Below are 104,000 nucleotides of genomic sequence, written 5' to 3'. Positions count from 1 at the left end.
ATTCACTGAAGATCGACTTTTAAAGTTTACTACAAATTGTAGGTTAACTGATAAAAACATACATATTTTTAAAGTGTTGTTTTAAATTGCTAAAATAATGCTATGTAAACACTATTAACTTACATCAAAATATTTTCAAACAACTATTATTGTTTGCTTTAAAATTAATAAAATGATGACAGTAAAAATTCCAGTGAGCATTAAAAGTTTGGAAGTTTTTGAAATAAGAATCGATTTTGATGTTAAACCCAAGGCTGCAGAGTCAGAAAAATGACTCGGACGCTCTGATTAAACTTAATTTCAATCTGGAAAATTATGTTTTCCATGGCACTCTGACCAAGGCCGTATCCAAAAGTTTTTTTCGGGAGGGGCCTGGGGGGTTTTACACATTGCCCTAACACAAACGCGCACACACTCACACACACATATATTTATTTTTTGGCACACTTACCTGCATAAAAAATTTTAAACTCATTTACAGAGCTGGATTTAGAATGGGGCATTGAGCTATTGCAGGTACGTTTTTCCCTTTTGCGGTCCGGACATTTTTGGCGCGGGTGAAATAGACCATTTTCCCCCTATGTGTCTTTTTTACTGATACAACTCTCACATTTTTCTTCTTGTTCTTTAATGCTCCCACAGTTTTTATTTTTATTTTAGTTTCTTATTTTTCTTTATTTACCTTGTAGTGGGAAGGATAACAGCAGAGTAGCCTTTTAAGTGGAATTTAGAGTATCTATATTTTCAGGGGGTCCGGGGAAATTTTTTTAAAAAATAGATATAAAAATCTGTATTTTGAGGCCTTATATGGTGGTAATTAAGACTACAAAAATGTGAAGAAAAATGTGCGAAAAAACCTTTCAAAAGTTATTCATTCTTTTGCAAGTCAAGATCAATCAAAATACAAATTGCTTGTTCGACAATTTGTTGATATTTAATCAATAGAGAGGAAAAACAAGGGAGGAGAAAAGAGAAGCATATCATCACTTGCTTAAATTGGCTTTTAGTGTAGTTTGTTTTTGATTATTTCTCCAACATTCCCCTTCCCCATTTCATCAAATGCCCTCTAGTAAAAATTGTACAAAATGCTTTAAAAGAAATGGTGTAGAGATTCAGAAAATAGTAACGAAGGAGTAATATTCTGGCCATTCGGACAATTCACACTTTATTTTCTTGATTAGAGAAAAAATTGAAGTACTTTTCAAGGAATTTCAAGAACCTAAATAATTTGTGAAGACTCTAGAACAATTGAAATTATTTAAAGCACTTCATTTGCACTTTCCAGAAGTTGATTATACAGTCTTAAAAAATGATTATAACTTTGTAAAACACACCTGTTTTAAGTTAAAAATAAATGTAACAAAATATCTCTCAAAATAAACAATTTTTTCTTCAATCACAAGTAGTGCAGAAAATGAAGTAGAGTAGAGTAACTGTTACTTATTTTCCCCATGCTTAAGATATTAACTGTTTCTAGTAGAAGTAAGATAAAAACAAGCAATAACAAAAGGAGTTCCAAAATACTAAATTTGATATTAAATGAAAGACTAGTCATGAAGCATATGAGTCACAAAAATTCCTCTTGAGAAATACTTGTATGCTACAAAAACGCAAGAATCATGATTTTTGTTCCTCCCCCCCCAGGATGTATTAAGGAACTGAATTTGGCACAACTTGGTAACCAGATACTAGTCTAATCGGAAACTAGGGGCTAGACCTTTGGGAAGTCCCCTGCTCGAAATCGGTGTAGTGTAAGTTTTATGAGAGTTTTGGGTAGGAATAGGGCAAGTCTACCAAACTGACAAGGGGCCTGCCTTGGCCCTGGACAGCGCTGAATTGAATTGGGAAAGAGAGCACAAAATCGTAATAAGTGTCTAAATTTCAAGTATGCTTTTCAGCAAAGGAGAACTAGAATTGCTCTTTCTGTATCTCTTCAAATTTTCACTCGTTTAATTATTACAAAATTAAGAATAAACATTTTTTGTTATTTTCTTTTTCTGACAATAAGAAGTGGAAAAGAAAAAAAAACCTTCTTCTGTTTTACGTTACAAAAAATTTCGGGTTTCGGGGGGGGGGGGGCGGGGGCTCTGGATATACGGCCCTGACTTTGGAAGCAAAATCCGAAATATTTCCATGATCGACTGAAAATGGGCTCGAGATCGATCGGTCGATCGCGATCGATGGGTTGCCGACCGCTGATGTATTACATTATTGTGCTTTGATAGTGGTTTTTTTTTTTTTCAATAATTTCAAAGCATTTATTTCAGCTGAAATATCAAAAGATAAAATCTGGTAAAATTAATTTTAAGATAATGAATTTTAAACATAAACATTAAAAAGAGCTAATCTGTAAGTAATTCTTTTTGTAGTGCTTTACATTATTTCTGCAACTATTTCACACTTGCTTAAAAATATATGTATCTCATAAATGTATAAACAGCAACATTTGCATGGCTAACATATTAATTTTAATAATTGCAAAATGTCTCATAAACAATATTTTACTTTAACTGTTTGCCATTTACATATACTTGTTCATTAGTTCTTAAAATCTGTTATTTTTACATTTATATTTGAAAAATCATCAAGTGAAACATTTTTTTCCCTTGCTGCTTCTTTGAAATTTTCATCTTGCACAATCTTTCATTTGTTTTATTCTTCAGAATTATAAATTATTTTCTATGCTAAATTTTTTTAAATAGAAAATGATTTTAGTTTTTCTCATCGTTTATTTGTAACCAATTGTGGCAAAACTAAAACTAATGAATTCGCTGCATACCATTCAGTTTTAGTTTGAAACTGTGTCTCCATTGTGTTTTATGTTGTACATTTGATGTAATTCTTTTAAAAACTGTTTCATTTTGTATGCATATATACTTTGTTCACACAAGTATCCATTTGCAAATGTGTATAATTTCTATTAATGTAATCACAGTTGTGGGAAAAGACGATCTACTCATTTTATTTTCTACATATTCATTGAAATTTTTTTTAGTATGCATTATCAGTATCCATACATGAATAGAACAGGGAGGAAAATTTGCAAAATGGGTGATTTTCTCTCTTTAAAATAACTACTCATGACAGAATTTCACAATGATAACCTGCATCTATATACAAACAGTTAAGTTTTAAATTTTAAGCTAAAATTTAAAACTCCAATTTGGAATGTTTTTGCTAATCTGCTTTTACACACTTAAAACTAAGAATCTATTTGGTTTTACTGTGCTAGAATGATATTTAGAATGATATTCTACTTTTCATGTCATCATAAAAACGTTTTATAAGCCTGAATTTGTTTTTCTAGTAGACAATGGAAACTAAAAAAAGTATTCACCTAAACTTTCAGTTAACGTTATACACTGAAACTAAATCAAATAATTAGTTTTTAATGAATTTGATTAAAATTTTGGTGAATTGATTTTTAGAAGACTTTTCAAAATTCCAAAACTTAGACCAGCTCTAAATTGCAACTTATACTATAAAAATCAAAGAAAATTATTTTTTACAGTTTTGATGCTAGGAACCACACATTAAGGCATATTTTTTATGTGTTAATAATAATGATAGTATTTGCTTAAGGGATTTAAACAAAAAATTAAGGGTTCAAAAATTTTAAGTTTTTAGCAAATAATTGAGGTTACATTTGGCAGATGTATATTGTTTGAGAAAATGTTGAAGAAGTATTGATTGTATATTAATCCTTCATTACTATTTACGTATTGAAATGTTTGAAAAGTTCAAATATTGTGGGCTATTTAAATTATTCTAAGTTTTTATCAAATGTTTAATCTGCTGTGTGTAGGAAACTAAAGTGCAGGAGAGGAAGAGTGGGACACAAAAATTCAATTACATTTTTTATTATTAAAAAACACAAAAATCAATCTTTTTGAAACGGTACAATATTTGTCACTGAAGTAGGTATAAAAAATGGATCTGGAAAAAACTACCAATTTAAACAAAAAGGGAAAAAAAGAAAAAACAAAAGACATTTCAGTTTCGCTGTTCCTTTAGTAAGTGGGAACAGTGAGATACATGTTTTTTTGAATTAGCAAACTTTGAAAGAATCTAAATTTACCTGGAAAGATATGAATGACTTTTGTCGTTTGGTTTCAGTATGAGCTTTTGGTAAAGTGAATTTCATGCCCTCTTGACACACAGTAGTGACATCTACCGCGTATTTGTTTGGGACTGAGATAAAATAATTTAGATAATTCCGGATTAGTAAATTGGGTTAAAGTGTCATCTTGCGATTTAAAATTTGATAAAGATGGAATGCTTCCCCTGTAGCAGTTGTCTGTCACCAGTACTACAGCTTCTTTCCTGTCTGTTTCAGAAAATTTCCAAAATGGAATATCTGACTTTCTTTTTCTAGGTACGTTGAAATTTAAAAATATGGATAATTGTTGTTGCATTTAGCATATTACAATGAAACCGTAAAAAATATATTTAAATTGAATAAGAATGAAATGGAAATATTTATGTGATATTATATAGCTATAAAAATCATGATTCATTCAAGCATCCATATTTTGTTAGCGATTGGTACTTATTTGATTTTTTCTGCATCAACAGGCTAGTTGTAATTAAATTTAATTCAATGTACAATTTCTCCACTTTTAATATAAAAGTGCCATGGGAGCAGTGAGCAAAGACTTAAAGGTGCCTCACTGTATCTGTCTCACTCTTCCCTCATTGAAAAATCTAAACTCAATAGAATATCAAACCACTCTCAGACGAAGAAAATTAACAACATCATTCTACTGCAAAATTAACGATAGTATGCAGGCTAATATAAGATTAATTACACCAGTCTGTAAAGTTTATGAAACAGTTTAAGTTTAGAAACAGTGCAACAAGCAATGGACATATTTTACTTCGATAAGTTCAAATTGTGATGATAGTTATTTTTCTAACATATTTGAAAGTAACTTTTTTTCTGTAACATTGTACTGTGCCCTCTCACGGCAGTACTATAGTATTCAAGGTAATTTTACTGAGAACAAAGTATGCATATTTTTTGAAACTTTCTGCTCTTGTGGTCCTTTTTTTCTTGAAACACGCGATGTATGCTTTCATGTATTTTTATAAGTATTATTTCTCACAGATGTTTTAAATTTGGTTGATTCACTTTAAATGTGTTTTTTTTTCTCTGGAGTTCCTATTACAAATCATATAAGGTAGAATCCATCGTAATTTAACAAGGGGCGTAACGTGATGGTCTCCGATTTTTTTGAATTTAACATATGTTAAAATTCATAAAAAATCAAGAAATACGTTTTTTTTTGTTTTTTGTTTTGCCCAAAAAAAAAAAAAACAACTCCTGGACCGAGATACAGGCCGCCAAAGATGGTGATCCTGTCATGATTTCTCACTTGGGATTTTCGTCAAAATCTTTAAAGTACATTATCTCAGGAACGGTAGAACATATTTTGTTGTGGTTTGTTTTATTTAAAAGGACATTTTTCTTGTTTAAAAAAATGCAACATTTTGAAATATGTGCTTTAGATTTTTTTTCCAATCTTTTGAAGAAAAAAAGTTTAAAAGTTTTTTTTTTTATTGTTTTCAAAAATGCGAATTTCAAAATTTTTCATTTTTTGCAGTTTGTTAGTATCACTGAGCAAAACGTTTCCTGAAAAGGACAGCTTCCACTTTTTTGTTTAAGAGATTGTAGAGGCACTTGAAAAAAAGGGGGTTTTTAAGGAACTCTTTACGTAATGGCAGACCTGAAAATTAAAAAAAAAAATTGCAACAAGTGGCCAGAAAACACTTTTGATTAAGTTATGTAGCGAAATTTTCATTTTGAGTCGCCATTTTATTCAGGATATTGAATTTAGTGAGAATAAGATGGCATTGCGCTTAACGATTCTTTTGGAGCTACACTGAAAGGTTGCGTTGGGAAATGCAGCCAATCACTGGGTTCTTGTTTTCATAAAAAGTAAAACTCCTGGATAAAATGGAGACTCAAAATTAAAATTTCGCTACATAACTTAATTAAAAATGTTTTCTGGCCCCTTGTTGCGATTTTTTTTTTTTGTTTTTTGAATTTTCATGTTTGCCATTACGTAAAGAGTTCCTTAAAAACCCCCATTTTTTCAAATGCCTCTAAAATCTGATAAACGAAAAAGTGGAAGCTCTCCTTTTCAGGGAACGTAATGCTCAGTGGTACTAACAAACTAAAAAAATGAAAATTTTTAAAATTGGCATTTCTGGAAAAAATTACAAAAGCATTTAAAAAATTTTTTTTTTTCAAAAGGCTGGAAAAAAAAAAAACTACAGCTTGTGTTTAAAAATGTTGCATATTTGTTTAAAACAAGAAAAAATATCCTTTTAAATAAAATAAACCGCAACAAAATATATTCTACCATTCCTGAGATAATGTACTTTAAAGATTTTGACAAAAATCCCAAATCATGACAGAACCGCCATCTTTGACGGCCTGTATCTCGGCCCTGGAACTTTTTTCGGCAAAACAAAAACGAAACAAAAAAGAAACGTATTTCTTAATTTTTACTTCCTTTTACAAAAAAAGGAAATATTGTATTCGCGAAAAAATTTTCACTCAAAAATCAGCCTTAATTTCCATTTTTCTCACCCCGGAATGAATGTTGAGTTTTTTTTTTTTTCGACCCGACCACACGTGGATATGTGCCTAGAAACGTACAGACGCCTGAAATATCCATTTTGACGACCTCCGAGTTAATTACAACGAATTTTCTCGTGACGTCCGTATGTACGTATGTATGTGCGTATGTATCTGGCATAACTCAAAAACGATATGTCCTAGAAAGTTGAAATTTGGTACGTAGATTCCTAGTGGGGTCTAGTTGTGCACCTTCTCTTTTGGTTACATTCGATGTTCCTAAGGGGGGTCTTTTACTACTTTTTGGGGGGAAATCATTGTTAATTTCGATGTAAACTCAAGTGGTGTTATAATTTGTCGGACACTTGGCGATATATCGCCAGTCTTTTGGTCGCCAAGTTTTGTCGCCAACTTGGCGACAAATTTGGTGATTTTTTTTTTTTAAATATGGTTTCAATTTGGCCACTGTTGGTGATATTTAGAGAGTAAACAATTGAATCACATGAAAATTGCCAATATTGTGGAAATGACATTAATTTGGAGTAAAAGGAAGTCATGTGATGCACACATCAGCTAGTTTTTATGAATTTTAACATATGTTAAATTCAAAACGAGCTGATGACGAGCTCATGTGCATCACATGACTTCCGTTTACTCCAATTTAATGTGATTTTCTCATTACTGGCAGTTTTAATGTGATTCAATAGTTTTCTCTCTAAATATCACCAACAGTGGCCAAATTGAAACCAGATTTTTAAAAAAAAAAAAAAAAAAAAAAAACCCGCCAAATTTGTCGCCAAGTTGGCGACGAAACTTGGCGACCAAAAGACTGGCGATATTTCGCCAAGTGTCCGCCATATTATAACACCACTTGAGTTTACATCAAAATTAACAATGATTTCCCCCCAAAAGGGGCAAAAGACCCCCTTTAAAAACATCTGAATGCAACCAAAATGAGAGGTGCACAACTAGACTCCACTAGGAGTCTAAGTACCAAATTTCAACTTTCTCGGACATTCCGTTCTTGAGTTATGCGACATACATACACACATACGCACACACGTACATATAGACGTTACGAGAAAACTCGTTGTAATTAACTCGGGGATCGTCAAAATGGATATTTCGGGTGTCTGTACGTTCCCAGGCATATATCCACGTGTGGTCGGGTTGAAAAATGAACTCAACATTCATTTGGGGGTGAGCAAAATGGAAATTAAGGCCGATTTTTGAGTGAAATTTTTTTTGCGAATACAATTCTTCCTTTTTTTGTAAAAGGAAGTAAAAATCGGAGACCATCATGTAACGTCCCTCGTTGAATTGAGATGGATTCTACAATATATATATTTGGCAAATATCTATTGCTTTGTTTTAAATTCTGTTTGTTATGTCCTGTGGTTTCCTTTTGAAATTTCATCTTGAACCACAATTATGTTGTTGATTGCAAGAAATCTCTGTTCATAAATATAAACATCCTGAAGCTCATATTTGTTTTTTTACTTATATCATTGCTTCATTTTTACATTGTTTTGTACTTGTTCGTTATGGAAATTATTACTTTTGTCCTAAAAACCGAGTCTAGTTACATTTTAATTCAAAGACATGGTCTTTAATTTTATGAGAACTTTATTTCGTTTAATTAATCTATGTTGTATGGTACAATTCTTGTTGCTTGTTAAAGTACTTCCATTATGGTAATTTGACTTCATTTACTGACTAATTTCAATTAATTGCTTCTTAAAATATGAAATTATCAGGGGGGGGGGAAAGAAAACCATTGAAAATGTTTGTAAAATAAACAGAACCATTCTTTGTCTGTAATTGCACAGCCTGAATTAGGTTTATTTTGTTATTTTCTCTAGTGCTTTTAAATTTTTTAACACTAGGATTTTGGTTTCTGTACGAGATGATAGAATTAATTGGTGCACAGTGTTTGAAATGTAACTCTAATACTTAAAATATTGTGATTTACTCTTTTTAGTTCTCTTCTTTGCAACAGTTCATCAAATATTCCAGTTGCATACTTTTTAGATGATTGATAAAAATAATTATTTCTCCTTTCTTTGAGATTTTTCATTACTTTCAGCTTAATATTTCTGATTTGAGTATTTCCTCTGGCCTTGATTGTTATTAAAATTAGATTTCTTGTGTCTTGTGTCTACTGCTGTTCAGCTTCAAAATCAATCAATAGGTGTGGTTATCTATCTGAGTAACCGAAAGAATGATAAACAGTACATTGATGCTCTCACATGATAGGAAGACTAGAAGAAAAAAGGAAGTCAGAAGAAAAGAGTGCATGGCCATTTTTTTCAGAATACATAGAATAATTAAAGCTTGACTCTTTATGCTGCTGATGATAATTTTAATTATTAGTCGTGGTTTAAAACTTTTATTGCACAACCTAATATTGATTTTATCTAATTTTGTTTCATTGAATAGCTGTTTTTATTTATATTTTATAACTATTGGTATTGTTATAATATGCTTTTATAAATAATGATTTAATTTGTTTGTTCTAAATATCAAATTAAATTATTAAGAACTTTAACATTACCTTGCATTCAGTTTTAGAAACTTTATTTTTTACACTTTATGTACTATGTATACATGTATTCGCCACAAAAATAAAAGGGATCCATTGGTTCGTTCTATGAAATGGTTGTGGGTTATTTTAATCACCAAATGTTTCTAATTTGAAGTATCTTGATCAGTGCCAAGACTTTATTTTCAGTTCTCTAAGTCATGTCTTATTCTAGTTTTTTCTAAATTTAAAGGAAGTATTTTGCAAGTTTTGTGTAGTTAGTAAGGTTCAAAAGATTTCAGTATGATTTCTATAGTGTAATCTGTTAATTTATCCAAAAATCTGGGATCATATGTCTAGTTCTAGATATGGAATGTAACTGGTATAAATTTCACCACAAATATGATTTGAGTTTTAGTACATTTATTCAACATCAAGTGAATGTCAAAATTGTTTTTTGTCAAAGTTTTATTTCAATATTTTAAGAAGAGGTGTGAATTAATAATGATTAATACTACATTTCCTGATACCAAATTAAACAATAGTGGATTGTTCTTTCACCCACCCCTGTGAGCTGTACTAATTTTATAATTTTGTCTGTATTGTTATACATATTTTTAAATTCATGGTTGAGATGTACATGAAATGTTCAAATGTTTTGTGAAATATTATTAATAATGATATAATTGTGTTCACACTGCCATTGAATACTTAAATCTGTTTTCAAAAATTATCTCTAAAAAATTCTGTGATTTCTTTCTTCTAAGAAAAAAATTCATGAAAGCTGACAAAGTTATTTGTCACACTGTTTCTTATTGTACTAAATGACAAGGCTTTTGTGAAAGCTAATGCTAAACTATGAAAAACAAAACTCATAATCAGCGGTTTCTTCAAAACAACCAAATATGTGTTATGTTCTTTTTTTTTTTTTTTTTTCACTTTTCTTGTCTTTTTGCTTTATAACTGTTACTGTCAATCAATGAAAAGCCAGCATTCCATACAATGTCTTGGCATTGTGCAGAATGCTGATAGCACATTCATTGCAATAATGTTTTGTATACTGAATGATCGCCTGTGCATTGAAAGAAGTCCTGAACTAAATCTGCCGTTAAGTTTGATTTTTGATGCAATAAAAATTCTTTCAGAAGAACCCTACTGAAAAGTATTTTCCCCTACTCCACTGATTTGGATCTGCCAATAGCCTTTTTTCATTTACAAAATACATGCATAAACGTTATGTTTTACAGTGAAACGTATCTATAGTGATTAATAAAAGACCCATAGACTAATTTGTTAAAACCGCATAAAATACTGATAAGAAAAAAATGCATATAAAAGCATGCCCACCTTTAGTTTTCTTTTTGCAGTGAAAAATAACACTGATCATAAATATTGGTGTACAGGAAGCTTTTTTTGTTACAATTTTTTTCATAGTGATATTCAACTAACACCTGAAGAAATAGCATTTTGTCGCATAGTGTTTTTCAAATGAATTTGGAACCTCCCCAAACAACGCATTTATAAAAGAAAAGTCTTTCAACCAGTTGCAATTGAAATGCAAATAAAAAATAGGGTTGGTTGCGGTAAGTTGAACCCCTTTTTTGAACAGTTTGGTTGTTGAAGCCTTATACAAAAGTTTTGAAACAAAAAAAATTTAAACTTTTTGACTTATTTTATCTTGGATTTAATTAATCAACAAAAGTTCATCATTATTTTTTGAAACAATGCCTTAAATATTTTTAACGGTTAGGTTATTTAGAAACTCAGATGGGTGTCTCGCTTACTCCATACGAAGGAGTAAGTGGGCCACTCACCTTTAAGTTATATTTAAAGCAAGCATATCTAAAAAAGGGGTAAATGGGTCTTACTTGATAAAGTATATAATTTTTTTGTATGACATTTTTTTTCTTTTTTTGTAAATGCATACATTTATGAGATATGTAATGAAATTTAAATCTGCGATGAAAAATTATAAAACAAAAAACAACAATTACATCTGTGAAATTTATTTAAAGCCTATAGGTATCTATTTTACTTTTACTTATAAAGCAGTTCTGGATAAACGTAATGCAGTTGATTAAGATTAATTTTAGTAAACTAGGCAACATTTTAAGTTGAATAAGTTATAAAATTGGAAACACAAAATGAATGCATCTATTATAAGTTGGCTAAAGGATAATAATTATCACTTCAAACTCAGTAATAATTCCAAGATCACCAGCGTCAAGCTAATAAAATGTGTTGCTATTTCTATTCTTTCTTACAAACAATTCTTGCCTTCATCAACTGCCAAACTTAAAAAACTTTATATCAAGTATACTTTATGGTTTTTTGTGATGTAAGTTTCACTAATACGTATTTACCAGCATTTGCAGTTTTTGTAGTTTAACTATTAAATTCTTCTAAGCCTTCATAATTATCTTGTATTTTATCCATTGAAATTTCCACTTACCCCCAACAAACTCTACAAGAAAAAGTAATGGGGTTGCGAAGAAATTTATCCTGTATATGAAAGATGTATTTTTTTTGCAATAATATTCGAGAAGTTTTTCAAAATAACTAGTGAGAAATTAATATGAATTTTGTCTTGTTAAGTATCGCATTCAGTGCCATCTGCATTTTGGTCGGATGAATAACTCGTATTGTTTCACAAAGGGGGTTGACACTTCCGCCCAAAGCATTAGAAATAGGTCTAACTTTTAGTTTTTGATGATATCACTTTCTGTTAAAGTTCAATTTTCTAAAATCCTAATTACATCCGGGGATGAATGTCTTTCTGCGGCTCAGGACATTCTTTCTTTGTTTCCATTCACCATTCAATTCCAATGTATTTGAGATCTGTTATCAGTAAATGGTTTGTAAATTGATATTTCCAACAGTTTCATTAGCGATGCATGTTCTTCAAGGATCATCACAGTTTTTTTCTCGGTAAATCAGGGTCTGGCACAGGCACACTAAGAAATCCTCACTACCTGTGTATCGAGCAATTTATTGTTATTAACTCCATGGTAAAACTGGTTTCTCGTAAAAATCCAGACTCTCTATTGACAACTACAACTGTAATTTGAATTTGAATTCCAAATCTTTCAATTCATTTTCTGTAATGAAGTACCGGAAAATGGGGTTGATTGGAACACTTTTGAGCTTTAAACATTAAAAAAAAATGAATCAAAGATTTTTTTAAAAATTGGTTAGAAATTTCAGGTTTTTTTGTTCCTACATTTTAAAGCAAAAATGAAACATTTTGAACAGCTTCTTTTATGCATATATTTTTCTTATCGAAACACACTTTAAAGTCTTCATTTGTAATGATTCAACCTTTAATAAAGTTAATAACAGCAAGTGATGGGGTGGGGAGGCGAAAAGGATCAGGTAAATACTATCAAATGCAATCTTTTTTCCCTATACAAGAAAATGTATGATTTGTCAAAAACTCAAGAAAAGCTCAGAATTCAATAAAGATTAAAATTCATCTTATGAAAAATGTGTTTGAATTAAGATTAATACAAATTCAATTATTTGTCGTTTATAAAAGTTATCATTTTGTTATGTAAACTAAGTTATCAAGCCTTTGAAACGAGCAGATTTTTGGATGTTTCCATTTGGCTGAAGTTTCTATATGATATCTTCTGGCAAGGACATATCCAGCTAAACATGGAAAGGGGGGGGGCAGGCCCAGGAGAGCCCCGATGGGAGGTTACGTTAGGTCACTATGACCTCCCCTTAACTCTCTCCAACGAAAAAGAAAAAGCTCCCTTATGCTTTTGTTTCATTTCTTAAAGAAAATCAGAATCATTTCCTAAGTTTATGTTATGATAAACTTACCCCAGCTTTAGATGACACATTTTTTTTTTCTCTCAGTTATTTTGTTCCTTGTAACAATACATATGATTACATCATACGTTTTGCAACTTATTCTTAAAGTTATTAGTTTTGATTCAACACAAAATTAAGTAGAATTAAATATTATTTAATTAAAAAAATATGAACATACATTATTATTGTTATTTTATAAACTGATGGTTGAAGTAATATTTTTTTATTTATTTTTTTCTATATAAAATGAATATACACATGTATACGATGTAGCAACATTTTTCATGTGTCGATACTTTTCTCCTTTAGCACATTGCTTTTGGATAACCTTGTAATTTTTATAAAGAAAAAAAGTTTTGGATTAAGTGACTACTAATAAAATTAAAAATTAAATCTGAATTAAATGTGCTCCTAAAAATTAGTCTGCTTCCCACAGGTTACTCCCTAATATTTTTAAAATTTCATGTCTAGTTAACCTAATGTAATTTTATTAACTATAATTTGGAAGTTGGCTGCGAAAAATTGGATGAAATTTTGAAATTATTTTGAGAAATTTGGAAAGTGGAGAAAAATAAATCGTCTCTTAGAGATAAACTAAAAACTATTTCTAAAGTCGAAATTATAAAAGAAAAAAAATATGTAGAAATTGGTTGAATTAAAAAGAATTAATATGATTGTACATTTATTGGAAATTTCTTTGCATGATTGGGAAGTTTCGTTCCTTTGCACCCCAGTGTTCCGATGCACCCCATTTTACGGTAATGTGTTTTTATTATTGTACATTAGTAACTCTTTTGCTAAAGGAGGTTGGAGATTCCTGCCATGAAATACTAGTCATGTAAAAAAGAATGATGAAACAAATTTTAGTCAGCATTAGGTTGAATTTTTAACTTTTGTATCGCTATTATAACCTGATATTATATGATAGAATTTATACTTGCTTCTATTCAACAGCAACATAATGGCTCACTTCAAGTGCATGTAGTATGGTACAGAACAAAAGAAGCGAACTATTTTGAGTGTTTCTTCGAAAGGATTTAAGACATCATAGCTCAAAAGCTGTTGATCGAATTCTATATGATTACATACGGGTTTTGTACTTTGATGTTTTTATACTCTTAGTAAAGTTATTTTAGGGTATATATTACCATTTTAAACATAGATTAGTTATTTTGAAAATTGTTTTTTAACGAAATACGTCAAAATACATTGTTTAGAAATTGCTATAATTTGCATCTTTTTGTTTAAAGTATTTTTGATAACTTTAATTTATTTGTTGGATATTGGTTTTAAAAGTTGGACATTGTACTTTGCTTAGTTTATGAAAGATTTTATTTGTCCAGAGTAAATGTGGAGAATATCTGTGTTGAAATTATTTATTTATTTTGAATTATTTTCAGTTGATTTTATTCATAAATTAAATATTTTGTGATTAAAATGTAATTCAAGCTAACGAGTTTGATGTATACTGCCCTATACATTTAATAAAAAAAAATATTAAAACATTTGTAGAAATTATTTTGAACTAATGTATATGTTACCACTAAAAAAAAAGTAACCAAACGTGGCAAGTGGTGACTAGCTAAGCTTGATCTTTAAGGATCGATCCTGAAAACCTAAACAAGAAGTGAATAAATATTATGACATCAGTGACAGATACGAGTAAGCGGAGTAAGTGTTACGATATATAGTACCACTTACTGTAAAAAGATGTGTAAAGTTACACGAATTCTGAAGTGTGTAGTATCATTGTTTTAAAACTCAAATTGTTGGAAGAACCTTGTACTATGGTTTCAGTTGAATTCAAAACTCATGCAGTAAAGATCAAAATCGGCGGCAGAGCAGGTAAACTCTTCGAAAACCAGCCTTTGTGGTCGAGCGGTAGTAGCTCTTGCTTTGCGACCTGTCTGTAAGGTTCGCGTTGTGGGTTCGGACACCACTCAGGTTATTTCCTCTCTCAATGCAATAAAAATGTCTTTTTTGTATATTAAAATAAAAAAATAATTGGTGAATATTGGTTGGTGAAAAGCACGAACTTGATAAATATTGAATAAACGAATAATTAAAAGTAGCTCCTACTTTTAATACTGTAAAGAAGGGGTTTCTAAGATGTTTTTTTTTTCTAATACTATTATAACGAAATTTCAAGCATTGTAACTCACTACAGTCAAATCTCCCTTAACGGACACTCCCAGATAGCGAACACTCCCCGTTAGCGGACACTTTCTGAATCCCCAGACCCTCCAGATAGGAGCATATTGTATTTCACTCTTCATTAGCGGACACTCCAATCATCGGACAGTAAATCAGCAGAGTTTCGTTTTATTTTTCTGTATCTGCTAAGATTTTGCTCAGCACTACTTTTGTGGCAAGCATTTTTGCTACTCCTTTACCATGTTCTGGGGCTAACCAGTACCGTTAAGAGGATTAACACCCTTTTTCTCTGAAAACAGGAGCCATTCAAGTCGAAGCTTATGAAAGTTTTGTTTTTATTTCATGCACGAAATTCCAGCAAAAAACAGAAGAAAAAAAAACTTTCTTCTTTTACACGGTACCTTGCTTTATTAGTTTGCATGGGAGAGAAATTCAGTCAAAAAAAAAAAAAAAAAAAAAAACTCTCGTGCAACTTAACGGTATCCCCCCTCACTATATTTTGGGAGACGAGTGGTGTCCTTTCCCTCCAGACGCTGATGAGGAACCGGCACAGTATTGCCAGATTAAGTGAAAAGTAGCCGATTGAGCTACATTTTGCTTCGTCTAAACAAAAAAAGGTGCTGAAAATCAAGAACATTGATTCCATTGTGTTTGACTGGTTTTGTTCAGCTAGAGCAGGGGTTCTCAAACTTTTAGACATTGCGAACCCTGTTTTAGACTAAGTATTTTGGCGACCCCCCCCTCTCCACCAGAGTTTTAACTCTGTCTAAACCCTAAAACAATAACTAAAAACTACACGAATTGTTAAGTTTTATCCTTAGGAACACAAGTAGTAACTAGTAAAATAAATATGAATTTTCGTCTCTTGATTTTTTTTTTTTTTTTTTTGTAATAAGAGACAGTAGTAAACCTTACTGATTTTATAACCTTGCAATAACATAACTTTCTTTAAACTTTTTTTCCACATCTCACGACCCCCCTGAACACATCCTGAGACCCCCCTGGGGGTCGCGATCTACCGTTTGAGAACCCCTGAGCTAGAGGAAACAATTTACAAATGCTTTCCTATTTTATTTTCCCGAAAGATTCAGCGGATTATTAACTTATTGGGTAAGTACACTTATATAAGCACTACTCATAAATTTAATTTAGAATTTTACACTGTATGTGTAGGTTTAAATACATAATTAAAGTGTCACTGTAAATTCAGACTCCCCTATAGCGGACACTCCTGCGTTAACGGATATCAACTTTGGTCCTGACTGTGTCCGCTATTGGGAGGTTTGACAGTTTATTTTTGTACTTTCAATTAAAACATATAGAAAGAAATTATAACTTGATCATTTAATATATCTAGATAATTTAAACCATCGAATAGTTAACCCGAAGTATAAGTCTACTTACAAATTAAAAATGAGTACCCGTTCAAGAAAGTCAGATGAAAGCTTAATTTTTGTTAATGTGTAACCTTTCAAGCAATTTCTCTGTAAGCATACAGGAAATTCTGGTGTAACCTTATGCAGAAATTAGTGAGACGTTACGCTACAGTTACATTACCATGATGTAACCTTCCAGCAAGCGATGTGTAACTTCATACAAGTTGCATCAGTTAAGTTACTCCAGAGCAGTGGAGACAGCTAAGCTGCCATTGATTTTATGGAGCAAGGTTACATAAAGTTTTTTACAGTGTTATTATAGTGTACAATATACATATATAATGTATATATATTTTACATACTAGTAGCACCAAAGCAGCGATTTTTGTGACCCGTCCTGTTGTACGTAACCGTTATTTTCATAATATTATATTTAATGTTTGAAATATCTTTGTTTACCAAACTTAATTTTTTCATCTATCGCTTATTTGCCTCCAGTAAGTTTCAAAAAGAAAATTCGCTTGTCTTGCCATCCACCAACTGAATGTACTGTGTTCTTCCCACAAGCTTTAAAGGAATTCAAAACACAAAATTGCTTACTTGACTTAGGTGTTAGTGTGTAACGAGATAAGTAGTGATTAGGAAACTCATGATGCATCCAAACGTTTGAATAATTAGAATATGTTTTAGATGAAAAAATTCCTTTTTATTGAAAGTCTTAACTTACATCTAAATCCATGATGATTAGAATATTTACACTGAATGCAATCTACAATCACCAGTAGCATTGCTCTGGTACAATGACTGAATCTACATTAATGACATGAAATTCCCTTTTTCTTCCCTTTTTGTCACCGGTATTTCAATGTGGATTTCATAAGGGGAATCAATTCATACTTTTGGAATCCACCTCCTCCTCTTGTTGACCTATTTGTGGCTTAACCACACTCTTGTTGGCCCTCTCTGTATCGAATATGTTGCCATTATAGGAAAATTCTTGAGCAGAGTTCAGACTGCTATAGCCTGAAGCGCAGCTTGTACCTACAATAAGAAAAGAACTACTTCAGAAATATGCTACTTTAAAACAGAAATTACAATCAGAATATTATACAATCAACTCTCAATAACTCGAAGTCCAAAGGGACCGGCTAAAACGTTCGAGTTATTGGTAGTTCGAGGTACAGTAAAACCTGTAAAGTTGACTACCCTTGTAAGTTGATCACCTGTCTATCTTGACCACCAATATGCACCAAATTTGGCTGTGAAACCCTTTGTAAGTTGACCACTAAACTTGGCAAGTGGTCAACTTACACAGGTTTCACTGTATGGGAAATTTCCACAGCAGTCTTAAGAGTTTGGGACCCAAGGAAAACTTTGAAATAAAGGAATACTCGAGTTATAAGCTTCGAGTTATCGAGATCCGACTGTATAAGTTTTTCGAAAGCAGTTCAATGTACTAAACTGCATTCACGGAAAATATAGACCAAATGTAAACAAACAGGTTAGTAGAAGGTAGCCTGTGATGACCCTAATTATGAATATGAGAACCTAGAGATCTTCGAAAAAGTTAGATTTCCTATATTTAACTAATATTTTTCCGCTTCAAACTTTTAAAAAACTCTAACTCTGCATCTTCTTTTCACTATTTTTGCAATTAAATAGAAGTATGCATGTAGGACTAATTGTTGCGAAAATAGAGGTTCTGAAGGTTAAACGCTGACTCTTCAATAGACGAAAATACCGGTATATTACCTTACAAAATACCAGTTTTACAAAATTACACGTATATCGGTATTGTGATCACTAATGGTGAGGTGGGATGTATGTAATCTCAGCATTATGTTTCAAGTGTGCACCACAAAATGTAGTAAATTAAAATTCCACTGATTTTGTATTATTTATTTATATAAATACTAGCGGTACCCGCACGGCTTTGCTTGTAGTAGAAAAGTAAAAGGTCGTTTGGTTCGCCTGTATATTTATAAATAATGGATGATGAATTTTTTGCCAATTTGTTATGTTCATTTGCTTTCCCATGTTACGGTTCGACGTTATGACAATTTGATAATTTAATCATCCACGTTATGATAATTTGCTCGGTAAAATGTTCTTAAAATTGGAATAAAAAAAGAGCAAAATCGAATTTTCGAAAAATCGCTTCGAGGTGCCCACCCCTATGCTACGAACTTATTCTGTGCAAAATTTCATGAAAATTGGCCGAACGGTCTAGGCGCTATGCGCGTAATAGACATTCAGACATCCCGACTTTCAGCTTTATTATTCGTAATAAAGACAACTGAAATAGTACCGTAAAGCAGGGCTTCGCAACCGGTGTGCCGCGGCACACTGGTGCGCCGCGAAAAGGAACCCGGTGTGCCGCGGTATTTTCGTAGTTATATAAAAAGAAAGAGTCTTGATGCATTTTATTCTAAAGTTATGACCCAATAGTTTGTATCGTTCTGTAATTTCTCAATTCACCCTGTCGCTCATGTGCGATAAGACATACCCAACAAGGGGAGAGGCGGGGATTTGCTACCCCGCCTCTTATTAACTTCTTGTGATCCTATTACTTTCAGTTTTTGCAAACGGATTTTAATTTCCACGAAGTCAACTAAATAAACATAACTTTCTCTAAATCTTTCGCGAACGGAAGTATCTGCGACTGAATGTACTGATACAGATGAACCTGCAAGTAAAAAGGCTAAGTCGCTGAGTAGGCAGTACGAGGAAAAAATACCTGGCTTTCTGTTTTTCGTGGATCGGAGATGTAAAGTCACTAAGACCTGATTGTCTCATTTGCAGGAAGAAACTTTCAAATGAAGCGATGGTTCCTAGCAAATTAAAACGTCACCTGTCTGCCAGACATCTTTCGTACTAGGCAAAGACATCGGTTACTTCAAGCGATTGCAGGAAGAAAAATCGAAGCAGAGTTCCTTCATGAAAGCCAGCGCAAAAGTTTCTGAAAGGTCTCAAGAGGTAAGTTATAATGTTGCACGGTTAATTGCCAAATCGAAAAATCCATACACTATCGGTGAAACGCTTATTTTACCAGCGTGCAAAGAAATTGTACGGGGAATGCTAGGACATGGAGCAGAGAAGGAGGTGATCCGAGTGCCACTTTCTGACGATACTACCAAGAGACGAATTGATGACATGTCGGGTGACATAGAAGCAACATTGGTAAATAAACTACAAAAATAGCTAGAAAATTTGCATTTCAAGTTGGTGAATCAACAGACATCATCGGAAGCTGTGCACAACTCATAGCCATAGCGTGCTTTGTTGATGAGGGACGCATTTAAGACCATTATCTTTTCAGCAAAGAACTTCCTCAACATGCAACCGGTGATGAGATATCCCGCGTACAGATGCATATATGAACAGTAAACGGATCCAGTGGCAAAATTGCACAAGTGTTTCCACCGACGGAGCTGCTGCAATGACAGGACCTATCATAGGGTTCCTGTCGAATGTGAAAAATCGTAACCCAAGTGTTCAAACCATACACTGTTTCTTCCACCATGAAGCTCTCATGGCAAAGAACTTACCAGATGAGCTGAAGTCAGCTTTGGCTAAAGTCGTGAAAATCGTGAATTTCATAAAATCGAGGACGCTTAATTTTCTCCGTTCTTTGTGAAGAAATGTGGGCAGATCACCATTCCCTACTTCTTCATGCAGAGATTTACTGGCTTTCACGTGGTAACGTAATATCCAGAATTTTTTATTTGAGGGACGAAGTACGACAGTTTTTTGATTTTAATAAAAGAAATGCAGTACGCCAGTTTGTCGCAAGACAAATAATGACTGGAAAAACTAGCGTGCATGACTGATATTTTTGAACACCTTAACGAATTGAATCGGAAAATGTATGGTCAAGGAGATAATTTGGTTACATGTATGAACAAGCTGAACGTGTTAAAATCAAAAATTCAGTTGTGGAGAGAAGTAGTTCATTGGACATGTTCAAATGGACCGTCAACATGGTATGTGAAGGAAATGGCATGGATTAAAAGCTGCTGAATGGGGTGGCAGAACACTTAGTCATAATTCAGGACAAGTTTAAGCACTTTTTCAAGAACACTAACATAGAACAATATGACTGGATTCACAATACATTCCCTTCATCTGCGGAAGGCGCGAGAATAATTTATGAACCTCAAGAGAGACCGTATTCTTAAACTTAAGTTGAGCGAAGTGCCTCTGGACGAATTTTGGTTGCTGGTATCCCACCATTCATTGCTATTGATGTGCTGCTGCCATTTTCAACTACACATCTTTGTAAACTCAGCTTCTCAGCTCCCGCACTTATAAAAAAACAGCAAGAGATCACCTTTAAAGAGCCTCTATCAAGAACTTCATGTAGCTCTTTCCAGCACAGAATTAAACATAAAACGTATTTGCTCCTCAAGGCAGGCTCAGGTGTCTCATTAGTGTCAAAGCGAAGTTAGGTGCTTGGTTTTAATTTCTTGCTTGCTTGAAACATTGAAAATTTTTTGAACACAAACTTGAAACATTTTTTGATAAATCATTTAAATGCATTGTGCACTTTAATGACATATTTGACAGAAATGCTTTGAAACACATATCAAGTATAACTTTCTGTAATGTCTGATATAGGTAGTTTTGTTGTTCATTATCAACCTCAATACATTCGAAATATTTCTACTTTCTAAATAAATTTAAATACATTACGTTAGTTTGTTGAAAATTGTTTTAGTTGAAAATTGTTTTATTCATATGAAAAAAGTCCCCCCCCCCCAAGTCTTTTTACCAGTGAATAATAAAAATACTTCTATATTACTAATGCGAAATTAAGCTCAGTGTGCCCCGTTGATCTAGAAATTTCTTAAGTGTGCCGCAAAGTAAAAAAGGTTGAGAAGCACTGCCGTAAAGGACATACGTACATATAAATCCATATATGTTAACAATATATCTAAACATTACAAAACGTTTGAATGCCTAAGTTTGACTGTTCTAGGATGTAAAAAAACCAGGCCTGCTACTGGTGACTAAAAAGCGACTTAAACAATTATTTAGAAGCAAAGGCGACTATGGCGACTATTTTAGCCGAATTATGGGCAAAAACAGCTTTTTTTATCAACTGTAAAAAACAGCGACTATTTTTGAGAAAAGTGACTAAAATATGTGAAAAGTCGAGTTTTTTCCCGTATTTTTTGTATAAAAAAGGAAGAGCTGAAAAAAGATGTTTTAAATCTTTTTTTTACGCGTTTTAATCCTTTTTTTTTCTTTAAAAATAAGCGTTTTTAAAATTTACTAAACGTTTTTGCTATCAGAAGTACGTGATGTTCATATTTTTGTACGAAAACTTTCGTTTTTGCATTCACTATTTTCGTAAAGGTTTAGTTTTTGCGTTCACGATTTTTGCAAAAAGTTCGTTTTCTCTACTTCTGTTTTTGTTAGCTGTTTTTATTATTCCAAATGAATGTCCGTAAATTCTTGCTCTGTTTTATTTCTCGTAGCCTTATTATATTCTGAAAACGAGCGCTATATTCCACGTGATCGAAAATATCGCGAATGTGGCTTTTCCTGGCGCTTTTTATGCAGCCAGTCTTTTAGTGTTGGCTTTTATTAACAGTCATATAATGTGATATAATACCAGAATGTGTCGGTACTTTTTTTCTTTAGTGTTCATTTAACAGGATTGAAAAAAGTATGGGAAAAGGTTTTTTTTTAAAAATTATTAATATTTTAAGGGTTGTCTAGGAATAATTTTCTAAAACTCCGCTCTGCGTCTAGCCCCTGTGCCATTTTCAAAAAAAAAAAAAAAAAAGGGAGACTATTTTAGAAACTATTTAACTATTTTCTTCATTTGGAGACTCTTTTGGAGACTAATTTTTATATTACGGGCTGCTAATTATTTTCAGTAGTGGAACTCAGTGGCAGCCCTGATTCACCCTGCCTCACCAAATAAGGGTCCAGTTCAGTTTTAGCTTAAAGAGCAGGTAAACATTCAATTTTTTTATTTTATTTTATTTTTTTGATGCGAAGTGCACGCTGTGGCATTTATTCAGATCAAATTCAAGTACATCTTGAGTCTCATAAGTCATAAGTGTTACGTCCGGCTTTGCTGAGAATCAGCTGGTGCTCTTATTTAAAGAGTTGAAATGTTGTACCGAATTTACTTCACCTGAATCCGAAGTAATTCGTTTTAGTCTAGTTTATTTAGTAATGATGAATTGACCAACCTGATAGAACTATCTCCCGTTAGTTATGAGTTTTATAAGTTAAAAAAATCAACGATGGATCGAAAATGATTTTTGACTGTTTGGACTTATTTATTTTAAGAAAGTAAAAATTAAATTTTCAGTTCTAGATCGCCCGCGTCCCGAATCTTTTAGAGAAGATCAAATAATGACGCTTCCATCCAATAATATAGCACAACTTTTGCCAAATAAAAAATTAAAACATCCTTAGGGGTGCTGACCCTATCCCCCCCCCCCAACAGCCGCCCGCATCTCTTTCACACCATTCCATCCTTTTGGTACACCAGCCGCCTAGCATTCTTTTGAGACGTTTTACTTAACTTGAAAAGAAAAATATATTCTGGACGTTTACTGTTCACTTTCAAAAAGAAATGACATCTTATAGTGCAGCATGTGTTTGTGTTTTAATTGTTTAAACCCTCTACTGTTTAAATTAGTATTTCCTGTAGAAAAAAAAAATATTTATATGCGCAGAATATTCAAGAAAAATGTAGTTAACACGTCTAGGGTGAATTTTTGTTTTTAATTTTTTTTTTAATATTTTAAAAATAGGTAAATAGGTTTATGACACTGTGACTGAAACATAAACTCGTGTTTGAAAAATAAACTAGTAGTGCGACATCGATGAAAAAACATCGATGCTTCAAATCATCGATGGTATCAATACATTGACCCAAAAACGTCAAAGTTTTGAAGCATCGATGTTCTGAAACATTGAAAATTTTAATTGTACATTCCTGCATAATAAACTCTAAAAAATGTTTTTATCCAAGAACTAAACTCACAGTAATCAATTTATTAATCAAGAAGATTTTTGAACTGTCAAACGAAAGCTAATAATAATATAAATGATAAGAAATTATTAATATTCCAAATTAAGTGATGCAAAGGGATAAATAACTTCTACATTTAAAAATATAAAGAATTGAAACATCAATACGAATTAAATGGAATAAATTCGTTTCCTCTTTTAAATTTTCACTTGAATTATATAAATATAAATAACATGATGATAATATAATCCACTAGAATAATATGAAAGTAAGTAATTTAATAATTAATGCAAATCATTTAGAGAACTTTGTAAACATTTTCAAAGTTGACTGGAAAAAAGGATTTTTTACTTATAAGTTTACTTCTATACGCAACTAACAATAAAAAAAAAACTCTTATCAATGTGATAGATCTCGCAATAACTAATTAATGATGAAGCGTCCCGTTACTTTAAACTGTAAACATATTAACATTTTTCAGTATAGTTTATGTTCAGAAATAAAGCATCGATATCGAAAAAACATCGAACGCAAAACATCGATGCTCGAAAAAACATCAACCCGCAATCATCGATGTTTCAAGAAAGACATCGACATCGATATCGAAAAAACATCGAACGCCAAACATCGATGCTCGAAAAAACATCAACCTGCAATCATCGATGTTTCAAGAAAGACGTCGACATCGATCACTATAGTCACTACCAACAACCTAATTTGTAAAGCAGCTATATTACATCACTCAAGTCACACCAGTCAACAAAGGAATAACTTTCTTATAAGTAAATATAGTTATGAAATTTGACGTGACGTCAGAGTCACGATGGGTAGTAGAAGGTTAATTTGTAGCGATCGATAGATTGTTTCTTTACCTTGCTCAGTCTCACTATCGGTATCTTTATTGGGAGGAAAGATGTCCCTCAGGTTTGATTTTTCGTAGTCAAAGTTGGAGTTCTCGATGCTGTGGGCCATATTGTTCTGTGTAGTATCGTCCATCCAAGGGTGGCTCGAGTAGATCGGGTTGTTGAAATTCTGAACATCATCTGTAAAAACACAAACTTCATTTTTGTATCTGAAAATCTGATAATGTCAACTTACATTTTAAGTTACCTTAGATTCTCGAATATACACAACGAGTAGAGACAACCCGGTAGAAGCATTATCTTTTCATAATTAAAAAATTAACGGTTTGTAAAGTTAACGTTAGCTTAATTTCTTATAACTTGAAAAAAGATAAGACACTGGTTTATTTTGTATTTTAGATACTGTGCTTTTGATCATCTAAATAACCAAGAAACGCTTTAATATTTCCAGCCTAGTAATGAAGACTATTCTCCTGTATGCTGCCCTGTGTGATAGCTGTTTTATAGCATTTTGCAGAGCTATGTCACACAGAGTTGTACGACCTTATTGCAATTCAGTATTTTATGCCTGGCTGAAAATTGTTATCCTTTAACAAATGACCCACGGCTTCCTTGTCCAAATTTTCATATTTATCTGTTCTTTACCATGCACTCAAGACTGTACTGCATCTTTTAAGCACTGTCATTCAAATTTCCACAATTTTGTTTTAAAACTCGAGTATTTTACTGCAGCGGTTTCTTACCTGGGGTAATTACCCCCAAAACGGTAAAAATAAATTACAGGACAGTTCGTTGTTCGATCACAAAACAAAATTATTAAAACTATTTAAAACCATGTTTATCAAATCTACCTAATCGATAATCATCATTAGTGATTGATAAAAAAATATAATAAACTTATAGCTCGACTTTCGATGAGCATTGGCCGAAACATCATTTATTAAGTGGGTCCGGGACTCAGTTTGAAAAATAATTAATTAAACAGTTTAGAGTTTTGAAATTTTTTGCACTGATTCACCATTTATTTTATAAGTCAAATCATAACATAAATATTTTTTAATACATTTTTTAGTTAAATTTAATTTTTTTTTTAAAATAATTCGGTTGCTTTAAATTGCTATAACTCAAAATATTCTTAGTCAATTTTCAATTTTTAAAAAAAATAATGCACAAATTTCTAAACTTTAATTTTTATTCGGTAATTTAAAAAAATATTAATTCAATAAAAAATATATTTGAAGAAAAATTTCGAAAAATTTGAAAATACTTTTTTTTTTATTATATATTTTTGCAGTATACGTGTTTTTCAAATTTGCAGAACAAAAATTAAAGTAAACTGTTTGAAAAAGATATGCTCCAAATTTCATTACTTTATCTTTATCAGTTCTTGACTTATAAGAGTTTGAATGCAAAAAATCGGAAAAAATTGCATCACGGAGAAAAACGCGTTTAAAGTTTCAAAGTTAAATGTAATATTTGTTAAATGCATGCAAAAAAAAAAAAAAAAAATAAATAAATAAATAAATAAATAAATAAATAAATAAAAATAAATAAATAATATATATATATATATATATATATATATATATATATATATATATATATATATATATATATATATATATATATATATATATATATCGTTCTAATTGATATAGAAACAAGATTCAAACGTCCTTTTAAGCAGAAAGAAATGGAAAAGTTCTTTAAATGATAAAAAAAATTGCAAAGTTTGAAGATTTTTGTGTCCCGTGGACACCCTTAAACAAATTGTTATAACTAAGCAATGTCATAATATAAACCTCTTCATTGGCTACTACTTTATTTTATAACAGATTGCTAGGAAACAAATGTTTTTTTTTAAATCTGAATAATTAAAATTACTGTTAAGATTATTATTTAGTTTCGTAATTTAAAGTAACAACTTGAATAGCTAATGAAATTTTGGAATAAACGCTTTTGAGACTAATATTTAGCTAACTGCTAATATATTGCCCGTTTTATGGGGCCTTTAAAAGGTTAAGCACTGTTTTATTGATTTCTAAGGACAGCACTGAAAATATGTCGTAACAGTGCCCACTATTATCAGATATTTCAAAATGCATGACCAGGATACGTTTCAATTTAATGAAAATAAATAGTGGGTTTTTATTGCTTTAATTCTCAAGGTTCTGATAAAGTTCTCCGATGTAATCAGCTGATGAATAACTGAAACTCTACTGATTTTTTTTAGGTGAAGCGATAGGTGACAACTAAAAATTAGTTCCTAGTTAATTTTCACTCAATTGCATTCTAAAGAACTACATCAGATCAATTTGGCATTAATTTCAAAAATGTATTCCTAATGAGTTTAAGTTTAATGGACACCATATGAAATAAAGATTAAATTCAATGACTTGCTACGTTTCTAAGTTGTTATGTGTTTCAATTGTAGGGGAACGTGGGTTAAAGTGAAATCACGGGGCAAAGTGAAGTGGTAATATTTTTTTCAGTTTGCAGAGCCACCTATTTAGCAATATTTTAACTAAGTTCTTAAACACATAGTTGATTCTACATCAACTAAAGAACAGCTAGATTGTTCTAAAGATCAAGGTTTATAATTCTAAAAATCATTTTCAAAGTTTGATACCCATGTAGTAGCACTTTGTGATAAATAAAAAAAAATTAAAAGTTTTGTTGTTATAAAATGTTAAATTTTTGTAATTAACATTTTAAACATTAATTGAGATCTAATGATGTCTAGTGCAGTACTTATTTAGTTTATATTAGGCATATTATAGTTTTAAATGTGCAATATAATTTTACAATTGCACGCGGAGCAAAGTGCAATAGTACATTTCGTTTTTTTTTTCTCATTAATTTTTCAAATCACTTGCGTAATCATTTATTAATTAATTCATTAAATTCATTCATTCCTTTTTCACGTTTTTTTATTTACTTATATATTCATATTCATTCAGTATTTTATTTTGTCATTTATTTTTTCTCACATGCTAAATAATTTATTTTATTCATTCGTTTCACTATTTATTCACTTATTCATGCGTTTCGTTTTTTTTTCATTTATTCATTCATTCGTTTATTTATTCATTCATTTGATGAAACACATTTTTAACAACCAAGCAGAAAATATTTAATTTGAAAAATTTAATTTTTCACTTTACCCCATGTATTTTTAAAGTGAAAATTTTCCGCTTTTTATTGATGGTGCAAATTTAGTGTCAAAAATAAAGAATAATATTTCAATGCAAGTTTCATTACAAAATACATTATTATTTGCTTATATACTGTAATTTTCAGAACAAATTTCTAATTTCTTTATTTTGAAAAAAGTAAGTTATCTTACTTCACTTCTCCCCACATTCCCCTACTTTATAAAATATAAAGTTTCTGTTACATATTACCTATTGAGTCACTCGTACGTTCTTCTGCTCCTCTGTACCTAGAATAAAAATAAAGACGTCACTTTTGGGGGAAAAAATCTTGCAATGTTAAAAAAATTTCAGAATATATTTTGAGAACTAAAAAGCAAAATGTTGAGCTATTTTTTCATTTGAAACAAATCTCTTAGATGTTCCATCCTATGATGACGGGAATGGGAATGGCTAAGTTATGTGCAATTAATTCGAACGAATGGTATAATAAGTATTAGATTTTTGTTTTTGAAACGTTCACGTGCTGTGCGTGTCGTCTGTGGCACTATGCAGTTTTTGTGTAGTTTTTTTGCATAGCGCATGACATTTTTGGGTTTCCAGAGAAATATTGAAACTGAATTGCATCGCTACTTCAAGATAAAGGCATTCTTTTTATTTTTCTCCACAATATTATACTTATATCTGTTCAGTACTCAAATTCTGTTTTTTTTTTTCAAAATTTGCCCCTTTCCACCCTATTTTGTGTTACTAAACGCAAAATGTTCACCTTTTTTTTTTGCTTTTTCTTCAAAATTTATAGCTTTTAGTGCTTTCGACGTAAATGTATAAAAAATATTTTCTCATGGCAAAAAATTAGTTTATTACTACTTTCGAATGCTCATGGCAATAATTATGGTCAATGTGGATTCTTGGTTCACATTTCGCTGGAGAACGGTGATTTGGATCTGTGATTTGTTTATGACTAACTTATGACTTCCAAACCAAAAGTGATCTCTGTTTTAATCTATCTGACCAACTTTAAAAGCTGCATTGGAATCTAAGTAATAGACAAATTCAGTAAATGTGGTACTTTTTTTAAATATAGGACAAAAAGAAAATAATTTTTTAAGGTAAGAACGTTACATACGTTGTATGTACAGTTTAAAAAAACTGCTATTGATGAATACAGAATTACCATGCATTCCTAAATGCTGCTTTTTTTTTGCCGTGACAGAAAAGTGAATTAAAATTGTCACAAATCATAGCTGCCAAAATTGAAAGCTGAAAATTAAGGAGACTTATGCGTAAAACTCAGGAGACTTAGCTTGAATAAATATAACGCCGAAAATTCTAGTGTAAAAAGTATTTTTAAAATATAAATGAACATTTCTTTAATTAGGTCCGTACAGGACTCGAAATTCGGCATTCGGAAATCCGGCCGGATCCAAAATATGGAAATCGAAATTACTATTATTATTCAGTAAATTACCGCCCAATAGCCAGGGTTAAAGCAGAAATACACCGCCAGCTCAGTCATTTCCAGCCGAGGACTGCAGTTTCATGCTTATTAGCACTCATCAGCCCGGCATAGGAAAGTGACTGAGCTGGAGATGCAAAACCTCTTAAGGAAGCCAAGAGTGTCAAACAAACTGGTAGCTAATATGGAATTAGCGCAGACCAGACGAGTGACCGAAACAATGGTTCGGTTCAACTCGAATATTGAAGGCAAGGCATGTTATATGGTATATATGGCGGTGTATTTCATGTATTTCTGCTTTAGCCCTGGCTATTGGGCGGTAATTTACTGAATATACCATGCCTTGCCTTCAATATTCGAGTTGAACCGAACCATTGTTTCGGTCACTCGTCTGGTCTGCTCTAATTCCATATTAGCTACCAGTTTGTTTGGCACTCTTGGCTTCCTTAAGAGGTTTTCCATCTCCAGCTCAGTCACTTTCCTATGCCGGGCTGATGAGTGCTAATAAGCACGAAACTGCAGTCCTCGGCTGGAAATGACTGAGCTGGCGGTGTATTTCATGTATTACTATTATTACTTTTCTGACAGGTTTTAAAAACTATTTTTAAAGAGGCATGAGTTTGCTTCTCTCTTATAAGCGATAATAAGCATTCTTTGCACCAGGTAAAGATTTGGGAAACTCGGAGAAAAATAGGGAACGTTTTACCGCAGTTTTCGATAAATCCAAGTTTAAAAACAGGGAAAATGAAATAAACATGTATCAAAAATGATATTTTCACATTCTTGTATGAAAAAGTTTCGTTTTTTGCGATCGCGAGCGTTTTACTGCAGGGAATTTTGTCGAAATTCTGAAAAATCCCTCCTTTTGGGAATTTCGTTGTTTTGATGAAAATTTGGGAGACATTTATTTCATTATTAATTGCAGTGGAAGTAAAGCCCTAAATTAGCGGTCGCCACTCGCCAACGGGCGACCATTTTATTAAACATGGCTACCAAAGAATCAAGTCCCAGTCACCAAAAGTGGCAACTGTATGTTTCTTTTTTTTTTTTTTTAAATAACATCGTGGTACCACAACACGCTTCCAATCTCATTTAAGCCCTTCTCTTAAGTTTCTAGTAAGCATTATCTTGATTTTGTACAAATAATTTTTATTCGTCATTCATTTCAGACCGAATATTTTCATTAACATAATCAATCATTCCTGTCATTTTTACATCTACTCGTATTCGAAAAGGATCCGTTTTTACAATAGTGATTTTTTCCCCTGTAAACGATTTTTTTTTGTGTTTACGATCCTTTACAATTCCAAAGCAACTGAAAAATAATCGTGTCAGGTGACCGAAATATTTTGACTAATAACTAAAGCCTGTATGAGTTTTTACATTTGTTTTCATTTAGGTATAATTGCCTACATTTGAATTATATTTAGAAATTTAAAATATTCCCCCCCCCCCTTTTTGCTTATTATATCTATAGATTAAAAATTCTGTTTGTCGTTTTTGTAGAGTATCATAATCTTTTAATTTGTCGTTGATATTACTAATAGTTAATAGGTTACTTATCTTTTGCGCTGCGTGCATACTTTTTAAAAAAAATTTCTACCAAAAGTACAAAAGTGGCAACCATTTTTTGTGACTTTGGTAGCCAGTGGTTACTATTCAGAATTCCTAATCTAGAGCTTTAGGGATAAGGTATCAAACTTCGGGAGTCTCCCAAATGAATCGGTAGAGATAGTAACAAGGAGAAAAATTAATAATAATATTTTGAAAAAAAGAAACTTTTGTTTCACTTTAAATAGGTTTGTGTCAGCCAATAGGAGAACAGTTGGGCTTTCTGGCATACGCGCTCCCCCGCGGAAAGTGGTTACATTTAATGCTCTAGATTGTAGCAGAACTAGGGGCACGTCCGCCATCTTGGGGCTACATGCTGCTTTCTTCAATGTCTGCTCTGACGATGTAGCGTGTTTTGATTCTTGATTGTGGTGCTTCTGTAGATTGACATAGAGTCAGTAAGAAATCACTATCAAGAAGCAAAACACGCAACTTCGCTATAGCAAACACATAGAAGAAAGCAGCATTTAGCCCCAACATGGCGGATGTATCACTACTTTTTAGTCACATTCACATAAGGTGTAGCGAAGAAACCTGACGTGACAGAAGAAAACTAACTACAGTTTTAAAATCAGCACGACTTTTTCACTCTAAAACAGCTCAAATACCAAGATCAACAGACATTATGTAACAAACCCCTATTATTATCGAGTACTATAGCATACGTAGCTCTTGCTTTATTCAGAGAAACAGTGTCAGCATCAAAAATATAAGTTGCTCTAGAAAGGGTCGAGATGTTTTGTACTTACGTTATGTTTTATACTTACACAATACTGATATCTGTGCGTATTTCTTCCATCTTCCTCTTGTATTTCACGGCCATGCAAATGACGAATATAATCAGAAGGCAGACGGCGAAAGTTACTCCAGCAATGAAGAAGGGGTTAATAAAATCATCGATGTAGTTACCTGTCACTGAAGAGAGAATTATATAAACATTAAGTTACCACCCTAAAACCTGGGGCTAAGGCAGAACTATATGCAAAATACCGACAGCTTGGACTATAAAATATCAGTATTTTTCATGTAATTCTGCCTTAGCCCTTATATAAAATATTATGTTAATATAAAATTAAAGGTGACAGAATGTGTTTATGTGATTTAAACTTACGTGAAATTTCGGAGATGCAACCTCTTTCGGGGTCACAGTGTTGGTTCTTTGCGCAATTGCAAACTTCCATACAGTGATCTCCATAAAACCCAACTGGACAAACTACAATAAATAAATTAATAAAATAAAATAAATAAAGCTAAATATTGAAAAAAGTTCATTTCGTTCAAGAGTTTATTTATTTCAGCTTTAAAAAAATGCATTGATCGGTCAAAAAACTTGTAATTAAATTTGATTGAATGAATGATTTAACTTAATCTTCTCAGAGGAGCGTTAGGACATATTTCAACTTTGTTAACTAGTTATAAAATGTAATTTCTAAAAATTAAATTCATAGATTTGTTCACACTCTGTTGAATTTTAAGCTCTTTATCTCAAGATAGATATTTCATTATTAGAAACTGTTCAAGTGAGGGCTACTTGGCTAGTACGATGACTTTCATATTTAGATTATATCAGACGTAAAATGTTTAGTATGTATAATCAGGAGCAAAGCAGAGTAATAGGGGATATGATTCAGTTATTTAAGTTCATCGAAATAAAGGATATTAATGGGCTAAATGTTTGCACATAAAGCAGGAGCAGAAGTCATTGTTGTCTTAAAGAAAAACATCACACATGTAGCAGTATGCCCACCTAGCAATATCAAAGAACTTAAATGTTCGTTTTCTCAAAATTATCAGTTTGGTAGATACTGCTTTCTTAGTTTGGACGGCTGTGTTGACCTTCAAGGGGACTGAAAAATTAACTAGGCCTAGCTGGACTCCTTGATAGTCCTCCCTTTCGCCTTTGTATTTATGATTCAAATCTTAAGGAGTTAACAAAAATCCTTTTGTCAAAACGAATAAAAATTTATTCGTTGTAAATAATTCGCTAAAAATTTGATAAAAATAAAAAAATTGTTTGTCGGATATGAGTCACCTTCATCGCATCTGGGACCCATAAACCCAGGCAGGCATCGACATACACCGTTGTTTGGCTGGCACGTGGCTCCGTTCGTGCATTTGCACGTTTGTCGGCAGTAGAAACCATAGGTGCCATTCATGCAGGCTGAAACAAAATTGGATCTTTGATCATCAGGAATGAAATGGCACTTCGCACCGCCTTCTGGAACGCCGATTTCAGTTTAGCTCGGGGGTGATCAGCGAACAAATTAACTTGCTTTTAGATGAGACAGTCTTAACTTTGCGCGCATTAAAATGTGCAAAAAAGTCTTGTCTGCTGTTACTTTCGCTATTCTTAAATTTTACTAGCTACGGCTTTTGCGGAAGAATGCCATGATTGATAGCCTAAAACAGCGAAATAAAATCGTCGGAAACCACGTGACGGATACCAAGTGACTTCTCCTGGTAAACGAACAATATACATTTTTTTTTTTCAAAAAAGGTAGCTGGCTTGAAGAATTAAATAGCTGAATATATAAAGCCATTTTTAGAAACATCGAAAGAACTATTCTCATTAGAAACGAATATAGCAGTTGACGAAGAACGTTTGGAGCAACTGATGAAGTTTCAGCAAGTTGGAAAGGAGCAGCACAACAAAATTATAGAGGAAAGAATTGTGACACAAAAAGTTACTTTATATTCACGGAAAGATAATAACTTTATACACTTTCGTTTTCACAGAAAAATCAGTAAATTTGCTCATTTACTGAAAACATTGAAATCCCGTTGTCGATTTGCTTTCAAAGCTTTTCATTATTTGCAATACTATAAATTTATATATAAACTAGATAATTTTTTCTCCTAAATAAATCAACTTCAGCCTCCATCAGTTTCTATAAACGGAGCTCTTTGAACGGAAAATAAGTCTAGTCTCTTACTTGGAGTTTAAAGGGAGGCCACAAGTTGGAAAAGGTTGAGACACCCTGTTTTAGAAGACACTTAAGACTTTTTCATGCATTAAATGCTCCCCGAAGTCAAGGTTGTCTCATTTACAAGCAAGGGAATGTATTCACCGATCACCCCCCCCCGCGCTAAACTGAACTCTGCGTTCAAGAAGGTTGAGCGAAGTGCAATTTCGTTGTGAAAGTGCAATAGTAGCATCTCTTGCCCCGAAGCAGATGAGAGTTTCTTCAACAATTAGTGCAATTATCAAATTTCTTTAAGTTTGGCACTTAAACTTTATTTATTTATTTATTTATTTTTTTTTTTTTGCATTTAGGTGCTTCACTCCTTCGCTTTTAGGTGCTTCAGTTAAGTAAGTAGAGTGCAGGTGATAAAACGTCCATATATCACTTACGAATGGAGCAGTCATCACCAGTCCATCCAGCCAGGCACATGCAATGTCCATTCGTCTGATTGCAGGAAGCTCCATGTTCACAAATACATTTTTCTTGGCACTCCACACCCCAGCGACTTTTTGGGCATCCTGAATAGATGGATCATACTACTCATTATAACCACGGTTTATGCTGTATGCTACATTCCTTGACATCCCAAATAGCACAACAAGACACGGAAAAATTACAGTGGCATCACTACGAGTGACAAGTCATGAAGTGACATAACTGCGACGTCACACCGGTGTCACACTGTAACATTTGAGACATAATTCCTGTGACTTTATTGCAACAGTTAATCTTTCACCAGTCACCTTGTGACATTTGGAAGAAGTTACTGTAACGTCACTTTGTGACTTCGCTGTCAACAGACATTTGTAACGTGCTGCAACCTGTTGATGACTTTACAGAGACTATGTGCACCCGTCATACGACTGGGATTCTCATGTAAAAGTCACGTAACTGTCACATGCAGGTCATATTTTAATCACTGGATTGTTCGGAACAATGACGTCTCGCAAATGTCAAAGGGTCTGTAATGGCACGCGAAATGAATGTCTTTTCGAAACGTCATAGTATGTTAGGTTTTTTTTAATATATATATATTATTATTGTATAGTGATCGGTACAGTTTCCAAGTGAGAATTATATTCTACTTTTTGGAGTATTTAAGAATATTTGAAATCATTTAACAGCTATGACCACTTGGTTCTGAAATCACAGATGAAAACATTTTTGGCGCTTTGTTAGCTTGAAATTGGATTCATTCATTTTGTTTGGGAATTAAAAAAATTCCACATTTTATTATCATTTACAATTTCTAATGATTTATGATACGCTTTTTGAAACCAAAATCTAAAGTAATGTGACGTTCAAATGATTAATATGTCTGAGTAGAGTCTGTTTGAACTTACTTTAAAAATATTTTATTTTATTTAAATATTTCCGTCTTCAGGGTGAATTAATTTTATTTATATGCAGTGCGGTATGAAATGAATCAGATCGTCGCGTCGTTAAAAAACCAGAACTTTATTTGTAAAAACAAGATTATATCGGAACGAAAAACTAACGCCATGATTCGAAATGTCATTTTAGTTCAATGGAAAAGGCACATTATTCATCACATGACTGTCTTCAGTTTTTGTGCCTAAGCTTGCCTATCTAATGTAGGCTTTGGCTAGCCATTTTTGTAGACGGAACATTAAGCAAAGTACGTTCGAAATCTGACCTTAAAATTTTGCTTAAATTTAGCAGTTTGACATGCATTATTCAGACTAATGATCATATAACAGCGTATTTTAATGATTAATAGTACTCATTTAAGACTATAAATAATATAAAATAGCATTCCTTTGCCTATTCGCTTTTCGTTTGTTTAAGAAAAAAAAAAGTTTAAATTTTGGCAGTTGAAGAACTTTTTCTTAGCTTTAACAGTTTGAGATCAATGATTCTTCACAGAATAACAAGATTTGCAATGCTGATTTGCGCTCTTTTACATAAAAAGTTATTGAATGAAAATCGCTTTACCAGCAAAATTTTAGTGAATTCTGACTGGGTGATTTATTCTTTGATAAATTATGGTTCTATTTACAATTTTAGCGTATTTACAGCGTTTAGTGTAAGTCATTACAATAGCCAGTGATAGTAAATTCTGGATGGAATTTAAGGGATAGTTTTAGATCTTTACTTCAAAAGAGAGCATTTTTTTAACTTTTGAGATTAATTTGAAGATAATCGGGGTCATGTTTGCAGACAGTTACAGGGCACAAAAAAAAAAAAAAAAAAAAAAAAAAATTCCGAATTGAACTTCAGACCAACGCCTACACCAAATCAACTAAAAACTTGCCTGGAGAAAAAGTGTCTCCCCCCCCCCCTTTTTTTTTTGTTTCTGTTCAACTGAGATGCGGTTAAAGCGAGAGATTAAACATGAACTCATTTTAGAAAGTTTTTTTTTCTAATTCGGGATCCACTGACTCACTTGTTTCGTCATAAAGTGTAAACTAGAAACATTTTCCCCACTGTAGGTACATGATTTATGTCCCTCACAACTTAAACAATCAACGAGAGATTTGCACTTCATTGTTTGACCAAGCAACCACAACGATTCGCACATCCTTTTCCGTCGACTCCAATCTCTTGTCGAGTTTTACGAAAAGCTCCTCTTGGCTTTCACTACTTTCAAATCAATTTTACTCAATATTTCATATTCTCATTTACCTAACTTTGTGAATGTTGAAAGAAGAATTAGAACTTACTTATCTCGCATCTGCTGCCCATGTATCCAGGTGCGCAGTTGCAATGGCCCGTGATGTGGTTGCAGGTGCCTTCCCCGTGCGCACAGAAGGGGCATTGTTCTTCACAGTTCTGGCCAAAAGTTCCAAAAGGACATTCTAATTGACAGAAAGAAAATGAGATTTAGTCATTTGTACATTATACATTTTATACATCATTGCATCAGTAGCGAATGTTTATTTTGAAAGTATTGTTTAAAACTGCTAGTTCATTTATAGCAGTGGTTCCCTGCCTTTTGGACGTCGCTTTCCCATTTTTCCCAATTGAACAACCCACGGTCCCACTTGCATAAGGTAAGTATATTATGCATGCATACACTGAGCATGTTTTACATGATAACTCAAGATGCTTGAGACATTTTATTTATGCCTAATAATGCGCGTATACCATAAATACAGACAACCCAACATCTTAAGAGTAATTAAAGCCAATAGAATCAGATGGCTGGGGCACGTATTTAGGCGTGCAGATTAGGCGTGCCGGTTAAAAAGCTAACTTTTTCGAAGATTGAAGGTACAAGGAGAAGGGGAAGACCAGCAACAAGGTGGCTGGATAGTGTTGAGAAGGACCTAAAAATTTTGGGAGTGAACATGTGGAGAAACCTCGCAACGTGTCGTACCGCCTGGAGGAAGCAGACGGAGAAAGCCTTGGCCTGCACCAGGCTGTTGTGCTGATGAAGAAGAAGAATGCATGGAACACAGTGATTGTAAAAATCAGAAGAAAATGCCTACTACATTTATTACACATATTTAAAAACTTTCAAATTTCTAGCATGAAAATTTTTGATATTCCGATTCAACATACATCGAAGATTGAAGATAAAGACGAATCATAAAAAATGATTTTTTTTATTAATCAACGAAAAGTGACCCATAATAATTTCAGTTAACATTTAATAATGTAGGAACTCAATGACATCTTTCTAAGCAAAATTTTAAACAATATCTACTTTCATTTATAAAATTAACCGCAATTTTATCATATCCATAAAATAAAGATGCTAATACTTAAAATATACCACCAGCTCAGTTATTCCATCCGAGGACTGCAGTTTCGTGCTTTTTTGCACTCATCAGCCCGGAATAGGAATCACATGAGCTGGTGGCGAAAATCTTCTTAAGGGAGCCAAGATTCCTATTCCGGGCTCATGAATGCTAAAATGCACGAAACTGCAGTCCTCGGATGGAATAACTGAGTTGGTGGTATATTTTAAGTATTTCTGCCTTAGACCTGGCTTAGGGGCGGTAGCTTACTACAAAAGATGCTGATATTTTTCTTTCTTATGTAATTGTTTCAAAACTCCGTCATATTAGACGTCGTATTACGACTCCGTCAATAGATCTATTTCAAACAAATCTAAAGAAGTTCTTCTGCCCTTATATAGAAGTTTGGTAAGACCCCATTTGGAGTATGCTGTTCAGTTTTGGTCTCCTTATCTTAAGAAAGACATTAATGTATTGGAAAGGGTTCAAAGGCGAGCTACAAGGCTAATAAATGGACTTTCTCACTTAGACTATGATTCCAGGCTTAGAAGGTTAAAAATGTACAGTCTTGAGCAAAGAAGAGACCGAGGGGACATGATTCAGTGGTTTAAATTTATTAAAATGAAAGATGTTACGGGGCTGAAGTTTAGCACTGAAAACAGGACAAGGGGTCATTGTTTTAAGCTATTTAAATCTCAGGCTAACATGGATATTAGGAAAAATTATTATTATAGCAGGGTAGTGGAACCTTGGAACAGTTTACCGGAAGAGGCGGTAATAAGCAAGGGAGTAGATAGTTTTAAGAGGGCCATTGATCTTCACTGGGGATTGTAAATTGACTAGGACCAGTCTAGCTGGGCCCAGAGCCTGTTGCTGGTCGTCACTTTTGTATTTGTATTTGTATTTGTATTATGTCTTTCAAAACTAGGAATCATGTCCCGACCCCAAAAGAAATGATTCACCTCATTTGGGGTCGCGACCCACATGTTAGGAACCCCTGATTTGTGGTGTAATCAGAGAGCTTTGCTGATTACTTCATAAATATTTATGTGTACGGTTAAATTCCTGATTGCCCATTTTTTTTTGTTTGCTCTCTTAAACTACACTAAGAACTGTTAAGGAATTAAAATGTATCTCTGGGCATAATAGTTTGTTCATTTGTGTTCAGGTGTTTCCTTTAAGTGCATTTCAGTAATTTCACTGTATACGAATGAAGTTTTATAGTTTGTTCGGAAGATTTATATGTTCATAAACACCAGCAATACGATAACGAAGTTTTTCTTAAAAACTTTTTTTAGTTTGCATAACAAATCCATTTTACTAAATTTGTCATCTGATTAGAGTCATTGTCTACCTTACGATTCTTGGCATTCACGTTCGGACGAATATACTTAAAAACTGATTGAAAACAAGAGAAATCAGGGTTGCTGAAACCTATCATCGTCGACACAAGTTTCCTACGTGGAGTATCGTTGTTTGTGTAAAATTTTTCAAGCTGCGTGAATATATAGTATGGCTCTGATAAGTTGAACTATGGTCTTGACAATGTTTATCTCTTGTTGGAGAGTTAAGTGAAAAAGGGAGGCCTTATTTAATTTCTGGGAGCGAATCCTAAACCCCTTGCTCTAAGTTTGCTAAAGATGGTTTTAATTTGCATTTTTAACACATCATTTTAAGTTTTTTTCCCGGGAAGAGCTTTCCTTACCCTCACATTACCAAAGAGTGTCCAAATTTCTGCGAATTTATTATTATTATTAGTAATTAGACTTTATTGTAAAAACAAGAAAAAAACATTATGGGGACAACCCTGGAAATTCCTTTTCGTTCCTCAAACGTTGATAAAACACTACTAAAATGGCGTTTTTAAAACTACAATTCCAAAACATTTACGCGAGAGAACATTCAGAAGCCCCCCCCCTCCCCCCTTCCCCAGTCACTCAAGATAGCCTAAAACAGTCTTCAACTCTTCCTTAAAAATTTTTATATATTATATTTTTTAAACTGATGCTTAACTTTGGACGAGCTCATTTATGTTTGGTTTGGAAGAGAGGGAATTCTTTCACTGGCAATATATATATGCCAATAATCGCTATCGGTAAAGGACAGGGCCTGATTACTGAATAGGCCAACTAGGCCATGGCCTCGGGCCCCTACTTTTCAGGGGCCCCAAAATGGCTATTTATTTTTAACCAATACCTAAAACTGTTTTTGCCAATGGCTAACATTGAAAGGATCGACTACATAGGGCTCCCAAAAAAAGCATATGGCCTAGAGCCGCCTGTTATCTTAATCGAGCCCTGGTAAAGGATGTCGGATTTTCCCTCCTATGTTTTAACAAAGGGAATCGTTGAAGTTTCAGCACATCGTAAGCTAAGTTATCAGAATCAAACAATACATAAAATGGCAGCTTTTCTTAGTTTGCAGAGTATCAATAATAGTGAGTAGAACTATGCTTGATTTTACTGAGTAATCACGAATTGTTTATTTTTCCACTTGCCCGTTGAATGACTTCCGTTCTTTAATTTTATTTTTCTATGCTTATAATGCAGGCGTCCATGAGCCTCGGAATCGAATTATTTACAAACGACCTTCTCGACTTCACAACACTTTTTTACGCGAAAACAGTATCCAGCACACAACATACAGCATCCAGGTCCTGGTATTCATTTGAATTTTGACGTCTTGAATTCCAATTAAGGTTACGATAAAAGCCATCAGTAGAAACATGAAACTCAACGAGTAGGGTCCTATTGTAATTCATGATTGCGGAAAACGTAATTTGAATTTAAATCTCAAAATTCAATTTTTTTTTCTTATAGTTTTGTTTGGAAGTGGAATTTCGGTTTGGCAAAAGGAGTCCACCTGATAAATATTGATAAACCACTGATAAATATTAAAAAACTTACTGTGTGAGCAATCGGGACCAGTCCATCCTCTGCTGCAAATGCACTTGCCTGTCAGATGGTGGCAAGTATTGTTGTTCATGCACATACAATCTCGTTGGCAGTTTTGACCCCATTTCATGGTTGGACATTGAGTCTCACATCGAGCGCCTAAAGAAAATAGAAGGTTAAGGTAAAATAACTTAAGAGGCAGTGAGAAGCAAAGGGATGTAGGTGCCAGAATTAAATATTTGGAGATAACCAGTACCTATGGTAGGCAAACACCTCCTTTGTTTTAGGGCAAGATATAGTACAAGTAGCACTGGTAGGTGCTGCAATACAGCATGATTTGTAAAAACTTTTTAATGAAAATCTGCAGAAGACCAGAATTTTTAACGCATTTTACTCAAAACTTGAAACTGTCCATTGGCATCCCTTTGCTTTTTACTGCCTTATATGACATCAAAAATGAACAATTAACCAATTTCATATTAACTCCTAAAAGCACACTTCTTTTAAATAAAAACGACCAAACGATCTCTTTTTTTTTAGAAAATACATTTTAGAATCTTATTTTCTTTACTAATAATAAAGCTGAATGTCTCTCTGTCTGGATCTCTGTGACGCGCATAGCGCATAGACCGTTCATCCGATTTTCATAAAATTTGGCACAGAAATAGTTTATAGCATGGGAGTGTGCAGCTCGAAGCGATTTTTCGAAAATTCGATTTTGTTCTTTTTCTATTTCAATTTTAGGAAAATTTTACCGAGCAAATTATCACAAAGTGGAAAAGTAAATTAACAAATTATCATAACGTGGAACCGTAACATGGGCAAGCAAATGAACATAGCAAATTGGCAAGAAATTCATCATCCATTATTTGTAAATATACATGAGAACCAAATGGCCTTTTAATTTTCCACTACGGGCAAAGCCGTGCAGGTACCACTAGTGGTAAATAAAAACGATAATGTGTTTTACTATATCATTCGAAGCAGCTACAGAACCTAGACCAACATTGCACGCATTCCACATAGAACGGCTCTGTTTTCTTTTCTTTTTTATCCGCAGCATATTGCGAAATAGAACCTCAAAAATAATTTGTAACATTCTTGTAAATAATTTGCCACAGAAATCATCTACCAGAAAATACGATGCCGCTCGAATTAATCTCGAGTGTGTTCAGTTTGGTTCATTTTTCCGCTCTTGGATCAACTCCAACGAGTACGTTAAGCGGTTAAAATGCTACCCAATGATCCACCAATATGCAATCGTAAAAGTTATTTATGTTAAGATAACCAATAACGCGCAAGAAGACAATTACCCGAATGACCACATGGACAGTCCAACATCTAAACAGAATTTCTAATGCTTTCAGCCATAATAAAATTTATTGTGAGTTGAAAAGTTCTATTAATTGATCCATGTATTACGCGTTGACTCAAAAAAGTTAAGGTTCTATTGCCGGCCAATGGCAGGGAGTAAGGCAGAAGGTTCTGCTACTGTAGGCCTGAGTTCGAATCCCAGAAAGAAGGTGCTTGCTGATCGATACAGCAGTTCTTTAGAATTTTCCTAGTGATTCGAATCACTTAAACCTGTCCAACATTTCGTTGATGCACCTTCTGTTTAGCGTAATATAAGTACTCAAGATGGTAGGTCGAGAGAGTTGCAATCAAAGTACAAAGTACCAAGATATTTTCTGAAGAGAAGAACTTTTTTTTTCATAAGTCAGGATCAGAATTTTCTTTTGAGGGACTCTCAAAAAAGCATAAAGTTCTGGCTTAGCTGTGGTAACTTACTGCTAAATGTCAGGTATATTGCTTCAAGCACTTACCTGTCCATCCAGATATACATGAGCATTCTCCGGTGATGTGATTGCAATTGGCTGTCGTAAGTTGGTTGCAGTTGCAGACTTGGCTACAGTTCTCACCAAAGTACCCTGCCTATACATGAGAAAAATACTCGTAGTAGTTATTTCCTTTAGAAGAGGAAATGTCGAGCACATTGCAAAATGGAAATGATCATGTAGTTCGAATGAATCCGTTTATGTCAAAAGCAAAACGATTCCCGTCTTCCTCGGCTTTTAGAGTCGAACAGTTGGTAAACTCCATTATATATACGAATTTGTTTAAAAACGTAATGCACAGTAGTATTTCCACCATAGATGTAGTATAACTAGATGCAAAACTGCGTAGCGGCAACCACTGGCTGCCATTGAACGCGAGAGGATTGGCTAGTCTCGAAAGTTAACGGGCAAAAGTTAGGTGCGTCACATAAAAGAATGACATCCTGCGCTCTTCGATTGAAATTTGCAGTTGTTTATTTTGAAAATTTTACAGTTAGGATTTTCTTATTTAAATATCACTTAGGATTTTTTTTTTAAATAGTTTTTTTAGACGCTTGTCCGTTTACTGGGTGATCTCGCTTGCAAATTTACCCGGTTTCTCATAGAGCATCTACTTAATTCTACCTCGATTGACACTTCGACATCTATTACTGCAGAGTTGCTTCAATTGTGCTAAAATACTAATTACAGTATGGCTCTGAAAAGATGAAGATTCGCCTTGACAAGGTTTACTTTTTTAAGGGGACATCTTTGAAATAGGAAAGGGGCAAGGTGGCTGAATTGAATTAGGTTACATTTGTAGCAGTATTTCAAGAATATTCTAACTCAAATCCTATGCCAATGACGCTTTCTTTTTTCAGTGAAATTCCCAAAGAGAGGTAAGTGCTCCCAAGTTCAGTCTTCATTTTATCAGAGCCTTACTGTACCTCATTTTTTTTAATATCCGGATTGAAGGGAAAATGACTTTGAACGTTTTAGAATAGGACATAATCCGTCCTGTCGCTGCCCATCCTCTAGATTACAGTAGTTACAACTAAGAGTCATGCAAATCATGCCGAAATTATTTTCCAAGAATTTTGTTTGCAGTTAGTTCTTTAAATTTCAGCCTAAAACTCCATTTTCAGAAGTTAAGTAAAACTGGATTTTGCATTGGATCCAAAAGAAAAAAAAAAACTGCATCTCTTCGACCTATGGTTTATAAAAAGCATGCGAGTGAAAAGTATAAATTTACATCTGGTTTAAGAGGGGCAAAAAAGCTTTTAATTGGAGCATGAACTTCGATATTCACATATTTTTATATAGTGTCGTGGAAGAGCTGATTTCACTCGCTTTTTTCTTATGACGGATATGTCATGCTTTTCCCACGAAAATCATGGGTCACTGAAGTTCTTAGTTTGAGGATTTCTTTTATGTAAGTGCCCATCCTTGGGACAGTTTTGAACTTTTACATTTAATAGCAAATAAATCATATGTTTTCAATTTGAAAAAGTATGCTATTTTAAGGAAGAGCCTTAGGGGGTTAGCTCAGGAGAAGATTTAGATGTGTAGATATACTTCAGATGTACATCAGGTAGCAGATACATTTCGGAAATAAAACAAAAAAATACTCAGTGTCCAAAGTTAGGAATCTCTATAATTCGGGACATTTAACATTTTAATTTTTTTAATATGTATGCAGTAAGAGATAATAACTTGGAACACCTATTATTGTTTTAAACAAGTTTATTTTATAACTAAACAGATAAAATAATCACTTTAGGGGGGAGGGGGAAATCGTCTTGTGTCCTTTCATCGAATTCAAAATGTATACTTGCTCCTAAAAATATTGATTGTATCCTAAGCCTTATTTATTTATTCTTTTGATTATAAAGTGCCTACTCTCCCCTCTACATTTGGAATGCATAAAAGTATTTCATAGGCCCAAATAATTCTTCGTGTAGCTCAGGGGCTCTCAAAGTGGTGCCGCGGCACCCCGGAGTGCCAAAATAGGGGCGAGGGGTGCCGCGAAATATCCACAATATCAATACATATAATTATGCAACAGAGATAGGCTGGAATGCCGTGAGAAAGTTCTAACTCTTGAAAGGGTCCTGCGAATCGAAAAAGTTTGGGAACCCCTGGTGTAGCTTGTTCTTAGCTTTCTACGTTTCTTATTTCATATATTTTCACATTAATTCTCATTCTGAAATTCACAACATATAATTGTTCTCGTCTGTACTTTGAGACTTATTTTAATAAGTAGTGGAACAAACATTTGAAATTTTGCAAAACTTTTGTTCATCGACAGATTTTGATTTTGTACCAATGTCAAATTTTCTGTTCAGGAACAGTATGACACATTTATTATTATGAAAAAATGGATCGTCCAAAAATGGATTAACCATACCATAATTGGTGGTGTACCAAATTACCATAATTGGTGTTCTTCTACAGGGAGATACGGTCCTATCTGGTTTTCATCATAGTCCCTTACAATTTTTGAGCTCGAATATCTTTCGATTTTGGTTGCTAATGTGTCGATTTTTTTCTTTTGGTGAGAGTATCTTTTTTTTTTAAATCCTTGTGATTTTCTTAAATATAAATGGGAGGGCCTGGAGTCTATACAAAAAGTTAGATTTATAATAATTCGTAAATTTTGGACTTCGTTTTTGATTTTGTAATATTTGAGACTGAATTGCTTAAAATTACTATTGCGTAAAACCTTGATTTTCTCCACTACTGTTTTTCTTTCGTTATCGGGGTGCGATATGGTGTCACTCAGACTAAAACGTTTGCATAAATTTTAAATCCACACTTGAGTGTAATGTAACAACGTACTTTAAAACTTGAGTGTAATGTAAAGTACGCAAAAACGAAAAGTTATTCCCCTTTTTTCCTTCTTTTTTTTCATATTTTATTTTTGAATTTTCTTTTAGTACCAATAAATATAATAAATTAAAATAATACACAGTGTTTCTCATAATAATACATTTGAGGCAGTGAGACGCAAAGGGATGTAAGTGGCAAAATTAAAAATTTAGAGATAACCGGCATAAATATTAGGAAAACCTCTCCCATGTTTTGGGTCAAGAGATAATGCTAGTAGCCCTGGTAGGTGCTGCTATACAGCATAATTTAGAAAACAAACTCAAAGAAAGCCAACCTAGGACGTTATCTCTAAACACGTTTTACTCAAAACTTGAAAATGTTTACTTACATCCCTTTGCTTCTCACTGCCTCATATAAACTTTTTCATTTTCTCATAAAATTACTTTCCTATGGTGTGTGACTTCATATAACTTCATATTTCCTTTTCATACAATGAATTTAAAAAGGGAAACTTGTACAAAATACCATTTTTAAGATACGTGAAATACACCCCCAGCTCAGTCATTTCTAGCCGAGGACTGCAGTTTCGTGCTTATTAGCACTCATCAGCCCGGCATAGGAAAGTGACTGAGCTGGAGATGGAAAACCTCTTAAGGAAGCCAAGAGTGCGAAACAAACTGGTAGCTAATATAGAATTAGCAGACCAGACAAGTGACCGAAGCAATGGTTCGGTTCAACTCGAAGATTGAACGCGAGGCAAGGTATATTCAGTAAATTACCGCCCATTAGCCAGGGCTAAAGCAGAAATACGTGAAATACACCGCCAGCTCAGTCATCAGCTATGCCGGGCTGATGAGTGCTAATAAGCAGGAAACTGCAGTCCTCGACTGGAAATGACTGATCTGGCGGTGTATTTCACGTATCTCTGTTTTAGCCCTGGCTAATGGGCGGTAATTTACTGAATATACATTTTTAAGATGTTTTTGAATAACTAAAGGATTTAACTTTACGCAGCAAAGTATAAATGACAAGCAAGTGTACCTGGCACTGTTCATCGCATTTTTTCCCTGTGAAACCGGCAAGACATTCACAATCCCCAGTTGACGCGTTACAGCCAGTGGCCTGATGACAGTCACATTCCTGAGTGCAGTTGTGTCCAAAGCGACCTTGAGGACATTTCTGCCCACAGTACCGACCCATATAACCTATGGTAAATGAAAGAATCCTATAAGTTGACGTACTGAATAACAGTACAGTATATTTATGAGAGCCTTCGAACTTACCAGGTTGGCAAATGCAATCTCCCGTAGTGTGCATACACAACCCATTGTTTCGACACCGGCATTTATAGGAGCAATGTTTCCCATAGCGTCCATAGGCACAAATCTGGTCACACCTGTAAAGTCGAAAATTCTCTGTAGCTTTTTTAGTTTCATGCAACTTTAATACTGTTTCATCTTTTTTATTTATTTATTTATTTTATTTTATTCTATTTTATTTATTTATATTATTTTTATTTTATTTTATTATTTTATTTACTTTATATTTTTTTTATTGTATTTTATTTATTTATTTAATTAATTTATTTTTTGCGCAATAGAGACTGAGTTCTTGAATATTGTATTTTTTGTTACGATTAGTACAAATTTTGGAAATAATATGAGTTATCTTTAAACACAGAAAAAGTTTATTCAGTAGCTATGCTTTTTAAGCTTTTCTTAAACTTTATTTAATAGCTTGTTGCGATGGCAGAGTGGTGTACTGCCGTGCTAAGCACAAAAACCGTATCTACACTTTTATCAAAATTGAGTTATTGTCACTAGGTGGTTCCTTATAACATGTTTTACCTATATGCATTGTTTTATCGTCATTTATGAACGGGAGAATTAAAAAAAAAAGAAATTGTAGAAAAGTGGAATCTGAATCAAATATATGAGGGCGTGAACCTTGAAATTGCTGTTTGTTAGTTTGAGCTCAGCTGCAGATACGATTTTTGTGCTTAGCAAAGCAGTGTAATAGCTAGGCGTTGCCCTCTTACGCAGGTTCGAATCAAGCTCCAGTCGGTGGAATTTCAAGATAAGCGGTCATTCAGCGTCCATGTTGTATTCTTAAGAGGCATGCAAAAGATCCCTCAAGTACTCGTTCGGCTTTGAGTGCTTTTGGAAAGCAGGGCCGAACCTAGCAGGTGTGCAGCGTGTGCACAGCACAAGGGCGGCCAAAGCAAGGGGCGGCGACCGCAAGCCGCATAATATAGTTATTTTAATCAAGCAAAATTCCTCAAGAATTTCTCACGAGGTAATATAATAACTAAAATAAATATGATGAATTTTAAATGTTCAATTATCAAAGTAAGTGCCGATTTCCCGACAGCATAGCATAGTTTAAGAAAAATAGATTGTTAGGGAACATTGTGTTGGTTTATTGTCCATTAATATCTACTCTCTACACACATGCTTCATTTGGTTGCAAAATTTGTGACAGAACCGGTATTCAGGCATGGATACAGGAGAGGGGAGAGGAGGGAAATGGTCCCCTCCTGAAGCATGAAAAGGTGCCTTCTAAAAGGAGCACTCAGGGCCCTAGGCGGCCTCTAATGTTTACTCTCCAAGCTTTTATAGACCTAAACAATGAAGACACATTTTATATATCATATTTTTTAAAAAAGCTCTACTGATTAGATACTCTCGCAAGCATTTCAAACAACAAATTCTATTTTCAACAATCGCGGATGCGCGGAGAGACAGTGGAAAATTGTGACTCCCCTGAGAGTCAAACATATATGAATGACGAACTAAAATTTTGTAATTTTCCCCCTTTACAGCATTTTTTTTTTCGAATTAAAATCACGAATGAACTGCTCGGTTTCATCTCAGGGCTCTTGCCGCGGGTAGTAAATTTAAACGTGGCTCCAAAACAAAGATCTAAAAGGATGCCATGACCTCCTTGACGAGACTAAAGAAAGCTTAAAATTGCGTTTTTAGGTTTTTAATTTCGGAAAATTTTGCTGTTTGAACCACCGATCATAAGGACCCAATTAAATCTCTGATTCACCCCTTCTACATTTACTCAATCAAACATAGCCTGAAAATGTTGGCTTTAAAATCCAAAATGTGTTTTCAGAGGACAGCCCTTCTTAATGTCATTAAAATTTGCTTAATGACATTTTTCGTATTTCTCTTCCGAAATTTTTGCGATGGTGGACCCTGAAATCCATTCCCAAACATTACTACCTAAGGTAGTCTTAATTAGCGTCTTTAGAGAGTCCCCTAATCCCACCCCCTCAATTTGAAATTGACTTCAGTTTCAAAAAACAGTTCATGAGGGCACACTGAACCCCCACCCGCTCTTTGTCCCATCGATATCAAACAATGCGTAAATTACGAGTTTCTAAAAAAAACTCTGGAGGAGAACTGCCTGGCTTATGTAACTTTTCACGGCGCTAGGGCATATACCCATCAATGATCGAAGTGAGATGGACAAAAGTCTATAGTTGTGTTTTTCAGATATTAATGTCGAAAAATATCCAAAAGATCCGCCGAAGCTTCCCAGTTTTGTTAACGTCACCAAAGATAGCATAAAATTGCGCTTTTAGAAATATTCACTTGGGAGCCCCAAAAACCTTCCTTCCAAAAAATAGCCTAAAATGGATTTTAGTTCTGAAAAATATTTCGGTTCGGAATTTTATCACGATTTCCTTATCGTTTTCAAATATAGCCAAAAATGGGTTTTTGAAAGAATAGTGCCGAGAAATTACCGGAGGAAAGCCGCCAGATCCCCTACCATCACCAAAGACAGCCTAAATTTGCGTTTTAAACTTCAAATTTGAAAACTTTCGATAGGAGGTGATTGAATCTCCCTCCCTCTAGCAACGTCAACAAAGATAACCCAAAACTGCTTGTTTAAAACTTCAGTTTCGGAAAATTTTCGGAAAGAGCGCCGATCTTTCCTAAACTACGGTCACAAAAAATAACTTCGAATTGATTTCAATTTTGAAAGAATTTTAGGAGAGAACTCCAACATTACTTTTCCCCTGAAGTCTCGAAAAAGTTCCTAAAATTGCGATATTTGACGTCAATTTCGAAAATTTCTCCATGCACCTTGAATATACACAACTCTTTTCTCCTTGCAACCAAACACAACCAAAGATTGCTAAAACTATTTTTCGTAAGCCAATTTCGATAATTTTCTGGGAGCAATTCCCCCTCCTTTGATTCCCCCTCCTCCGTCCTTTCTCTGATGTCACCGAAGACAGACTATAAAATGAGTTTTTACGACTAGTAAATTTTGGTATCTATTACTTTCTTCAAAGATATAAATTGTACCTAAGAAGTTTCTTACTATAAAACTTTTCTTCCTTTTTATAAGTTCATCTTTCTTGTTTTTTCTTTTTTTTAAAAATTAGAATTTGATATGGAAAGTTGAAGAAATATTTATATGGATGTCAAAGATTAGTCAAAATATGCAAATTACTCTTGAAGGGCGGCACATTAGATCTTTGCACACGGGCGGCCGACACCCTAGGATCGTCCCTGTTGGAAAGACTAAAAGTCCTAGTGCAGTTTCTCATCGAAGAGAGTCCATGTGTCTTCATCTGATGGGGAAATTGAACTTCTTAATTCTTGTGTAAGTTTTACGGTGTGTTAGATTTGTGGAAATGGTTAGGTGGTAGTCTTTTTTCTAGGTGGGATTTATTCCCATTGCCCAAAATCTGCGTTTTATTCCATTCTTGACACAAACAATTGAGTAAAATGTGTTAAAATTTCATCTTCTGTTACACTTACGAGACAGTACACAAGTTCCTGCATTTAATACAAATATACTTACTGTTCACCTATATATCCAGGAGGACAGATGCAAGTTCCATTAACGGGGTCGCAGGTGGCTCTTCTGCTACAATTGCAAATATTACTGCAGCCTAATCCATAAGACATACTAGCGCAGAGTCTATCGCAATGGGGTCCTGTGTAACCAGGAAGGCATTTACACTCCCCAGTTCCAGCGTCACAGCTGGAGTAATGCTTGCAAGCGCAAGGGGTAATGCATTTCGGTCCAAAAAAGCCTGGTGGACATGAATCTTCGCAAAAATCTCCAAAAAAACCTGCAAAGAAAAATAAAATAATCGATGCTTAAATAGTATATTGTGGCTCTGAATAAGTTGAAGCTTGACCTTGACAATATTTAACTCCTTTTGGGGAGTTCAGTGAAAAAGGGACGTGTTATTGACTTGTATTAGAGTTGGAAAGCTTTCGCAAAACTACTAAGAATGATGCTTAACGCAATTCAACGGCAATAACTCTTTAAACTGTGTCAAGGTTAAGCCCTAACTTATCAGAGTCACATTATATCTAGCTTTAAAACATAAAAGACAAAACATCACAAAATATGAGCAGTTAAACTATCCGATTGAGCGACACACAATTTAGAATCCAATCTCCAGAGTATTGGAACAATGTATGCCACATTTTAGTAAACTGTGACTTCTTTCCAGTCAAAAAAGAAAATAAACAAAAAATCTACATTCTTCTATTTTATGTCTTTTATATATATATATATATATATATATATATATATATATATATATATATATATATATATATATATATATATATATATATATATATATATATATAATGGTGATCCTTATTTTTTTGAACTTGTAGATATTTTACGCGACGCCCCCTCAATTTGTTCCATTATACAAATAAATGATCCTTGGAAAATTTTAAGTCAACCCATGCCCCCAGGGCCCCTGTTTTTAAATTTCAAAGAAAAAATTGTGGATTTTTCTCATTTTTATGCAAAAATATTCTTACGTTTTATATTTAAAGTTATTTTGAACCTCAATAGATATTGCTACTTCCAGACTCAACATTCTCTCAATTTCATTCTGTAAAATTTTACATGTTACAGAGGGTACACCAATGGCCTTGGGTACATAAATGGCCAGGCATACCGCTATTCTGCACTCGTTTCAAACCAAGCGGAAGGGGAACATTTCTTTCCGCCAAGATGGTCACAAGGGTTTCTCTATTCTAAAGGCCATTATGGCCTAGGCCATTAAAGAATGATCTTTGACAACAACAAATTGCCTCCTCCAGGCTTTGCGGATGTTGATTTACAAATTTCCTGTGTCTGTAATAGGTGTAGCAAATAGGTCGCTAGGTTTCAACGCTATAAATAACAGTAATGGCAATTATATTTTAATTCGCTGTTCTTTGGTTATAAATATACTTAAATGTTTATGCAATTTTTAATTCTTGAAATATAAATTTTGAAAAATCCTTGATTACTCTTACATAAAACTATACTTTATTTTCCTATCTAAAATATATATTAAAAAAAATTTCAGATCGTAATAATGTAAAAATCTATATTTCAAATTAATTTTCTTCTATTTCAGTCATTGTCCTTTATTATCATCAAATTCTTCTTGCAATTCACAAGATTTAGAAACCGAAATGGGTATCTATCCTAACCTATTGATTTTTTTTTTCTATATGTGGTCTACCACAACGCAAAAAAGCTTGAAAACTATTGATATCTGCTCGCCTTTCATCACTGTTAGACAAATGCCATATTAGGGACAAAGATGCTGTTCATTTATTAACAGAAGTAGATGCAGTAAATTTAAATCTAAATAACCTTGTGATCAATCGTACATCCATTAAAAGAGCAAGGGAAAATCTTCGAGAGGTAAAATCAAATTTCATGAATTCAAATTTAGATTTTTTAGTTATAAACTGGGATACAAAGCTACACCCAGATGTAACTGAAAAAAAAAAAAAAAAAACGCTGATAGGCTTACCGTGATAGCTTTAGGTATCAATGTTGAACAGCTACTCGAAATTCCTGAGATATTTCTTCAGTTGTATATGATATCTTAGATGATTTCTCTTTATTGCTAACTGTTCAAGCTGTAGTGTTTCATACAACAGCTTACAATATCGGCCGTATAAATTGTGAATGCAATTTTTTAAAGCAAAAACTAAACGGTGATATATTACATTTGGATTGCCATCATCATGCACTTGAAATCGTACTGCAGAGTGTGTCTTTAAAGAAGTTCTTGCCTTTCTTGGTTCTAGACCAAATATTCCATTATTTAAGAGCTTCAAAATTTTGTAGAAAGATCTCCATCATTCAGAACTTATTAACATTTCAATCAAGTACAAATACCACTTAAATTCTAAAAGACGAATTTGATGATGTATCATTGTTCGCAAAAAGCGGAATTGAGAAAGATTACAGAGAATGCTCATAACTTGTAAGAATATTTCATGGAGAGGTCTCTCCTACACGGATATGCTTTCGGCAACCTGGAGTTTATCCCTGAGCCAGATGAGTGGCAAAATGAATTTATAGTTTGAAAATTTATATATTTAGGAAACAATTTAAATTGACCTTACACTAAAAAAGTCCGTAAATGCTGTTTTACAAATACTAAATGCTGTATGAAGATATGGTTTTCGCAGAAACCCAATCTGCTCCTTTAAATAATATAATGTGTCTAAAAAACTAGCAGCGTACAAAATGATGATAAACATGCAGCAGAAGCAGTGATTGGAAAATTCATAAATTACTTATCATCGTATTTTGGGGATGAACTAGTAGCTTTGTCCGTATTGGATGAAGGAATTAACTTTGAAGGTAGAAAAAGACTATTCCAAAAAATGCTTGCTGATAAGGAAGACGTGCCTGATGACTGTATAAAAAATTTAAGATAAGAGTAGATGATTTAGAATACTTTCTTAGTAAAGATCTTCCTCTTTATAGAATCAATTACAAGTCAGTAAAACTATTTGATAAGTTACAAACACCAAAAGATGTTTTCCTATTTGATCCTGATTCATGGCAAAATGAAGGACTGTTTAAAGGGAAAAGATATCGTTAAAATGCTGAAATTTGTGAACGATACAACTGAAAGAGGAGCACAATTAATCGAAGACTTTCACAATCAATTTACCAAATATGAGTCACAAAAGCAATTTATTTTACAGACAGTTCAAGACTATCCGGAAAAAATGCACACGATTGAGAAACATTGAGAAAAGCGTACGATTAAGGTAAAGTTTCTAAAGCACTATTTCATTCGTATTCAATGTTAAATCTTTAGATGATATGATGTAATTAAAAAGATCAATTTTAGTGCTACCTCACTGTTAAAATATTTTCCAAACCTAGGACAGATGATGGAAGGGGTCTGATGTAAAAACGCGAAGATTTGTGGGACAATTATCAAACGAGTTAAAGCTCAACCTCCTAGGGCACGGCACGTGTTATTATTGACCGATCGAGTTCAAATGTAGCACAGATTACTTTTTATTATAGTGTCCTAAAACTAGGGGGCGACATTTGTTAAATTCCAAATTTTTTCCCCATATAAATAAGGACCACCCTAATATATATATATATATATATATATATATATATATATATATATATATATATATATATATATATATATATATACACATAAAGCACTAGAAGAAATACACGCTGAAGTTTTGAATGAAGTTTGAGAAGTTCATATGAGGTATAGTTATACTATCATTAATTACTAGGAATATTTCTTTATGAAGAAGTTATCTATTTTGGCTATTAAAAAAAAAGAAGGAAGGTAGCATGAGGAAGTTATAAAACGCATTCATCTACGTCTATTGAAATAAACTATTTGTACACACACACATAGACTCCTACATGGGGGAGGGCGTGGCACAGTGCTATGTAAAATATAAAATTAAAGAAATTTGGAAACTTTGATTCTATAAAGTGGTTTATGGTAAAAAAAAATTTGAAGGTGATTTGTAATGCAGTACAATCTTTTGAGACACAAAAGTTTTTATTATTATTTAAAATTTTAGAAGTAATATTTAAAAAAAAGCAAAAACCTGCACTGTACCCCAAGCATGGGATACAGTGAAAGAGCATACAGGGCTCAGTGGACAGCATACGAGGCGCAGAGAGAGTATGTAGCGTTGAGTGAAACAAAATACTTTCAAAGTTTAGAATCAAAATTGATTTATAATGAAAAAAATGTTTTATCGTACATCTAAATAAAAGTTTTTTTTTCAAACCACAAAAAAAAAATTTCATTCCGTTTTGTACCGTTTCTTTTCGTAGGAACTGTCATAAACTATTTTATGTGTAATGAAGGCTCTGTGTTAGTTGTGATGGAGATACCGTGGTGGAAGTGGTAACGATGGATAGCAGTATAGTACCTACCATATATATATATATATGCACAGTAGTAGCTATGCCATGGTGCGATGAACATCGTCATGTGTTCCGTAGAAATATACTCACAACGGTAGATTTATTATTAGTACTCAGCATGTTTGGGTATCAAACTTTAGAGCCACAGTTACGGCACTGAAACAAAAACACTTTGCCGACCGTTACAACGCGGAAACATATGGCCCATGGGGAAGTTTCCATCCTGCAGTTTCCAATGATTTTATGATAGGAATGTAGCAAAAATCCTACACAGTTATCTTTACAACATGAATAGTTTTTCTTGTCCAACAGGATCATGTCGTCTGAGTTGAAACCGAATACGAAATTCTTGCAGAGTAGTGATAAGAAAAAGCCACCACTCTGAATACAGGGTGTCTCAAAAGGTCGTTTACAAACTTAACATGCTGGTCTGTCATATCATGATGAACAAGATTTGCATAGGAACATGTGTTCGCAAACGCAATGCTGGCGCACTCCATGCACACAAAGTCAGACACTAACGGATGCACAACATGTCACATATCTATTATACAACATTTTACTCTTTTGGGAAAGCTTAAAGCAGTTGCTAAAATTTGAGTCCTGCCAGCTCTCATAATCACGTTGCAACGACAACGCAGCGATCAGAGAAATCTTGTCAGAATGGATCGTTATTACGACGGTCGGTACTTCGTTCGTTGCGACGGTGTCTGACAGTTAAAGGCAGCAAATTTCAACAACAGCTATAAGCCTTCCTTGAAAACTAAAATGTTGTGTAAAATCGTCTTTGTGTAATAAATATGCGACATGTTCTGCATCCGTTTGTGCCTGACTTGGTGTGCGTAGTGCGCCAGCATTTGGCTTGCGAACGTATGTTACTATGTAAATCTTGTTCATCATGATATGGCAGACCAGCATGTTAAGTTTGTAAACGACCTTTTGGGACACCCTGTATACTGTCAGCCAGGCTTAACCGGGCAACGTTTAAACGAATACCCCGCTTATATCAAAAACTCCCGGAACCGAATATTTCCCCATAGGAGCAATGCCAAAGATCCCCGCTTTATCGAACAATTTTCCCGGATAGTCGAATAATATTGTTTAGCTTTCGCGAATATTTTTGCTGGGAAAACTTTAAATAAAATAGAAATAATTTAATTAAGAATAATTATTGACGTAAAAATATAAAAGTAATATTTTTTGCCGACAACGGGCGAGAAAAACCACATTCATATTCCACTATTATGTAATTTTTAAAAAAATAATGCACTGGAAAAAGATCTGAAACAAAGATTTCATTCATACTTGTAACATATGTACTAATTATTACACTATTTTGATGTTTATTTAGCTTATTTCAAAAACTTTTTAACCTACAACAATAACTATTTTCATTACATAGCAATTGATTTATTATTATTACGTTCTAAGACAAATGTTGTCAATTTAGAGAGGTAAAGAAAATTTCCCCGCTGTATCAAATACCCTGCTTAATCGAATAATATTTCTTGGAACCGATGATATTCGATTAAGCACGGTTGACAGTACTCCTAATCAACACGGGACGACGCTCACAGCACTGTGCCATTGCTAATACAGTGACTGGCACGTATATTACTATCCATCGATTACCACCACCACAAATCTTCGAAAGCCCTCTACAAATACGTGAGGTTGACACTCTGCATCCTGTACTTCATTTCTTCTTTTTTAATTTTTTTAAAAGTTAATTTTTGTAGTTCCTGTTCCTATTGTTTGAAATGCTTGTCAACCCTCAAAATGGTGAGACGATTTTTTTTTGTTACGCAAGTGTTAAAGTGCGGTGTGTTTAACCTCCACATTGTCTTTCTTATGCACCCAACAAAATTTAGCATGTCAGAACGGAAACATTTCCAGTGATTTTCATATTTTTTTGATTATTGGCGATACCACGAGTAAGTGACTGACATCTTTGAAGCAAAACCATGTCATTTTATCACATCCCAAGCAAAATATACATCGTTTTCAAAATCTTTTAACCTGGTTAATTGTTTTTTTCTTTCAGTTGAATTTAATGAAGTAATTAAATTACCAAAATATGCTTTGGGTGGTTTTTGTTAGATTTAAGACTTTAAATCAATTTAAAACAATCAGCTTCATTTACATAATTTTACTTAACAATGTTTTTATCGGAATTTCAGTTTGGCAACAGTCTTAAGGTTTTGCACGTGTTGCATTCTTCTAGATTCAGTTTTAACAGTTTATTCCATGTTTTGATGTGTCGTGCTTCGTAGTTACGTTATATGTTTAATATGTTTGTTTGCCATTGTTTAATTTTAGTCCAAATAAAAATTCTTTTTTAAGAGAATACTGCTGAACTCTGCTGAGTAATTTAACATTTTTTTATTAAATCAACCAAAAGTTACTAACTACTCCTTTTAATTCAGCTTAAAAAGAGCTTATAAACGAGGGAAAAAGATTTTTTAAATGATGAATACTTTATGTGGAATGAGACAAAATGCATATGATTTTGCTTCAAAAATGTCATTCAGTTTACCCCTTATATAAACAGAACAGGAAAAATACTGCAGTGAAACCTGTGTATAACGATACTGTCTATAACAATACACCTGTCTATAACGATATTTTCTTTGGTCCCAGCAAAATGTCAGCATGAATAATCAAACTGTCTATAACAATATTTTTTTAGGTCCCTACAGTATCGTTGTAGACAGATTTTACTGTATAAGTGACATATCATCCCACATATAATGCCATAGATGTGAGCATTACAAAATGTTTGAATACAAAAGCCCAATTTTTTTTGGGGTGTCAACGCCCCATCTCTCTAGTTAAGAGTTAAACGAAAAGTAAAAGTTTTCAACTATAGGACAAAATTTCTTACCAGGAGAACAAAAGCATTCGCCTGTTTGAGGCGAGCAATAAGCGTCATTTTTGCATTCACATTCCTTGGTGCAATTTTCGCCAAGAGTTAAACGAAAAGTAAAAGTTTTCAACTATAGGACAAAATTTCTTACCAGGAGAACAAAAGCATTCGCCTGTTTGAGGCGAGCAATAAGCGTCATTTTTGCATTGACATTCCTTGGTGCAATTTTCGCCAAGAGTTAAACGAAAAGTAAAAGTTTTCAACTATAGGACAAAATTTCTTACCAGGAGAACAAAAGCATTCGCCTGTTTGAGGCGAGCAATAAGCGTCATTTTTGTATTGACATTCCTTGGTGCAATTTTCGCCAAGAGTTAAACGAAAAGTAAAAGTTTTCAACTATAGGACAAAATTTCTTACCAGGAGAACAAAAGCATTCGCCTGTTTGAGGCGAGCAATAAGCGTCATTTTTGCATTGACATTCCTTGGTGCAATTTTCGCCAAGAGTTAAACGAAAAGTAAAAGTTTTCAACTATAGGACAAAATTTCTTACCAGGAGAACAAAAGCATTCGCCTGTTTGAGGCGAGCAATAAGCGTCATTTTTGTATTGACATTCCTTGGTGCAATTTTCGCCAAGAGTTAAACGAAAAGTAAAAGTTTTCAACTATAGGACAAAATTTCTTACCAGGAGAACAAAAGCATTCGCCTGTTTGAGGCGAGCAATAAGCGTCATTTTTGCATTGACATTCCTTGGTGCAATTTTCGCCAAGAGTTAAACGAAAAGTAAAAGTTTTCAACTATAGGACAAAATTTCTTACCAGGAGAACAAAAGCATTCGCCTGTTTGAGGCGAGCAGTAAGCGTCATTTTTGTATTGACATTCCTTGGTGCAATTTTCGCCAAGAGTTAAACGAAAAGTAAAAGTTTTCAACTATAGGACAAAATTTCTTACCAGGAGAACAAAAGCATTCTCCTGTTTGTGGCGAGCAATAAGCGTCATTTTTGTATTGACATTCCTTGGTGCAATTTTCGCCAAGAGTTAAACGAAAAGTAAAAGTTTTCAACTATAGGACAAAATTTCTTACCAGGAGAACAAAAGCATTCGCCTGTTTGAGGCGAGCAATAAGCGTCATTTTTGCATTGACATTCCTTGGTGCAATTTTCGCCAAGAGTTAAACGAAAAGTAAAAGTTTTCAACTATAGGACAAAATTTCTTACCAGGAGAACAAAAGCATTCGCCTGTTTGAGGCGAGCAATAAGCGTCATTTTTGTATTGACATTCCTTGGTGCAATTTTCGCCAAGAGTTAAACGAAAAGTAAAAGTTTTCAACTATAGGACAAAATTTCTTACCAGGAGAACAAAAGCATTCGCCTGTTTGAGGCGAGCAATAAGCGTCATTTTTGTATTGACATTCCTTGGTGCAATTTTCGCCAACAGTTAAACGAAAAGTAAAAGTTTTCAACTATAGGACAAAATTTCTTACCAGGAGAACAAAAGCATTCGCCTGTTTGAGGCGAGCAATAAGCGTCATTTTTGTATTGACATTCCTTGGTGCAATTTTCGCCAAGAGTTAAACGAAAAGTAAAAGTTTTCAACTATAGGACAAAATTTCTTACCAGGAGAACAAAAGCATTCGCCTGTTTGAGGCGAGCAATAAGCGTCATTTTTGCATTGACATTCCTTGGTGCAATTTTCGCCAAGAGTTAAACGAAAAGTAAAAGTTTTCAACTATAGGACAAAATTTCTTACCAGGAGAACAAAAGCATTCGCCTGTTTGAGGCGAGCAATAAGCGTCATTTTTGCATTGACATTCCTTGGTGCAATTTTCGCCAAGAGTTAAACGAAAAGTAAAAGTTTTCAACTATAGGACAAAATTTCTTACCAGGAGAACAAAAGCATTCGCCTGTTTGAGGCGAGCAATAAGCGTCATTTTTGCATTGACATTCCTTGGTGCAATTTTCGCCAAGAGTTAAACGAAAAGTAAAAGTTTTCAACTATAGGACAAAATTTCTTACCAGGAGAACAAAAGCATTCGCCTGTTTGAGGCGAGCAATAAGCGTCATTTTTGCATTGACATTCCTTGGTGCAATTTTCGCCAAGAGTTAAACGAAAAGTAAAAGTTTTCAACTATAGGACAAAATTTCTTACCAGGAGAACAAAAGCATTCGCCTGTTTGAGGCGAGCAATAAGCGTCATTTTTGTATTGACATTCCTTGGTGCAATTTTCGCCAAGAGTTAAACGAAAAGTAAAAGTTTTCAACTATAGGACAAAATTTCTTACCAGGAGAACAAAAGCATTCGCCTGTTTGAGGCGAGCAATAAGCGTCATTTTTGCATTGACATTCCTTGGTGCAATTTTCGCCAAGAGTTAAACGAAAAGTAAAAGTTTTCAACTATAGGACAAAATTTCTTACCAGGAGAACAAAAGCATTCGCCTGTTTGAGGCGAGCAATAAGCGTCATTTTTGCATTGACATTCCTTGGTGCAATTTTCGCCAAGAGTTAAACGAAAAGTAAAAGTTTTCAACTATAGGACAAAATTTCTTACCAGGAGAACAAAAGCATTCGCCTGTTTGAGGCGAGCAATAAGCGTCATTTTTGCATTGACATTCCTTGGTGCAATTTTCGCCAAGAGTTAAACGAAAAGTAAAAGTTTTCAACTATAGGACAAAATTTCTTACCAGGAGAACAAAAGCATTCGCCTGTTTGAGGCGAGCAATAAGCGTCATTTTTGCATTGACATTCCTTGGTGCAATTTTCGCCAAGAGTTAAACGAAAAGTAAAAGTTTTCAACTATAGGACAAAATTTCTTACCAGGAGAACAAAAGCATTCGCCTGTTTGAGGCGAGCAATAAGCGTCATTTTTGCATTGACATTCCTTGGTGCAATTTTCGCCAAGAGTTAAACGAAAAGTAAAAGTTTTCAACTATAGGACAAAATTTCTTACCAGGAGAACAAAAGCATTCGCCTGTTTGAGGCGAGCAATAAGCGTCATTTTTGTATTGACATTCCTTGGTGCAATTTTCGCCAAGAGTTAAACGAAAAGTAAAAGTTTTCAACTATAGGACAAAATTTCTTACCAGGAGAACAAAAGCATTCGCCTGTTTGAGGCGAGCAGTAAGCGTCATTTTTGTATTGACATTCCTTGGTGCAATTTTCGCCAAGAGTTAAACGAAAAGTAAAAGTTTTCAACTATAGGACAAAATTTCTTACCAGGAGAACAAAAGCATTCTCCTGTTTGTGGCGAGCAATAAGCGTCATTTTTGTATTGACATTCCTTGGTGCAATTTTCGCCAAGAGTTAAACGAAAAGTAAAAGTTTTCAACTATAGGACAAAATTTCTTACCAGGAGAACAAAAGCATTCGCCTGTTTGAGGCGAGCAATAAGCGTCATTTTTGCATTGACATTCCTTGGTGCAATTTTCGCCAAGAGTTAAACGAAAAGTAAAAGTTTTCAACTATAGGACAAAATTTCTTACCAGGAGAACAAAAGCATTCGCCTGTTTGAGGCGAGCAATAAGCGTCATTTTTGTATTGACATTCCTTGGTGCAATTTTCGCCAAGAGTTAAACGAAAAGTAAAAGTTTTCAACTATAGGACAAAATTTCTTACCAGGAGAACAAAAGCATTCGCCTGTTTGAGGCGAGCAATAAGCGTCATTTTTGCATTGACATTCCTTGGTGCAATTTTCGCCAACAGTTAAACGAAAAGTAAAAGTTTTCAACTATAGGACAAAATTTCTTACCAGGAGAACAAAAGCATTCGCCTGTTTGAGGCGAGCAATAAGCGTCATTTTTGCATTGACATTCCTTGGTGCAATTTTCGCCAAGAGTTAAACGAAAAGTAAAAGTTTTCAACTATAGGACAAAATTTCTTACCAGGAGAACAAAAGCATTCGCCTGTTTGAGGCGAGCAATAAGCGTCATTTTTGCATTGACATTCCTTGGTGCAATTTTCGCCAAGAGTTAAACGAAAAGTAAAAGTTTTCAACTATAGGACAAAATTTCTTACCAGGAGAACAAAAGCATTCGCCTGTTTGAGGCGAGCAATAAGCGTCATTTTTGCATTGACATTCCTTGGTGCAATTTTCGCCAAGAGTTAAACGAAAAGTAAAAGTTTTCAACTATAGGACACAATTTCTTACCAGGAGAACAAAAGCATTCGCCTGTTTGAGGCGAGCAATAAGCGTCATTTTTGCATTGACATTCCTTGGTGCAATTTTCGCCAAGAGTTAAACGAAAAGTAAAAGTTTTCAACTATAGGACAAAATTTCTTACCAGGAGAACAAAAGCATTCGCCTGTTTGAGGCGAGCAATAAGCGTCATTTTTGCATTGACATTCCTTGGTGCAATTTTCGCCAAGAGTTAAACGAAAAGTAAAAGTTTTCAACTATAGGACAAAATTTCTTACCAGGAGAACAAAAGCATTCGCCTGTTTGAGGCAAGCAATAAGCGTCATTTTTGTATTGACATTCCTTGGTGGAATTTTCGTCAAGAGTTAAACGAAAAGTAAAAGTTTTCAACTACAGGACAAAATTTCTTACCTGGAGAACAAAAGCATTGGCCTGTTTGAGGCGAGCAATAAGCGCCATTTTGGCATTGACATTCCTTGGTGCAATTTTCGCCATACGTTCCAAACTTGCAGATGTTTTCACACCTATGTTTTGAAAAAAATTGAATACATATTTTGTAATATAAAAAATGTCAATTTCAACATTCACTTAGTTATTTTTAGTTGATTCCAATAAAAGAACTCGAAGTAGTTGAGGGGACTGTGGGACAAAGTGAAACAGAGGTAAGGTAATTTGCCTATTCCAAAGTGAACGAATTGGAAATTGGCTTTGAAAATTACAGTAATATATAAAGAATAACGTATTTTGTGATAAAACTTGCATTGAAGAATTTTTAAAAATTTTTGTCAGTACGTTTGAACTATGGAAAAAAAAAGTGAAAAATGTTTTTTTTTTCATGTATGCAAAGTGAATTTTTTTTTCTAATGGAATGCTTTGTCTTTGATTATTAAAAAAAAATTTGGTAAAACAAATGAATAAATAAAAGAATGAATGAATAAATATGAACAGATAATGAAGCAGTATACGAATAAATAAATTACTTAATATATGAGAAAAATAAATGAATGAGAGTTAAATAGCTAATGAGTAAGAAAATAGGCGAAGAAATAAAAAGAAGTACAATGTTAAAGGAAAGAAAGTAAATAAATTAATAATTAAATAAATACGTAAATGATTTAAAAAATGATCAAATAATAAACGAAATGAACTAATTTTACTTTTCCCCATTCATTTCGCCCGCCATGCACTTGATTAATTATAAAAAAACTTATTTAATAAAAATATATATAAGCTTAATATTAACTAAACAAATACTGCACCAAATATTAGTAGGCCTCAATTAATATTTAAAATGTTAATAACTGGAGCTGTATCATTTAATTACAGCAACAATTTTTTTTTGTCCTACAACAAAATATTTAAATATGATTATCAATTCTTTAAAATTGCTTGTATTATACCTTACGCTTTCACCTTCAGAGGTATCTGTTTTCAGAATGGAATACTCTACATGTGTTACTGCATATTTAAAACATTTCCAGGTAGCTGGTGTTAAATACAGAATTAATAAGAAAGAGTTTCCTCTTAAATTTGAAGTTTCCAAGCCAAAATTGTTAGGTGACTACACTATTCGTTACTATGGTTATGGTGAAATGCAAATTCTTATGCTATGAAATCATTTACACTAATATTTTCCTGAAACTATTACATCTTTATATTTAACAAGAAATGCATAGTTTCGCGTCTGAGTTTTGCATAGTTTTAGAAAGGAAACGTAAATTTGAGAGCAGAATGAATTCTCCGTTGAAATTCAAAAATAAATTACATGCTTTTTCCCCTTTCGATAGCAGTCAAGTGAATACGCCACATCTGTTTATCATTATTGCATTATATGAATCTTCAAATATTAATTTATGCGAAACTAGTTTTCCGGAGCATAAACGCTATGTGGAGAAACAACTGAAGTCAAAGCTACTATTGTTAGAATCCTAACAACAAATGAATACTTATTACCGCGAATACATACACTGAAATGCTCATCTACTTCGTACCTTTCTTTTTGAAAAACTTTCTACGTTTTGAAAAATTTCTCTAATTTAATTATTAATGATTCAGCTCCAACTACTTTTAAATCTCATCTATTGAATTGGTTTCTGAAATTGAGACCGGGAGTCAGGATTTAACCCATTACTCATTATAATTTTATTGAAATATTTTACAAAGTTTTAATACATTGATTTTTTTATGAGCTATGTTTACGTTTAAGTCGAATATAATTTTTATCTTTTTGCTTTTCTATGTATATCTTTTTGCTAATGGCATAATAAAACAGTAAGAAAAACATGTGTGTCAAGTTTCAACATGACATGACTCAGGGTTCAAAGCACAAATTGGTTTGGCTCTGAAAAGCGTCAGACATGTTAGGCGAAGCGCCAGCGAGAAATATTTTGGATGAACCACGATATACAAGCAGATAAAGTAGTTATGGGTCATTCTCCAGAAAACGTAGCTTTTGAACGCAAATATTTTTCAATCTAGAAACCTTTTTTTTTTTCTTTTTTTTTCGATCTTACATGAAAGTGTTGCCTACTAGAAATAACCATAAACAATGGCCCAGCTAAGTTCCAATTATTTTACTCATAAATAAAAAAAATAAAAAAAATAAAAAATACCTTGTTCATAGAAATTTAAAAAAAAAAAAACTTATACTATTCAAAAATCGAGGCCAATTTAATATCAAAGTAGTAATTTTGTTAATTGTGCAAACAATCAGCTACTTTAATGATTAGTGGGAATATAATATTAAGCTCTCTTAATTAAAGTACGGCTTAGTTAGTAGTTTCAAATGTATCTTAAAAAATAGTATTTAGTAAATTTGAGGATATACTGGCAGTTTATAATTTTGAAAGAATGCCTATTATTGATGTATTTCTCCTCCATCATTCATTTTCACCTCAGAAATAATGACATTGATAAGATCTGTCACGGAGATGAGATTCACGGAGGTGAGGAATTTTCCATTAATATAGGCCTAATAGATATATTTTTCAGGGAAATTTTTTTTTCTTCTAGCTACAATCTGCACATGTTAAGCATATGTAAACATGTTCACTCCTTTTTTTTGCATTAATTTACATCCTTGAAATTCAAGTTCACGGAGGTGAGAAGTCAGAATAACCATACTAAGTTTATGAAGTAAAATCTTTTTGTTTTTCAACAAAAATCTCACAGCTTCAACTATGGCTGAAAATAAACAAGGGGGCTCCCTAGTATCATTAAAAATAAAATTTTATGTCATTACTGCCACGTGTTAATGAGGAATGGCATTTGTGTTTAGGTAACGGAGGTGAGAATTTATTGTGTGACATGACTTCTTGTCCTACTAAAACGAACTAAAACAGAATACTAAAAAATTAAATATGCTTAAAAAATTAGTATTTGAGACACTTGTGAAAGAAATAATCAATAACTAAGTACATACTTTTAATTAGACATGTTATTAAGCAACACAAACAGTCACACAAGGTGTGTGACGTGCCACGGAGGTGAGAATTCACATGCTGTGAACCAAAAACATGCTAAAATAAAAATAGCTATTAAAAAATTGTTGACAAGTTTAAATAGATATATTTTTGATTAAATTAAAAATCATTGTTAAATGAATTGTTCCTTAAAGTTATTACTGTAAAAGGCGTGTGACAGAAAAGTTACACTTCTCGAAGAATGACCCTTATATTATTGATTCCCGACATAAACGTGAAAACCTCAGTTTTTATGTTCTAAAAATGCATTCAACTTGAGAGAGGTCACGTGAAACTGCGTAAAAAGAAAGTAGAAATTTTTCCGTTAAAAGTGCATTTTTAAAAAATGCTCCTACTTGGTGCAATATTTTCTTCGCTATTTTAATTTGTTTATCGCTATTGCGAGCTAAAACTTTCGTAGTTGACGGCATTCAATATATTTAATTATAAATAAATATATTTATTTAATTATATATATATATAGATATTGAAATTAAATATATATACAGGGTGTATTAGTACAGCATTTACGGACTTTCAGGCAGATAGAGTACATCTACACTGTTAAAAATTTTCCGGAAAATTTACGGTAATTGTTACTGGCATCCATGTTGGCAGTAACTATTACCGTAAAAATCAAATGTTACAGTAAAATTTTACGGTTTCCTCGGTAGGCCACAGCAACCAATTGGAGCTGGGATCGCTTATTTCTCCGGTAGAAATTGCCGTAAAAATCAGCGATGCTGTAAGTCCACCATTTTACAGTAACAATTACCAGAAAATCTTCTTGAATTTTTAACAATGTAGACGAAGGGAAATCACATAGCAATGCATAGTCGGAAACGCTTTCCTGACGCGATAGTGACGGCTCAAAGCACAAGTATGACAGAGCAAATAAGAGGAGAAAATATGTTTATTGAGCAATCACGATTGCTTATTGTTCTCATTTGACCGTTTTTGATGTTCCGTGCCTTTTTCAGTTTGGACGAGAAGCCTCTGCAGCACCACCGCCCACCGTCCTCTGCAGGCGGCGCGGCGCGGCTGCTCCGGTCCTGAGCTATCCGCTTCTCCTGGTCGGAGGCGTCCATGTCCTACACACACGCACACTCACACACATACACACACACACACGCTTATGTGCATACACACAGGTATACGCACACACACAAGCCTACACACTTACACACACAACTATGCACACGTAACCGCCCAGGAGGAGAGGCAGGCTTGGGGGGTGGGGGGACAGGAACTGTTTCTAGAAACAATGAAACAATAACTCCAATGAGTAGGGTAGTGTCTCAGTTCGTGATTGCGAAAAAAATAATTTGAATTCAAAATTTCAGAATTCAAATTAATTTTTTTTATTTTTAACACAGCATAAAATGCAGGTAAATTTTTGTCTGGTGTAGGGGAGGGTGGCCCAAAGTGGGTAGGTTTTCGAAGAACGCTCGAAACTTTTAGTTTTTGGATTTTAATCGCAACAATTTTGGTTTTATTTCCTAGCAGGGCTCTTGAACTTCAAATTAAAAAGTGATTTTTGTATTATTTCAAACCCAATATTTATTTATTATCAAACTTAACAAACACGTGAAAATCCCTCTTTGCCCTACCATTGAGCCCAAAGCGGGTAAGCTTAACTAATTGTGGTTTGGTACATTTTCCAATCAAATTTGAAGTTATAAATAATTAAAATAGTTGACTAGCTACCTGTTTTTATATAAAAAATTATAAAACAGTTGTACTTATCCAATTTAAAGTCAGTAAATTTATTTATGGAACATACAGAAATATCTGAGTTAATTAATAAACTAATTAATTGTGCCATCCTAAAAAATAATTTTTTAAAGTTATACTTATCTTATTGAAAGAGAAAATCTAAGTCAGCACACGAGTCAAGAAATTTTAAATAAATTTATAATTAAATCCTATACCCGCTTTGCCCAAAGGCACGTTTGTTATTTCAATAATTATAACCTTAATTAATAATTAAAAAAAAACGGAATGACCATCGTAGTTTATAGGTAGATAGTGTCAGAATAAGTTAATATTATTGACAATAAAAAATAAGCTGTTCTTCGACTAATCACAAGTTACAAAACTTCATTTTTTTAAATGTATCATTTTTTTTTTAATTTTAAGCCTGGTTGCGCCATGCCGCTTCACTGCTGCTTCGCTGGGACTGATAATAACTCGGGGGTGTTCAGGTAAACACGACATACGTATTCGTCGCCGTTAACACACCATGGGGGGAGGGGGGTCATACGAAGGCCTACCCGCTTTTTGCGACCTACCCGCTTTGTGCCACCCTTCCCTACATGATAGATGTTGTTACGTGAACCGAAGCATCAGATGACGGTGCATGCGCACACGCGGTTTTTGTTGCCGCGCTCACTTTGACGTTCGATCTAAAATGCACTGGAGATGTCAGACATGCATCACGGGCCGGGGTTGTAATTTCGAACACCTACTTTGATGACGATCGTTGGCTCCTTAATGTTCTTTTTTCTTAGTTTTTTTGCTGTACTAAGGATAATAAACATGTTTTCTTCTCTTATTCGTGTTTTTAATGATTTGTGTGGTCACTACTGCGCCAGGAAAACGTTTCCGACCATGCATTGCTATGTGGTTTCACATCTTCTAGGTGTACTCTATCTGCCCTGAAAGTCTGTAAACGCTGTACTGATACACCCTATGTATATATATATATATATATATATATATATATATATATATATATATAGTTGGCTCTCTGTTTAACGACGCTCTATTTAACGACGGCTTTTCACGGTCCCAGATGGTCCACTGTAGTATTAAAACCATTCTATTTAAGGACGTTTTCTACTTAAGGACGATTTTTTGTGGTCCCTTGAAAGTCGTTAAACAGAGAGCCAACTGTATATATATATATATATATATATATATATATATATATATATATATATATATTTAATTTCTAAATTCTATGGTTGCCATATACTTTTAGATATTGCCAATCACTTTAAACAATTTCTATTGTCGCCAAGGTAGAAAATAAACTATTCGTCAAACCAAGTCACGTACTTTCGACTGAAAAGTACAAAGAAAACTTACTCTCTGCCCCTGTATCCTGGCTTGCAATAGCAAGTTCCGTCAATGGGATCACAGACGGCATCGTTTTTACAATCGCAGCTGTAGTTGCAGTTTCGTCCAAAAGTGTTATTTCGACAATGCATGTCGCATTTTATTCCTGTATATCCGGCCTTGCAAATACATGCGCCTGTAAACGGATCGCAGGTACCCGTCTCTTCATTGCATTCACACTTTCCGGTGCAGTTAAAGCCGAAAGTACCCGCTGGGCAGTAATCTTCGCAATATCTTCCCGAGAAACCTGCGAGAAGCAATTGTAGACTATGAGTCAAACTCGCGAACAAAAATCTATATAAAATGCAGAAAAGAATCTTTGAAAAAAGGCAATTAATGGGTAAACCCTGAACTGATACTACATTACAAAGTGAATTTTAAGAGGTGAGTATTTGTTTTATTTCTTGTTTAATTTTCATTCATGCAATTAATATTATGCCTTTCTTTAATTTTTTGAGCCCAGTAGGGGAGAAGTGGGCACAGTGAGGCAGGGGGAACAGCGAGACAACAGCAATTTATTTTCTGTTTGGATATTTCTAGCCTGGTAAAACTTTTGAAAAGTCAAGTCGACATACTGGGAATATCGAAATTTCTGCAATGCATGTCGCATTTCATTCCAGTATATCCGGGGTTGCAAATACATTGGCCTGAAAAAGGATCACATATACTCGTCTCTTCATTGCAGTCACATTTTTCGGTACAATTAAATCCGTAAGTACTCGATGGGCAGTAACCTTCACAAAAATTTCCAAAGAAACCTGCAAGAAGCAATTGTAGACTGTGAGTCAAACTCAAGAACAAGTATCTGCACTGGTGTAAGAAAGTAAGAGAATTTTCAGATTTGATCAATTATTTCCAAAACTACTGGTTCGATTTTAATGAAATTTGATATGTACATACATTGAATTAATACAAAACAAATAACCATCCAAAATTTAAAATATACAGCCATGATCATAAGTAACACTCGTTAGAGTCGGATGGTATGAAACAGCGGTTACAAGATAAAGCAAAAAAAAAAGAAAAAAAATGGGTTAGTAGATGGTATGGTCCCCTTAACAGACATATAGGCCTCGCAGTGTGACTCCATGCTTCAAATGAAACAGTTTATGGGATCCTCGATCAATCGTTTCCACTCGTTCAACAACACTGTACTTAGGCCATGGAGGGTCCCCAGAGGGGTGTTGCGAGTTGCTATTGCACTCCCAAGAGAGTCTCAGACATGCTCTATAGGAATGGAGTCTAGAGATCTGCTTGGTCAATCCAACCAGTGAATATCCTCCCCTTCAGGAAATTCGTCGACCAGAAGAGCTCTATGTGACCTTTTGTTGACATGCATTAAAATTAACTCAGGGCTTACAGCGCTCCGCAAGAGGTGAGCATAGGGCTCAAAGACCACATCCCTATACCTTGCAACTCTCACAGAGCCTCTCTCAAAGACATGGAGGGGTGTGCAGCCATCCAACATGATGCCTGCCCAGACCGTCAAACCTCCTCCTCTATAATGGTCGATTTCGTGGATATTGGAGGACAGGTAACGGGTCCCGGTTCTACTTAACCGACTATTATTGTCTTACGTTCGTATGTATAGAAGCAGGAACCTGCACCTGCCCTCCATTATCCGCGAAATCGACTATTATAGCGGTGGTCCAACATGATGTCAGCTCAGATCGTCAAACCTCCTCGACCATAATGGTCGATTTTGCGGATATTAGAAGGCAAATAGCAAGTCCCGTTTCAGTTTAAACGACTATTCTTGTCCTACGTTTACATGGATAGAAGCAGGAACATGTACCTACCCTCAAATATCGGCGAAATCGACCTATGGCGGTGGTGGTTTGACGGTCTGGGCAGGCATTATGTTGGATGGCCGCACACCCCTCGCCCTCCATGTCTTTGAGAGAGGCTCTGTGACAATTGCGAGATATAGGGATATAGTCTTGGAGCCCTATGCTCACCTCTTGAGGGACACTGTTAGCCTTAAGTTAATTTTAATGGATGTTAACGCAAGGCCATATAGAGCTCTTCTGGTCGACGAATTTCCTGAAAGGGAGGATGTTCACTGGATAGGTTGACCAAGCAGATCTCTGGACGCTAGTTCTATAGAGCACGTCTGGGACGCTTTTGGAAGGGCAATAGCAACTCGCAACACCCCTCCGGGGACCCTCCATAGCTTCAGTATAGCGTTGTTGAACGAGTGGAAGTAATTGCAACAGGATCCCATGAACTGCTTCATTTCGAGTATGGAATCACAATGCGAAGCCTATATGTCTGTTAGAAGTGACCATACCCCATACTAACCCATTTTTTTTTGGTTCAATTTTGCAACCGCTGTTTCATACTATCCGACTCTGACGAGTGTTAATTATGATCATGCTCGTGTATTTTAAATTTTGGATGGTTCTTTTTTTTTGCATTGTTTCAATGTATGTGCATACCTAATTTCATTAAAATCGGTCCAGTATTTCTCGGGATAATTGACCAAATCTGAAATTCCTCTCAACTTTTTACATCAGTGTACATAAAACACAGAAGAGACTCTTAAAAAAAAAGGCGAATATTGGGTAAACTATAAACTGATACTAAATTACAAAGTGAATTCAAATAGGTGAGTACTTGCTGTTGTTATGGGGTAAAAGTCCTGAACATGGGGTTCCCTTTTATTTTTGGTACTTATAACTAACATGATCAAAGAAATAAAATAATAGAAGGGATTTTGAGGGACGTTTTTGAGCAAAGTAAAGATAGCTGCAAAATAATAATTTAATATCATATGCACTGTAAAAAAATTCCGTAACGTCACTGATTATTTCCGTGAAGCGCTTCGGGATTTCACAAGATTTCATCTATTTCCCCTTAAAATCAAGTATCTTTGGAAGAAAGTTTCCTGAATTGCTACAAGTTGCACGAATGCAGACTTTTTCACTGGTGTGTAAAATATTTGAGCTACTGATTTAAAGATTGACTGAGCGTGTTTAATAAGTACATGGGCTTTAGTTCGATTACGGCCTGTCCAAATTGACTGAACTCCCTGTGAGAGCGAATAAGTCTCTGTTTAGCTACAGCTTTGCAATGTAAGAATTGCAGTCAAGGGAGATGCTTAGTTTGTACTTGCAGTTCTGTCTTTGCTTTAGCCATGGTTGCATTGATGCTTCTGGAGCTTTCTTAGTAAATCAGGGAAGTTCTTATCAATTACGCTAAACGTACCTCATTTCCTTCGAAGGCTCCAGACTGGCTTTAACCGGGGATATTTCCAAATTCTTGAGAAAGATTCAAGGATAATTTCAGGAAATTCTTTGCAATGTAAGACTTGCAGCCAAGGGAGATGCTTAGTTTGTACTTGCAGTTCTGTGTTTGCTTTAGCCATGGTTGCATTTATGCTTCTGGAGCTTTCTTAGTAAATCAGGAAAGTTCTTATCAATCACGTTAAACGTACCTCATTTCCTTCGAAGGCTCCAGACTGGCTTTAACCGGGGATATTTCCAAATTCTTGAGAAAGATTCAAGGATAATTTCAGGAAATTCTTTGCAATGTAAGAATTGCAGCCAAGGGAGATGCTTAGTTTGTACTTGCAGTTCTGTGTTTGCTTTAGCCATGGTTGCATTGATGCTTCTGGAGCTTTCTTAGTAAATCAGGAAAGTTCTTATCAATCACGTTAAACGTACCTCATTTCCCTCGAAGGCTCCAGACTGGCTTTAACCGGGGAGATTTCCAAATTCTTGAGAAAGATTCAAGGATAATTTCAGGAAATTCTTTGCAATGTAAGAATTGCAGCCAAGGGAGATGCTTAGTTTGTACTTGCAGTTCTGTGTTTGCTTTAGCCATGGTTGCATTGATGCTTCTGGAGCTTTCTTAGTAAATCAGGGAAGTTCTTATCAATCACGTTAAACGTACCTCATTTCCTTCGAAGGCTCCAGACTGGCTTTAACCGGGGATATTTCCAAATTCTTGAGAAAGATTCAAGGATAATTTCAGGAAATTCTTTGCAATGTAAGAATTGCAGCCAAGGGAGATGCTTAGTTTGTACTTGCAGTTCTGTGTTTGCTTTAGCCATGGTTGCATTGATGCTTCTGGAGCTTTCTTAGTAAATCAGGAAAGTTCTTATCAATCACGTTAAACGTACCTCATTTCCCTCGAAGGCTCCAGACTGGCTTTAACCGGGGAGATTTCCAAATTCTTGAGAAAGATTCAAGGATAATTTCAGGAAATTCTTTGCAATGTAAGAATTGCGGCCAAGGGAGATGCTTAGTTTGTACTTGCAGTTCTGTCTTTGCTTTAGCCATGGTTGCATTGATGCTTCTGGAGCTTTCTTAGTAAATCAGGAAAGTTCTTATCAATCACGTTAAACGTACCTCATTTCCCTCGAAGGCTCCAGACTGGCTTTAACCGGGGAGATTTCCAAATTCTTGAGAAAGATTCAAGGATAATTTCAGGAAGGTTACTGTCTTTTAACGGAAAACATTTCTGGTTTTTTGCAAGGTATGCTACTGGCTGAAATTGGGCACCTTAGCTGTTTATTTTCCAGGAACGTTTATGAATATACTACAACTACAACATTCATAAATGTATTTTATGAATATACCAGAACCAGGAACGTTTATGAATACATTATACACACTGTAAAAATGTTTTTATAGTGAGTAGAATAAAAAATAATTCAATTAATAAGAACGCAGGCAAGATGAAAAATGATATTTTTTGAATCCATTTTTTCTCGAGTTCTAATTAACAATTAATAAGTGATAGTCGTCTCAGTGTAAAATAGGACATTCAAAAGGATAATAAATAATATTACATTGAGAATCTAAAGAATTTACCGGGAGGACAAACACACGTTCCGTCTGTGTGCAAACAATCAGCATCATTCTGACATAAGCATTTCTTAGCACAGTCTGCCCCATACGATCCAGGTGGACAAACTTCTTCACACCTGTAACAAATTATAATACTTAACTTAGTAGTGAAAATGTTTTAGGGTTTAAAAAAATTCACTTTAATATGCCTTTAAAAAAAGTAGTATGGTAAACGATTGAGTATATTTTGCTTTCTTATGTTTGATGATTAATTTGAATGAATTTTTGATCAGTTACTTCAGAAGTTACTTTATTTTTTATCTTTCCAGAAACTATAATGATTTTTCGGGAAAGTAACTAACTTTTACTCATTTTTTTGAAAAATTAATTAGTCAGTTACTGGAGAGACCTTTATCAGTAAAGTTAGTTACTGAAAAGACTGTATGCTTCATTTTTGAACTTACCAGTAAGTAACTTTGCTGATTTTTATGAAAAAAAAATATATAAAATAATAATAAAGAAAACAGAAGAATTAAATAGTTAGTATACCTACCTTAGAGTTCATAACATTACCAGAGTATTCATACTTTAAAAGTTTCAAAAATTTAAAAACAAAGGTAACTTACTATTCAGTCAAGATTGCCAGCATTCATATGCATGGTACTTTTCTCCACCTTACCCCACTCTCAGCGTGTAGTTTTAGATTGTACCACAAGGGGATGGAGTCTGCGGAGAGAAACTCTGTATGGCTGGGCTTGGAAGCAGTGGTCTTGCGCCGGGTAAGATCCCGCACCAGGCGTCAGCCCACCCTGGAGTTTACCTCTTAAGGTGTGCGCCTGACACGTGGTGTGGTGAAGTATAATATACATTATCGTTGATAGCTACATGTTTTGTACGAAAAAAGTTTTTTGTCACAGCTTTTTTCGTCAGCAGATCCTCCTACTCATTATTTCTCTTCCCCTTTCAAATGTGGCGTTTAATTTCAAAATTACTTAAATTTGTAAAAACAAAATCTTGATTTAGTTTCTTAATGTTTTTCTTATTACCAGAAGCTCTTTTTAAATTTGCTTTTAATAATTTTAGCACTTTTCGCCTTCATGCTGATTTCATATTATTTTTAATGTTTTGAAACATTGTTTTAATTTACAACTACCTTAATCACCAAATAAATTGCATATAGAGGGGAACTGAGGTAGTGTATGATGATATTAGCAAGGCATAACTCCGTGATGAGAGGTTGATGAAGTTGCAGATATGATATGCACACGCTTATCTTCCTATGATAACATTAACCTTGGAGGGGAAAAGGTAAAAAAATACTACTGCCTAAGTTAAAACTTACTTAGCACTAGTGATTGAATGCCGGTATACCGAATACCGGTATTTCGAACTAATTTGCAATTTCGTGATACCGGTGTTTGATATCCAGGAAAAATACCGGAATATATTGAAGGTATCCGGAGCCACACATATCGTCGCGTCAGAGCAACAGTAAGATTTTTTAGTATTATTTCTGGGATTAGATTTGTCTTACTCTTGCTCTGAGGCGACGATATGCACAACCCTATCACCGGATCACAGAAGAAATCATTATTACAGTTGCATCGGCAGACAACTGAGACATTGTATAAAGATATTAATATGTATGGCATAACTTGATTGAAGAAGTTGTAGATATGGACACGCATTTTTTCTTTCACAGTAACATCAACCTTGGAGGAAATAAGGTGAAAAAACTTAATACTTAAACAAAGACTTACTGAGGTCCTACATATCCAGGTCCACAAATGCACATCCCGTTTACCGGATCACAGGTTGCATCATTACTACAGTTGCATCGGTAGACAACTGAGACATTGTATAAAGATATTAATATGTATGGTATAACTTAATTAAATGAGTTGTAGATATGGACACGCATTTTTTCTTTCACAGTAACCTTGGAGGAAATGAGGTGAAAAAACTAAATACTTAAACAAAGACTTACTGAGGTCCTACATATCCAGGTCCACAAATGCACATCCCGTTTACCGGATCACAGGTTGCATCATTACTGCAGTTGCATCGGTACTCACATTTAAGTCCAAATGTCATGCGGGGGCATTTATTTTCGCAGTGAACTCCAGTGTATCCATGTGGGCAATTGCATTCTCCGTCGAAGGGGCTGCAACTCACATTGAATCGGCAATTGCATTGATGAATACATCCCTTTCCATAAGTATCATCTGGACACACTTGTTCACAAAGCCTTCCGGTGAAACCTGAAAATATGATCTTTTTGTCAAGTAAAATGTTTTCATACATTTAATTGATAATGATTTCATGCTTTGGAAATTTACAACGCCTCTAAATTAATTCTCTGACGCTGAAACACTCGGTTTCATTTGATTTTTTGGAATTAATATAATAATAAAAAATTTCGTTACACGTTTTTCTGGATTTTGTAAAATTATTTGTGAAGAAAATTACAAAAACAAGGACACTTAAAAAACACTTATTCTAATGAAAATGAAATAAAACGCAAAAAGTGATAAAACATAACGTTACAACACCCACCTCTCCAATTTTTTTGGATAGTACACAAAAACACAAGTAGAACAATATTTATTATTTTTTGAAGTAGCTTCTCGTAAACATCGGTAGTCGAATAACCAATACTAATTTTCAACAAGTAGCACCTAGATGATTCGTTTGAAACAGTCAATGGGGGGAAAACGAAACACTTCTTCGTATTCAAACTATTAGCTCTAAAGACAAGTGTATACTAGATAAATTACCAACACATTTGTTTTTTCGAGTGAAACTCCAAAATATCAAAATATGTTAATTTTCAGACCCAAATGCATTAAAGTATTTGACTTTGTCAGCGACACGATTACACGGCTCATAGGGAATGAATGCACTATTTATACAATGAAATAACAATTTAGTTTTTAACTTTCTCGTTTTTTTTTTTTTTTTTTTTTTTTTCATTGATGAAATTGTTGCCATCAACTGAGAACTGCAACATTTTCAAAAAAAAAAAAAAAAAAAAGTGAATAAATAAATGTTGAATTAGGAATCTTCAATAACTAAAGTTAAACAGTAATATCTATTTTGAAGCAAAGTTTTAATGACATTGACTATTTATTTCTAAAAACTATTAAAGATGTACGAAGAAATTTCATCTCTCGTTTTTTAAAGTAATTACATGACTATTTTGCATTTTTCATCGTATTTCTTTTCTTCGTTGAAAATTTAGACTAGCAAGGTACCCCCCCCCCCCTTTTTTTTGTTCATTTTGTGTGAGATACAAAGTTTTTAATTTTAACAAATGCATGTTACTGCTTTCTCAGTAGATAATAAGCACATTCTTTATATTTCTGTCTTAAATTTACCATCTAGTGTGAGCCACGAATATTTCCGGGCATTTCCATGAGTAACTGACATTTGGAAGCAAAACAAGACGTAATTTGTAATATTTAACGCAAAATATACATTGTAAAAACAATCTTTTTTCGTAGAATATTGTGTTTTTTTAGGCTGAACTCAATGGTATAGTTAAATTCTCGAAACAGATTTTTGACAATTAAAAAAATTTGTCAAAAGCATGATAACTGACTGACATACTTCTTTTTAAAATGTCAGCCACTTACCATGTTTTTATTAATATTTAAAAATGATCCAAAATGTATTTCGGGAATTCAATCATACCATTAAATTCAGATTAAAAAAAAATATGCCTGGGCAAAAGATCGTTTGCTCAACATGTACAGTCAATTCGCGATAACTCTAAGTCCGATAACTCGAATATTACTATAACTCGAAGTTTATATTGAGTTCCGACTCCTTTGTCTTTAATTAAATGCTAGTTATTCTCAATATCTCGAAGTTAACTTTCTTTAACTCAAAGTTTTTTTAAAGATGACTCGAAATTTATTTTGAAAGAACAGAAAAAGAAAGAAAGGAAGAAAGAAAGAAACAAGTGACTATGAGAAAAAAATTAATTCACTTTCAATTGCAACTCCTGCACAACAGACCCCTAAAGTAAGAAGAGCATCTGTTGAGCCAATATGCGTAAAGAAGTTACACGTGCGGAAATGAGTTAACTTATTTTCTTTTGTTGTACTGTACTGTTTTACACTTTGACATGTTTCTAGACTACAAATTTGCTTTTAATTTAAAGGCTGACCAAAGTTAAGAAGCATTCCCCTTCATGCTTTCTTTCGATCATTTCTTGATAAGTTCCTGGAAGACAGAGTGAGTTTTCTTTTTTTTTTACCATTAAATATATTAAAAGAAAAAAAAGGAAACTTCTAAAGCGGTAGAATCCATGAACCTAAATTTGAAACGATGAAGATGTACACCTTTCTTGAAGTAGAATCAGCTCCATTCAAGTGGTTCCAGCAGTATCGAAATCAAAACCATGCTTTTAATTTTTTTCTCTCAATATTTTTGATTAAACCGTGCATATTGTGCTTAAAAATTTCGAAGTTCTGTAATTTTGTCTGTTATATGTACATATTAATTAAAATATTTACGATGACTTTTGTCAAAAAACCAAAACTAACGGTAAGTCAAAGTTCCGATAAATCAAAGTTTTCCGTCGAATCCTATAGATTCGAGTTATTGCGAATTGACTGTATTTTGCGTTGAAATGTTACAAAATATGTATTTTTTGCTTCAAAAACGTCACTCAGTTACCTGTGGAATCGTCCTTCCATAGATGCCTATAAGAAAAATGCTAAACACATAGTCGTTTCATTTCAAAAATTCTACAAGCTGTTCAAAAATATGAAGCTTGTAGAAATGTCTTAATGAGGATAAAGAAAAGAGAACAATGAAATAAAAAGCATTAATTTTTAATCACTCATTTTTAAACGCTTTACTCTTCTGAGGAAAAAGCCCCCTATAATTTCGCTATTAATTTAATTCACTACTAAAACTTAATAATGTACAAAGAGTTGATAAATTAAGAAGAGGTTCCATACATGTTCCGTTCATTTTAATATTACTCATCAATGTAATCACGTTTTTTGGGTACAACACATAATAGTAAAAACAAATTACCTCTATCTTAAAGTATCCCTTTCTTGAGCATTTTCTTACAAAGTTCATTAAACTATATTAGGGAAGAGTGTCGTATACCTTGGTACACTTTTCATATTTTAATTTTTAACGTCAATTATTTGAATCGAATTTAAAATCTAAAATTAACATTAAAATACCCCAACATACTTCTATGTAATATATATATATATATATATATACTAGCCGCCTGTGGCGACCAGCTGGTCCGCCTTTTTACGCCATTCGCCTTTTTACGCCAGGGGTGCCGCCTTCGGCGGCTGCATAAACAATTTAGCGACGACATTAATCAATGTTTTTCTCTATAAATCAGTATTATCATTCGTTTTTTTACGCCAATGTTGCCGCCTTCGGCGGCTGCTTAAATAAATTTCGTGGCGGTGTCAATCAATCTATATCTATCTATATCATTAATAATTTGAATAAAATATTTTCTAGATCTGTCTCCAGTTTCGTCGTTTGGAATATTTTTAAAGGAGGGGGAGGGGAGACACAAACGACGTACTCTTCATGCAAATTTTGTCGAAAAATAACAAAAAGCACTTCCACTTTTATGTGAAAGCATTGTTTTTTCAAAGTCATGGTGTATGTGGGGGAGGGAGGGGGGCATTGACACCCAATGTGCAAGCAGCCACCTACGGCGGCTGTTTTGCTAACTTGTCATTTACCTTTTTACTTCAAGTTTGCCGCCTTCGGCGGTTGTTTAAATAAATTTGGCAGCAGTATTAATCAATCCATCTCTACCTTTTTTTTGTGCCTTTCACATTTTTACGCCAAGATTGCCGCCTTCGGCGGCTATCTACCTTTAATATCTATCTTTACATTTTCTTATCCATCTCTATTTATTTTGACCTCCTCACCCATTTCCTATTAAAAACAAAGAACACTCAAAAAACCGCTTTTTTTTATTTAAGTAGAGCCAAAAAAAAAAAAAAAAAGCTCAAATTCCCCGTAGTGTGCAAAAAGTAGCGTTTAACAAAGATAAAAAAAAAATCTCGCTGTTTTTATTGAATTAATGCGCACAACTATGAAAGGTAACGTAATATAGATACAGTGAAAGGTCCAGCTTGGGGGGGGGGGATGGAAAAAGAAATAAATGCAATCCCTAAATAAAACAAAAAAAAAGGAAAGAAAAAAAGCAAGCGCTGCCGAAAAAACACGTGGTCATCACGTCAGAAAATGTAGAAGTAAGCTATCTAGTAAAAAAAAAGATTAACATTGCTTGCGATTAAGATTCCATCGTAAATATCGAATCGAAACCCAAGTAGTGACGTCACAGGCATAAAAGATTGAAGAACGCTTTTTTCGACTGATGCGTGAAAGGACATGATGTGTTCAGCATCAAAAAAATTGTAAAAAAAAAAACTATTGCGTATTTTTAAGAACTTTTTTCTTTTGAAGAGGGCGAAATGTTTTTACTATTACCAACTTAAATTTCAGAAATGAGGCTTTGATACTTCTCGCAGGATGATATTAGAAAAAAATAAAACCCAGAAAAACATGCAAATTAATGGTTTTTTCAAAAATTCATAAAAAATACAAAAATTGCTCTATCTTCAAAATTTTTTTGTTCATCATATTTAAAATTAAATTTCCGACACTATAGTACCAAAAATATTTGTCTGGCGCGATTGGTTCGGGGTCTGTGAGGTTAAAAGTACTAAAAAGTGTTTAAAATCACTTAAAACATTAAATAACTTTTTTTCTAATTAAAATATCAAAAATCGAAGCCCGAGGTGCACAACTTCAGCAAAAACTACACCTGTATACCAAATTTCATCTTTCTAGGCCTTACCGTTTTCCCGGGATGCGCGCCACACACACACACACAAACATCTTATTTTATTATATGTATAGATATGTGTGTGTGTGTGTGTAATATGAAAAATCCTTTGCTAGGCCTTTTCCATATTAAGTTCTGTTCACTTATATGTCAGCGCGTATGAGTCACAGACATTATTTATTACACACTTAAATGCTTCTCATACCATATATGGTTATGTTCTAGGCTCAGATGAGATTCCCCTTAAAGTACCAACCAGACACTTTTTTTCCCTCCAGACTTAAGCCAGCCTCTGTCTGCGGTGCAAAGCCCAATAATATTTCGTTATTGCAATCGGCTCCTCCTATATAGATCACGTGAGATCACATGATCGAGGGATAATTATCTGTAATCTTTTAATGATATTCCCTATATAAAAATCGTGGCACAACTAAACAAGTTGGGTAGTTAAGAGAAGTTCCTGCTGGTATATTCTATGTAAAAATAAAGATGTTGTGAATGTAACTTTGTCCTCTTCCTACATGGTGGATTATCACGGCACAACACTGCAACTTGTGAAAATCAAGATTCGTAATAAGAACCGAGCGGCGGTTCTTACACACACACACACACACACACATATATATATATATATATATATATATATATATATATATATATATATATATATATATATATATATATATATATATATATATATTATATTTTTTTTAATTCAGACAATTTGAAAATAAAATATTGCCAGTCATTTAAAGTAAAAGTTCCAAGCTGACCCTAGGTACAACATCCTATTGTACCTTGGGACACATCCTGCTGTACTATGGGGAAGTCTTCATAATTCAGGAAACAGCCATATACTTGAACCAATATTGCACCAGAAAACATAACAAATATTTTTTTCATGGTAGTGAATTAAATCATGAAAAATTAATTATGAATTATGAATAATGATTTATGAATTATTATCAAACATTAAATTTGTTTAAAAGACTACATAAGATTAGAACATTGTTCCATGTTCCTAAGCATGTCTTAATTATTAAGAACTACGTATATGTTGTACCTTGGAACGTGTCCTAGGGTAAAAATGTTTGGCTGTCCCAAGGTACAATCACCACGTGGTTAAAGAAAAACCAAAATAATGGTCAATCGAAATGCACTATCATTATTTTCTCATAAGCAAAATATTTAAAGTACTTCTCTTTTATAATAAAATAAAATTCAGTTGATTAAATTTACAAATACAAAGGCAGAAAATGAAATAAAAATGAAGAAAATATCTACTTTGGAGTCTTGAAATTTTCTTTCTCTCACAAAATCGTCAATTTTACTCATTTGATGCTGATTTTTAATATGGCACCATTTAATGGTGAAGGTTAATATTAGAGATTACAAAAACATGGCTGTTAAAAACAGATTTTTAGAAAGTAGCAGTGTCCCAAGGTATAAAACACTCCCCTATTGTAGCGTCATTTTTTTTTACTCAAATTAAAAGTTTAAGTTTTATTCCTGTGAGAAATGGGTTTAAGTCCATACACCTGATTAACACAAAGCGTAGTTTCAAATGTCCTTTGATCATTGTAATGGAAGTCAATAGCAACGCTCAAGCAGAGAAGCAGACAACCTATCTCCAAGCCGACTCTATTCCAGGTTCTAATCATCATCAAATTTAAGGTGACATATTTTTTCTTCAACAGCTCGAAGAAAAATGGTTGTATTTTAAAACTCTTATGTTCTCCATCATGCAACAATCTTTACATGAACTAACTATTCAGGCTTTCATCAAGTCTTAACGATTTTGATTTCGACTACGATTAGTTACTTTCAATTCATAGATTACGATTATCTTTACGATTACACAAAAATGTGATCGATTCGGTCGATTATGATTACGTAATCGTCGATTGCTCCAAAACTGGTTGGTACCCTAGCTGCTTTGGGCCTTAAAACTCATTTTTACTTCCTTTTACAAAAAAGGAAGTATTGTATTCGCAAAAAATTTTACTCAAAAATGGGCCGTAATTTCCATTTTGCTCACCCCCGAATGAATGTTGAGTTTATTTTTCAACCCGATCACACGTGGATACATGCCTAGGAACGGACAGGCACCCGAAATATCCATTTTGACGATCCCCGAGTTAATTACGACGAGTTTTCTCGTGACGTCTGTATGTACGTATGTATGTGCGTATGTGTGTATGTATGTCGCATAACTCAAGAAGGGAATGTCCTAGAAAATTAAAATTTTATACTTAGACTCCTAGTGGGGTCCAGTTGTGCACCTCCATTTTTGGTTGCATTCGGATGCTCCAAAGGGGGTCTTTTGCCCCTTTTTGGTTGGAAATCATTGTTAATTTCGTTGTAAACTCAAGTGGTTTTATAATTTGGCAGACAGTTGGCGATATATCGCCAGTCTTTTGGTCGCCAAGTTTTGTCACCAACTTGGCGACAAATTTGGAAATTTTTTTAATTTTTTTTTTTTTTAAAATCTGGTTTCAATTTGGCCACTGTTGGTGATATTTAGAGAGTAAACTATTGAATCACATTAAAAATGCCAATAATGGGGAAATGACATTAAAGTGGAGTAAAAGGAAGTCATGTAATGCGCACATCAGCTCGTTTATGGTAAAAAATAGGGGCAACCTTTTATCACTTGGGTCTCCTATGACACAAAAGAAAAAAACTCCAAGTATCCTCAAAGCGCTTGCATGCAAGAGCTGTTGATCTAATCATAGCTGCGGAGTCGGAAGAAAAATGGCCGACTCCGACTTCGACTCCTGGATTTTGAAACGTCCGACTATGGCTTTTTTATTTATTTAGTTATTTATTTTTTCAAATACCGCCCCTCATGGGAAGGGGGGGGGAACCCCAAACAGAGATTGAAATATTAATTCCTTTTTATGAAGTTTTTGCGTTTTATTTCATTGTAAACCTAAGATGCATCAAACAACGTTAGAAGTTCAATTTGAAAATCAACTTATCCAATAGTTGCGATTTCTAAAGTGAGATTACTTAAAAATCCCATTTTTAAAAAATTGAAAAGGATTAATTTGCTCCCCCTTAACGTTTGACAAATAGATGTTGATCAAATCTTGGGCTTTCAATTTTTCAAAGCTGCAATTTGAGAGAAGGAAAAAAAAAACTTTTTTGTTAAGTCAAAAAACTTTTCTTGAGAAGGGGTGGTTTCTCCCTCCCGGGGGACGCCCATCTGGTGGGTGACGTCTCAACTTAATTTCAAAGTCTATAAAAATCGATAATAAATCTTAAATTTCATCTTAAAAATTTCAACGAAAACATTGCACTAATGCGGGGAGAGGTAGGGTACATATGTACGTCTCGTCCGGAGCAAATTTTACACAAAATGCGGCGGTATACAGCTTTGTGAGAGTAGCTTTTACTATATACCTACATTTTTTGGTTCAATTTCAATTTTAATTTTATTGGCAGCTTTAGAATTAACCTTACTATGAAGATTTTAGGATTAACTACAATTATTGAGTTGTAAACAGTAAACCATGTATTGATTTTATTTCACACTTTTTAGTGATAACCAAGCTTTTTCTTAGATAAAGTCTTTGGATTAAAAAAAAAATTATATTTTATCGGATCTTTCGGATTTGCGCTTTCGCACCAACACTTATTTGAATTTACCAAACACCGTCAGAAGTTTCCCGACTTGCTCAAGAGATACATTCCTTTTACTATTTTATAACTCAGATCAAGGTAAAAAATATATTAATTTTTATATGAAAGTGATTACTTAGAAAATGTTAGGCAACAAAACTGTTTGCTGACAGTTGCTATCACTTAACTAAAGTCAGAAAACAAGCAAACTAGGAGACTGCGGCGTAGGTAACTGTTACAGAAAGTTCGATAAACCATCAAGCCAGTTGGATGCTAATGACAGTTATTTTCTTATTAGTAGGCCTTTATACATGTTATCAAATTAATTGGTAGTCAGTTTTTTCAAAATTGCAAGGAGAGTCAGTGAAAGTTAAAGAAAAAAAAAGAAACCCGGAGTCGGCATGTTTTCGAACGACTCCGACTCTTCGACTCCGACTCCACAGCTCTGGATCTAATTACGCTTTGGAAAGGATTACTTTAACGCCGATGTATATTTAGCGTTTGATTGAAACGTGTGCCAAAGAATATTATGCTTGGTATGATAAAAGTGAGTGTTTTACTGACGTTGCAACATTTTACATCACATTTCAGACCAAATACTTTGATTTTAGCATTTCATGACCGTCTGAAAAACTATTGCTAAAATAATTATTCATAACAAAAAAAGTTGAGATAATAATTTCATGGTATCAAATGTAAGAGAATCGAGAGAAGAGTATCATTAGAAATATGTCATCATTATATCATCATATCATTATATCATCATATCATATCATTATAGTATGAACTGGAAAACTTATGAACTGGAAATGTCTCAGTGTTACGCTATTTCACTAGCATATTGCCGTAAATGTATGCATGTATAAAAAAATTACCGGCTTCGCAAAGGCACACTCCTGTTGTTGGGGAACAGTAAGCTTTGTTCTTGCAGAGGCACTTTTCCTGGCAGTTGAATCCGTATGTACCGCTGGGACACAATTCGTTGCAGCTAGAACAAAAATGACAGACAGCTATTTCTACGACTATTTATACAATAAATTCTTGTAAAGAGGAAATTAGAAAGGTACTTCATACAATATACAGTAGGCGCCGCTTAATGTGATCACTTTGGGACAAATACAATTTGATAACAGTAACCGACTGATAACAATAACCGAAAAGAATCCAGGAGACACAAAATAATGATTTTTTTTCCAATTAAGGTGCATTTATTTTGGCAACCTCGAATTAACATCACAATGACTCAACTGAACGCAGTTTTAAATTATAAATTATTAAATTAATAGAATGGAAATATCTGAATTATAAAAAGTTAAAGCTAAATCATGCAATTTTTATCACATAGTAATAGGAGAAGTAAAATATGACCATTTTCCCTGACATTCGTAAACCAGTTTCAAAGCACATTTAGCTTTCTTATCTTTTCCAGCATGGTTTTGCTTGTTGTTTAAATTTTAGTTTAACTTCGCTTTGTTTTCAATCTCGACACAATTCTTTAATAGTTCACAAAGTAATGGCAACAATAGAGGTCCTACATCAATGCCTGCAACATTTCCAGCGATTGAATTTTTTTAGGTGCAAAAGGAAGTTTTCTTAGAGGGAGTCTGTGGTCACTGGGGGCGAACTTTCTGTAGCTTCATTCCCAGAAATTTTTTTAACTGCTATTGAAAACCACAAAATGCTACACAGAAAGTTAGTCTCATCAGGGTTTGCCTATGTATTTCTGTTAATTGAGGAACAAAAACGGGGAAAAAATTTAAAGTTTAAGAAAAAGTAATAACAATAAACGAAGACGCTGATTACAATATCCGATTTTTTTTAACGTAACATTAAGCGAATGATAACATTAACCGTGATCACATTAAGCGGCGCCTACTGTACGTGCGATACATTGGTCTGGCAAACTAAAACAGGGGATAAGGATGGCATTCGCAAAAAAAAAAAAAAAAGGTCGCATTATCAAAGCAAAAAAAATTGAGTTGGCCAATTCTTGAGCCCGTTAGCAACAGTTCCCGTCTTACAGAATTATCAAGAAGAAATGAACTCTCTAACGGTTAAAGCTCTTCTTTCCTGACCTGAACTAAATTCTATTTAAAACATGTCTGTAATATTGACCAATAATATATTTAACTATAATGGAATTTAGTTGTAAAAGAGAAACGTGAAAAACATGCTTCCAGTTGGCACACTATTTGTTTCAAATAGAGAAAGAAACAATTACCGTAGAGCGAAAATATTGAATCAATCTTTCCCAACGGCTTCAAAGCAGTATTTCTGCCTTTTGAAACTGCTAGCGTAACACATGAAAATACGGTAATTAAATATGCATCCCCCCAAGTAGCTCTAAATAAAACCTTGGATCGTAGCTTAAAAGTAGCGACACGTCCGCCATCTTGGGATTAAACGACGTATTTTCCCTATGTCTGCTATTATGAAGTAGCGTGTTTTGCTTCTTAATTGTGATTTCTTACTAACACCATTACAATCAAGAAGCAAAACACGCTACTTCATCATAGCTGACTTAGGAAGAAAGTGGCAATAACCCCATGAAGGTAGAGCGGACCTGTCGCTATTAAGTTACGATCTAGGACTTTAGCTTTAAGCACTAAAGAATATTTTTCTTTAAATATATATATCCGACCACGGAATACAAACAAGATAAAAATAAGTAATCAAGCATGAAAATAATAAATAAAAATAATTAATACGAAAGGAAAAATAACGTTGAGCTTCTTTTTACCAGATTATATATATATATATATATATATATATATATATATATATATATATATATATATATATATATATATATATATATATATATATATATATAGAATCCAAGGATTACTCCAGAGAAAAAAAAACTTTCTTATCTAACACTAGCATAGGTAAAACGGTTCTATGTTTGGAAAAAGTAAATCTGCTAAAGTGACCAGTTTACCAGTTTTAGCGCATTTTATTCAGTGCATTTGGAGCACAAACCAGAACCACTCTCAAACTATTTAATTTCTTAATATTCTATGGTTGAGTTCCGTGAAGTTCCTTTTAGCTGCGAGGCAACATTAAATTGCCTCATTAAAGTTTGCAGGTCCGAATCCTATTTCTCCGTTTTCCGAAAGGAAATAAATAAATATGCAAATTAAAATAAGAAATAACTAAAAAAGCATAGTTTTAATTTCAAAACAGCGAATGAAAAATCTACAAAACAGTAGAACCTTAACCTCCATAGATTAAAACCATAAGAAAATCTTGAACGCTTAAAAAAAGCTTAAAAGTACATTTTATCTCACTGTTAACGTAGAAGTACTCTTGGGTTGATTGTGACGAGAAACTCAGCCATTATCTGTTCAAAAAATTAGCAGCAAATATTGTTTGCAGAAATATGTTTTGTTTCATCCGAATTTCCAAATTTCTACGAAAACTAATCCGGTGGCAGCACTGTTCCTAAAAAAATCTGGCAGGGATTTTCACCCCAAGATGGTAATTCATATGCTCAGTTTTAGCAGTCGAGCATGCATCCAAAAGAAATAAAACAGAGATGCTTCCCAATCTCTAACATAAATAGGTTTGTTTTTCATTGTGACATGACGTTCCGTCCATTGAAAATGAATAAAAGGTGGAGAGAACCTTTCACGTTAAAAGTGTCTCCCATTCGTCGAAGTTGAACCACGTGAGTTGAGATCATTGCCTCAAAACTTTGTACTCCATTGATTGGACTTGTTCCTGCAAGTTACTAATTCCTGCTCTAAAGTTCCGTCTTGCCACTGAATTTCAAAGAAGTTACAGTGCTTTTTATTGGAAAGTTGACAAAATTGAATAAATAGTAACCAATATTTATAAAATAAATTAACCGGCCAAGGGAAAAGCGAACACCTGGCTCGTGACAAAGAAGAAAATTACAATTCTATTCGCTAGAGCACTATCTCTAAAGTTTCGAATCAGAAAAATCAAAATCTGTTTTGTGAAGCTTACCGCATACTGACAATCGAGTTAAGCTGATGTATCATTATTTTCAAAAAACCTGCGTAATTAACTCTAAAAATTACTCACAATGCCTGGAGTTTAAGAAATATCGAAAAGAGCTTTTTGAATAAGATGAAGGAAGTTGTCGACGCTTAGCAATGCGCAAATGGCTCGGTCATGAAATTATTTTTGAAAATACTTCTGCAAAGGTAACATGGAGGCACATACAGTCTTATTTTGTGACTTTACTTCGCGGAAGACAAATAAGCTCGACATTTTATTGATTCTAGATGTACAAGTATTTGATGTGGCCAAGTGGCCTGATCGGCAAGGAGATGGACTAGTAACTGACGGAAGTTCAATGTCTGACGGTCGAAGATCCTCCACATACCTTAATGGAAATTGGTTCACGTTAATTCTGTCGTGGTCACAAAGTTCAATCCCAAACCCTGTGGCACGACGGTCCGTGAGGGCAAAGGCCTACTGTGCCCAACTCAGTTTTCCTGACCAACAGCTCTGGGGTGCAATGCAAATGTTCCGGTTAAGTGGTCAGACTAAGGGTCTGTTCACATATCGGCCGTCCGTTCCGTCCATCACGCATTTTCCCTCCCGAAACAGGTTTTCTTCGCTGGTTGCCATGACAGCAAGCCATCTTGGACGGGACCGGTTTCGATCAGAAAAACCTTGATATCTGACGCCGTCAAAAGTAGAACGGCATTTCATTGGTTTTCGCCAAGTAGCGTGCTCTTCTCTCTGGTGGGTGAATTCAGTCACGTGATTGGTGTACGGCGACCGTATGTGAAAGCTACTCTGCTTTTGTCGGCAGTCCGTCACGTCAAAAAACGGGATGAACGGGACGGTCGGCCGATAAATGAACAGCCCTTAACGCGGAACCCCCAGTGTTTGGTTCCCAAGTACGCTTGATACTCATTTTATCGACCCACTGAAGGGATGACTGGCTGAGTCAATCATGCCCAACCCGGGAATAGAACCCGGGCCTGTAGCGTGGAAGCGCGAAGCGCTACCACTGTGCCACAGGGCTTCAGGCACAAAGTTCTCCAAGTTCTTATTCCAAATCAGTACCTGTAGGTGTGCTGGATCAAAGATTGTTCAGTATCCTGGTCTTCAGGACCTAATTCAACCGGTTAAACCTCGGGTTGCGGAGGGTAGATGGGACCTTGGGGTGTAATTTAGTGCACCATTGCGTGCTGTCCTGCGTATTGTGCTAGCAAACTTACTACACAAGGGACAAAAGCTGCTTGTGTAAACCTCTGAGGAAGTATATCAGTAGAGAGATTATTAACTTTTGAAATTTTGAGGAAAGCACTTCGAAGATTTGCCACTCCCTTTAGTATTACGCATTACTCTTTGAGCAATACTTCATAGAGATAATTGGATATTATTAGTCTAATTATGATATCTAATGTTATATGAACATTCTTCGTCAAAAAGCAATAAATAGCTTCCGCACTTCATTGAAATTCGGCGGCAAGATGGATTGTCACGTGTCAAGCAAAACCCCTCTTTCATTTTGCCGGCTGAAAAGCAACCATGTGCTTTCTTTACTGGTGCCAATTGCTTCCGTTTTACATACGGTACATAGCCCATAATTATGTTTTCCTAGAAAGAAGAGGTATAGCCCCTCTCACACTATTGTTGGCACTCGACAAATTAAAATATATATATATATATATATATATATATATATATATATATATATATATATATATATATATATATATATATATATATATATACGCCGCTTACATAATGGTAAATTAACAACAATGCTTCACGAAGAAAACGTATTTTACCAGTGCTTGATATTAGCAAACCTGGCTTGTCTTGCCTATACTTGAATTTCAAGTAGAGAATCGTTTCAAAACAAATACCAACAAACGTGAGGTGGATTATACAAAGTAAACGGAATAAACAAGTAGTAAAAATGAGCTATACATACTGATCTCCTCTGTATCCAGGGCGGCAAGTGCATTCACCCGAAGCTGGGTTGCAGTATTCGGCTATTTCACTGCATTTGCAACGTTGCTCGCAGTTAATACCGTACATGTTCTGCGGACATGAAACATTGCAGAATATTCCAGTATAGCCAGGAAAACATTCGCATTGACCACTGACATCATCGCAAGAGCCATGTTCACACAAACAAGTCTCTGAGCAGTTTTGGCCGTAAGTCCCAGAAGGGCATTCCTCTTCACAAAAATTTCCAATGTAGCCTATAACAAAAAATGAATGTAGTATTTTTTTTTGCTTTTTTTTTTTCAAGTAACGCTGGAAAGTTTATTCTATTAGGTCCAATGGTTTTTAACTACTTGAATAGCAAGTCATTCTCAACTTCTCATCAGTTATTTTGCGGCACAGCAACCAGTGACTATAATAACATGCGCTACATCTCTCAAACCAAAATGTCGAATAGGTTGGCCTGCCCTAGATTAAGTAATATGTCACTTTTGCGTCACTACAATTTCTAATGTAATGCTATGATGTAACGCGAGAATTGATTACAGTAACAGACTAAGGAAAACATTTTTTATACTTTATTAAATGACATTGCAAACCTGATAAAGATCACAAGTAACCCTACCCAAGTGTGAATCACCGATTCGAATAAAACTTTGCACATCGATAAAACACATAAAAATATTGAAAGCATTTTTTTAAAAATCGACAACAAACATCTTTAACGGAGTTAAATTTAACCCTAAATATTGGATTATTGGGAATTAGAGGGTACAATCTATTCATTTATTTTAAACTAGTGGTACCCGCACGGCTTTGCCCGTAGTTGAAAATTAAAAGGTTATTTTGTTCGCCTGTACATTTACAAATAATAGATGACGAATTTCTCACTAATTCGCTAAGTTCATTTGCTCGCCAATGTTATGGCTCCACGTTATGATAATTTCGTAATTTACTCTTCCACGTTGTGATAATTTGCTCAGTAAAATTTTCTTAAAATTGGAATAGAAAAAGAACAAAATCGAATTTTCGAAAAATCGCTTCGAGGTGCACACCTCCATGCTACAAACTAATTTTGTACCAAATTTCATGAAAATGAGCAGAAAGGTTTAAGCTCTGTACGCGTCACAGAGATCCAGAAATACAGACAGAGAGACTTTGAACTTTATTATCAATAAAGATTTTAAAAACAAATATTCAAATAGTGATTGAAATTTGGAAAAGACTGAAGAATCTAAAGTTGATGTGTTTCAGGATGTTTTTTGAAAATACAATAATTAGGGGTAAACCATCCTTCGAAATATTACCCCGTCACTGTGAATGACCCCAAAAATCTATCGTAATAAGGTTATGTTATATATCAATAGAAAGCTTTCTTTCTTAATTTTACAGCATTTTTAAAATTTTCATTCTATTATAATTAGGGAAGAAGTTACAGCCCTTTCTAAGAACACACTTTTCATTTTTCACACACTTTGAGTTTTTTTACTTCCTTATCTTTCGAACAATTTTCAAAATAGAAATCTAAAAATCGGCAGGTTTATCTTGTCACATGTATCCTTCATGCTAAATTGTATTGAAATCCGAAATGATGAGGTCAATAAGGTGATTTTTCTGAAATGGAATTGCTCATAGGCTACTAGCCGCGTGACTGGGTAAGAATGCGGGGAATGATTTTCCCCTACAAATAATACTTTCAAAAAAAAAAAAAAAAAATCCTGAAACCCATCAACTTTAGTTTTTTTTAGTTTTTTCGGATTGTTATTCATTATTTCAATTTTGGTAATTAAAATTGAAAATAAAAGAATATATTGTACCCTCTAATTCCCAATTATCCAATATTTAGGGGTAAATTTTACCCAGTTATAGGTGTTTGTTACCGATAAAAAAAATAAAAAAAACACGGGGTTCAATATTTTAATCTATCGACGTGCAAAGTTTTATTCCAATCGGTGATTCACACTTGGGTATGGTTACTTATCAGTGCAAGAACAGAAAATGATTGTCTACTAAACCATAGTTGAATTGGTTTTAATGTTGCATATTGATTTTTATCTTGGCAACTCAAAAGTGGCCTCAACTGCGGCCCCAATCAGCAGTAGATAGACGTATTCTAAAAGTAAAGTCACAATCTGAAGCTGTCTTCTGCAAATATTTTAAGAGATAAAGACTTAGAAAATACAACAAATCATCATTTGTCGAAATTTTATATTTCCTTTGAATGATGAATTTAATATTTCCATGAAAAATGAAGTGTTTTTAAAGATTTTTTATGAAAATAAATAAATCTTTTTTGAGCAATCACGATTGCTTATTGCTTTCATTTGACCGTCTTTGGCGTCTGGTTCCTTTTTCAGCTTGGACCACCAGCACCACCGCCCACCGGCCTCTGCAGGCGGCGCGGTGCGGCTGCTCCGGTCCTGAGCTATCCGCTTCTCCTGGTCGGAGGTGTCCATGTCCCACACACATGCGCGCTCATACACACACACACACACACGCACGCACACACACACACACACGCTCATACACACAAGCCTTTACATACATACACACAAGCCTTTACATACATACACACAAGCCTTTACACACATACACACACGCCAACGTGCATACACACAGGTGTACGCACACACACAAGCCTACACATGCACGCACGCGTGCCTACATATGCACACACGCACACACACACACATACACACGTAACCGCCTAGGAGGAGGGGTAGGCTTGGGGGGACAGGAGCTGTTTCCAGAAACAATAGCCCCCAATGAGTAGGGCGCTGTCGCAAATCGTGATTGCGAAAAAAATAATTTGAATTCAAAATTTCAGAATTCAAATTAATTTTGAAAATTCGTTTTTTTTTCATATTTTTTTGGGGTAAAACTTTTAGGAACCAAAGATTAATAGTAGTAAGTTCTACATACGACTAACTATTCAAAAATGATTTTAGCAAGTTATTAAAAAAAACATTCTATTAAATACTTTATGCGACGGAGCAACTTAGAAATATGTTTGCTATAAGCGCTTCAAAAAGCAAAGACTGTTGGCAAGTTAAGATTAAATATTTAAAAAATGTTTTTGTTGTGAATGCTTTAAAAAGTAAGGATTGTTAGTAACTTTTTTATGAGACACAAAATGAGTAAAAAAAGTTTTTCACTGAATGTTCCTTTTGATGGGAAATATGAGATTTTAAATTTACAACTCACCAGGAGGGCAGATGCAAGATTTATTTGTTTCATCTAATGTTCCTCCATTTTCACATTTGAGACTTTCTGCAAATAAGGTTAAATCTATGAAAATATATGTCTGGGAAAAATTATTACAGCACATGAATTGAATTAGCAGTCCATTTTAGCAGTATAAAAGTATGCAAATAGGGTAAATCACTAGCTATAGGTTCTCAACCAGCAATGGGCAGGTTTGTCTTGTATTGTCAATATCAAGATTGTAATCGATATTCCAGGAACATCATCAGTGAGTTCTCAAAATAGCATTTTTCAAGAACATCCCCACCTCATTGTTTCCAAACAAAATTTTTTTATCTACAGTGTGATTTATTATGCTAATGCTTTTCAGTCACCAATAGTAAATTTTATTTGTATATAAACTTTTAAATTGTTTCTTTCTTAAGGACCTGACACTGCTGTTTCTAATCAAATTGCAGTTTTATTGGTACGTAACCATTCCTCAACTTTTTTTTCTATTATGTATGCATACTTTTGCTATCAATTAAGTTATTTAAGATCCCTTCAAGCTAATGTGCCCATAACTAGTCAATTAAAAGTAAGTATTTTAGTTATGGGTGCATATGACCATAATAAATTTTTTTTGACCATTCTTACTCACAATTATTAAACGATAGATACATCATGCAGCATTAGAGTAATTTTATTTATTATATTTAGTCATTTAGTTTTGTTATCGTTGTTCATGTGAAACTTTCAAAAGCGATTTCTCAATTATACATTTTTTTTTTAATTTTAATGTTGCTTTAATTGGTAAATCAAGATACTTTAAATTTGATTATATTGTAAGAAAAATAAAAGTTTTAATATTGTCGAATACTTTTTTGTGTATTTGCATAAAATAATTCAGGAAACTATTTCACTTTTTCTCAATTAAAATGCTCCTGAAGTATTGCCAATGTGTATGGAAATTTGCAGTGCATACAGCAATTCCTTACCAAATTTCGTGTGAAAATGTCTTTGAAAGACGGTAAACGAAACGAAAATACTTTGGCGCATCACAAATAAGAGAACCAGTGCGCTTTTCCTCATTCGCCTACTCCATTTTGGTTAACAGCGTCACAAGCCAATTTCATTATCAGATTTTTCGCTTATTGCTTATGTATCGTTGTCGGGAATTGTAAAACTGGTGTATCTCTTTGTAAATGATTTTACTACGCGTTATTATATAAAACCCTTTGCAATTTTTCCGAAAATAAATATATACAAGGGTTGAGATACTAGTATAAGATATTTATTTATACGAATGCCAGGCATTAACACTTAAGTAGTTAGTATTCTGGCTTTTAAATATTTTCAGACAATATAATTCAAATCTTTAAGTACAATGCACGTGTCCAAATGTAAACTCTTCATTAAAAGTGAAAAACCACATAGGCTGCAAGCCGGTGAGTCCTAGAGTGCAATTTTAAATAAATGGGCATTTAGATAATCGTGTCCGGTTAAAAGCTGAAAAATGGCAACCGCAGAACTTCGAGGAAGGTCCAAAACAGTCAACCCAACAATTGATAGTTATTCGATATTTATCTTTCGAAAAGTACTTTGCTTCGGTTGTATACTAAAAGATGTAACTATATGTGATACCATTGAGCAAACAAATACGCATTTTAAAAATATGGAGTCCGACTACTTTTACAATGAACGACACATATAAAACTTGCCGTTAAATGTGTCTTTATGTCATGAAATTAATTGAAGTCATGAAATAAGACGTTCATTTTCAATAATTTGGCAAACGTTCTTTTTCTTAAATTCGTCACTCAAGAAAAAAATAAATAAATAAATAAATAAATAAATAAAAATAAAATAAATAAATAAAAAAAATTAAAAAAATAAAATAAATAATATATATATATATATATATATATATATATATATATATATATATATATATATATATATATATATATATATACAGTGAAACCTGTGTAAGTTGACCACTTGCAGTGCAGTACTTTGCTGGTCAACTTAGACAGGTGGTCAACTTATAAAGGGGGTAATAATTTTTTTTTTTTTTTTTGTAATTCTTGCACCATGTATTCATTTTTTTGACTAATTGACACCTACTCTTTCTGTTCAACTCACTTTCATTGTTTAGCATTACTTTGAAACAATAAGTTAAGATATTATTCAAATATTTTTAGAGATAATTTTCCCAGAATGACGTATAATGTGTCATGCAAATTTAAAATTTCAGTAAATTAATCAAAAAAAAGTCTTATTGTTTATGAAAAGTTACTCATTTTATATTAATAGTTCCTAAAAATTTATAGCTAATCAAAAATTACAAATTTTTCACTTAACAACAAAAGAAAAACAAGTTTGGAGAATAAAAGGGTTCTTAGTAGTTTTCCCATGTGGTTAAACTCAAAAGGAGATTTAGTTATGCTGCTGTTTCATTTAGTTGGTAAAATGCTGATCTGGCATCAAAAATATTCTTGGAAAGCTATAAAAAAAATAATTTGCTAAATAAAATTTAAAAAAATAAACCATGTGGTCAACTTACAAAGGGTTTTTTACAATACCCCAAACCAAACTTGGTGTTCATTAGTGGTCAAGATAGACAGGTGGTCAAGATAGAGAGGTGGTCAAGTTACAGAGGTTTTCCTTCATTATATAAGATAGGACTAATTCCGTTCCTGACAAAAGCGGTCAATATAGACAGGTGGTCATCTTAAAAAGGTGGTCAACTTTACAGGTTTTACTGTATTAACATTACTTACGAACGCAGCTGTCTCCAGATTTTTCATAACCCTCACAGCAAAATTTATGAACTACTGTGATTTCCCTCAGCTCATGCTTGGAGGCTACATGATATATTATCCTATTAGGAAAAAGAGAAAGAGAAAGTCAAAAATTTGTCTTTGAACGAATTGTAGGCAAAATTAAACTATTGATTTTTCAGTAGCAACCTTTGAAGGATGAAAATACTCAAATTTCCTTTTTCTAATACGGTTGAATTTAAACAAGTTCATTTAACAATACTACTTACCGATAAGTAGAGCACCTTGGAGGAACGTGGAAACACCAAGTTGTAGTCCGAACTTGAAGGGGTCGAGCATAAGTCATAAAAACGGTTTTGTTCACTCTAAAAGAAATTGTGGGGTTGAGGTGAGTGCTTTTAATTACTAAAACGTAATAGATGCCAATTGAGAGATCACAAAGACAATTACCAGATCAGGAACAGGTCACTATAGTGGCGTGAAAGTAAATGCAAACAATACCAGGACTTACGTAAAATGTAGAAACTGTCATGATGAAGAACTTTCTTATATATTTCGTCATATTTTCAATTGACCAGCAATATCGGCGCTTCTCCAGAACATGGTAGCATGCCCGTTAAACGGAAACATATACGCTGAGGATATTGTGCTGCTGGTAGAGCAGTCACCAAAGCCAATGAATCCATTTGACTTCTTGTTGGACACGACGCAAACCAACCAATTAACCAACCAATTAACCAACCAACCAACCAACCAACCAACCAAAATGTTATAGACTAATATGATGAGAAAATCAATAAAAATCTCACTCAAGCATAAGCAATGTTTTTTAAACAGTTTAATTTGTTTACCTTCAGACCTGATCTTTAGTTAAAAAAATCAGTTATTGTGTCTGAGACACAATCGCAGTAATCTTAAATGAAGTAGTCAAAGGCATCTTTCATGTGAATGGCATCAAAGGAAATGAGCAACTATAATTTCTCATTGCCGACTTTGTTATCATTCTGCAGTCAAATTGCAAAAGTGACATAATTAACTTTATCGTAAAATTTTAGTGCTAAAAGGTTCATTATTTGGTCAAGGACACATTGCGTGAAATACGAAAAAATTTCAAAAAGAAAGGTGACAAGCCCTCTGAGAGAAAAAGCTTATCCAGTATTTAAGAGTTCAGAAGTACGTCAAGTAAATAAGGCAAATGATCTTCCATATCTTCGCCTCAGAGCAACAGTAAGATATCTTAGCGTTATTTCTGGGATTTGATATCTTACTGTTGCTCTTAGGCGAAGATATGATTCTTCAGCAATCCCAAATGTGATAAAAATTATGTGCTGTAAGGGCCAGAAAATAGGAAGGGTGCTTTATGGTAACTATCGCTGATAGGCTATTTGATATCATGCGTCATTTATCTACCGGTGAAGTTAGAATAATTAGCAGCCATGGTTATCGATTAATTTGCTCCTCCGGCAAACTAATCCATTGTAACAGTCATACAAGTAGTCACCGATAAGTAGATAGAGATACTTTAAAAAGACTCCCCTCCCCCCTCCTTTCTTTTGCACACGTTCTGAAATGATGACCTTCCAGGTGCATCTTCAGCAATCTCTTGTGATGAAAATCATGTGATGCGAGGTTCAGAAAATAGAAGGCTATTTCACTGTATCTACCATCCGAAATCATGCGTTAATTATTCCACGTGCGATCGATCGTTATCGTGCAGCAACACTTCCTAAACTGGCGATTAATTTCATCTGGGAAGCTTCTTGTAGACGCTAAAGTCTTCCCCCTGATATTGCTGTAGCTTGAACACGGAGAGATGGCGGATGAACTGGAAACAGAAACGGAACACTTCATTTTATAACATGTAGAATCAGCGAGATCTCGCGATTATAAGAACTTTACTGCTTGCACGTTATCGCTGATTCTACCTATTACAAACTGAAGTCGACCGTTTCCAGTTTCGCCATCTCTCCGTGGTCAAGCCATATCATCATCGATCACATATTCGTCAGCGCTATTCCTTTGATGAAGCGTCCATCACTTATGAGCACACTTTCATCACAGTTCTTTCTCTTTTGCTAATTATTTATACACAATCCAATCTTATTTTTCCTTTCTTTTTCAAAGATTATTTTTACGGTTACAAAGAATTATTTTCGTTTCTTATAAACAAAAACGAAAATTTCGCAGTCAAAATACCATTTAGGTGAAAAAGAAATTAATAACAGTTAGTTTTCGAAGTTACCTAAATATGCGATATTCTTGAAATTTGGAAAAACGTAGCTATGGCTATCGGAGTACGGTATCAGTTGCTTACCTTTCCACTTGAGTACAGACGTTGGGTCCAGACAACTCTGCACGCAGTACACCTATACCAAATAGGCAACACGTCATCCATAGCAACAACACTACTCTATATCTCATAATCAGATCTAAAAGTGATATTTCTGAAAATAAATAAATAAATGTAACTACATCGTTTCCAAAAATTCTTAAATATAATCACATCTAGACTGAAATATAAGCTTTTTTTTTCTGCTAAGTTAGCGTTTAGTTTTTGTTTCAGGTACTAGTGTTTGTTGTTATTGTTGATGCCATCTAGGAGTGTCAAGTCCTGTTTGTTTAGGTAGTAAGGACAGAAGGCAGAAAGGAGCAGTTCCTGTTCACACTGCTTAATCCTGCTCAGTAAGAAAAAAAGAGTCTAAGTTCTGAGCTTCACATACTTTAAAGCAGTATCACTATTTTAAATACGTTAGTATGAACAGTACAACTTACAGGAATACTGACAATGAAAATTAAACGGGTATATGCAATGGGTTTTTAAAACAAAAAAGAAAAAGAAATTGCCACACTTATTATTTTTATCATCATCATTAATGTTTTTCTTAATATGACACAATAATTTATTATTATTTGTAATTAATAATTTATATTTCGCAATTCATAACTAATCATTTGTAATTAACAATTAATCATTTCTAAAAAATAATTAATAATTTGTAATTAATAATCAATAATTTATAATTAATTATTAATTATTTGTAATTAATTATTAATGATTCGTTATTTTGTCATTCCGTGGCGCTTGATTTTTGCTTCAGGTAATAGTTTGTGTTGTTACTGATGATGTCTTTGAGAGAGTCAAGTCCTTTTCGTTAAGGGAGTAAGGACTGAAGGCAGAAAGGAGCAGTTTCTGCTCAGAACTGCTCAGGTCTACTCAGAAAAAGTGTCAAAGTTGTGAGCGTCACATGCTTTAAAACAGTATCACTATTTTAAATAGATTAATATGAACAGTACAATTTAAAAAGATACTGACTGAATATTAAATATGTAACTGCAAAAGGTTTTTTAAAAGAAAAAAAATTGCTGCATTTATTATTTTTATCATCATCATTATATATATATATATATATATATATATATATATTTAATATGACACACAATTTCAGAAATGATATCAATATCCTTTTCATTTGAGACATAATGCTCAATAAAGTTTGTGACATGCCACGGAGGTGAGAATTCACATGTTGCGAACCAAAAATATACTAAAATAAAAATTATTATTTAAAATCTGTTGACAGGTTTAAATAGATATATTTTTGATGAAATTAAAAATAATTGTTTAATGAATTGTTCCTCAAAGTTTTTACTGTAAAAGATGTGAGACAGAAAAATTACTTTTTGAAGAATGACCCATAAATTGTTTCTTGGTTTGATTTAGATATTTTTAGCTTCATTTGATTTAAAAGGAGTGAATTATTAAATTACAGTTCTATGAACAGTACAATTAAAAATGACACTTTGTCAGTAAATATTATACGTATAACTGCAAAGAGTTATTAAAAACAGATTTTGCTATACTTTTCTTTCTTCTTTTTCAGAATGACACGTGGTGAATTTTCTTCTGACGATTTTTAACGTAGAATGTTAATATATACTCTTACTTTTTTTGTATTGTAGTTTCTTTGAAGATGGATTGTAAAAGAATTATGTTTCATTTCTGTTTTATGTAAGTGAATGAAAGAGATATGCTCTGAGTTCGAAACCGCTTACAGATCAAAAAATGCTTTCATCAAACAGCTTGAGAGAAGTTTCATTTCCTTTCTTTCTTTCTTTTATTTTCTTTTTCAACGAAATTGAATCCACTGACTTCAAAACAGGCAAATGAAAAACGAATATTTTAGTTGAAAGATAGCTCGATACTATTTGATTAGACTAACGATCTTATCTTAACTATTAAAAGACCGGATTACTGTTTTTTAAATGCAAATGAGGATCTTATCCAAGGTGCCAGTTTAAAAAAAACAACTGAATTTTATTTTTACTTACCTATAAAAAACATAATCCTCTTAACCAGCTTTTTCTTTCAAAACTATATTCAGTTTTTAACACTACATTATCACTTAACGTAGAAAATTGTTTGAGTAACTCTTGTGCTCGTCCCAAAAGCTCCATTACGCAGAGCATTAAATTATTTTTGTAAAAAATCAAGGTGCGTTGCAAAAAGCGTTTGATCCGTACTTCACTATAATATTCTTGTTCGGATGTCAAGTTGCGGCAGAATGTTACCGCAAGCTTCACTTAGTTCCAAAAATGTTGGTAATGCTGTCAATTTCCTTAACTCTTAAAGATCATATGAGGCAGTCAGAGGCAAAGGAATGTAAGTGAACATATTCTAGTTTTGAGTAAATCGCGTTTAAAGAAAAGTCTTAGGTAGACTTTCATTGAAAAGTTTTTCTAAATCATGCTGTATAGCAGCCCCTACCAGAGCTAACTGTACCATCTCTCTCTTAAAGCAGAGGAGAAATTCACCTACCATTTGTACTGGTTACCTCAAAAATTTTAATTTTGTCACTTACATCTCTTTGCTTCTCACTGCCTCATATGTGTCTCCTAAGTTCCAAATTTATTTTATAAATTATCGAACACACCAATGCATAAATTACATTTTCCCCATTTTGTGGAGACATCAGAATCTTAAGATTGTTAAAATTAATGAATAAATAAATTAGCAAATAAATAATAAATTATTGTGTAATAAAAAAAGTGTTTTTTTTTTAAATTAATGAATAAATAAATAAGCAAATAAATAATAAATTATTGTGTAATAAGTGACATGTTTTTTTAACATTGCGAATAAAATACAACAGCATTCATATTGTCGATTTTCTACCTTTAGTCAACATTACTGTTTAATTGAAAATTAAATATAGGCATTAATTATCCAAACATTTCTGACTTGATAAATATATTGATCAAATTTCGGAAAATAGTCGTTGTTTATAACAAGTAAAGTGTTATTTTAAACATCGCAAATAAAATACGACAGTATTCGTTCTGTCAATTTCCTACCTTTATTCAATACTAGTGGTACCCGCACGGCTTTGTCCGTAATAGAAAAATTAAAAGGTTTTTTTGGTTCGCCTGTATATTTACAAATGTATGGTGAATTTTCTCGCCAATTGGCTTGTACCCATGTTACAGTTTCACGTTATGATAATTTCGTATCTCGCCAATTGGCTTGTGCCCATGTAACGGTTCCACATTATGATAATTTCGAAATTTACTCGTCGATCTTATGATAATTTTGTTCTTAAAATTGGAATAGAAAAAGAAAAAAAAATCGAATTTTCAAAAAATCGCTTTGAGGTGCACACCCCCATGCTACAAACTAACTTTGTGCCAAATTTCGTGAAAATCAGCCGAACGGTCTAGGCGCTATGCGCGTCACAGACATCCAGACATCCTCCGGACAGAGAGACTTTCAGCTTTATTATTAGTAAAGATAAAGATTACTTTTTTATTAAAAATTAAATGTAGGCACTAGTTATTCAAACATTTCTGAGTTGAATAATTAATTAATAAAATTTTGGAAAAGCTTTACATCTCTTATGTACCACGTATTTTCCATCCATTTAGACATAATATACTGAAACAATTTTCAAAACAATTGACACACATGTTATTAACGTCGCCATTTAACAGCTTTTAAATTTAAAAAAGAATCCTTATTTTTCCCCAAAGTTTATGGTTCTAAAAAGGTATCTGACATTATAGAATGAAAAATACTAATATCACATTTTGTGAAGGCACATTCTAAAATTCATGAATTCGTGAGTAATACTTATAAAACCATTCATAAATCCTTCACTCAAATAGAGTTCTAGAACTTCCGCTAACCAAAAGTCAATTAATCACACGCAGGCTTTGTAGGTTGCTGAAGTTCTTGTTCGAGTAAATTCTGATTAGATTTGAATTTCAAAACTCAACAAATTTTTCTGCATAATCTTTTCCGGTTTTCTTTCTTAATTTACCGATCTAATCTTTAAATTTTAATAATAATCGTTATAAAATATTTTATTATGAATATAAAATAATAATCGTTTTCTTTTTTTTTTTCCTTTTATTTCTTTCTTTCTTTCTTTTTTTTTTTTTGAATAAAAATATCATATCTGCTAGTTATCAATTTAGTTAATGTTAATTTTGTTACATTTTTTTCGGGAGGATTATATAATTAGACATTTCTTTGTTATTTTTCTTTTAATATCACTGATACTCAATTAGTATTCAGGTTGTTATTTAGGCATTAATGTGGAATTCTCATTTCTTTATATTTTTTAAGGTTTCTTTTTGTATTTTTTTTTCAAAATTGAATTTAAAGTTTGCAATACTTATTACAAGATACTCTCAGGTGGACAATGCATGAAATGAAACAAAAATGTTAATCACATAAGGATCATGCTCCAGAAAACGTAACTTTTGAAAGCAAATATTTTTCAATTACGAAACCTTTTGTTATCTTTTTTCTCATTCTTACATGAAGGTGTTACCTACAAGAAGAAACCATAAACAATGGCCCAGCTAAGTTCCAGTTATTTTACTCATAAATAAAAGAAAAAAATGCCTTGTGCTCATGGAAATTTAAAAAAAGAAAAAAACTTTTAATATTTAAAAAACGAGGCCAATTTAAAGTAGTAATTTTGTTAGTTTTGCAAACTAGTTTGCAGCTATTTTAATGATTAGTGGGAATGTAATATTAAGCTTTCTTAATTAAAGTACGGCTTAATTAGTAGTTTCAAATGTATGTTAAAAAATAGTATTTAGTAAATTTGAGGATATAATGGCAATTTATAATTTTGTAAGGATGCCTATTATTGATGTATTTCCCCTCCATCAGTTATATTTACCTCAGAAATAATGACATTGATAAGGTCTGTCACGGACGTGAGATTCACGGAGGTGAGGATCTTTCCATTAATATAGATAGATTTTTCATGGAATTTTTTTTCTTCGTTGCTACAATCTGCACATTTTAAGCATATGAAAACATATTCATTTCTTTTTTTACTTTAATTTACATCCCTGAAATTCAAGTTCACGGAGGAGAGAAATCAGAATAACCACACAAAGTTTTTGAAGTAAAAATCTCACAACTTCAACTATGGCTGAAAATAAACAAGGGGGCTCTCTTGTGTCGTGGGAAATAAAATTTGATATAATTACTGTCACTCGTTAATGGGGAACGGCATTTTGTGTTTAGGTAACGGAAGTGAGAATTTATTGTGTGACATGACATTTTGTCCTTCTAAATTGCACTAAAACACAATATTAAAAAAATAAATATACTTAAACAATTAGTATTTGAGGCACTTATGAAAGGAATAATAAATAAATAAGTATATATTTTTAATTAAACAAGTTATAAAGCAACAAAAACAGTCACACAAGATGTGTGACATGCCACGTAGGTAAGAATTCACATGTTGTGAACCAAAAATATACTAAAATAAAAAATGTTATGAAAAATCTGTTGACAGGTTTAAATAGATATATTTTTGATGAAATTAAAAATCATTGTTAAATGAATTGCTCCTCAAAGTTTTTACTGTAAAAGGCGTGAGACAGAAAAGTTGCATTTTTTGAAGAATGACCAATAAATTGTTTCTTGGTTTGATTTTGATTAGATTAATTTTTTTTGAGTTTCATGTAACTTTTGTTAAAATTTTTGCAATAACATTAGTTAACTGCCGGCTGTATGAACACTGATAGTTTTCTTTTCCTTTTTGATGACTTTGAAACTACTGTTTATATCGTGGACCATTTTCACTCGCTTCATCCCTTCAAAGTTCGTCTTTTCCTCCGAATCGAGCACAGTCTGCCTTCAATACATCTGCTTATACATTATTGCCTCTTGAACTGCGCAACTGAGAAGTGTGGTTGATAGTAGAGTTTATCTGCAGACTATATTTATCATCTATGATTCGTTATATTATTTACTAATAATAAAGCTGAAAGTCTGGATCTCTGTCTGTCAGGATGTCTAGATGTCTGTGACGCGCTTAGCGCCTAGACGGTTCGGCCGATTTTCATGAAATTAGGCACAAAGTTAGTTTGTAGCGTGGGAGTGTGCACCTCGAAGCGATTTTTCGAAAATTCGATTTTGTTCTTTTTCTATTCCAATTCTAAGTACATTTTCCCGAGCAAAATTATCATGAGATGGACGAGTAAATTACCAAGTTGTCATAACGTGGAACCGTAACATGGGCAAGTCAATTGACGAGAAATTCCCCATACATTATTTGTAAATGTACAGGCGAACCAAAAGACCTTTTAATGTTCTACTACGGGCAAAGCCGTGCGAGTACCACTAGTAGTAAATATAGCTAAAATATTCCGATTTGCAAATTGATCAGGACTGTTTCTGAAAAACTTTTGATCGAAAACAAGCAATTCAAGCGACTTAATAGTTAGTAATTGAAAAATTAGCATAGGGTATAAAGAGCAGTGAATCAACCACTGCCCCCCCCCCCCCTTACCCCAATAAATGAAGAGCTCGTTTTTTTTTTTTTCGAAAAAATTAAATGCATTTTTCTTAGACGAATAGGCAGTAATATTTCCTTCTATACATTGCCAAGAGGAAAACGAAAATAATAATAATAATAATAATAATACCGTGTTTGTGCATTGATTGGAGTATTCATTTATTGGGCTTGGGCACTTTTTTTTTTATTTCACCCCCTTCCCTAAAAAAAAAAGATACAAAAGGAAAATTCAATGATGCAGTGTGTCTTGTTTTAAATTTTAGAACTTCGGTTAGTTTTTGTGTATGTGGCAATTTTTCCTTTAGTGCAACGGGAAGGGGGGGGGGGGGAGGATTTTCATGTATTCAAGGGAAATTATTTAAATCCTTAGCACGGGCATCCCCGTGCGGGTACAGCTAGTCTAAAGTGTTTTTGCCGTCATGAGCTTAATGCTACAATCTCTAACGATGCTATGATTTTTTGAAAGTGAAATCGTGCTTA

The 104,000-nt window shown here is 33.7% G+C and overlaps 2 protein-coding genes across 2 annotated transcripts; both read right to left on the bottom strand.

Annotated features, from left to right (window-relative positions):
• Positions 1–17,336: 17,336 nt before the first annotated feature.
• On the bottom strand, positions 17,337–45,936 carry LOC129231160 (protein draper-like). Its single transcript, XM_054865408.1, has 10 exons — positions 45,778–45,936; positions 41,917–42,025; positions 40,106–40,252; positions 36,180–36,314; positions 32,565–32,693; positions 31,644–31,745; positions 31,300–31,447; positions 27,715–27,752; positions 24,320–24,490; positions 17,337–17,491 (listed from the first exon to the last, which is right to left on the bottom strand). The coding sequence occupies exons 1-10, from the start codon at positions 45,934–45,936 to the stop codon at positions 17,337–17,339; spliced, it is 1,293 nt and encodes a 430-aa protein (XP_054721383.1).
• Positions 45,937–49,651: 3,715 nt separating this feature from the next.
• Positions 49,652–97,119, bottom strand: LOC129231159 (multiple epidermal growth factor-like domains protein 11). The gene is made up of 7 exons (XM_054865407.1): positions 97,013–97,119; positions 94,699–94,799; positions 88,816–88,989; positions 74,079–74,166; positions 72,343–72,455; positions 61,356–61,468; positions 49,652–49,834 (listed from the first exon to the last, which is right to left on the bottom strand). The coding sequence occupies exons 1-7, from the start codon at positions 97,117–97,119 to the stop codon at positions 49,652–49,654; spliced, it is 879 nt and encodes a 292-aa protein (XP_054721382.1).
• Positions 97,120–104,000: the final 6,881 nt, after the last annotated feature.

This window comes from Uloborus diversus, chromosome 10 (assembly GCF_026930045.1).
Source record: "Uloborus diversus isolate 005 chromosome 10, Udiv.v.3.1, whole genome shotgun sequence".
Lineage (NCBI taxonomy): Eukaryota > Metazoa > Arthropoda > Arachnida > Araneae > Uloboridae > Uloborus > Uloborus diversus.
Note: the sequence above shows the minus strand (reverse complement) of the source record. Positions and strands in the feature narration are given on the sequence as shown.

What these genes read in the sequence shown, in the direction of transcription:
- LOC129231160 (XM_054865408.1), bottom strand. Translation starts at nt 45,936, where the DNA reads ATGGGTCGGTACTGTGGGCAGAAATGTCCTCAAGGTCGCTTTGGACAC. An exon ending in AATGCGATGAACAGTGCCAG is followed by an intron (nt 42,026 to 45,777) that starts GTACACTTGCTT and finishes TCTCATGTATAG; the next exon opens with GCAGGGTACTTTGGTGAGAA. An exon ending in GGGTCCCAGATGCGATGAAG is followed by an intron (nt 31,746 to 32,564) that starts GTGACTCATATC and finishes TATTTATTGTAG; the next exon opens with TTTGTCCAGTTGGGTTTTAT.
- LOC129231159 (XM_054865407.1), bottom strand. Translation starts at nt 97,119, where the DNA reads ATGAGATATAGAGTAGTGTTGTTGCTATGGATGACGTGTTGCCTATTT. An exon ending in ATGTCCGCAGAACATGTACG is followed by an intron (nt 74,167 to 88,815) that starts GTATTAACTGCG and finishes ACAATGTCTCAG; the next exon opens with TTGTCTACCGATGCAACTGT. An exon ending in CCTGGATATGTAGGACCTCA is followed by an intron (nt 72,456 to 74,078) that starts GTAAGTCTTTGT and finishes AATTTGTTACAG; the next exon opens with GTGTGAAGAAGTTTGTCCAC.